Source organism: Salmo salar, chromosome 24 (genome assembly GCF_965601325.2).
Source record: "Salmo salar chromosome 24, fSalSal1, whole genome shotgun sequence".
In the NCBI taxonomy this organism is placed as follows: domain Eukaryota; kingdom Metazoa; phylum Chordata; class Actinopteri; order Salmoniformes; family Salmonidae; genus Salmo; species Salmo salar.
Genome location: NC_138314.1, coordinates 19,491,797 through 19,608,429, shown reverse-complemented (window position 1 = coordinate 19,608,429; position 116,633 = coordinate 19,491,797). Strand labels below are relative to the sequence as shown.

The 116,633-nt window shown below is 43.1% G+C and overlaps 3 protein-coding genes across 11 annotated transcripts; all 3 read right to left on the bottom strand.

Moving 5' to 3' along the window:
* Nucleotides 1–9,866: 9,866 nt before the first annotated feature.
* LOC106585282 (CAP-Gly domain-containing linker protein 1) lies at nucleotides 9,867–59,666 on the bottom strand. Of its 9 annotated transcripts, XM_082968553.1 has the most exons (27): nucleotides 59,524–59,658; nucleotides 50,251–50,367; nucleotides 43,336–43,615; nucleotides 42,230–42,750; nucleotides 41,257–41,381; nucleotides 40,857–41,073; nucleotides 40,497–40,694; nucleotides 39,886–39,977; nucleotides 39,512–39,572; nucleotides 37,132–37,236; nucleotides 33,737–34,645; nucleotides 33,354–33,470; nucleotides 32,990–33,047; nucleotides 32,620–32,703; nucleotides 29,648–29,804; nucleotides 28,460–28,604; nucleotides 27,959–28,240; nucleotides 22,363–25,047; nucleotides 21,400–21,537; nucleotides 20,395–20,492; nucleotides 19,543–19,663; nucleotides 19,356–19,408; nucleotides 16,328–16,445; nucleotides 15,537–15,687; nucleotides 15,402–15,454; nucleotides 11,108–11,235; nucleotides 9,867–10,865 (listed from the first exon to the last, which is right to left on the bottom strand). In XM_082968553.1, the coding sequence occupies exons 3-27, from the start codon at nucleotides 43,424–43,426 to the stop codon at nucleotides 10,634–10,636; spliced, it is 6,939 nt and encodes a 2,312-aa protein (XP_082824679.1). In that variant the 5' UTR covers nucleotides 43,427–43,615; nucleotides 50,251–50,367; nucleotides 59,524–59,658; the 3' UTR covers nucleotides 9,867–10,633. The 9 variants fall into 9 exon arrangements, with proteins under 9 accessions (XP_082824679.1, XP_014026817.1, XP_082824680.1 ...); XM_014171342.3 differs by lacking the exon at nucleotides 50,251–50,367 and having other exon boundaries at nucleotides 59,524–59,666; XM_082968554.1 differs by lacking the exon at nucleotides 50,251–50,367 and having other exon boundaries at nucleotides 59,305–59,654.
* Nucleotides 59,667–60,309: 643 nt separating this feature from the next.
* LOC106585281 (zinc finger CCHC domain-containing protein 8) lies at nucleotides 60,310–65,709 on the bottom strand. Its single transcript, XM_082968376.1, has 14 exons — nucleotides 65,514–65,709; nucleotides 64,780–64,884; nucleotides 64,631–64,705; nucleotides 64,420–64,525; nucleotides 64,247–64,321; nucleotides 64,029–64,132; nucleotides 63,681–63,746; nucleotides 63,546–63,606; nucleotides 63,279–63,412; nucleotides 62,989–63,131; nucleotides 62,738–62,853; nucleotides 62,543–62,629; nucleotides 62,349–62,454; nucleotides 60,310–62,150 (listed from the first exon to the last, which is right to left on the bottom strand). The coding sequence occupies exons 1-14, from the start codon at nucleotides 65,687–65,689 to the stop codon at nucleotides 61,255–61,257; spliced, it is 2,250 nt and encodes a 749-aa protein (XP_082824502.1). The 5' UTR covers nucleotides 65,690–65,709; the 3' UTR covers nucleotides 60,310–61,254.
* Nucleotides 65,710–72,486: 6,777 nt separating this feature from the next.
* Nucleotides 72,487–89,007, bottom strand: LOC106585280 (arginine/serine-rich coiled-coil protein 2). The gene is made up of 10 exons (XM_014171334.3): nucleotides 88,682–89,007; nucleotides 86,855–87,011; nucleotides 84,427–84,467; nucleotides 78,636–78,805; nucleotides 78,422–78,538; nucleotides 77,143–77,265; nucleotides 73,910–73,989; nucleotides 73,535–73,803; nucleotides 73,292–73,381; nucleotides 72,487–73,198 (listed from the first exon to the last, which is right to left on the bottom strand). The coding sequence occupies exons 1-10, from the start codon at nucleotides 88,685–88,687 to the stop codon at nucleotides 73,013–73,015; spliced, it is 1,239 nt and encodes a 412-aa protein (XP_014026809.1). The 5' UTR covers nucleotides 88,688–89,007; the 3' UTR covers nucleotides 72,487–73,012.
* Between the last annotated feature and the right edge of the window lie 27,626 nt (nucleotides 89,008–116,633).

Genomic DNA, 116,633 nt, shown 5'->3' with positions numbered 1-116,633 from the left:
ATTGCCGCCTAAACTCCATCCATGCGCCTTCTACTCACGGAAGCTGTCTCCAGCAGAGCGGAATTACGACGTGGGGGATCATGAGTTGTTGGCTGTCAAGAAGATGCTGAAAGTATGGCGGCACTGGCTGGAGGGTGCTAAACACCCATTCCTTGTCTGGACGGATCACAGGAACTTGGAGGACATTCGAGCAGCGAAGAGGTTGAACCCGCGTCAAGCCAGGTGGGCCCTATTCTTTGTCAGGTTTGACTTTACCCTCTCCTACTGGCTGGGATCAAATAACGTTAAGGCCGATGCGTTGTGCCGGGTGCATGGCACATAGGATCGGAGGGAGAAAGTGATACCTATTATTCCCCTGTCCCGCATTGTGGCTCCTGTCGTGTGGAATGTGGACGCGGACATCCATCGAGCCCTGCAACAGAAGCCCTCACCTGCCCACTGTCCCGAGGGGCATATCTACGTGCCCTCTGATGTGCGGGACCGTCTTCTCACCTGGGCACACACAGCACCTGTGTCGGGGCATCCGGGTATAGCCCGTACTATCGACTGTCTGTCCGCCAAGTACTGGTGGCCCACCTTGGCCCGGGACGTCCTGGTTTACGTCTCTTCCTGCTCCACCTTTGCACAGAGCAAGACACCTAGACACCTCCCCTATGGCAAACTCCACCCGCTGCCGGTCCCACAATAACCCTGGTCCCATCTCTCTGTGGACTTTGTCACAGACCTTCCCCCCTCGGAGGGGCACACCACCATCCTGGTCGTTGTGGACCGGTTTTCAAAAGCCTGTTGTTTGATTCCTCTGCCTGGTCTCCCGTTGGCCCTGCAGACCACGGAGGCTCTCTTCTCTCATGTTTTCCGGCACTACGGGATCCTGGAGGACATCGTGTCTGACCGTGGTCCTCAATTCACCTCCCGTGTCTGGAAGGCCTTCATGGAACAACAGGAGTTCACGGTCAGCCTCACCTCCAGGTACTGTCCCCAATCAAATGGGCAGGTGGAAAGGGTAAATCAGGAACTGGGTTAGTACCTTCGTGGTTTCTGTCAGGACCGGCTGGGGGAGTGGGCTGCATTTTTGCCTTGGGCAGAATACGCACAAAACTCACTCCGTCACTCCTCCACTAACCTCACACCCTTTCAATGTGTCCTAGGCTATCAGCCGGTCCTGGCACCGGAGTCAGACTGCGGTGAACAATTGGTTCCGGCGCACCGAGGAGGTATGGAACACTGTGCACACCCGTCTCCAGCGCGTCGTCCTCCGGCAGAAGGCGCAGGCCAATCATCACCTCAGTGTGGCCCTGGTCTTTCACCCCGGTGACCGGGTCTGGCTTTCTATGAAGGACATGCCCCTCCGCCTGCGCAGTCGGAAGCTGAGTCTGCGGTTTGTCCTGAGAAGTCCTGAGGAGAGTCAATGAGGTGACGTCTCTCCTCAGGCCGGTGGCAGCTGGTCCCTTGGCTAGTGCTGGACCCAACAACGCACCCCCCCGTCCCTTGGATGTCGAGGGGGACTCGGCGTACTCCGTCCGCAGCCTGTTGGACTCACGCCATCGTGGGGGGGCTTCTCCAGTACCTGGTAGACTGGGAGGGGTACGGTCCTGAAGAGCGGTGCTGGGTTCCGGCGCAGGACGTCCTGGATCGTTCTCTCATTCGGGACTTCCACAGGCATCGTCCCGACCGACCCGCACCATGTTGCGTCTCCGGGGTCATCCCCAAGGTCGGCGGCGCCCCGCGGAGCAGCGCCTCCTCGGGGTACTGTTACACCAGCCTTTGCTTAGGCTCCCCCTCCTGTCCAGCTCAGGCATTCGGCGTCGCCGACCTTCTAGCTGCTGCCGAACCTACTGCTGGCAAATGACCTTCACTCATCAGCCCAGGACTTGTCTCGTCATCATTACACACACCTGGTTTCAATCCCCACAATCACTGTATATACAGTTGAAGTCGGAAGTTTACATCCACTTAGGTTGGAATCATTAAAACTCGTTTTTCAACCACTCCACACATTTCTTGTTAACAAACTATAGTTTTGGCAAGTCGGTTAGGACATCTACTTTGTGCATAACACAAGTAATTTTTCCAACAATTGTTTACAGACAGATTATTTCACTCTATCACAATTCCAGTGGGTCAGAAGTTTGCCTTTAAACAGCTTGGAAAATTCCAGAAAATGATGTCATGGCTTTAAAAGCTTCTGATAGGCTAATTGACATAATTTGAGTCAATTTGAGATGCACCTGTGGATGTATTTCAAGGCCTACCTTCAAACAGTGCCTCTTTACTTGACATCATGGGAAAATCAAATGAAATCAGCCAAGACCTCAGAAAATAAATTGTAGACCTCCACAAGTCTGGTTCATCCTTGGAAGCAATTTCCAAACGCCTGAAGGTACCACGTTCATCTGTACAAACAATAGTACGCAAGTATAAACACCATGGGACTACACAGCCGTCATACCACTCAGGTAAGAGATGCGTTCTGTCTCCTAGAGATGAATGTACTTTGGTGCGAAAAGTGCAAATCAATCCCAGAACAACAGCAAAGGACCTTGTGAAGATGCTGGAGGAAACGGGTACAAAAGTATCTATATCCACAGTAAAACGAGTCCTATATCGACATAACCTGAAAGGCCGCTCAGCAAGGAAGAAGCCACTGCTCCAAAACTGCCATAAAAAAGCCAGACTACGGTTTGCAACTGCACATGGGGACTTTTTGGAGAAATGTCCTCTGGTCTGATGAAACAAAAATAGAACTGTTTGGTCATAATGACCATCGTTATGTTAGGAGGAAAAAGGGGGAGGCTTGCAAGCCGAAGAACACCATCCCAACCGTGAAGCACCGGGGTGGCAGCATCATGTTGTGGGGGTGCTTTGCTGCAGGAGGGACTGGCGCACTTCACAAGCTAGATGGCATTGTGAGGGAGAAAACTATGTGGATATATTGAAGCAACATCTCAAGACATCATTCAGGAAGTTAAAGCTTGGTTGCAAATGGGTCTTCCAAATGGACAATGACCCCAAGCATACTTCCAAAGTTGTGGAAAAATGGCTTAAGGACAACAAAGTCAAGGTATTGGAGTGGCCATCACAAAGCCCTGACCTCAATCCCATAGAACATTTGTGGGCAGAACTGAAAAAGCATGTGCGAGCAAGGAGGCCTACAAACCTGACTCAGTTACACCAGCTCTGTCAGGAGGAATGGGCCAAAATTCACCCAACTTATTGTGGGAAGCTTGTTAAAGGCTACCCGAAACGTTTGACCCAAGTTAAACAATTTAAAGGCAATGCTACCAAATACTAATTGAGTGTATGTAAACTTCTGACCCATTGGGAATGTGATAAAAGAAATAAAAGCTGAAATAAATCATTCTCTCTACTATTATTCTGACATTTCACATTCTTAAAATAAAGTGGTGATCCTAACTGACCTAAGACAGGGAACTTTTACTAGGATTAAATGTCAGGAATTGTGAAAAACTGAGTTTAAATGTATTTGGCTAAAGTGTATGTAAACTTCCGACTTCAACTGTATACTCCCTCTGCCATTGGTCTTTGTCGGTCATTGCAAATGTTACTTGTTTTCCTGAGAGGAATCTCCTACTATTTCCTGAGTACTTTATATTTTGTACTTTGGGTTCGCCCTGTGACTTTTTGTTTATGAAGATATATTTTGAGCACAGCAGCGTTTGGGTTTCGTCCCGCTTTGATCTATGGTGCTTAAATAAACTCAGTAGTTCTAAACCTGCGACTGCCTCCTGCCTACTCCTCTCTACACCAGTGACTGCCTCCTGCCTACTCCTCTCTACACCAGTGACTGCCTCCTGCCTACTCCTCTCTACACCAGTGACTGCCTCCTGCCTACTCCTCTCTTCACCAGTGACTGCCTCCTGCCTACTCCTCTCTTCACCAGTGACTGCCTCCTGCCTACTCCTCTCTACACCAGTGACTGCCTCCTGCCTACTCCTCTCTACACCAGTGACTGCCTCCTGCCTACTCCTCTCTACACCTGTGACTGCCTCCTGCCTACTCCTCTCTACACCTGTGACACGAATGATGCCATTGGAAACACTTATCTTTATCTTTGATTGCACCAGCCAATAATACATCACAAGAAATACTCAATAAAATACCAAGACACACCGACACTAAAGCCGGACATCATCATGAATGTAAACTAGGTGTTCATGTAAAGCCTCATTGCATCTGGGTAAGAAACGACGAATCATCCTGGGTAAAATAAATCGTACTGCGATGCTCCAGCAGATGCTGTGGAAGGGGTTGCTTGTTTTTGCCACTATGTCACCACGACCTCACCATACTCTTGGCAGTAACAATGCCATCATGCCATAACGACTATGTGCAGAAGATACAGGACATAACAGCCAATGCATGAATTAGCATTAGCATTGCATCGGCAAGGTGATGAATACAGAGCCTTAACATGCACATGCTCCCATGAAAGCAATATCGGTAGCCATGCCATAATGCAAAACTGTGCGCAGATAATGAAGCAAAGATGTCAGCTAACACCTGAATGTGTGAGCATTCACCATAGCACAAAAATTGCAGCATGAAACACATGAAGAACTAGTATGTTTAAACCTGAAGATAAAATGCAAGCAGAATAATTAATATGAGCTAAAACATGACTAGGATGAAGATTTCACTACAATAGCATTCCATACATTAGCATATGATAGAATAGATAGTCACTAGGCTGTCACTACAATAATACTACTAGATTGCAAGATAGGCAGTCCCTCCCTGTCGGTCTATGTCAAATGCATGGCGCATGATAGAAGCATCGCTATAAATCAGCTTAACCTACTGTTGATAATGATGAAGTAAATATAACTACATTACTGAAATTATACCATAAAATGTATGTAAATAGGTGACTCATTGCAACAGCACTAATGAGCTTGCAAAAACGTTGGTTGCTCAGAGCAGAAAGCAGCAAGGTGTAGTTGTACAGGCACACTAATCCAGACCAGTCTGCACTTAAAGTGAATGCATTTGACCATAAATCATTTGTACAAAATGTAAAAAGTAACTGCCCGGCGCAAGTCACACTAATGTGACATATGACACCATAAAATGTATTGCTAATAGTGTACCTTGCAGCAGTCTAATGAGCTGTGTGACATGTAGTTATAGCTACACTATATATACAAAGTATGTGGACACCCCTTCAAATGAGTGATTTCGTATATTTCAGCCACACCCGTTGCTGACAGGTGTATAAAATTGAGCATGCAGCCATGCAATCTCCATAAACACACTTTGGCAGTTGAATGGCCTTACTGAAGAGCTCAGTGAAGAACTCTAGCGACTCCTTGTGGAGCTTGCAAGCTGACTTTGGTCGTCAGTTCGACAGTGTTTCCTCCGACACATTGGTGCGGCTGGCTTCCAGATCTCAACCTTCGCCGAGTCCAGCGATGAGACAAGATCGTAACTACTAATTGGATATCACGAAAAAGGGGGTAACGCCATGGGCCATAAAAGTTTGAATACATTGGCCATGCTGGCAATCCAGCATGACTTCTGCCACGTTCAAAACAACTGGAAACTCTGAACTGGGAAATCTCAAACTTCAGTGAGCTCAAGACAACTGGGAAATCGGATAAAATTAGCTCCGACATAAATTTTTTGGATTGAAATGTAGTTTATGTCATGGAAAGAGCAAGTGTATAAGTAAGTGACTATTTACCAGTGGTGCACTACATTTTTGTTTGTTTTGGGGATGTCTGTAGAGACGTGGGACGGTTTTAAAATTGTATTTTGTCCGGCATCTCGCAAACACACTGTAAGCAGTGTCTGACTCTCTAGTTGCCGACTGCGAGCTGGGGTAGTTCGTTTAACTTCTCAGGCCCTCTGTCTGTACCGCGAGATGGCTGGGTTAGCCGTTTGAGAGACTGGTGAAAGTACGCTAAAAAAGGCAAATCTGGGGACGCAGGCGAATATAACGAACAAACCACTGTTCACGATTCCACTCTTTCACAAAGAGGCAGGTACAATATTTAGACCAGGGCTGTTCCTGGAGAGCTGCTGTCCTGTTGGTTTTCACTCCAACCCTAATCAAGCCCACCTGATTCTAATAATTAGCTAGTTGATTAGCTGAATCAGGTTAGTTACAACTGGGGTTGGAGTGAAACCCTACAGGAAGGAAGCTCTCCAGGAACATGGTTGGAGAGCCCAATTTTAGATGTTGACCCATAACTGATTTTCTTTGAGTACAAAATATATATACTGCTCAAAAAAATAAAGGGAACACTTAAACAACACAATGTAACTCCAAGTCAATCACACTTCTGTGAAATCAAACTGTCCACTTAGGAAGCAACACTGATTGACAATAAATTTCACATGCTGTTGTGCAAATGGAATAGACAACAGGTGGTAATTATAGGCAATTAGCAAGACACCCCCAATAAAGGAGTGGTTCTGCAGGTGGTGACCACAGACCACTTTTCAATTCCTATGCTTCCTGGCTGATGTTTTGGTCACTTTTGAATGCTGGCGGTGCTTTCACTCTAGTGGTAGCATGAGACGGAGTCTACAACCCACACATGTGGCTCAGGTAGTGCAGCTCATCCAGGATGGCACATCAATGCGAGCTGTGGCAAGAAGGTTTGCTGTGTCTGTCAGCGTAGTGTCCAGAGCATGGAGGCGCTACCAGGAGACAGGCCAGTACATCAGGAGACGTGGAGGAGGCCGTAGGAGGGCAACAACCCAGCAGCAGGACCGCTACCTCCGCCTTTGTGCAAGGAAGAGCAGGAGGAGCACTGCCAGAGCCCTGCAAAATGACCTCCAGCAGGCCACAAATGTGCATGTGTCTGCTCAAACGGTCAGAAACAGACTCCATGAGGGTGGTATGAGGGCCCGACGTCCACAGGTGGGGGTTGTGCTTACAGCCCAACACCGTGCTGGACGTTTGGCATTTGCCAGAGAACACCAAGATTGGCAAATTCGCCACTGGCGCCCTGTGCTCTTCACAGATGAAAGCAGGTTCACACTGAGCACATGTGACAGACGTGACAGAGTCTGGAGACGCCGTGGAGAACGTTCTGCTGCCTGCAACATCCTCCAGCATGACCGGTTTTGCGGTGGGTCAGTTATGGTGTGGGGTGGCATTTCTTTGGGGGGTCGCACAGCCCTCCATGTGCTCGCCAGAGGTAGCCTGACTGCCATTAGGTACCGAGATGAGATCCTCAGACCCCTTGTGAGACCATATGCTGGTGCGGTTGGCCCTGGGTTCCTCCTAATGCAAGACAATGCTAGACCTCATGTGGCTGGAGTGTGTCAGCAGTTCCTGCAAGAGGAAGGCATTGATGCTATGGACTGGCCCGCCCGTTCCCCAGACCTGAATCCAATTGAGCACATCTGGGACATCATGTCTCGCTCCATCCACCAACGCCACGTTGCACCACAGACTGTCCAGGAGTTGGCGGATGCTTTACTCCAGGTCTGGGAGGAGATCCCTCAGGAGACCATCCGCCACCTCATCAGGAGCATGCCCAGGCGTTGTAGGGAGGTCATACAGGCACGTGGAGACCACACAAACTACTGAGCCTCATTTTGACTTGTTTTAAGGACATTACATCAAAGTTGGATCAGCCTGTAGTGTGGTTTTCCACTTTAATTTTGAGTGTGACTCCAAATCCAGACCTCCATGGGTTGATAAATTGGATTTCCATTGATTTATTTTTGTGTGATTATGTTTTCAGCACATTCAACTATGTAAAGAAAAAAGTATTTAATTAGATTATTTCATTCATTCAGATCTAGGATGTGTTATTTTAGTGTTCCCTTTATTTTTTTGAGCAGTGTATTTTTAAAATCAGATGAGAAACAATTACTAAGGTTCAGACCTCAGTGTCCTTGTATGTAGTTACGGCCAGGTTAGACACCTACTTGTTAAGAATAGGGAAGGGGTTTACAAACCTCTCCTCAAGACCCCCAGCCGTTCCATGCATTTGAACTATTCCACAGCTAGCACACCTGATTCAACTGTTCAATTAATCATCAAGCCCTTGAGTATGTGAATCAGGTGAGCTAGTTCAGGGCTACAACAAAACTGTGAAATGTCTGGGGATTCCTGAGGGGGGGAGGGTTTGAAAGCCACTGGCCTAGGGCCTACATTGTCCCAAAAAGGTGTATTATTCTGTAATGGCGAGCCCCAGAGGTAGCCTGGGGACCACCAGTCTGTTTGGTATAACAAGGAGTGACATGGATGGCACAAACATGTTTGGTATGGCAAGACGTTGACATGATAGCATGAATAGATCTGGGACCAGGCTACCCCAGAGGAACAATTGTGTGACCTGCATACTTTTGGTAGTGAGACAAAATAAATTGTGCCGCTTGTAGCCTATTGTAGGCCTACTTCATATACCAGTGACAATTCTGTCGCCTTGTTGCTAAAAATTGGTGTGCTAATGATTTTTCAGAACCACCAGGATCCTCTTCAGAAACCAAAGCTGCAATAGATGGTCCATTGTCATTGTGACTGCGTTGTTGATGGGCTTCCTCTTTATGATGATGGACCTCAATGTCCCACCTCCAGATAGTGCTGACTGTGGCGTATGAATCACACAGACTGGCACTGGAACACCTCTGCCACACCACCAGTCACAGCCCACTGTGGATGTTTTCAAGTGCTCCCTGAATGACAGCATGCAGAACATTCTGTCCTCTATCCCACCTCCGCACCGTAACTTCCTCATGTACAAACACTGCAGGACATTCCCCCGCCTGCTGTCTCCGAAACCCTGTGAGAATAACCTCTTTCTCCTGCTGGCCAATAAGTCCACAGCCATCCAGGTGGATGGCAGGATTGCACTATGGAGCACTTGTGGGAAGAGGGTGTACTTTCAGGGTAAAAGTGGGAAACTGTTGTTCTTAGTAGGCAAGTCATCAGACAGAATACAGGGATTCCCGCTGCAGCAGCTACTGGCGTATTAGAACAGGCAGTTTGGGGACATCCTGCAGTGGGATTTTGAGGACAGGTTTTTTCAACCTGACCCTGAAGGAGGTTTATTTCCTGAACTGGTTCAGCCTGGAGTGCCTGCGGGCCCATGTGTTCTAAGGGGACGATGATGTTTTTGTTCACACCAGCAATCTGCTGGAACGTTAAGTACCACAAGCCCTCTGATCAATTGTTCGCTGGTGATATTATTCCAAGAGCCTATCCAATCTGGCACATCCAATGGATGTACTTCATACCAGTGGAGATGTACCCTAACAAGCCAGATCCTCCCTACGCTGGCGGTGGGGGCTACCTGATGTCACGTCAGACTCCTGAGCCTGGGAGTGGCAACGTCCAGCGCTGATTTGTTCCTCATTGATGTCTTTGTGGGCATGTGCGTCACACTGACGCACGCATCAGATCAGCACAGATGGTTAAAGAACCATTTAAGAGTACAGAGGTATTGATGGTACATTTTAAAAACAGGTAAATTGATTTAGAGGTAATGATGTGAAACAAACAGGTCTATTGTGTTCTAAGGGGGGGATGTCGAGAGCTGTGGTGTAAAATTAGACACGGCAGAGGCAAAAAACCTATTACTTAATAGTTTTTAAAGGGAACAGTGATTAAAACGGCACCATAGCTGTAATCTGTGTAATGTATATTTAAACGTGATGTCATAACTCTAGCTGAAACCATGAAGTGCTTACAGTACAAGTGGTCATTTCCAAGGCTTACAATCACTTTCTTTTCAAAGAAACTGTATTGCTTAGCATAGAGTACTCAGGAAGTAATTGTGTACAGAAAATATTTGGTGAGAGAACTTTTAAAAAATACTGTAATATGACATTTGTTTGAAGGGTAAATTCACATGAGCTCCTGCAACTGTTATGAAACAAACTTAAAATGTATCCATAAATGTCATTTATTTTTGTACAGATATTCAACAATCAAAAAGTTAGGTACAGAAATTCATGAGCATCATACCATCTGTATACAATATTTTATCCTTAAATTATAATTTAATTATGCATTGTTCTTGTAAAGGCCATTTAAAAAGGAACCAAGGATTTTAAACAGAGGAGAGGAATAAAGTGTGTGCAGTGCTTTAGGTTTGTTTAGCGGCTTCAACCTTGACCACCATCCCACACGGCCGAGGTAGTTTTTTTTTTTTTTAAACAAAAAATCAAAATGGTGTTGTTTCACTTCTCCAACCCTGCCAGGCAACAGGCGCCAGCCACGCCCCTCTCCATGCCTGTCCACCACACAATTATCACAGACAGATTGACAAGGCAACTTTTTTTTTTAAGTACAAAGTATGTCCAAGTGTAAAAAAATAAAGTATAGCCTCATCTTTTGCACACACTGAAGAGGGTCGCAACAAAAACAGCGGATTTTTTTAAACAAAAGTCCTCTACAATTCCCAATGAAAACCTTATATCACAATACGTCGGCATTTCTGCCCCTTTCGCTAGTCAATGACGTGTGGGTGCGGATAATTAAGTTGATTGTTTTGAGACAACATCCTCCCATTAGAGCGCTTAGGGGCTTGTGCAAGAAAGACTTTCTGCACAAACAAACACATGCACACACCCATACAGTAGAAAACTCCATGTGCACTTGCGCACCGCAAAAGTTGAGATTGTGCCAAAGATGGTTCTAGAAGGCTTTAGATTAGAAGGTCTGGTCGTCGTTACAGGAGTCAGTCCAGTGTCCAAAGGCCTCACAGATGTCACAATAAGCTCTCTCCTCATCCTTACTGCCGTGGTAGGTGGTGTGGGGTGGGGAGTCCGGCATCTGCATCTGAGTGGGACAGTCTTCTGTATCATGGAGGTCGAAGCAGTCACAGATGTCACAGAAGAGCCTTGGTGGAACCTTCTTTTTGGAGGGACCTTCATTAAAACCGCTGAAGAGAGGGTGGGAGACATACAGGGTCAGGGCGTGAGTATGTACAGAAGACTAGACAAATGGGCAAGTACTGTATGGGGGGGCAAACTAGGACTATGATGAATTGTTAAAATATAAATACTGCTTTATGCTCTGAACTAACTTCATAAAATTAACAGAAAGTGAAAAAGTATGAGGTTAGTGTGGGCTTGAACTTGTCTGACTCAGGGTTAGTGTTTAAAAGCATGGGAGAAGGCTGACCCGTCATAGTTATCAAGCTCTCTTGCATTATTCCCATTAAGGGAAGCCTCTGCCATCTTCTCCAGCTTGCCCTTAAGGTCTTCATTCTTCTTCTGCAGGTCCACGATAACCGAGTTCAGGAACTCGATCTGCCGCAGACAAGAAGGGAAATCACGGACAGTAACACAGTTCTTTATGCTCATACGGCACAAACTTCAGTTAAACATAAATGTAGTCAATTTAGAACTTTGGAAAATGGAACAAACAGGTCATCTAACAGCATCCACATCCCATTGAGTGCTAATATCACACAAGCTGTTAATAAATTCACCCCTTACCCCCACCCCGCTACAAGAATAACAGTGAACCATCACCTTCACTAATGTGCTTGTCCAGTTTCTAAGTTATGAAAACAAACCCCACATCCTTGATTGAGCAATAGTAAAGAGGGCAACACTGAACAGAAAAACTCTGGATCGTCCACCAATGAGAAATTGTGGCATCCAGGCATGCCAATTTGCTGGAAATCATAACTCTGGTACATTTCCTTTATGAATAGGATATGGTGTAATTTTTTTTTTTAAAGCTAATTGTAAATATATCCGTATGGTAAATTATGTCAGAGATAAGGCCTAATTCCTCCTTGGGAGACGACCAGAAATGTAAACCAACAGGAACTTTTAGGAATTATTTTCCAGCACACACAACAGCACAGATGGAACGAGAACCATGGGGAAATCTAAAGACAAATAGACATGCATGAGTGGAGCTGATGAAAAAGAGTAACAAACCGCTGCCTGATTTTCGGGTAGCATTGCCAACATCAGTGACAGAGGAGGAGGTAAATGAGAAAGAGGAGAGGGAGGAGACAAAACAGATCAAAATTAGGACCCACCTAAAGCCAGACAACAGACTCAAGTCATCACTGACAGAGAAAATAGTAGGCAAGCAGTACAGCTAGACTACATCATAGTAAGTAAAGGGATGATGATCTATGTATAAAAGCCTGTTAGATTATAAAAAATGTTTATTGATCTGCCAGTATATTCATTTAGAGACTCCAGTCAACGTTTTGATGTTAACTTTCATGTGTCCTATCAATTATCATTTGATTATTCACCATGGCAACCAATTGTTAGTATAACTTATTTCTCAGTCCAGTTGGCTTTTGTGGAGATCAAACCCTTTTTTATTTGCAGGGATATTTGTGCATTTTTGACCAAATACCACACTCTGTTTCATCTTTAAACTCCTAGACTGGCTTCTGTGTCTGTGATCACTCTTTGACCAGAGTGCAGTCAGGTATTTGTTTACTCCCAGTGGCCTATCCACACAGAGAGTACCAGACTCTGTTTCATGGTCCTTCGAGATGGATGATGTACATCGAGACTGAGGACAACCAGATCTCCCAAGGGACCCAGCCCCGAGGAGATGAACGTCCACGACGGCAGATACAGCAGCCTAAACGACTGGATGACTACATAGTCAACCACCCACGCACTCGAACAACCACTCCAAGTGGGCATGCCCACCGAGGTGAGGGTATTCTAACTGGTGAGCCCTCCCCCACAGGTCAGCTTCAGGCAAGCCACACCCTCAAAGAAGAAGACCTTAAGGAGGATTCTGATGAAGACGATCATCACCAACCTCAACAAAGCGAACTGTTGAGCCCAGTGCAGCCACAACAAGGTACGGCATTACAATCCCCTCCAAGGAAGGGGGTCGCCAGCCCCCAGTCAACAAAGCAGTAATGGCGACAACAGTGATCACTCATATATTCAAGTTCATCTTAAGAAGATAGCACTTGAAGAACTGGGACACCAGTTAGCTTAAGAGAGAGAGGCAGCGCGATTTAATTCCGAAAAAGAGATGGAGAGACTCAAACTCACCATGGAGAGAAGATACCAGGAGATGCAGCTGAAGAGTAGAGAAAGACAATGGAGGGAGCAGCAACGCCTTCGCCAGGCCCAGAACAAGCTGAAGAAGGCGGCGCGGCTTCTTCAGCTCCTAAAAAAATCATGTGAAGGGCACTCCGGATGGCCCCAGACCAGCCACCCGCTCATACCAGAGCAACCTCCAGCATAATCCCATGTCATGACACCAACCAAGGACGTACCTCAGGTCCAGGTGTCCACAACCATGGTCAAGTCAACCAGAGCGATGCCTCATCCTTGCTGCTAGGCCCACACCGTTGGATTGATCCACCTCCATTGTCTAATTAGCCAGCTCTCGGCATCAACTGCTGGGCATGCCAGCACCACGTCTGTTCTTATCCTCCAAACGGTCTTGGGACGGCACCACCACACAGGCTCAATCCATGCCAGCAGCCAACACCTGCGGTGCCTCTAGCACCTGTGACTCCAGGCCCAAACCTAATGGACCTAGTTGTAGCCTCCTCCTTTCGCACTGAGGATGACCAACGACAAGTACAGGTCTCATTCCTCGTGGCAAGATCTCGAGTGGCACCCAAGCGCCAAGTCTCAATGCCCCGCCTGGAGCTCAGTGCTGCCGACTGGAGCCCAACACTAGCCCGTCTTCTGCAAAACTGAGGTTACTTTTTAGGTCCGCAGGACCACCCTGTGGTCAGATTCAACAACCCTCTTGAACTGGCTTCAAATCGGAATCGTGTCATTACAAAGTGTTTGTCGGCACCAGAATCGCTGAGATACAAGATCTCACTGATAGCGGTGTCAACATATCTCCACTCCCTAACAACCCAGCAGACGACATTACGAGGGGGAAAACTCTGGCTGAGCTAACCCGTCTCACCACTCAATGCACCGACCTCAATGTTCTGACCAGAATGGACACAGATACCTTCCCGATGGCTCTCCGCCGCTTCATTTCCCGACGAGAATAACCCTTTGAGATCCTGTCGGACAATGGGACCAATTTCTGAGGGGCGGACAGAGAGCTGCAAGAGTCCTTCATGGCCCTCGGGCCTGCACTCCAGGAACAGTTGGCTGAACAGAAGGTCACCTTTCGGTTCAACCCCCCGAATGTACCGCATTTCAGAGGCGCCTGGGAGAGGGAAATAAGGCATGTGAAGTATGCTCTTCGTGTAGCAGTTGAAGACAAGTCACAACATGAAGACGTCCTCCTGACGATCCTTACGGAGGTGGAATGCATTCTGATCTCCAAGACCCTTGGCTGTTTCAGCAGACGTAGCAGACTTGATCCAGTTAAACCTAATCTGCACGATGGAACGGCATGATGCTTCGCTCCCACATGCCGTATATGCAGACAGAGACCTTCTTGGATGACGGCGTTGGAAGCATAGTTAGGTCCTGGTGGGCCACTTCTGGACCCAATTAATGCGGAACTATTTGCCAAGTCTTCAGCAGAGGCAGAAGTGACGGATTGACACTCCAGACTTGAAGGTTGGACAAGTGGCCATGATAGTGGGTCCTCAGCTACCACGAGCTTTGTGGCCCATCGGACGGATAGTGAAGACGATACCAGATGCAAGGATCTGGTCAAGGATCGAATCTACCTGCGTCCTGTAGCCCGATTGGTGGAGCTTCCCACCATGTTAGACAACGCAGACCTGCCTTCATAGAAAGGAAGATGGGACGGCTGTATAAAAGCCCATTAGATTTGAATTTAGAATCCTCAAAATGTTATTAGATCTACAAAGACATTTATTGATCTGCCAGTATTTCAATTTAGAGACTCCGGTAAACTGAGGTTTCCTTTCATGTGTCCTATCAATTATTATTGGATTATTCACCATGGCAACCAATTGTTAGTATAAAACCAGAACTTATTTCGCAGTTCGGTTGGCTTTTGTGGTGATCAGACCGTTTTCATTTGCAGGGATATTTAATGCGTTTGAGTAAATACCACATGTATACTCTGCTTCATCATTAAACTCCTAGACTGGGCTCCTTTAGTTTAGTGCACATGATCGTTTTGTGTTAAACTGTTCAGAGGTTTGTGAGGCCCAAAAATAAGGTTTCATTTCACATAACAAATCAATCGTCAGAGGTTCTACAGCAAATTTAAATTAAGCCTATATTGCCAGCCATGGACATCAGTTTCAGCAGAGTTTTAGCAGAGACCTCATTGCCATTTCATGAGCAAAACGTAATTGCTTTAGATGTAATTACCATAACACTGCCAATATGAAAGTTGACATGATCATAGTACGCAAAACATCCAGTGCATGTCATATGGCAATAGTATGGAAACATTAAGTGAATGCACAAATCGTCCAAAAATATACATATTGGTACAAAACCAACTGAATGGCATACCCAAGTTGTGTTTTATATACCAATTTTTGCTAAATTGGGCCATAATAAGTCATGCATACCTGGCTCTCTGAAGCCTCCTTGTCGTCCTTTAATTGGTGCAGAGCTGCATCACCTGAAGGGAAAACATGTATATTAAGCATTCAGTGACAGTGGAGCTCAATCTGTAGAGTTAAGTTTTGACTGCCCAGTCATACCGGAGGCGCTGGTAAGAGTATCCTGTTCTCCTGCAAGGCTCTTCTCCAGGCTCTGAACGCGCTCCTGCAGCCGCGACTTGTCTTTCTCCAGAGACTGGACAGTAGACTTCAGTGTCTTTGCTGTGGCGCTCTCCCCTCGCAGCACTGAAAACTGCTCAGAGGGAAAAATACAATACTATGTCATATACTGGCCATTTTGAGCCTGTAACCGAACCCACAAATGTTGATGCTCCAGATTCACAACTGGTCTAAAGATGGCCAGTTTATTGCTGCTTTGATCAGGACAACAGTTTTCAGCTGTGCTAGCATAATTGCAAAAGGGTTTTCTAATGATCAATTAGCCTTTTAAAATGATACACTTGGATTAGCTAACACAACGTGCCATTGGAACACAGTAGTGATGGTTGCTGATAATGGGCCTCTACGCCTATATAGATATTCCATTAAAAAAAAATCTGCTGTTTCCAGCTACAATAGTCATTTACAACATTAACAATGTCTACACTGTATTTCTGATCAATTTGATGTTATTTTAAAATGGACAAAAAATGTGCTTTTCTTTCAAAAACAAGGACACTTCTAAGTGACCCCAAACTTTTGAACGGTAGTATACAATGAATATAGTATACACATGCTGAAAAAAAAACATTCTCCTGAAAAGAGAACTCATTACAACTCCAGACCTAATAAGACTACCCCAATGCTTTTTGGCCTAGAAATAGTGCCAGGAAGCCTGCCATGAGGTTAGGGAATTAAAATGTCTAGAAATAGGGAAGAGCTCCAATTCTTACCTCACTCTTTAGGGTCTCCAGCTCCTGATCCTTCTCGGAGATCAAGGCACTGCTTTTATGGATGGACTTCTGGAGGGAGGCTTTCTCCTCATCTAACTGTTTCTTCAAGGCGGTCTCTCTGTCAAGGACAACACACAATTATTATGAATAGAGTTTAACCACTCCAACAAGGACTAGTGGAGCATTGACCATGCATAATCTGTGTTAAATCTAATGTATATTGGAATACCACCAGCAGCCAATATAATGTGACTTTTACCTGCAATGAACTGTGGCCGGTAGTTTAAGTTTGGTAAAGATCGATCTATATACAGTATATACAGTGTGGTCTGAAATTGTTGACACCCTTGATAAACCTTTCACTATTAACAATAACAGGGGAGGTTAGCATGTCTTGGGGGTATGATCTTTGACACACAAACTCGCACTTATCATTATTCACTATTCATTCAGGATTATCCCTAATCATGGTAGCATCCACATTAAATGTAGACTTGTTTAGAAACAATCTATTTTTATTTACAATAAATGTGACTCCAAAATGACACCATACATTATTTACCATTCATTTTTATAATAATCTGAAATACAACCAAAACTAACTGCAAATGCATTCAGCAAGTTTGTAGAGTCACAAGCTTGATGTAGTCATTGCATACTAGGAATATGGGACCAAATACTCAACTTTTGACTACTTTATTTACAGTTGAAGTCGGAAGTTTACATACACCTAAGCCAAATACATTTAAACTCAGTTTTTCACAATTCCTGACATTTAATCCTAGTAAAAATTCCCTGTCTTGGGTCAGTTATCATCACCACATATTTTAAGAATGTCAAATGTCAGAATAATAGTAGAGAGAATTATTAATTTCAGCTTTTATTTCTTTCATCACATTCCCAGTGGGTCAGAAGTTTACATACACTCAATTACTATTTGGTAGCATTGCCTTTAAATAATGTAACTTGGGTCAAATGTTTTGGGTAGCCTTCCACAAGCTTCCCACAATAAGTTGGGTGAATTTTGGCCCATTCCTCCTGACAGAGCTGGTGTAACTGAGTCAGGTTTGTAGGCCTCCTTGCTCTCACACACTTTTCAGTTCTGCCCACAAATTTTCTATGGGATTGAGGTCAGGGCTTTGTGATGGCCACTCCAATACCTTGACTTTGTTGTCCTTAAGCCATTTTGCCACAACTTTGGAAGTATGCTTGGGGTCATTGTCCATTAGTAAGACCCATTTCCAACCAAGCTTTAACTTCCTAACTGATGTCTTGAGATGTTTCTTCAATATATCCACATAATTTTCCATCCTCATGCCATCTATTTTAAGACGTGCACCAGTCCCTCCTGCAGCAAAGCACCCCCACAACATGATGCTGCCACCCCCATGCTTCAAGGTTGGGATGGTGTTTTTCGGCTTGCAAGCCTCTCCCTTTTTCCCCCTAACATAACGATGGTCATTATGGCCAAACAGTTCTATTTTTGTCTCATCAGACCAGAGACATTTCTCCAAAAGGTACAATCTTTGTCCCCATGTGCAGTTGCAAACCATAGTCTGGCTTTTTTATGGTGGTTTTGGAGCAGTGGCTTCTTCCTTGCTGAGCGGCCTTTCAGGTTATGTAGATATAGGACTCGTTTTACTGTGGATATAGATACTTTTGTACCCGTTTCCTCCAGCATCTTCACAAGGTCCTTTGCTGTTGTTCTGGGATGGATTTGCACTTCTCGCACCAAAGTATGTTCATCACTAGGAGACAGAACACGTCTCCTTCCTGAGCGGGATGATGGCTGCGTGGTCCCATGGTGTTTATACTTGCGTACTACTGTTTGTACAGGTGAACATGGTACCTTCAGGCGTTTGGAAATTGCTTGTGTGGAGGTCTATAATTTATTTTCTGAGGTCTTGGTTGATTTCATTTGATTTTCCCATGATGTCAAGCAAAGAGGCACTGAGTTTGAAGGTAGGCCTTGAAATACATCCACAGGTACACCTCCAGTTGACTCAAATTATGTCAATTAGCCTATCAGAAGCTTCTAAAGCCATGACATAATTTTCTGGAATTTCCCAAGCTGTTTTAAGGCACAGTCAACTTCTGACCCACTGGAATTGTGATACAGTGAATTATCAGTGAAATAATCTGTCTGTAAACAATTGTTGGAAAAATTACTTGTGTCATGCACAAAGTAGATGTCCTAACTGACTTGTCAAAACTATAGTTTATTAACAAGAAATTTGTGGAGTGGTAGAAAAACGAATTTAAATTACTCCAACCTAAGTATGTACATTTCCGACTTCAATTGTACATAGAAGTGTGCTTGTAAATCTAATTCAGAAGCATGGAATGAAAATATGAAGTTAGCTGAAAGGGAAACAAAGGCATAACCTCAAGACAGAGAACAAAGAAAGGAGACGGTGGGCCTATAATAATCAGATAAATGTGAAAGTGCTCCGTTTGCTCTGTTCCGGCCATTATTATGAGCCGTTCTCCCCTCAGCAGCCTCCTGTGGATAAAGCAGGCATGGTATTGGACAGACGTGACGGATCTCTGTTTAAAAACAAAGTCTACAGTTTGATTACAAACAAGGACAAAGAAATATTTGCATTTCCATTTTACAATCTACGGCACGTGAACTTCCGAGTCTACAGTTTGATTACAAACGAGGACAAATAAATATGAGATGACAAAAAGCAAGTGAATTAAGAGGGATTACTCATTGAAAAGCATTGAGCTCCTCTTACCTTCCTAGGGTAACAGTATGACATGTTAGGTAACAATTAAAAAAGGCATGGAAGTACCTGAAGGTGTTATTGGGCAAGCTTTGAAAGGCAAAAGAAGAGGATGTAATCAAACAGAGCAAGTGGGACAGAGCACAAGAAAGATATGCCACGTTGGCGAAGGGTAAATTGATGCAAGCATCCATGCTTAATTGCAGAACCGTTGGGAGTCTCCAATGCCATCTGACTAGAAATGTCAAATGATTCTTTTTTGCAGACTTGATTTGGATAGAAATGAAACAGTTTCTCACCTCTGCTTCATATCTTGCAACTGTTTATTGAGCTTGGACTGCTGAGTTTCCAGCTTAAAGAAAATAAACATTATGGGATTAAATTGCTTGGTTGGACAGGTGTAGTGATTCAATGTAGGCTATGGGTTACATTCTTAAAATAGTAGTGGCAGTTTGAGGGAACAGATCAGTAGTCCAGTGGTGGTACCTTCTGCTGGCCACTGGTCTCCTTCTTGCTGCTGCCAACCTCCTTAGTCAGCTTGTTGTTCTCCTCCTGTAAGGCCACCAGGGACTGGGACTTCACAGAGGCAACTTGCTTCAGCTCCTCACTAAACACACACAGACAATATTATAAAACACATAGCTACATGAGTACAAGAATATACAGACAACTGGTAAGGGGCTGAGAGAGGGAAATAGGTACAAGGAAAGGTATGAGGAAATCACTTTATACATCTGCTAGCTGCAAGGATTTGCATGCCAGATATCATTCACCTCACTGTCTACCTATCACCTGGCAGGACACAGGCACTTTCGCTTGTTCAACATCTTAAACAGCAAAACAATTGTAACTTTAATGTCGCATCATTATTCATGGCCAAGGGTTTAAGTAGAGAATTAATTCAAGGTATGAATGTTGATGTCAACTGCACCATAAGATATGTACACAGTAGTGAATAGTGATTAAGTGACACATTTTTATGAACATGGCACTGTGCCATAGTTCAGTAGAAACAATTCTCTCAGATATTTGGGCCTTCAGGTTGAGTATGAAGACAGAATGTCTGACTCTTAAAAGTCTGAAGACTTCAAAGCAAGGAGGACTACAAGCATGGAGCAAAGAAAGCAAGTTTGCATTACTTCTAAGTAAATCTATAAAAAAAATGAAATAAATGAAGACTCAGGTTTAAGAATGATCTTATTTTGAAAGAGTTGAATAAAAAAAATAATATATAAAATTCAAGGGCCCTTGGGATTGCCTGCATTGAGGTGGTCCCTGCGTCCAGGGTCAGTTACTGCGATAGGACTATACCTACCCCCCCCCCCCCAATATACTCACATCTCCTGGCACAGGCTGCTGATTTTCTGGTTCTCTGAGCAGAGCTGGAGGTTGAGCTCCTCTTGGTATTTAGAATTCTGTTGCTTCAATGCATCCAGCTGGGAAATAACACACACAAAACATAAATCACTTCTAATGAATAGAATACATTGAAGCTTGTTATTGTTGGTCAATCAAAGAAGCACTACAGTCAAAGGCTCCTGTGTAGCAATTGAAGTGGGAGATTTCTAATTAATGCAAACTGGAATTATAATTACAGAATTAAGTTGGTTAAATGAGAAGGAATAGGCTACAATGATCAACCAACAGGTAGGCTGTTGTTTAATATGAATATTGTTGTAGACAAGGATGGGGAGCGCAGCAAAGTAGCCTCAATTAGCCTTGCAAGCTAATTGAGTCCTTAGTGAGGACATTTAACATTTAGCAGACGCTCTTATCCAGAGGATCATTTATGACAGTAACAGCTGACTAGACTGATGCAGTCAAGACTGACAATACCAGATGAGATGATAGATATCGCAGCAACAAGTTTGTCTAACTTGCGGAAGTCGGTTTGGCTACTTTCTCTCCCTCCGTGTCAGACACACACAGGAATGGTCATGTGATCTTGGTAAGTGTGAACATGTCAGCATCTGTGGCTGAATTTCTGTTTATGTGTAACACTGTATTATGTTGTGAAGACTAACTTGTGAAAGTGGTTTGCAACCATGACACCCCACACACCAAACTTCTGGTAAGTTAACACACAACACCCAGAAATGTCAAATTGGTTCAGTTGTTCAAAGAGGATTATTCAGTTCATTTTGTTTATTTGATTCCATGTTAACCCTAAGGAGCACCTTCCAGAGTCCTTAGTGAGGACCATTTATGACAGTGACAAATCATTCCATACCCACAAAATTTCAACCTTCTCAACATTCTCCATACCTTACTGAAAATACATGCTGTTCAACCACTACATTACACCCCATCTGAGGCATTGCATACTCCTTATCCCTGACTCACCTGACTGGTCATCTCCTGCTTGGCACTCCTGAACTCCTCCAGCAGAGACTGGGCCTCACTCTTCTCCTGCTCCAGACGGCCCTTCTCTTGTGTCAGCCGCTCCACGGCCTCAGCAGTCTTCCCTGAGGACTCTGCTGCCTAGGTAGTGAGGGAGAGGGGGGCATGTCAACCAGACGTATATGATGAAAAACCTGCAACTTACTTGGATTGGTGTTGGTTGACGTAAACAGCAAACCCCTATGTCCTGAGATTTATCATCATTTCATGGAGACTTATTTTACAAAGCCCAAATCAACTCAGAGGTATCACTATTTACATTTTCTCATATCGTGCAGAATTCATTTGCATGCATTGCATGTCAGTCATCCAAATCACTCCAAACTTGATTTTGAAGCTTTAGTGGGTTACGATGATTGTGTTTCCGAAATTACTATGCAATTGATGTAATCCTCAGGAATCATTGCAATACCCACATCTACTACTACAGTCAGGTAACAGGCAACTAGCTTTGACTACAGTGTTGGTGAAAGACCTAAAGGCTAAAATGAAAAATTAGGAGTAGAGAAAAAGAAAGTAATTACATCCTGTGACCTGAGAACAGATACTTGCAGTAATGTACTTTGGCCCTAACATATTGCTTGACATCTCAATTGGAGAACAGAGACCATGGTTGTGGACATGACTCTTAAAACCAAATTCTAAGGGAGATGAGATGTAACCATCTGCCTCAACCAAGGAACAGACCCTAACTTCTCAAACAACGTTCTAAGCCCACAGGAATATATTTCATATATAAACATTTTGCAGGAGACTAGAATAAAGATAGAGCAGTTAGTAAAGGAGATTAAACAAAAAGTGAGATAAATAGAAAAGGTGACCAGACTAGCATGCAGTGAGGGTGAAACATGACCACAGCCATTTCAACATGAGGGTTCGATACAGGATTTGTTAGTAGTGGAGTACCTCAAGCTGCTTGGAAAGAATGTTTTTGAGTTGAGCTTCAAGCTGGGTGACTTGCTGGGTGGCTTCGTCCCTCTCCTTGAGCAAGGCATCCTTCTCGACCTTCAGGACTTCCAGCTTGGTGCCAATTTCTTCCCGGGCCTTGGCAGACACAGATGCCTCCTCCACAGAGACTTTGTGCTGTCCCTCTAACCCTGCCTTCTCAGCACGTAGGGTCTGGGCATCTGCCTCAAGCTGTGTCTGGGCAGCTCGCAGCTTCTCCACTTCCTCCAGGAGCCTTGAGCGCTCCTCATCACCACTCTTTTGGCTGCTGTGGAGTGAGGAAAGGTTTTCCTCCAGCCTGGACTGTATAGCTAGGAGGTCTACCTTCTCCTTAGCCAGGGAGGAGCCCTCTTTGCCAAGCTCCTCCAGCTTGTTAAACAGGCACTCTTGGTCTTCAGCCAAGCCATCCTTTTCCTGGTCTCTCTGCTTCAGCTGTGCCTTCAAGTTCTCAACCTCCCTAGCCAAGGCTTTTCTCTCCTCTCCAATATCCTTAAGGCTGGCAGACAATTCATCAATGGCCTTGTCTCTAGTGACAGATTTCTGAGTGAGGTCCTGCACTTTGGCTTGCATCTGGGCATTCTCCTCAAGCAGACCATGTTGCTCACCTAACAATCCAGTGTGAGTCATCTTAAGTTGCTTTAAATCACAACACAAACTATTTTTCTCAGAGGCCATTGTGTCTCTTTCAACACAAACAGAGGCAATCTCTGCTTTCAGGATAGATTCAGTCTGCAGGAGGGAAGTATTTTTCTGTGTCAGAGTGGACATCTGACTCTGTAAGTCTTCTCTCTCTCTGGAGAGGTCATCCTTTGCAGAGGACAGTTTACTTCGTTCAGTGGCTTCAGTCTGCTGCTGCGATTCAAGAAGCCTTTTTTCCTTTGAAAGTGATTCTGTCTGACCCTTGAACTCCTGGACCTGCAGAAGCAGATCATCTTTGTCTTTCTGCAGGATCTGTAGGTTCTTATTAAGCTCTGCTTGCTGAGAGTGCAGGAGATCCCGCTCTTTTCTTAGGGTATCCCTCTGCTGGATGAGTTCCAAATGCACCTGCTCAGAGTTGCCTTTTAGTTTATGATGCTCTTCTGCAAGTTCAGTTTTGCTTTTTTCAAGGGCCTCCCTTTCAGAGCAACGCTTCTGCAGCTGTGCCTGTAGATCAGCCTTTTCTTTTTTCAAGGAAGCTCCCTCAACCTCCACCTTTTGGATCTTCTGTTTGGATTCCTCTAGCAAGGACGTAAGGTTGTAATTGGCTTGCTTCAGGTCATCAATGGCCTTGGAGGAGCTGTCCAGCTGGTCTTTCATACTGCGGATCTCACCTGCCATCTTGTCGCGCTCTTTTGTTAGAGTAGCCTTTTCAGAGATCTCCTTTGTGTGCTTTTCTTCAAGCTCTTCCTTTTCATGTACCAAACGGTCACTCTCCATCTTCTGCTGTTCCAGTGTTGATTCCATGGCCAGCTTCTCTTTCCGTACGGAGTGTAGCGCCTTCTCTGTTTCTTCATTCTGGAGACAAAGAGCTTCCTTCTCCTTGGCAAAAGAGGACAACACCTCTTTGACTTTCTCCTTAGAGGTAGCCGCTTCCTGTGTAGAAAGTCTGAGCTTCTCCTTAAACTCTTCTATCTCCTTGAGAAGTTCATCCTTCTCAGAACACACCTTTCGCTGGGTAGCAAGCAGGTCCTCTTTCTCCTGCATGAGGTGAAGCCTCTCGGAGTCTGTAACCTCACTGCTGGTCTTGGACTCGTCCAGCATCTTGGCCAGGCTCATTTTGGAAGCCTGGAGCTCGCTGTTGTCACGGACAGACTTCTCAAGATCCTTCTTGGTGATATTCAGCTGATTCTGAAGCTCCGTATTCATGGCTTGGAGAGCCTCTTTGTCAGATATAGCAGCATTAATTTGAGCAGACATCTCCTCTTTATCTCTGGCCAAGGTCTCCTTCTGGGCTTGCAATTGAGTGTTTTTCACACAGAGATCTACTTTTTCCAAGCTCAACGACTGACACCTTGTCTGCAACTCTGTATTCTTTGACTCAAGGGATTTCTTAGCATTTCTTGCTGCATCCCTCTCCAACACAAGGCTATCCATCTCAGAGATCAGCTTCTCCCTGCTTTGCTTGAGCTCCTCCTGGAGCCCATTCCTTTCCTCACAGGTCTTCTCATAGATTTCTGCTAGCTGATTCCTCTTAGTTTCCTGCTGCTGGATCTCCTGTTTGTACTTTAAGAGGACCTCCTGCTTCTCTGCATTTGTCTTTTGTAGCTCCTCAATTTGGGACTGATGCTCCATTTCAAATTGACTGAGGGATTCGTTTTTGGCCTGTGCCTCCTCAACAGCAACTCTGAGCTTCTCAATCTCTCTGGATAGTGAGGCCTTCTCTCCATCCAGCTGCTGATTTGTGGTCAAAAGTTCCTCCTGCTCTTTTGTAAGCGTGTCCCTCAGAGTCAGCAGTTCTTCAGTCTTAACCGAGAGCTCATTGTGACTAGCCTCCAAGGCAGAGAGCTTGGCCTGGAGTTCGAAGAGTTGCTTCTCAAGACATTCCTTATGAGCTCTGAGAACTGAACTTTCCTTAGACATGTGTTCCAGTGCTGAGATTTGCTTCTCCAGGTCTGTGGACAATCGCTCAACATGCTGCATGGAGGAGTCGAGCTCAGCAGAAAGAAACTGAGGGAATGAAGTTGAAAGAAAAAAGGGGCATATAAAGGGAAAAGTTACAAAATAAGTCAAGAAGTAATAAAATGCAACTGGAAAGGTTAAGCTGGTGCAAGCATAAAAAACAGTTGGGAGAAAATAAACAGTAGCTGACGCCACAATGAAAACAGAATACATTGAAAACAGGGGCACGCCAATGGAGTGCTTATGCATGCCTATGTATGTGTGTGTGTGTGTCTTGTAAGTGTGTCTAATGATAGCTTCAGGTTTTCAATCGGTGTGCAGTGTATTAGGCGAGGATGAGACTGTCTGCGTAATTGTGTACTTTCCATTTAGAAGAAGACTTTGACAAGTATATAACCCTTTTTTAAAAGGTGTTATAATTGGTGAGCGCAGACAGAAGCCGTACACTTTAACTCATCAAGACTGTCAGTATCAGTTTTTTTTTTTATCTCTAAGATGTGCCCCTGCTTTTTAAGTAGGCCCTAAAACCACACCACAACATAGCCACTCTGTCAATGGTCAAATGAAGATGGTGCATATAAGACGATCACCCTTGGCTGTTAATTCTACATAGTGCAATGGACTTGAATAAACACAGTGAACAAAAACAATAATATGAGCAGATAAAATGCTAACATGAATCTCATAGCCGTAGGAATAGGCTTAGTGAGTTGAAAAAAATATATATTTATGTTAGTGAAATCAAAGAATGAGGTCACTGTGATAAAATAATTATGGCATAACAGTCTGTGAACCCTTCCCCAAACGGACTTCAGGTACTTCTTACAGTACGTTAACTACCCACACAATAGAAGTATGGCTGGGCGATATATTTCATTAATTAGATTCATTTGAATGTATGTTTTTGCGCGATATTCCAAATGCCAGTATCGCAGAATCACATTTATTTGTGTATTTTTGTTTTTTATGAGCGTTTATGTCTGTTTGTTCTCATATTGTCTTTTTGGTCTTGTCTCATTCGCTCCTTCTGTGCTGTGCACCTTCCCATTTATACCAGAGATCTGCATATAATGACGAGATGCTCAAGTCTTTTCGCCCTAACAATGGGAGCCGTTGTCCCAAAGGCAGGAATGCAGGGCAAGCTTAGGTTCAAAATAAGTGCATTGAAACGCATTGGACTTATTTTGTATATATTTTTGCGAGAGTGAAACCTCTTGCTTCGCCGCTTTCTTCCAAGCCCCTCCTCCTACCACTCACAACAACAAATATGAGAGATCAGATCACTTCTTCCTCTCTGACAAACGGTTTCAACTCACTATTTGCATTTGAGGTTTGGTCCAACAGAACCGGTCACCAACACCAAAACACATTGAGACATTATTTTACTGTAATAGAGACGTTAACCTTTCGAACCATACACTGTTTGTCTCAACTCTTCAAATTCCGAGCAGAGCAGACACTACTAAAACGGATGTACCAATGAACATTCATTCTGGAAAATGAATGCTCAGGTTTGTCGCGCGCGCATTACGTTACCACGTATCGCTAGCAGCATTTAGTCAAATCAAGATTGTTATACTAGCTGTTTAGTCTGTGTTTTATAATGTGCAATAAGCATAAAACAATTATACAAGGAATTGGCAACTCCTTCTCATTCTGAGAAATAAGGTAGGCCACTTGATTTCAACATCTGAACAAAGTGGACAGGCTAGCATGCTGTTCAAACAGTTGGAGACAGACAGAAGGTTGTGTTCATAACAATTCAACTGTTTTGCCTTGTTAGCTGAATTCTGAGCTTGTGAAATTATACCTAGATCCAAGTTGGCTAAACTTCAAATATAAATACTAGCTGGCTACTCACTAGCACATGGGCTTGTGCTTGAGAGAATGTTTATGAGACCTGTGTTAATTAAGCAGTAAGGCCCGAGGAGGTGTGGTATATGGCCAATATACGTTGGTAACCAGTTTATAATAGCAATAAGGCACATCGGGGGGTGTGTGATATATGGCCAATATACCACAGCTAAGGGCTGTTCTTTGGCACAACGCAACGCGGAGTGCTAGGAAACAGCCTTTAGCCGTGGTATATTGGCCATATATCACACCCCCCCCGATGTGCCTTATTGCTATTATAAACTGGTTACCAACATAATTAGAGCAATGTTTTGTCACACCCATGGTATACGATCTGATATACCAAGACTTTCGGCCAATCAACATTCAGGGTTTGAACCACCCAGTTTAGAATTTGCTATAATGCCTGCTACATTATTAGTGAATATGCATTATGCATGGTTATGGTTAAATTTGTTACAAAATGGGCATTTTTATAGACAGACCTGAAATCCAGATCAGTGATTATTGCAACAACAAAAAAAGCAGGTACAACTATTTTGATCAAATCAATACATTATTAGTGGGTCTTATGGTTATGGAAGGCATATATTCAGCTTAGGTATAATTTCAAAAGCTCTGAATTCGTTAGATTATTGCTGACTGTCTTAAATGCAGTGTTTTTTACCTTTAATTGAACAACAAAGCTTATATGTCGTGAATCGCCGATAAATTTGAAAACAATTGAGATATGCGTTTTAGGTCATATCGCCCAGCCCTAATTAGAAGTGAGGTGGTCTAATTATTATCAAGTGCACATCCATCCTGACCATAGACCACTTAAGGTAGCACTTTTATTTACTTGGAAACTACATGGTAAAATGGTCAATTACACAATAATAACCATGTCATTTCTGTACCGTAAAATAAAGCGCTACCAACCTCTCATAGAAAGTGGATGGGAACATACTTGAAAAAAGTTCTCACAAAAAACGTCAGTCAACCTAAAGCAACATAACTACAAAGCAGTCAAAATTGTCATTAGGGTAGATTTTTGTACCAAAAGAGAGCTCCTCCTGAGAACTTAAAACATGGTGGTCCTGATAATGATATGGTGGGTGCTCACCTGGGCTTTCTCCTTGTAAGGCTGCAGCTCGGCCACCAGCCTCTCCAGCTCCTGGGCCTTCTCCCTGGAGACACTCAGCTCCTGCTTGGTCTGGTCAACCTGACCCTGCAGCTCCTTGAGCTGCTTGGCATGGTGCTCTGAGGCCTGAGACAGGGCTTTCTGCTGGGAGGTCTGCAGCTCCTTGAGCTGCTTGGCATGGTGCTCTGAGGCCTGAGACAGGGCTTTCTGCTGGGAGGTCTGCAGCTCCTTGGCCTGGGCCTCACCCTGGAGCAAACTCTTCTCCTACACACAACATAAAGAGGGCAAGAGTAGCTAACAACATCAATCATTTGCTGTTTAAAAGGGGGAAAGTGGTAGAGTGAGGTATTCAGTGTTTATGGTAGAGACAGTAAAAAGTATATTCCTGAGAAGAAAAATGTATGCTGTTTTACAACAAACATCTAGTCATCTACTTTATCCCGACCATCGACATCTCAAAGCCTTCACTGGGTTGTCACTCACCAGTTGTGTGATCTTCTCCTGCAGGTTGCTTAGCTGACCCTGATGCTCCTGCTCCTTCCGGGCCACTTCCTGTTGTTGTTGCTCCTCAGAATGTGCTCTCTGCTCCTTGTCCTCTGCAAGTTGAGTCTGTAAGTCTTCCAGCTTCCTAGGTAAGGGGGAGGAGGGGGAGAGGGGGTGACTCTCTGACCAAGTGAGACAGATGGCATTCAAACAAACCGGGGATTCATTGTAGGGGGCAGATTCAAATGTTTTTGGACAGAAAATGATGAACTGAAAACCAGGGTGATGGAAAGGTCAAACCTGCTTTAAGGATAATAATAACAACCCATGAAAACTACAGGATCATGGCAAGTTTAGTCAATAAATAAGTGATTATACACCGAGTATACCAAACATTAAGAACACCTTACTAATATTGAGTTGCACTACCCCACCCCCACACTGGAAACTGAAAAGCGTGAAAAACCCAGGAGCGTTGCAGTTCTTGACACAAACCATTGTGCATGACACCTACTACCATACCCTGTTCAAAGACACTTCAATATTTAATCTTGCCCATTCACCCTCTGAACAGAACACATATCAATCAATCAAATGTATTTATAAAGCCCTTCTTACATCAGCCGATGTCACAAAGTGCTGTACAGAATCCCAGCCTAAAACCCCAAACAGCAAGCAATGCAGATGTAGACACACAGTGGCTAGGAAAAACTCCCTAGAAAGGCAGGAACCTAGGAAGAAACCTAGAGAGGAACCAGGCTCTGAGGGGTGGCCAGTCCTCTTCTGGCTGTGCCAGGTGGAGATTATAACAGAACATGGTTAAGATGTTCAAACGTTCATAGATGACCAGCAGGGTCATACAATCAATTGTCTCAAGGCTTAAAAATCCTTCTTTAACCTGTCTCCTCCCCTTCATCTACACTGGTTGAAGTGGATTTAACAAGTGATATCAATAAGGGATCATAGCTTTCACCTGGATTCACCTGGTCAGTCTATGTCATGGAAAGAGCAGGTGTTCTTAATGTTTTGTATACTCAGTGCATGTTCGACGGTTTTGTGCATCGTTGTCACACGCTCATTAAATATTGTCACTAGCGGTTAACCTGATTGTCGACGGTGAAAGTAAGCCAATCTATTTGCATACGTTTGAGAACACCTTTGTTCGTGACATTTCATTTCATTGTGTACCTTTCTTTCTGAGTGAGGTCTTCATTCATTTTGGTAAGCTGTGCTGAACTGTCGCCTGATGACTTCATCATGTCTGAAATGTCACTTTGAAGCTTGGCCTTGTCGTTTACGACCTGATCAAGTTTCTCCTCTCCAGCCTTTAGCTTCCTCTCCAGCCCTGGGTCAGAGGAAAACATCATTCAGTCAGGGGTTACAAGCCTCAGTCCACATACACAATCACTAGTGATGGGGGGGTTACAGTTGCATATCGCAATATTATTTTGGACGATATTATATTGATACTTTGACTCCCAAGTATTGATCTGTAAAAAAAATGCATATGATGTGCTAGGTAGCGTTAGCTAGCATTAGTCAGCTGTACTAGCTTTTTCTCCATCTTCTTTTTAAATAGTGAGCCAATGTTTTCAGCACTTATTTCCATGACTGATCAAAACTCATTTTCTCATGCTCTCTCGTCTCTCTGCAGCAGAAATATAGTGAGCAATGTGTTTGGATCATCAAATTGCAATACAATCGCAGTATTGAATCGCAAGAATCGTGAGAATCTGCACTGTTGGTTAAGGGCTTGTAAGTAGCATTTCACAGTAAGGTCTACACTTGTTGTATTCGGCCCATGTGACAAATAAAGTTATTTAATTTGATTCGCAATACATATCGTATCGGCACCAAAGTATCGCAATAATATCGTATCGTGAGGTCCATTGCAATTCCCAGCCCTAACAAGCTAACATACTGTATCAGTGCATTTATATTTTCCAACGGGCCTATACATTTGGGTGAGGTTTTATTCTCGCCTCAGTAGCCTCGTATCACTGCCCCCCCCAAAAAAATTTAAAATCTAGTGTTCAGCGAAATAACAATGTCAAATACAGGTAGCCTAGTTGAATAATTAACATCCAATCACATTAACCATTACTCTCTTGACCAAACATTTAGAAACGTGACAATTTGAAAAATAAGCCACGGGAGTTTTTTGAGCGACAATAAAGACGACTTACAAGCATAAAAGCAACAGATACCATTAATAAGAAGGGACTAGAAGCGTCTTATATGGTGAGCTACCGAGTGGCTAGGGCAGGCAAGCCCCAAACTATTGTGGAGGACTTAATTCTTCCTGCTGCCGTGGATATGGCTGGGTCAATGCTGGGGGAAAAGGCCCAAATAACTATACAGACAATGTCTTCATCAAACAACACTTTCACGCATTATTGACATGGCAGGAGATGTTTTGAAACAATTACTGCTTCGCATACAAGCCAGTGAATTCTATGCGTTACAGCTGGATGAGTCAACAGACGTGGCGGGCCTGGCACAGCTCCTGGTATATGTCCGTTACGTTTATGGGGTCAATTAAGGAAAACATCCTCTTCTGCAAACCACTGGAAACCAGGACAGCATGAGAGGATATTTTTAAAGTATTGGACAGCTTTTGTGACATCAAATGGAGTTTGGTGGTCAAGACGTGTTGGTATCTGTACTGATGGCGCAAAAGCCATGACTGGGAGACATAGTGAAGTGGTAATGCACGTGCAAGCAGTTGCTCCCGACGCCACTTGGGTAGACTGCAGCATCCACCGAGAGGCTCTTGCTGCCAAGGGAATGCCTGACAGCTTGAAAGACATTTTGGACACTACAGTGAAACATGGTTAACTCTGTTAAAGCAAGGCCCCTGAACTCTAGTGTATTTTCTGCACTATGTAATGATATGGGCAGCGACCATGTAACACTTTTACAACATACAGAAGTGTGCTGGTTATCAAGGGCCAAAGTATTGACACTTTTTTTTAAATTGAGAGACGAGCTTAAAGTCTTCTTTACTGACCATCATTTTCACTTGTCTGACTGATTGCATGATGACGACTTTCTCAAATAACTGGCCTATCTGGGTGATGTTTTTTCTCGCCTGAATGATCTGAATCTAGGATTACTGGGACTCTCCGCAACTATATTCAATGTGCGGGACAAAATTGAGGCTAAGATTAAGAAGTCGGAGCTCTTCTCTGTCTGCATTAACAAGGACAACAACACAGGTCTTTCCATCATTGTATGATTTTTTTTTGTGTTCAAATGAACTCAAGCTTACGGACAATGTCAAATGTGATATAGCGAAGCACCTGAGTGAGTTGGGTGCACAATTACTCAGGTACTTTCCTGAAACGGATGACACAAACAACTGGATTCATTATCCCTTTCATGACCTGCCTCCAGTCCACTTACTGATATCTGAACAATAGAGCCTCATTGAAATTGCAACAAGGGGTTCTGTGAGAATTACATTTTATCAGAAGCCACTGCCAGATTTCTGGATTGGGCTGCGCTCAGAGTATCCTGCCTTGGCAAATCGCGCTGTTAAAACACTGATGCCCTTTGCAACCACGTACCTATGTGATAGTGGATTCTCAGCCCTCACTAGCATGAAAACTAAAATGATTTAAGACAGACTCTCTCCAATACAACCCAACATTGCAAAGTTATGTGCATCCTTTCAAGCACACCCTTCTCATTAACCTGTGGTGAGTTATTCACAATTTTCGATGAACAAATAAAGTTTTATATGTAAGATGGTTAAATAAAGAGAAAAATTGTTGATGATTATTATTATATTATTATTTGTGCCCTGGTCCTATAAGAGCTCTTTGTCACTTCCCATGAGCCGGGTTGTGACAAAAACTCACACTCATTCTTATGTTTAATAAATGTATCGTATAGTGTGTGTGTGGCAGGCTTACAATAATGGCAGAAAACCTTTGAGAGTGCGCTGACCCTGGTGCTAGAGGGGGTACGCAGCTGGAGGTTGAACGTTTGAAGGGGTACGGGACTATAAAAAGTTTGGGAACCACTATCTACCAGAAACACTACAACAACAAAAGGGCAGGTTTGGAGACCCCTGGTGTAGGTCACACAACAATGTATGTAGGGAGAAGCTGTGTGTACTGTAAGTTAAGAAACACAGCGCTGGCCAATGTTCTAACCTGCAAGTTGGCTTCTAAGAGCCTCTGATTCGGTGGAGAGCGATGTGCACTGCTCTTCTTTTTCGCCAAGCTTCTGAAGCAACTCTGAAAGAGAGAATTAAGAGACTGACACTATTAGCTTGCATCATTCAAGCGCTTAGCACCATGCAGCACAAATACATGTACTAATCTACTGTGTACTGCCTGGCCCTGTGGACCAATATAATACATAATTTTTTATAAAAACCACATCATTCAATTAGCTTGAAGTCAACATTTTGTCTCTAGGAATATGATACGCCTTGCTGATAAAAACACGTAACCCAAGTCATAAGAAAACAAAGACTAACGTTACAGGAACAACATGGACCAGGACCAACAATATATTTACCTTGCATAGTTTGTGTTGACTTAGTCTGATCGTCTGTGCTTTCTGACAGTTTTTGTTTCTGAGGAAATAAAACTTTGATGAATACATCCGTGCATGCGTTAGTCAGAAAAGTATTCCATGACAATCCTCAAAATGGTTGCCAATTACTAATGTTATACACAAGTTTCATCATAAGTGTATAACTGAAAGTCTACCTATAGGCAGACACTTTGTATCATTCCCATGAAAACAAAAAGCTAGCATTTCAATACTATGCTCTTCCTTACCTGAGCTTACCTTAAGCCCTACAGTCCCATCAGTCATGCAAGGCCACCCACTCCTATTCCCTGGCTCCTCACCACCCCACATAAGCGCTAATACTCACCAGGTTGCCCAGCTCTTGCTCCAGAGAGCCCGTGTTCTGCTGCACAGAGGTCAGGCTCTGCTGCAAGGAGAGTATCTCCTGCTGCCTGCCCTCCAGCTCAGAGCTCAACTCACTGACCTACAGCCACAGGCCAGGGCGTGACACCATGGACATGGAGGACATTTTGGGGGGGGAATGAATGAGTGACATTATGAATATAAAGGACAAACTAAAAATGAATCTAATTAAAACAAAGTAATGACTTTGAAGGTAAGGGTAAATCATAACATGACATACCAGTTGTATTTATTTCATGCCTATATTTCTGGAAAACTCACATGGACGTAAAATAGAAACTGGATACGGTCATGGACAATGGGAGGATGGTATGGGTATGGACCTACCTTGTTGCCCTGTGAGCAAGCTTGTCTCTGGGCCTCCTCCAGCTGGGTCCTCAGACTCTGGAGCTCTTGGTTACCTTGGCCTGCCTGGGAGCGCAGAGCCTCCATAGCTGCCACCTGCTCCTGGACCTCCTTGGCCCTGTCCTGGGTCTGCTGGACTAGCTTGGCCTCCTGCTCCTCCAGTTCCTTTACCTTCAGCTCAGCAGTGTGCAGTTTGACTAGCACATCCTCCATCTCCACCAGGTGCTGCTCCTCAGCACTCTCCACACTGGACCGCAGGCTCTCCTCCAGGCGCTCCTTCTCCTCTGACATGACCAGCAGCTGTTTGTTGAGCTCCCCCGTCTCCCGTGCCCGGGCTGCAGCCTCTGCCTCACACCTGGCCCCAGCCTCTTCCAGTGCCTGCTTGTGCTCCACCTTCAGCCTCTCCAGGGCACTCTTGGTCTCCACCAGCTCTGTCACCTGGGAGCCAGCCCCTTTGCTGAAGGAAACCTTCATCTCCTCCATGGCCTGCTGGTGTGAGGTGATGGCAGATTCCAGCTTAGAGCTCCACAGCTCTATGACGTCTGCATTCTCCTTCTCGTTCTGGCTGACGCGCAGCTTCAACTGCTCGTTGTCAGTGGAAATCTTGGTGGATGACACTTGGAGCTGGGCCATTGCCTCACTGTGTGCCTTCTCCTCCGCTGCCAGCTTCTCCCTCATCCTGGCAAGCTCAACCCGTTGCTGGTCTTCCTGAGAAGCCAGCTGAGCCCTCAGAGAGCTCACCTCCTCCAGGAGAGGGGAGGTAGTGGAGTCAGAGCCCTCTGACTCTTGCTGGGCCTCCAGACGCAGCCGCAGGTCATCCACCTCCCTGGTCCTCAGCACCAGGTCCCTCTCCAGCTCCATTATGCGGGACTTCTCTGAAACCGTGGCCACCTATGGGACGGCACAACTCTGGCTCAAACAAAACTGTGTTCTTCAACTTTTGGAAACATTGTGATTGTACATGTACTGACAGGAAAAAACGTGTAGCTGTTGAATGCCCCTGCCATCAGACAGGTCTACGGGGAGGAATCTTTTTCAAAGAGGGTCCTATACAAACAGATGTCCACCATAGTTGCAGTAGTAGCGCAAAGCAAGTAAACAGTTACATAGGATGCCTACAGTTCAAATATTACACTGCTCTCTAGTGGATATAAAATGAAATCATATCATTCCTCACACGTGTATTGAACTACGCTCCCCAAGTGCTGCAGCATGCAGCATCTACTGGTTTTCATCCTTACCTTTTAATCAGGGGTCGATTTAGACCAGAATAAAACCAGATAGACTTTCTCGCCAACTAATGATATCAACCTATTAATTAAGTACCGGGGGAAAAGAAAACCAGTAGACTACGGCTGTTGAGAATGGCAGTTGAATACCCTTGCATTGGCTGACACCCCTGAGGGAAGCACAGAAGAATTGCTAAGGGATGGGAGTAGGAGAGAGACTTACAAGAGGCGGGGGATACTAGATGGGCAGGGCAATTGGGGCTTGTAGGATTGGGGGGGTGGGACAAAGGACCACTGGGAATAAGGGATGGTTGTATATAGGGGTGCTGTCTGGCTACCATGTGCTAACAGCAAAGTCGTTGAGACTGCTAACTGTGAGCAGCGGAACACATGGAGAAAGAGGCAAAAGAATCAGACGGCTTTGCCGTTCTCTGGCTAAAACCTAATCTAAAAAGAACAGAATTGTTGTATAGTTAAACTAAAAGTATAGTAAAAAAAATAACCCTGATGTTTTCAAGTGTTTTCAGTGACAGCAGTAAAGTGGTTAAGACTGCTGTACTGGTGACACACAGGAATGTGAATGGTTCATGTTTGACAAAATGGGAAGAAAATGAAAGCCTGCATAAGATGCTGCATATTATAAAGCAACTTTGACATTGGTTCTTGGAACAACAGATAAGGCCAATAGATAATATTAGTTGCTAGCAAGTAAAAAGATTATACAACTACACCATTCAATGTTTGCTCAGTGACATTCAAATGCAGCTACAGTGCCTTCAGAAAGTATTCATACCCCGACTTATTCCACTTTGTTGTTACAACCCAAATTGTTCTTTCACCCATCTACACACAATACCCCATAATGACAGTAAAAACATGTTTTTAGAAATTTTTTCAAATGTATTGAAAATGAAATACAGAAATCACATTTACATAAGTATTCACACCCCTGAGTCAGCGATTAAAGCTGTTAGTCTTTCTGGGTAAGTCTAAGAGCTTTGCACACCTGGATTGTACAATATTTGCACATTATTCTTTAAAAAAATATTCTAGCTCTGTCAAGTTGATCATTGCTAGACAGCCATTTATAAGTCTAACCATAGATGTTTAAGCCGATTTCAGTCAAAACAGTAACTAGGCCGCTCAGAAACATTCAATGTCATCTTGGCAAGCAACTCCAGTGTATATTTGGCCTTGAGTTTAAGGTTATTGTCCTGCTGAAAGGTGAATTTGTCTCCCAGTGTCTGTTGGAAAGCAGACTGAACCAAGCTTTCCTCTAGGATTTTGCTTAGCTCTATTCTATTTATTTTTATCCCCCCAAAAAACTCCCTAGTCCTTGCCGATGACAAGCATACCCATAACATGATGCAGCCACCACCAAGCTTGAAAATATGAAGAGTAGTATTTGCCACATTTTTTAAAGTTTTATTTTAGTGCCTTATTGCAAACAGGATGCATATTTTTGAATTGTTTTATTCTGTACAGGCTTCCGTTTCACTTTATTATTTAGGTTAGTATTGTGGAATAACTCCAATGTTGTTGATTCATCCTCACTTCTCCCCCATCACAGCCATTAAAACTCTGCAACTTACAGATAATTGTATTTGTGGAGTTCAAATATGAGGTAGTCATTCAAAAATCACATTAAACACTATAATGGCACACAGAGTGAGTCCATGCAACTTTTGACTTATTATGAAAATGTGTTTACTCCTGAACTTATTTAGGCTAGCCATAACAAAGGGGATGAATACTTATTGACTCAAGAAATTTCAGCTTTTCATTTTTAATTCATTTGTAAAAACTTCTCAAAACATAATTCCACTTTGACATTATACAGTTATTGTGTGTAGGCCAGTGACCAAAAAAAATCTAAATTTAATCGATTTTAAATTCAGGCTGTAACAGAACAAGGTGTGAAAAAAGTCAAGGGGTGTGAATACTTTCTGAAGGCACTGTAAATATTGACTCCTACCGTTCCCAACCCTCTAAGGCAGAAAAGGTCAGAAAAACAGCATATGGAAGCCAGTGCTACAGGTATCTGGAGATCCTCTGTACCCCATCCCAAGATTTTCAACATTACCCTGGCCCCATCCCCACTCCACCCCTCTTTCTAAACGCAGAACTATGTAGAGCAAGATCCATTACCCTAGTGTCTTCTAACTCTCTCTGGAGTTTCTCAGCTTTGGTCTTTTCAAAGAGCAGGCTCTGTTCAAGCTCCTTAATGTGGGCATGCTCCAGTTTGGTCTGCGTCTGTTAGTAAAGAAGGGAGAGGAAGAGAACACAACCAGTGCCACTATCACATGCCAGCCCAACACAGAGAGGAAGAGGGAGGTGGGAAGATCTGCGGGTGGGTGGAGGAGGGTGTGGAGGGAGGTGGAGTGGGGATATGGAGGGGAAGGGTACCCCATGCCTAGCACAGGTGAGCATTGGGGATGTTGCTGAAGGAAGGTGATATGAGGATATGGGAGAAGGAGCAAGGGAAATGGGGAGATGTGTTATGCTTATGGGTATGCAGAGGAATACATGCAGAATGACCTGGTGAACCACGACAGGGACAGACTATGAAGGAATGCATAGAGTCATGTGTGAACTGAGTGAGTGAGCTGGCAAATGAGTGAAAATCTAAATGGACGAGACCCCCCCGCTTTACTCCATGACATGGAAGGCCTTCATGCACAGAAAAGGGACAGCAACTCTGCTCTCTTTTGTGATTTCTCCCATTTGTAAAGATCACTGATCAGTAGATCAATAAAGAAATACCAAAAAACCATGTACATTTATAAACAACTTAGAACAGACAAAATCAGTAAACACTGTAGAATATGGGGCAAAACATATAAAATGGACTAGTACTCTTATAATGTAGGCCCCACCCTCTGATAAACACCTCCCCCCTCCCAAAACGGATACATTAAGTTTAATATTAAGGTTAAAATGCCCCTAATAATTCAATGCTACCAAGTGCAGAACATTTACTTTGGATTTCAACAGATTGCAATGGGAAGGTCAGAGGTCAAGCCTGTGACTAGGCTGTGAGATGGTGGAGGGGAGCATCTCCAGTGGTTCCATGCTTAGCACTGGGCCAACATGACGGACAGGGGGAGGAGAGGAAACAGAAGCAGTAACATCACTGATTGAAGTAGGTAGAGGACAACATTAGTACACCATCAACTGTTGCCGAGTTGGTTTGGTTTAAGGGTTTTTTGTAAGTTTGTTTTTAAAAGCTGCATGCATGTGCTTAATACATTTGTTGCAGTAATTAGTACACAGACCGTTAGTACGCAAACAAAATAAGATAAAAAAAGGGGTTTTACTTCTAACCCTGTGGCACTCATTTTTAAAGATAACGTTTGTAGTGGAATGCCTTCAGGGTAATTGGGATGGTCCCGATTGTAGTGGCACTGTGGGATAGATAATGACAAATCATGTTCATGTTAACAGCCACCCTGAGCCCACTTGCTTCCGAGTCTCTGCTCCGTAACCAAAGATATGGGTTGCCAAGGGAGAGGCAGAAATAGTTTGTTGTTTTCCCCCAAAATTGCCCACCTTTCCTCATTCCCATCAAATAGAACTAGAGATATGTGTTGGGGAACAACACTGTGCTAACCTTAGTCTGATGTACCACTGGTATTTTCTAATTTCTTACATAGTCATGAAATGAGAAAGACCTCCAGATTTGTGCAGATCGGCCTGAGAAAGGCACTGCGCAAATTTGGAATAGTAGTTTGGGGGCGTTATTTGTAGATCAGCGAGTCTGCGCAGTGCCATGCTCAGGCTGACCCTCTACAATGCGCAGTAGCATGACTTCATGGATACTAGAAGAGCATGAGAGCCAGGCTCAGTCAGATCTGATTCTGACACAACCCTGCTCCATGTGGGAATGGATGACCTTGCTGTCACTTGTGAGTGCCATCAGCACCATAGAGAGAATGAGATTTCAGTCAGAGTCTCATTTTACAGGGCATATGAGATGGCTGTGGGCAGTGGGCAGGACGGATCTCTGGTCTACGTAGACAGACAGGAGAGAATATGTAATGCTCAGTCCTTGGCATACTAGACTAAGGAGATGTCACTGATCACTACCCTGCCAACTTAGAATCCCAAGCCGGAGGCCAAACTGTTGACCTAATGCATACAGAGTATCTAAATAGTGACCTTCGGTAAGATATATTAATTCCTTACGTTAGAAACTATAAGGCACATTCTGCACCACTCTAACCTCAGGGATCGGGAGCAGGGATGTTGCAGAGTGACTTAATTCCAGAGAGGAAATCCAGTCTGCATTGTCATCAAAACGCTTTACCTCGAAATGTCCCAATTTGACAAGACAGGAAGTTTCAACGGCAGTCCTGATGAGCGTTGGTGTACTTCTGATACACCTCAGCATCAAAGTGATTCATTCCAGTCGCTTAGGGGCAGATTTCGACTCGAGATAGGGGCATGTGAATCAAAGATTCTACTCTGTGCATACAAAGGAAAGCCGTATACATATTTCTGGAGTGTGTGTAGAACAGTGTGTGTTTACCTCCAGATCGCCTTTGGTAATGCAAGCTTCCTCCACGCGAAACTGAAGGTCCTCCACCTTTCTATCACACAGAGGACACTTCATATTATAGTTCAGAAACATTGAACACAAGAGGTCTGAAAAGGAATCATGGGTCAAGAGGTCTGAAAAAGGGTTTCAAATCTGAACATGGAATCAAATTCTAGGTTCTAAATTCAACACTCCACTGTGGAGATTGGATACGCATACTTCATCTGCCCCCCCCATTTTCCTTTTGTGATACTGTGCTGATAATCTTCGAAACACATATTTCCACCATCAGAACATAGTTATACCCATAGTAAGACCCCATGCCCCCAGGTCTCTTGTCACCCCACACCCCTCTGAAGCCTCACCTCTTCTCCTCCTCCAGCTGATTGAGCAGCTCAACCTTCTCCTTGTCAGCAGCCTCCACCAGGGTGCGTAACTGGTCCATCTTGGCCTCCATCTTCACATGATACACATGAATATGCATTCATTAAACAGGTCATGAATATAGGTCCTGAGACACCCAAGAAAAAACTATATTATTATTATCAAGGCAGCTATCATAAGGTGAATCCACCAATTTGTAAGTCGCTCTGGATAAGAGCGTCTGCTAAATGACTTAAATGTAAAACACAATCCTGTTTTTTATTTTACAGTGTTGAGCATTGACAGCAGATGGCAGTGCAGAGGTTTATGTGATATGAGTGTTTGATTGAGGTACAGCACTAAGGTGTTTTCATGGCGCCAGGTTTGTCATTGTCATGCATGACATAATACACTTTCGCTAATGAGAGTTCCAACACTGGAACGTCCTGGATCTCATCTGTGGGGAATGTGTGTGTAAATAATCCTGAGGGCGAACCTTGTATGCTGTGTGTGTGTGTGTGTGTGTGGTGTGTGTGTGTGTGTGTGTGTACATCATGACAGGGGACGTATGTGTGTGTGTATGCATAAGCCATAAGGGGGAGTGTGTATTGACCTGTTCCTGGTCATCTCTCAGCAGGGTCAGTTCCTGCTCCACCTCGCCCACATGGGTGGTTGCCTTGGCCACCTCTGCCCTCTCCATGTCCCGCTCCGCCATCAGCTGCTCGATGTGCTGCTGCTTCTCCTTCAGCACCTCCTGAACTGCTGTGGTGCCAGAGATCTTCCTTGAGTACCGTGATGACGTTTCTGTCAGCTGTGGTAGGGGCCCGGAGAAGAGTGTTTAAGACTGGTGAATTGGGGGATGGAGTTCTTCCAGACAAGACCCAATTAAAGAACAGACATCTTGTTTACACTGCAGGTGTGTACGTGTGTGCACTTATGTGTGTGCGTCTTTGAGTGTGCACGTGTTTCTCACCAGGCCTGTGCGACTGGGCTTGGCGCTGACAGAGGAGGTCACAGAGCTCATGGAGCTGATGGAGGAGGTGCTGGGGCTGCGCTTCAGGCCTGAGGGCGTGGCCACCACCTTCCGCACCGTGGTCTTTGCCTTGGCCGGCGTGGTGGAGGGGAAGCCGATGCGCGTGACCTTGTGGACCGGGGCAAACAGGCCATACTTGGGTTGGCACTGAAAGTATCTGGGGAAACACAAATGAAGGGCATAAGACAAATAAAACATGTCAGTGCCAACTTTTTTTCTCTACAATATATGAATAACACCCATGAGACTTGGCTGTTCTTAACTCTCTTTTATACAAATTGGTTACCAGGGAGTGGCATCTTTCTCAAGCCTGTGTGATAATCCTCTCTGGTCTGATTACCTGGTTCCTGCCACTGCCCCATCGTTCTTTCCCAGGGGCTCATCCAGTTCCACACCACACCACTCTCCCTTGGCAAAGTCCGTTTCACCAAGAAAGCGAACCACACCAGCTTTTGTGCCACCAACCTGCAGAGACAGTACAAAGAAAGAGTTTAGAAAAGCCTAATAAAAATAATACCAATAATAATTTAACTTATAGAGCACTTTTCATTACAGAAAGAATATCCACGCGCCTAGAGGGTAACTAGCTTGGCTTGCAATAAAACCACTAAGGTTTATAATCAGCATTTACTTTTCCAATTCTCTAAAGGGAGAAGTGAGAAAAGCACCCTCCCTTCAAGTGAATATTGCGAATATTTGATCTTGTATCTCCACAGACAGTTTGTTTTAGTTTGCTACTATATATGGTATTTTTGTGGACAGTCCCTGTCACATTTCCTCTGAGCATCAGTGACACACTTCCTCTCAACACAACGTGTTACACAGCCTGAAGCTGACTATGAGAGAAAGAGAGAGGGGCCTTGGCCAACACTCAGGAAGGAAGGTGCTCATAAGACAGAGCTTGGCTGTGAACCGAGTGACTATACACAGACACTGAGCTCACCGAGGCCTGTTAGAACGTACGTTCTCATTGGTCAGTGAGAAGTTGGGAGTGAGGTGGGTGGAGACTTTGTTCTGCAGACACATTCCTGAGTGATTACCATGGTGAAAGGGGTCAGTCATGTGACTCTGAGACCAGCCTGTATTTACGGCAAAGTCGCCACACAAGGGGCAAGAGCAGGGGGTGGAGCCAGGGCTTGCCCAGGGGAGAGGGGGAACATTTGAGACCAACTTGCAAAGATGAACTAGCGAGCAGTTGCAGAAAAATAAACATTCACACCTATTAACCGAACGGAATGAACCAGGCTTCAGGATAAAAGCTGCCTGATCCAAAATAACCGCTGCTTTCAAAGTGTTAATGAACTAAGCCATACCAAAACACGGTCTCCATTCTTCAGCTCCCTCTCTCCCTTCTTGACCGAGCCGGTGTCTGAGAGGTTGGAGATAGACTCGCTGTTTGTGCGTGCCAGGTTGGAGGCTGGAGTGGCGGGCATTGCAGTTGAGGCCTTCTTGACAGAGGGGGTGTGAGAGGCCAGGCTGGCGGTGGAGGGGGTGGGTGACCCAGCCCGGGATGGAGGTGCTGTCTGAGTCCCGTTGGCCTCGCCCTCTGTGTAGGACAGCTTGGAGGGGCGAGTGAATATCCCCTTCAAGGGCTCACACTGGAAGTACCGCACCCCTGCCACCGAGCCATCGTTCTTCCCAATGGGCTCATCCAACACAATGCCAGCCCACTGTCCTGGTGCAAACTGAGCATCCCCCAGGAACTGCACCACGCCAGGTTTGTTCCCATTCACCCACACCCGCTCCCCGACCTGGAAGTTCTCCCCGCCATCTTGCGTTCCCACTGCACCGCCACCTGGAGTGGACTTGTCGGCTGCGACTACTTTGGATCCGGCTGCAGGGAAACGGGTGGAAAACATCCAATTACTGCCAGTGAGCCAACTTCACTGAGCTAACAGATCTAACATGAAGGAGTTAGCTCACAGAACATGACACATTTACCTTGTTATTCAATACTTCCAAACTCTTACCCCATAGTGCCATATGTTACGTACCATCAACAATTACTGTTGCCTGATATTCTATATACAAATAAACTTGGTCAAATGTTAACAGCTGACCAATGTACAAATAATTGTTTATTGGATGACATCATGAGGTCAAACTTCACAGTCACATTTTCACATGACCTCTGCTGCAACACTTTGAAACAAAATAGCAGCACATTTCACACAGCAAGATAAAGAGCGCTGTGTCTAAAGCTTCTAGTGGACACAATTCACCCAATTTCTCCTACTAAAAAATATAGGTAATCCACCATTCAGCAGATCCAGACTGATGAAGCCGTAAAGCCCCTTTTATTGCAACCGTAAGCCGATTGATGACATCCAAGCCAGGGGTTAAGTGCTGTAGCTCCCACAGCCTGGAATGAGAAGCAGCCAGGCCATGTGAACTGCTGGTGCTGAGGAGGAGCTCTTACCAGTGGAAGGGGAGGTCTTGGTGGCTGGCGCCCCCGTCGGCCTGCCTATCTTGCTGGGTGCTTTGAGCCCGCTGGGCTTGGCTTGGCTCATGTTTCCTCTCTGTGTGCTGTGAAATCCACAGGGCCTTTCTGTCTGTCAGTGGGCGCCGGCTGACCCCAAACCATCGACGTAGTTGTGCTCAGCCTCTAAGATGACAATGCCCTCTGAGTAGCAGCACCAAAATAAATGAACCAGAAATAAAAGACAGGAAAAAGGGGTGAGGGAGGGAAAAAAAGGACCCTGTTAAGAGAAAGGAGATATATTAGTGCAACAAACAACTTTGTACAGTATGCACTTTTTAAATATTAGCCTATTTACTTTGCATAATAGACTACTAATGATAATAAACCAGCATAATAAACCACATTAAAGGAAATGGGATTTTCAACAACCATAGGCTACTTCAATTAAATGGAAAGCCAGGAGGGAGTGTTGTTCCACTGGTCCATTTTTTACTTTGTGGAAATGACTTTTCAAAACACTGGCTTCTTACATTGATTTGTTCATTTGGTTCAACTTCAGCATCATGGGTGGCACTGCCAAGGCTTATTGTTTACTATGGATTAATGGTGAGAATAGATGGGCTGAATGGTCTGTCCTCGACATTCAAATGATCTTATGTCAATGTAGGCAGTCTGTTATCGCAACAAGCAGAATCTCTCCCCCCGTCACAGTGAGCTCTAAACTAAAAATACTCAGTCACAAGCCAGGCCACATTCAAGTGTCTCTGTGTCTGTATTTGTCACCACCATACGCAAACAAGTTCTCTCGCTTTCCCTTTCACTCTCTCACACATGCAAAGTCGATCAGTCTTCTGTATCAACGACCCCAGTACCATTCATTTGCACTCATATTCGATGTTTTGTTGTTGTTGTGAAAGACAAACAGTGTGAGGCACCTGACCAGAGCATAAATCTTTCAACACCAGACATAAAGACCCCAAGGCCCCTACTTGTCAGCCAGAGTACACTTCTTTTTTGCTCAATAACATGTTGTTCTATCCTCACGCAGTTCTTAAAAATGGGCCCATTACATTAATTTAAAGCACAATGACATCTTTCTAAATTCCTCACATTCCCACCACTAGTGCTCTGCTGTGTTAATGTGTGTTTGCCAGGGTTTACCAACCAATCAGGCCTAGCCTACAGCTCTGTCCTCATCAAGCACAACTCGTGAGTCTTGGGCCCTCCCTCTTCACCATAAACTGTAGAGTTCGTGTGAAGAGGGAGGGATTAGTGCATAAACAGAAAGGAGTAGGGTGTTTAGCAGCCCTTCTACAGGACAGACTACTTTAGCTAATAGCTAAAGATGCTACAAGGGTCTAGCCTACCCGTTACTACCAGACTGACAATGAAAGAGTGACCTTGCCAAAATCTGGAAATGTTTGTGTTGTCTTTTAAAGATCTCTCAGTAAGGATAGATAACACTACAATTAGGATACCTATTAATATGTGACAAATAGCATTAATAATGTAGTAACTGATTATTTTTTTATTTCACCTTTATTTAACCAGGTAGGCTAGTTGAGAACAAGTTCTCATTTGCAACAAAGAAAACAAAAAGTCTATATACAGAGTGCAAATAAGGTAAGATAAGGGAGTTAAGGCAATAAGTAGGCCATGGTGGCGAAGTAATTACAATAAAACACTGGAATGGTAGATCTGCAGAAGATGAATGTGCAAGTAGGGATACTGGGGTGCAAAGGAGCAAGATAAATACATAAATACAGTATGGGGATGAGGTAGGTAGATAGATGGGCATGCTGTAAGCAGCCCATGGGCTATGTACAGGTGCAGTGATCTGTGAGCTGCTCTGACAGCTGGTGCTTAAAGCTAGTGAGGGAGATATGAGTCTCCAGCTTCAGAGATTTTTGCAGTTCGTTCCAGTGATTGGCAGCAGAGAACTGGAAGGAAAGATGACCAAAGGAGGAATTGGCTTTGGGGATGACCAGCGAAATATACCTGCTGGTGCGCGTGCTACGAGTGGGTGCTGCTATGGTGACCAGTGAGCTGAGATAGGGCGGGGCTTTACCTAGCAGAGACTTGTAGATAACCTGTAGCCAGTGGGTTTGGCGACGAGTATGAAGCGAGGGCCAACCAAGGAGAGCGTACAGGTCGCAATGATGGGTAGTGTATGGGGCTTTGGTGACAAAACAGATGGCACTGTGATAGACTGCATCCAGTTTGTTGAGTAGAGTGTTGGAGGCTATTTTATAGATGACATCACCAAAGTCGAGGATCAGTAGGATGGTCAGTTTTACGAGGGTATGTTTGGCAGCATGAGTGAAGGATGCTTTGTTGCGATATAGGAAGCCGATTCTAGATTTCATTTTGGATTGGAGATGCTTAATGTGAGTCTGGAAGGAGAGACAGTCTAACCAGACACCTAGGTATTTGTAGTTGTCCACGTATTCTAAGTCTGATCCGTCCAGAGTAGTGATGCTGGACGGGCGAGCAGGTGCGGGCAGTGATCGATTGAATAGCATGCATTTAGTTTTACTTGCGTTTAAGAGCAGTTGGAGGCCACGGAAGGAGAGTTGTATGGCATTGAAGCTCGTCTGGAGGTTAGTTAACACAGTGTCCAAAGAGGGGCCAGAAGTATACAGAATGGTGTCATCTGCGTAGAGGTGGATCAGAGAATCACCAGCAGCAAGAGCAACATCATTGATGTATACAGAGAAGAGAGTCGGCCCGAGAATTGAACCCTGTGGCACACCCATAGAGACTGCCAGAGGTCCGGAACACAGGCCCTCCGATTTGACACACTGAACTCTATCAGAGAAGTAGTTGGTAAACTAGGCGAGGCAATCATTTGAGAAACCAAGGCTGTCGAGTCTGCCAATAAGAATGTGGTGATTGACAGAGTAGAAAGCCTTGGCCAGGTCGATGAATACGGCTGCACAGTAATGTCTCTTATCGATGGAGGTTATGATGTCATTTAGGACCTTGAGCGTGGCTGAGGTGCACCCATGACCAGCTCGGAAACCAGATTGCATAGCGGAGAAGGTACGGTGGGATTCGAAATGGTCAGTAATCTGTTTGTTACCTTGGCTTTCGAAGACCTTAGAAAGACAGGGTAGGATAGATATAGGTCTGTAGCAGTTTGGGTCTAGAGTGTCACCCCCTTTGAAGAGGGGGATGACCGCGGCAGCTTTCCAATCTTTGGGAATCTCGGACGATACAAAAGAGAGGTTGAACAGGCTAGTAATAGGGGTTGCAACAATATCGGCAGATAATTTTAGAAAGAGAGGGTCCAGATTGTCTAGCCCGGCTGATTTGTAGGGGTCCAGATTTTGCAGCTCTTTCAGAACATCAGCTATCTGGATTTGGGTGAAGGAGAAATGGTGGGGGCTTTGGCGGGTTGCTGTGGAGGGTGCCGGGCAGTTGACCCGGGGGAAGGGGTAGCCAGGTGGAAAGCATGGCCAGCCGTAGAGAAATGCTTATTGAAATTCTCAATTATAGTGGATTTATCGGTGGTAACAGTGTTTCCTAGCCTCAGAGCAGTGGGCAGCTGGGAGGAGGTGCTCTTATTCTCCATGGACTTTACAGTGTCCCAGAACTTTTTTGAGTTAGTACTACAGGATGCAAATTTCTGTTTGAAAAAGCTAGCCTTAGCTTTCCTAACTGCCTGTGTATATTTGTTCCTAACTTCCCTGAAAAGTTGCATATCACAGGGGCTATTCGATGCTAATGCAGAACACCACAGGATGTTTTTGTGCTGGTCAAGGGCAGACAGGTCTGGAGTGAACCAAGGACTATATCTATTCCTAGTTCTACATTTTTTGAATGGGGCATGCTTATTTAAGATGGTGAGGAAGGCACTTTTAAAGAATAGCCAGGCATCATCTACTGACGGGATGAGGTCAATGTCATTCCAGGATACCCCGGCCAGGTCGATTAGAAAGGCCTGCTTGCTGAAGTGTTTTAGGGAGCGTTTGACAGTGATGAGGAGTGTTCGTTTGGTCGCAGACCCATTACGGATGCAGGCAATGAGGCAGTGATCGCTTAGATCTTCATTGAAAACAGCAGAGGTGTATTTGGAGGGCGAGTTAGTTAGGATGACATCTATGAGGGTGCCCGTGTTTACGGATTTGGGGTTGTACCTGGTAGGTTCATTGATCATTTGTGTGAGATTGAGGGCATCAAGCTTAGATTGTAGGATGGGCGGGGTGTTAAGCATGTCCCAGTTTAGGTCACCTAGTAGCACGAGCTCAGAAGATAGATGGGGGGGGGGGGCAATCAATTCACATATGGTATCAAGGGCACAGCTGGGGGCAGAGGGAGGTCTATAGCAAGCGGCAACAGTGAGACACTTGTTTCTGGAAAGGTGAATTTTTAGAAGTAGAAGCTCGAATTGTTTGGGTACAGACTTGGATAGTAATACAGAACTCTGCAGGCTATCTTTGCAGTAGATTGCAACAACGCCCCCTTTGGCTGTTCTACCTTGGCGGGAAATGTTATAGTTAGCAATGGAGATTTCAGGGTTTTTGGTGGTTTTCCTAAGCCAGGATTCAGACACGGCTAAGACATCTGGGTTGGCAGTGTGTGCTAAAGCAGTGAGTAAAACTAATTTATGGAGCAGGCTTCTAATGTTAACATGCATGAAACCAAGGCTTTTACGGTTACAGAAGTCAACAAATGAGAGCACCTGGGGAGTGGAGCTAGGCACTGCAGGACCTGGAATAACCTCTACATCACCAGAGGAACAGAGGAGAAGTAGGATAAGGGTACGGCTAAAGGCTATACGAACTGGCCGTCTAGCACGTTCGGAACAGATAGTAAAAAGAGCAGGTTTCTGGGCACGATAGCATAGATTCAAGGCATTTTGTACAGACAAAGGTAAGGTAGGATGTGAGTACATTGGAGGTAAACCTAGGCATTGAGTAATGATGTGAGAGATATAGTCTCTAGAGACGTTTAAACCAGGTGATGTCATCGCATATGTAGGAGGTGGAACAACATGGTTGGTTAAGGCATATTGAGCCAGGCTAGAGGCTCTACAGTGAAATAAGACAGTAATCACTAACCAGGACAGTAATGGACGAGGCATATTGATATTAGAGAGAGGCATGCGTAGCCAAGTGAACATATGGGTCCAGTGAGTGGTTGGGCTGACTGGGGACACGGCGATTCAGACAGTTAGCAGGCCGTTGCTAACAAGCTAACAGTTAGTAGGCCAGGGCTAAACAAGCTAGCAGTTAGCAGACCGGGGCTGGCAAGCTAGCAGTTAGCAGACCGGGTTAGCAAGCAAGCACTTAGCAGACCGGGGCTAGCAGTTAGCGGACCGGGGCAGGCAAGCTAGCAGTTAGCAGACCGGGTTAGCAAGCAAGCAGTTAGCAGACCGGGGCTAGCAGTTAGCGGACCGGGTCAGGCAAGCTAGCAGTTAGCAGACCGGGGCAAGCAAGCTAGCAGTTAGCCTTTGGTGAAGCCGTTGGCCCGGGAGTGGAAACATGTGTGGTACTGAAGGTAGGTCAGACTGAATTTTATTGACAGTCTGCTAAGACTTGCACCAAGTTAGGAACTCCAAAGCCTTGAAATAACGCCTGTGGTTAAGAGACAGAGCAGCAGGTGGACAGCAAGGTTAGGGCAGTGAGCCTCCAGCCTGCACATATCAAGTTACCACCTTACCACTGGAGGTCAACCACACACTACTGCAGTACTGCTGCTATTGCAACACAAACTATGTACTATTGTAGTAGTAGGGGGTATGTGGTCCTACAGAATGTCATCCAATAGGACCCCATTGCCTACACAACCATTCTACATCTGGCGTACTGTTTAGGCTATAAGGTGAGGCAACATCCGTAATGGAATAGTTCCAACTTCCTACATCCATTTCCCTGACTATTATGCTGCCAGCCCTCTGAGTGAGAGCATCTAACATTATCAAGTCGCCTTGCATAACGGAAAACTGCTAACTAAAATAATTCAAAATAGATCTTGCAGCTAAGTCACCGACACAAAAGCCTAGATCTATCGAGCGCTCTCTCACACACAAACACACATCTGCCTGAATGCCAAAATAGATCTCTCAGCAGCACAGAATAAAGGGTGAGTCAGCAGCATTGACCCAGTTTCCATGCAGCACTCCAGTTTTCCCTCGCTGTGTCTTTGAATGACACTGATTAGTGCCCCGAGGTCAGGAGGACGAGCACAGGCCCTCAAGGAAAAATCACAGAAATTATTGATATCTTTGTGGCAGCGAATAATGAGAGGATACATAGAAAGAGTAGAGGGGTCTATCTATTGTTGTGCCTGTTCTATTTAAGATAAGTTCACTATGTACTCACTATCTGTCTACTCTATAACAAATAAAAAAAGAGCCACTTTACCCCAAATGTCTAGGCCTACATTTTCAAAGCTGTAACAGTATTAAACAAAAAACAACCTCCCCAAAAACATGACTACGTCTTGTACATTGCGTTGCAAACTTCTTATGTCTTGAATCCATAGCAATGTTTGGAAAATGCTAAAGTCAACTTGCTTTCCCAAATAGACCAGCAATTTCTAGATTTGAAACCTGAGCCTTACATTTAGAAACTGTGGACGTCTTGTGCCTATGAAAGTGAGAGAATGTTCTCAGCTTTCAGTTTATCCCTGGTGTAGTCAGCTGGTAATGGTAGGCCTAATCCTTTGCTCCTGACTCCCACTCTAATCTCTCGTTAGGAAGGCAGCCAAACACCAATGTTCTGTCAATGCAGGTTTTGGGCAATTCACATATCCTAGTGATGAATGTGCAAAATGACATGGTACTATGGAAAAGTTACCATACCAACTTCTTAAACTAGGTTACTAGTCAGGGTATTTTCATTAAAATAATTCCCATACAGGTTAATTTAAATGAATTAACTTTGATTTGTTTAAATTTAAACTTACTTTCAAACCAGGATCATTTGCTGAACCGCTTGTTTGACCCCCTTCCTGTAGTGTGCAGACATTTTGTATTTTAGTGTCTCATTACATGTTTCCTATGGCACTGGGTTCACATGCCACCTGCGGAAAGTAAAGCACTTATTATGAATTTACACAACGAACTCCACCAGTGCATGCTGTAAATTTAGGAGATATCCAAAATCAGATAGCTTGCTGGTCCAACATTCAATTGTACTTCCAAATAGTTTTTCAATGAAGACGGCACTGTAAAAATAAACATAACCTTGGTGCTCTGTTGGGATACATGAAATGGGTGGGGACTGGAAGAGGACGTGTTCTGTAAATTAAATTTACTTCTGAAACTGATTTGAGGGCCCAAAACAGAGATAATCGACTTCCATGTATGATTACTTGTTGCAGGAGCTTATCTACAGCATATCTGGCTTAGCTAAACCATGCACAGTAGGGAAGCATCGCTCTGACAGTTAGTTAGTTCTCTGAATGCAAGAAAAAGGCAAAGGACCTTGCATTTTTCACTGTACAATATACTTTTTCTGACATCAGTGGTGAAAAAGTCTCACTAAATGACACCTCTAATTTGCTTATTATGAATAATTGCAATGCACTGTACCCTCCACTTCCCCATTCCCTTCATGAAGGGCAAAAAGAGTAATTCACTTTCTCAGAGAAATGGATGCACTTGTAAACAGTTACTTGTCTCAGGGCATAAATCTTGAAAAGAGTATTTAACCACTTGGTACTACAGACTAGGGTTGAATGGCAGGAACCCGGTTACTGAGATTTACAGCACAAAACCACTCTCTTTTCACGGGATAAATAACTGTAGAAACCGGTAAATTATAATAAAATATTTATAGGAACAGCATGGCGTGTAATGGAAGCGTTAAATTATATCCAATGTCTAAATCTGGCTTCTCTACGGCCTCTGCATGATGGAACAACAAAACTCAGGGTAGGTACAGACCATCTCAGATTGGAGCGCAGTTCACAATCCATGTAGATCTATCATCTTACCATGGTCTCTCTTTGCTACAGGTCGGCCTACATTTGCTGCAGCATAGTTCATAATATAAAGTCTGAATGCACGTTTAATTGACCCATCTCCATCCGGCTTTCAGGGATCACTTAATTTTCATTGTAAAGATAGGCTGTTTTAAAACACTGCAGCTGCAATAAAAATAAAAAAACTATCACTCGAATACCGTTGGTTTAAGTCAGTGCACCGCGTGAGCACCCTCTCGCAGTCTTTCTTTCCATCAATTCCATTCAAACAGATAATCCTGTTCTAGATTGATTGATATATATATATATATATATATATATATATATATATATACTGCTCAAAAAAATAAAGGGAACACTTAAACAACACAATATAACTCCAAGTCAATCACACTTCTGTGAAATGAAACTGTCCACTTAGGAAGCAACACTGATTGACAATAAATTTCACATGCTGTTGTGCAAATGGAATAGAGAACAGGTGGAAATTATAGGCAATTAGCAAGACACCCCCAATAAAGGAGTGGTTCTGCAGGTGGGGACCACAGACCACTTCTCAATTCCTATGCTTCCTGGCTGATGTTTTGGTCACTTTTGAATGCTGGCGGTGCTTTCACTCTACTGGTAGCATGAGACGGAGTCTACAACCCACACAAGTGGCTCAGGTAGTGCAGCTCATCCAGGATGGCACATCAATGCGAGCTGTGGCAAGAAGGTTTGCTGTGTCTGCCAGCGTAGTGTCCAGAGCATGTAGGCGCTACCAGGAGACAGGCCAGTACATCAGGAGACGTGGAGGAGGCCGTAGGAGGGCAACAACCCAGCAGCAGGACCGCTACCTCCGCCTTTGTGCAAGGAGGAGCAGGAGGAGCACTGCCAGAGCCCTGCAAAATGACCTCCAGCAGGCCACAAATGTGCATGTGTCTGCTCAAACGGTCAGAAACAGACTCCATGAGGGTGGTATGAGGCCCCGACGTCCACAGGTGGGGGTTGTGCTTACAGCCCAACACCGTGCAGGACGTTTCGCATTTGCCAGAGAACACCAAGATTGGCAAATTCGCCACTGGCGCCCTGTGCTCTTCACAGATGAAAGCAGGTTCACACTGAGCACGTGACAGACGTGACAGAGTCTGGAGACGCCGTGGAGAACGTTCTGCTGCCTGCAACATCCTCCAGCATGACCGGTTTGGCGGTGGGTCAGTCATGGTGTGGGGTGGCATTTCTTTGGGGGGCCGCACAGCCCTCCATATGCTCGCCAGAGGTAGCCTGACTGCCATTAGGTACCGAGATGAGATCCTCAGACCCCTTGTGAGATCATATGCTGGTGCGGTTGGCCCTGGGTTCCTCCTAATGCAAGACAATGCTAGACCTCATGTGGCTGGAGTGTGTCAGCAGTTCCTGCAAGAGGAAGGCATTGATGCTATGGACTGGCCCGCCCGTTCCCCAGACCTGAATCCAATTGAGCACATCTGGGACATCATGTCTCGCTCCATCCACCAACGCCACGTTGCACCACAGACTGTCCAGGAGTTGGCGGATGCTTTAGTCCAGGTCTGGGAGGAGATCCCTCAGGAGACCATCCGCCACTCATCAGGAGCATGCCCAGGCGTTGTAGGGAGGTCATACAGGCACGTGGAGGCCACACACACTACTGAGCCTCATTTTGACTTGTTTTAAGGACATTACATCAAAGTTGGATCAGCCTGTAGTGTGGTTTTCCACTTTAATTTTGAGTGTGACTCCAAATTCAGACCTCCATGGGTTGATAAATTGGATTTCCATTGATTATTTTTGTGTGATTTTGTTGTCAGCACATTCAACTATGTAAAGAAAATAGTATTTAATAAGATTATTTATTTCATTCAGATCTAGGATGTGTTGTTTAAGTGTTCCCTTTATTTTTTTGAGCAGTATATATATATCAATGTCCTAGCCTACCTCTTTCAGGTAATACGTTCAATGCAGTATTAGCCTTATATTTAGGTAATTAATGATGGGTTATACATAATAAGCTTCTAACTTATAGCCTCCGTCTCTTGCACAATACGCACCTGAGCCATCGCTGGTGTCGCTCCTTAGCTCTTGGAGTCCCATGTAGGAAAAGATAGACTAGAATAGCTTGCTGGACATAAATGTTTTTTGCATTTCTTATACCAATATACTATTTGAAGAGGTACGCAAGCTCTTGTTTCTGAATGTTAAATACAGTAGCAGCCAATAGAAATCACAGGTACTGTCATTGGCTGCCACCTTTCCAGCAAGTCAGTTCCTCAAATCTCTGCCCTGCTAGAGCTGCACTGGTCAATTGTAAGTGCTGTTATTGTGAAGTAAAAATGTCTAGGAGCAACAACGGCTCAGCCGCGAAGTGATAGGCCACACAAGCTCACTGAATGGAACCGCCGAGTGCTAAAGGATGTAGAAGTTGTCTGTCCTCGGTTGCAACACTCACTACCGGGTTCCAAACTGCCTCTGGAAGCAACGTCAGCACAAGAACTGTTCGTCGGGAAATTCATGAAATGGGTTTCCGTGACCAGACTAAGATCACCATGCGCAATTCCAAGCATCGGCTGGAGTGGTGTAAAGAGAGCGAGCGGTGGAAACGCGTTGTCTGGAGTGATGAATCACCCTTCACCATCTGGCAGTCCAACTGAAGATTGTGGGTTTGGCAGATGCATAGTGCCAACTGTAGTGTTTGGCGGAGGCCCTTTCTTGTTTCAGCATGACAATGCCCCCATGCGCAAACCGAGGTCCATACAGAAATTTTGTTGAGATCTATGTGGAAGAACTTGACTGGCCTGCACAGAGCCCTGACTTCAACCGCATCGAACACCTTCGGGATTTAATGGAAAGTCAACTGCGAGCCAGGCCTAATCACCCAACATCAGTACCCAACCTCACTAATGCTCTTGTGGTTGAATGGAAGCAAGTCCCCACAGCAATGTTCCAACATCTAGTGGAAAGCCTTCCCAGAAGAGTGTAGGCTGTTATTTCAGCAAAGGGGGGACCAACTCCACATTAATGCCGATGATTTTGGAATGAGATGTTCGACGAGCAAGTGTCCACATATTTTTGGTCATGTTGTGTATGAGTCAGCCTATTAATTATACAAATAGGCCCTATTATATTTCAAAATGAAAATCTAATTTGCTAGCCTATACTTGTAACTTTGTAGGCTACATGTGCTGCACTATAATCCCATGTTCTCTGCTTTAACATGGTTTGAACGATGTACGTAATTCCAGTCCATATAATACAGCACAGCAATACAATTTACATTAAAAAAGATTAGCCTACAGGAGCTAGTTTCATTTATTTACCCAAGAGAGCATATAGCTAGTTGTGTAATGTGCAACAGCCTATATCATATGTGTTGGATCACGGCATGATAATTTGGGCTAGGGCTCCTTAAAATGTCTTTAACGTCTTGCTCATCAGCATCAGGTAGAGTAAGTCTTACATTTTCGATCAAAGCTCTTATCAAATCCAGACACAGGCCTATTTATATGCTTTATAATGCTTTGAATGACACTTCCGGTTTCAGCGGGAAATACCGGGTTACCATGGAGAAAATACATTTATTCTCGGGATGGAACATTTTTTAAATACAAGGAAAATATTCAATCCTACAACAGACTGTGGTTGTAGAATGTACAAGAATCAGACAAGACTACTTGCCTAACCAACCTGGTCCAATATAATGTAGGCTAAGTGAAAATAATAATAAAAGTTCTAGCAGGAATTTTAAATCTAACACAGTCCAACTTTTCTCTGCATTAGATGCACCACAATAGCAATGAAATGGGCTGTCCCGTCAACCTTTTACTAAGCAAGCCGTTCTTCCCATCATTGTCTCAATGGAAATGCCAGTGTTGCTAGTGTATTGATGCAGATTCCTGCCCGATTTCCCTCCAAAGAAAAGACCAAGAATATAATTAGGCCTATAACGGAATGAAAGAATATCAGGGCAAATAACCTCATATTTTCTTTGTAACTATAACTTGTTACAATACTATAACCATGTTAGTACTACTTTATTCTGTGGGGTGCTGTAACAAACATGAAGCTGTGGGAAATCAATGTGCAGAAAAAACAATGTGCCCTATATGCTTTGTGTGGTTAACAATTGCATGCTGAAAAAGAGATTCAGGGACATGCAGGGACACTCAGCATGGGACTCATGGCTCTTGGTCTAAAAGACAGCTATTGAATAGCACTTGACTAGTCTTGACTTGTGCACCAGCCAGTGGGCAGGCTTAGCCTAAAGAAGAGCCTTGGCACCTGCCACATCTCTTGAAGAGCCTGCCCGAGCGAGTGGCTATAATCACAAACAATGGAAGGAGCTGAGCTGTGTGCCATCTGCACTCTCATAGGTTTTCTTGGTAATTTGCCCAATCATAAGGCCTACTATGTCCCTGTCCTCCCTCAAATCGCTTCCCAATATTGTACACTGTTCGACTGTAGAAAGTGTGAACAACACATCACACATTCGAATTACACACACCCCTGCTGCCCCCCACCACATATTGAACGCACTAAAGACATGCTCCAGCTCTTCTCTTTGAGGAACATCTACTGGGGGTCATTATATAGCCCCCTTAGTGATGGCAGCAGAAGGTGTGCGGAGCACAGACACTTCATTAGCTGTTAACAAAAAGGCAGGATCCTGCCACCCCCAATACCTATACCTCCCCACTTACAACCTCTGATAGGCCAACACGAACACAACCAGCCTGGTTCAGCACTTGTCTTCTAGAGCTAGAGTTGAGTTAGGCCTAATGCCCCCCCCCCAAAAAAAAAAAATCTAAGTTTGTTTTCATGGTTTGGTTGTGAAATAGGCTCATCAATACAGACACATTTTTCCTCCAGCGTTGACTGTACTTTAAAAAAGACAACTTTAGGACATTCAAAAAGCATTGTTGGGTTTACTTGTAATACCAAATAACTGTTATTTTTTAAGGGCCAGTTTCATCATAGCAGGCATAGAAATCGTACATATTAAATCGTAAACAATAGCCTCATCAGACAGCTCAGTTTGGGATCGACTAAATTCTGAAATATCAGTAGTACAGTGAGCAAAGCAGGAGTTTAAGACAACCAGCACTTTCTTGGATCAAAAAATTAAACAAATATGAGATCAAACAAGCCTGGCTGGTTTGTTTTAACATTTAGCAGATTCATGTGAAAACAATTAAACTGTAAACTAATTTCTTGTAGTGGTATGTTATGTTATTGTTTGTTGATGGTTTTGCTGTAAATCAGAGATGGTAGTCAAACACCAGACTCAATGCCATAGATATTATTCAATAATAAATGGTGAGCTCACTGGCACACTTTCTGTTACTCATCTTTCTCTAGTCTAGCAATTCAAATGAGCTTTCAGAGCAGGGCCAATACCAAAGAGTCCTCACTTGTTGGGCACCTGAGATGCCCAAGAAGTGAGGAAACCAGGTTAACTGTTGGCAACCTAAAACCTGCCTGAGCTCTTTTCCCCTGAGTATATAAGGGCCTGGCTGCCTCTGCAGAGTACAGCCCTGAGGCTGAGAGCAGGGTCAGATCCACCACCGAGCCTGGCACAGAACACAGAGGAACGTAAGGTCAAATAAACCTTGGGCGGTGCACCTGCTTCTGTTACCAGTAGAGGTCAAACTTCTTGAGCCTTGTTTGTGGACTTTGATCCAAGCATAAAAAGAAACCTAAGCCTGAAGTTCTCCATTCTGCTGAACTCTATCAATTATGAGGCCAAAAACTAGGCAGATGTTTTTCATGATCAAATGTCACCCAAACAGGTTTATCATTTAATCATTACTGAAGAATTTCAACTGAGAGCATGATCAGTGTCAAACAAGCACTGAAACCAAGTCAAGGTCACAGATATTTTTACACACGTCTTCCGTTTCATTTTTCTGTATTTATTTGTTTTTGTTATTTTAACTACTCTATGGTTATTATTTAAGCAATAACACGAGGGGGTGTGGTATATGGCCAATATACCACGGCTAAGGGCTGTTCTTATGCACGCCGCAACACGGAGTACCTGGACACAGCCCTTAGCTGTGGTATATTGGCCATGTGGTGGCTGGTAGCCTAGTGGTTAGAGCGTTGGGCCAGTAACCGGAAGGTTGCTGAATCGAATCCCTGAGCTGACAAGGTAAAAATCTGTCGTTCTGCCCGAGCAAGGCAGTTAACCCACTGTTAACCGGGCGCCAAAGACGTGGATGTCGATTAAGGCAGCCCCCCACACCTCTCTGATTCAGAGGGTTGGGTTAAATGTAGACGACTCCTTTCAGTTGAATACATTCAGTTGGACAACTGACTCAGTATCCCCTCCATTCCCCATATATAGCAAACCCCTGAGGTGTCTTATTGCTAACCAACGTAATTAGAACACTAAATAGAAATGTTTTGTGATACCTGTGGTATACGGTCTCATACACTACGGCTGTCAGCCAATCAGCAATCAAAGCTTGAAACACACAGTTACTAATATTGCTTAGATAACCATAATCTACTGATTTATTTTCATTCTTTATGCAGTGTGCACTGACCAAAACACAGGAATAATTATCACTGTGAATCAATTTAATGTTTGTGTGTCAATTAATCCCATAAGTAAGGGATGGGATGCCAACTGGCGATTTAACACGAACATTAAAATGTAATTCATTCATTCATAGAATAGATTACCTTGACCTGAGGTTAGGTACAAAGTATCAAGTGATTTTAATCACTACCATGTCAGAATATTTTACTCCACTACATTCTAAAAAGAATGTACTTTTTACTCTATACATTCTCACTGACATCCAAAAAGTCGTTACATTTTGATTGCTTAGCAGGCCCGGAGTGGTCCAATTCGTATCAAGAGAACGTCCCTGGTCATCCCCACTGACTCGCATTTGGCAGGCTCCCTAAACAAATGCTTCGTTCGTAAATTATGTCCGAGTGTTGGGTGTGACCCTGGCTATCCATACATTAAACCAAGAAAATCATCCCGTCTGGTTTGCTTAATGTAAGGAATTGAAATAATGTATACTTTCACTTTTTGTTTTGATACTTAAGTATATTTGAGCAGTTACATTTACTTTTGATACTTATATATTCAAAACCAAATAATTTGACTTACTCAAGTAGTAATTTACTGGGTGACTTTCACTTGAGTAATTTTCTATTAAGGTATCTTTACTTTTACTCATGTATGACATTGGGTACTTTTTCCACCACCGAATAGCATTTCCTTGAAGTTAGCTAGCAAGGTATAAATAAGCAAGCTGACAGAGACATATGGTTCGTTGAGTTTGCGTTGTTCTTCATGATCGTCCATTCGAACGGTTCCCTGGGACATCTCCCACGTGTCATAGTCTCACTGACGCATTACCATTCCAGTGTGTTGTTTTCAGTGTGGTCGATGAGGTGGCACATCTGGACATCGTTTGACAGTACCTTCGAAAAGTGCTATGATGCGAACTTGAAGAAAACTCGATTGTTAACCAAATCTAAATGTATTGAAACACTTGCTAGTAGATCGTCTCGCAAAAAAACTACACAAGCGAGTTAGCTAACATTAGTAGCTATACTCTGCCAGGCCTGTGCCTGCCAACTCAGCTCGCTAGCTACGATACTAAGTTATCATTACATTTGAGAAAACAGTGATTAAACTAATGACACATTTTCCCGTCTCTGCTCGCAGCAAGGCTATCATGAAGTTTCGAGAAAACTGACAAATACATGGCGTTCCGAAAGTTAGCTACCCAGTTGCTACGTTTTCATACTATTTTAGCTTTCCTAAGCCACGCAAACATGGCACACTGACAATGGGTTGCCATTAACGTTACTAAGGAAACGAACGTTAACTAGTTCTACTGATAGACGGAATCACAGGTCCGAACGCCGAATCGTACAGCAATGTCACCGCTGACAGACAACCGGTCTTGAACTAGCGATTATGATCTCTGGTTAAAAAATATATATATATAAAATCACGTCTTCTGTTAACATATAATCTCCAAATCAAAACATGCTGAAAATGTGGTTAGTTACCGGTTGTTAGCTAGCTAACCTTGAAGGCCCAGGTAGTAGTGGCTGGCTTGGCTTCTACCTCCAGTAGGCTAAACGATGTAGCCGTGAGCTAAAATGGGCTTAGCAACTCCCTTTTCCTCCGTGGGTTGTTGTGGGCTCATTGACCTGGCGGAGGGCCCGCCCGGCTAACCATAAAGCTAACGTGAGATAGCGGATGCAAGTCTTTTCACCAATCCTTACCTGTGGCACTCTCGTATGAACCGTTTCTTTGACAAAAAGCTAGATAGAAACAATCCCACACACTGCTGAGTTGTCTCCCCAACCGAAGCCTTCTGTTTCGAGTCCGACCGAGGTGCTGATTGAGTGATGCAATGACGTAAAATGGTCTCGCCCCTTTAGACAGTACATTTTTTTTAAATCTAATACTAGACCACAAATTGAACAATAAGTTACCAGAATTGTTATACGAACACGCAATAGGTTATAAGATCCATTTGCTAAATATATATATTTTTTAAACAAGCTACTAAACTTGCATTATTATTGCTCGTCTGTCAAAACGAAAAATCATTTACACACTTCAATTAGGACCATTTGCTCGGATTAACATTTTTTGAGCATGCCATTTCTGTAAAATATATATTTTTTTTAAATCCATATAGGCAATTCCCTGTAGTGATTTTGAAACCCTGTGTGGAACTTGCTTCCTTTTACCGTTCAAATTCTGGTAAGATTTGGGTTCTTTTCTAATAACGTACTTATTAGATGGTTTGACTGGAGAGAACAGTTGTACAATTTCAACCATCCAAAACACATACTGTACAGACCAATCATTTATTCTATGAAAGGCTATATTAGAGCAGGGCTGGTAGTAAAGAAAAGGAACAACGCTTTAGACCAGTCCATTTCTAGATCTAATTTTGGCCTGTCTCCATCAAGCACCATCAGGGCACGGCCCTTAAAATCAGCCCTCCAAATGGTTTATAACCTTGAACACTATTTAATAACAGAAACATGAGAAATTCATACTGCAAGCAGCCTCCCACATACTGTGTACGTTTAATTCAGCCATTCAATGGCAAAACTACAATTACAGTCCAATTTAGAATAACGAAAACAAACCATTGACCCCAAGTAAGTAGGCCGATCTCCTTTGACACTTCTGTAGACAAGTTGCTCTTAGTCAAATTTAATATGGTTACCTGAAAATGTCAAATTAGGTTTTGCTGCTCTCTAGTGCCATTATGTAGTAGCAATAACCAGATGCTTAACCAAGTTTATGATGCTGACAAAAAGACATACAATGGTTGTTACTTTTTTTTAAAAACGTGCAATATTAAGCAGAGCCATATTGCTGTAGTGAAATTCTGAATTAAGACACCGACTTCCCGTGTCAAAATAGAATTAAAATAATCCAGTTAAAAATCACCTCAACAATCCAACCAAGTTTCAAATGAACTTAAAATCAAGATGAATATGTCCTAATTTGATAGGAGTAGCCAATGGGAGGCTACTTTAACCATGAGAAGAGGCGCCAAGACTGCAAAGAGTCATAGAAAAATTATCAATCGATGTTAAAAACAGAAGAGGAAAAACATTTTATAAAATCTTATCTTTACACCTAAAAGAGCAATATAGGAGGTGTCAATGCTACAAAAATGATTTTATGTGAATGGCAAAACAGACACGCCAAAACTGGCTTATGGGGTTTCCTTAAAGAAAAAGTATTCTAAAAAACCTTGCGTCTTTATAGACCACAGCTAACTCATACGCATAAAATACATTCATTTTGGTACCAAAAAAATAAACCATTAAAAATAAGTTTGAATGACTAGTCACCAAACTGTTCAGCTCCAACTTGTGGCACACTTAAAGAAAAGTGTATGAATACCACAGATTTGTTAAAAAATAAAAAAAAATAAAAAGTGTTTATGCAAAAGAATCCCTGGATTTTAATTCAAGCCAGTCTTTTCACTTTTTCTTCGCCATATTTCGAGGGGAACCTTTCAGCAAGTCTCGGATTCGAAGGTATGTCCCGGTGGCCTCAGCAACCTCAGTGAATTCTGGCGTTTCCTCAAAGGGAATAATGCCATGTGCGAACCTACTCCGGTGAGGCACGGCTGTTACCTTCCCCACAGAGTCAGACAGATCTCCCTCGACAGCATCCTGATCTGAGGGGTCTGGCTGACGGCTCTCTTGTTGGACTGGTGTTTGCAGCAAGCTGGGCCTCTGTGCAAGCACATTGCCTCTATCTGCAGCAGCTTCAGGACTCATAGGGCTCTCCTCTTGGACTGGTGTTTTCAGCAAGCTGCTCTCATCTTCATCCACCTTGCCTTTAACTTCAACATCATCCTGACATTTGCTAGAAGATGGATCAACACTGATCTGCTCATCACTGTTGTGGCTGGAAACCTCCACAGATCCCTCCTTTTCCTCATCTTCAGCCTCACCTTCCTCCATCTCAGTTTCAGTGTCGACTTGGGCAGGTGTGGAGACGCTGGGTGAGCTGGGGAGGGGTGTTCCAACAGCTGGTGTCTCAGAGTCACTGTTGGTGGTGGTGTCAGCATTTTCCAATGCAGCCCAGATCAGCCTCTGCTGCTCCTCCAGCTCCTCCAGTGTCAGCTCTTCCTCCTCCCCACCTACAGACTCCTCACCCACTCCCACAGTGCGTCCCCGTAGAGCCGGTGAACCATTAGTGGGTGTGGGGGGAGGTGTTCCCTTAGGAAGAGGGGGTGGAGTGGGAGTGGCTGGTGGTGTACCATGAGGTAAGGGAGGAGGTGAACCAAAGGATGGTGAGTCGGGGGGCAGCGGGGGCTGGAACTGGAAGCTGTCTGAGCTCCGGTGGCGGCGGGGTGTAGTATCCTGGTCTGGAAACAGACACTGACAAGCGTTATGCACTGCCAGAGCAGGGAGGCCATTGCACACATACAACATAAGTGACTTTTGTTTTCTGCAAACAGACAGACCGCCCAGTCATGACAGTGAAAAGCAGAATTATCTGCTGGTTGCAATAGAGTAATTGTTTATACATTGTATTCAGACACCTGGAATAATAACACCGCTACCTGAATCAACATCCATATCTGAACTCCTGGCATCAGATCTCCTTTTCTTCGTCTGCTGCGGAGTTGATTCGGATTCATGCAGTCTCTTATTGCAGTTGGCACCAGGCTATTGGCAAAATATATTAGTTTATAGTGTGCACACATACAGTGGACAAACAATTTATTAAAATGTGGAATAGGAGAATTGTAGTTACCATTGGAAAATTGTTGGACAGATAGTCAGCAAAATTCTGCCTCATATGGTTATGCTGTATTGGAATAGAACCATATAGCCTGTAGTCCTAAAAGTCAGGGGGAAAATGTTGGTTGTAAAGGTCTACAAGTGGTGGCAAAAATCGGTATGCTTGTACCCTAATGATGGCCAGCAAACTGATTTCAAGAAGACTTACATCCTTCACACTAGGTGGTGCAGATATGTTGAAGCCTGGGAAATCTACTAGCTTGGAAACATCATAGGAAATACTTTGTCCATGGTCGACCTCTGTTAGTTCTCCATCTTTTGACACTAGAAAGGGTGAACACAATTTAAATACACAGCAGCCCAATATTAATTAAGAATCAGGAAAGATCAGTGATTCAACAAAAACTGCAAAGCAAGTGTTTAGTAAAGTGGTTATGGTCTCTCCGGGTGAACTCTTACCCTTCCCATCATATAGCGTGAGACCTGAATTCTCCATCTCTGCCTCCTTAAGCCAGCCAGGTGGGTAGCCTAACCGCCTCATGCGGTATATGTGAGGGGGTAGAGCGTTCATTTCAACTCCCAGTGCAGACATCAGCTCCTCACTGATCCATGCCAGAAACAAAAAGCAAAGGGTAACAGATTTGTGATACCAAAAACCCTAGTTCTACAACTTCCCTTAGACCTTGCAATAACTGAAAACAAATTAGTTTATTGTGTCAGTGCCTTCAGACATTTCAAATGCGCCTTACCTCATGATTCCAGGTTTGTATCTGGCAAATCGCTCCTCCACTTCCTCAGCATGGTAACGCTGATTGCTCAGGTTGCCCTGGTTACCCTGAGAAAACTCCTTCCGCTTCTCATTGATTCTGGCCATGTCCTTTGGCTAAGAGAGGAAATGAACAGAGCTGTTGATCAGGTATCAAACCTGGTTTTAAGCTCTTCTGTCTGCCCATGGTAAGTAAACAACTTTCATGTTATAAGATACATATTAAAGTCAAATGATATTCAAGACTTACCTGAGGACAGTCTCGCAGTTGATGACCATCCAACCCACAGTTGAAACAACAAGGCTTAGGTCTGTAGTGTAGGCACAAAAGCAACAATAAAATGTACAGATATTTCCTGCATAAAAAACAAAACCGCTGCTATACCTTTTTTCTTTCATCTGTACTTCCTGTCCATCTAAGGCGATGACCTGGCTGAAGACCTGCTGATATCTTTGCAACAATTAAGAAACTCAATTAAATGATGCAACTGTAGTTTCAACGTGCGTAACAAAACAGCACACTTTTTTACTCATATACCGACTACCATGTACATTAATACACCCAATGAAAGATAGAAAAGATAATGGTTCAAAAAGTGAGATTTCTTTTCAGTTGACGTTCTCCAACAAATAAAGCTGGATTCTACACTGAAATGTGTCATTACAGAAAAAAGAAGTGACTGAAGGACACAGGGCTGTCCACAGAGAGCAGAGCAAGCAGTGTTGAGGATACTTTGGAACCTCCCATCCTTCTGTCTGCTGGGGGTTATCATTAAGCAGGGGCTGTCCAAGTTTGTCCACACAGAAACTGGTGAAATACAGGACACTTCCAACCATCTGTGAAAAAGAGAGAAATGTATCCAGACAAACAAATACAAATGGTGCATTTCACAAGACATGCAGGGGACAGACACCTAGATTTTTAATTTTTTTTAAATGACAAACACCCACACTGAAGGCCTCCTTAATCTTTTTGATGCCACAGGTCTTGGTCTTCTGATCTTCTTCCATAATGAAACTTGAAGACTGCATGTGGAAGGAAACAGATGTGAAATATTTTCCCTGTAAAACATATTTTCTTCTTTGAAGCTTGAGCAAGACCATCTCCAAATCCGAAAATGTACCTGAGGGTTGACATTGCCGGAGGGATTTCCTTTTTCAACTTCTCCCTGCTGCTGATGTTTCTGAACAATACTACAGATGGAGTCTTCAATTTCTTGACGGCATTGCCTGGGAAAAGAAGATTAACAGTTCACATGTTAACACCCATAGACATAGAAATAAAGTTACAAAATCATTGGAGAAATTTACTAAGAAACCAAAAATAAATCCTACTTTGAGATGCTATTATTTGCGAAAAGGATCTGGAGAAGAGGCCCATCAATCTTGATGTTTTCAACATTAATGCCACTGGAAGAAAAACATTTGAATGAGGACATTACACACAGGTTATGCCTGTAGTGAGTAGCGCATCAATAACTTACCTTGGCCTTGCGAAAACTTTCAATTTTCTCTTCAACTCTTGATGTGGACAATAGGTTAAGAAAAATAATACTGTGGCATTTTTGATCAAAACAGATATCAAGCAAGTTCAACCAATCTGCTAGTTTGTTTGGAAAAGGTTATTCAGTTTTAACCACAAACTATTTATAATTGAATGAATGGAAAGTGGATCTGCCTCTAACATTGTACATAAACCCTGCAGTGTTTAATCAAGAGTGACTAAATATAACAGTTTTAGTCTGACGTTATCATTCCCCCACCAAATTTGGGAGTTACTAGCAGATTAAACTCAACTCCACGATTAACGAATTTGAGCGGCGACGAGTGTCAGATGTCACATACAATTAAGGTTTTATGTGCAATTGCAGGATATTCTTTCGGTGCTGAAATCAGTCGTTTTTGATAACTTAATTTTATGTGATCTCGGCGCTCCAGTCCACCCACACTAGTTGCCGCTCTAATCCATCGTAAATCGTTGAGTTTATTCGGCTAGGGAGTTAGCGTCCTAGTCTTCTGTCGATGTTTTTTGCTTGGGTTCTAGCTAGTATGTTTTTTAGCTGCAATGACTAAATAGTTTGCAGGTTAGTGATCTGAAATGCTGTCAAGAGGCACGTCCAACCAGTGACTGGTTGAGCGGTGAAATAAAGATGCCTCGTTTGCTAGCTAAAGTTAGGCCACAGACATAGTGGCTAGCTAGCACCCGCTAGCTTCTCACACAAGGATATTCTCTTCTATTAGACTCCGGATTGTCTCCTCACACTCCTCCAATCTTTCATTGAGCTCAGAGCCTTCCTCTCCACCCTCCTCCGTAAACCGAATGTGAGTAGCAACAGGCATACTCTCTTCCAATTGTTCAAAGAGCTCACAGTCACCAAAATCAACCTCCGCCATCTTCACTCTGTTGTTGCTGACCAGAGTTCAGAGGTCAAAACTTAATCACGCAAGAGCGTTGATTGGTTGTTTTATGCCACATGTTCAAGGGACGCCATAAAAACAGATATTTGGATATAGTGACCACGTTTATATGCGCACAGTTTTAGGGATAGTAGCTCATATCCCGCTTAAGGTCGTATTCGGGATAAACTGTTTACATGCACCTTTGTTATCCTGCTTACAAGTATCCCTGTAACCATGAATAAACAGAATATTCCTAATTTAAATTCATATGGGTTAAATGGAATAGTAACTGAAATATGGACACTGACTGTAGGCCTATACAATTTCACATGTAGCGTAAAATAATATTAACTGCAGTAAAATGATACAAAAAATGTTAATTTTGTCTCGGGAACAGGAGTGGAGAAATATGAAATCTTTCTTTCAGCATCACTTGAGAAAATGTGAATGCGTGTCTGTCTTATCTTTGACACTTGTTATGCAAGCAGACAGTATTTCAACCACATAAAACATGCACCCAAGTTTTCTCAGCTTTTCATTTCCTTAAAACTGGTCAAACTGATGACATTTTGGTCCCGTGTGGCTCAGTTGGTAGAGCATGGTGTTTGCAACGCCAGGGTTGTGGGTTCGATTCCCATGGGGGACCAGTACAGAGAAAAAATGTATGAAATGTATGCATTCACTACTGTAAGTCGCTCTGGATAAGAGCATCTGCTAAATGACTAAAATGTAAAACATTTTTGCACAATACCAATATTTCCACTGTTTTTGTGTTTTCTCCCTTGTCCCTAAAGGAAACAGACAGCTTTACAGGTGTTAACTAAACTGAACTAAAATATAAACGAATGTAAAGTGTTGGTCCCATGTTTCATGAGCTGAAATATAAGATCCCAGATGTTTTCCATACGCACAAAATTCTTATTTTTCTCAAATTGTGCACAAATTTGTTACATCCCTGTTAGTGAGCATTTCTCCTTTGCCAAGATAATCCATCCACCTGAAAGGTGTGGCATATTCAGAAGCTGATTAAACAGCATGATCATTACACAGGTGCACCTTATGCTGAGGACAATAAAAGGCCACTCTAAAATGTGCAGTTTTGTCACACAACACAATGCCACAGATGTCTCAAGTTTTGAGGGAGCGTGCAGTTGACATGCTGACTGCAGGAATGTCCACCAGAGCTGTTGCCAGAGAATTGAATGTTCATTTCTCTACCATAAGCCACCTCCAAAGTTGTTTAGAGAATCTGTCAGTACATCCAACCGGCCACACAATCACAGACCATGTGTAACCACGCCAGTCCAGGACCTCCACATTAGGCTTCTTCACCTGTGGGATAATGTGAGACCAGCCACCCTGACAGTTGATGAAACTGTGGGTTTGCACAACTGAAGAATTTCTGAACAAACTGTCAGAAACCATCTCACGGAAGCTCATCTGCGTGCTCGTCGTCCTCACCAGGGTCTTGACCTGACTGCAGTTTGGCATCGTAACCGACTTCATTGGGCAGGTACTCACCTTCAATGGCCACTGGCACGCTGAAGAAGAGTGTGCTCTTCACAGATGAATCCCGAGTTCAACTGTTCCAGGCAGATGTCATGGGCAATCATAAGCTACGGACAGCGAACACAATTGCATTGTATAGATGGCAATTTGAATGAACAGAAATACAGAGACGAGATCCTGAGGCCCATTGTCGTCATTCATCCGCCGCCATCACCTCATGTTTCAGCATGATAAAGCATGGCCCCATGTCGCAAGAATCTTTATACAATTCATGGAAGCTGAAAATGTCCCACTTCTTCCATGGCCTGCATACTCACCAGACATGTCACCCATTGAGCATGTTTGGGATGCTCTGGATGGACATGTAAGACAGCGTGTTCCAGTTCCCGCCAATATCCAGCAACTTTACACAGCCATTGAAGAGGAGTGGGACAACATTCCACAGGCCAGAATCAACAGCCTGTTGAACTCTATGCGAAGGAGATGTGTCGCGCTGCATGAGACAAATGGTGGTCACACCAGATACTGACTGCTTTTCTTATTCACGCCCCTACCTTTTTTTAAGTTATCTGTGACCAACAGATGCCTATCTGTATTCCCAGTCATGTGAAATCCATAGATTAGGGCCTAATGAATTTATTTAAATTGAAAAAGCTTTGAAATTGTTGCATGTTGCGTTTATATTTTTGTTCAGTGTAGATTACTTATGCATTCATTCTATCATGTAAAACATTATTCTTGTGAGCACTACTTTATAGTCTTCTGGGGCAACAAGTTATGACAGAAGATAAGCTGCGTGTATCTAACTATAGTTGACAAACAAATGGCCTACCAAATGTCAGAAATTATAATATGGCCTACCAAATGTTGGAAATGATAAGGGACAGATCGCAATTTACTGGGGGATGGGTGTTTTTTTATTGGGCACAGGGGAGGGTAGTATGTTGTTTTTCCACTGGTTTACATTCACTATTTGCAGGTTTTACTATATAATTTCTTCCTTCCTAGACAAATTTCCTCATCTACTTGCATGTGGTTCCCCTATATCAAGGTGTTTTGGTACTTTCCTTATGCACTATGCTTTTCCATGTGCTAACTTTTACTATACCACAGGTCACTATACTTTACCAGTCTAACGGTCTATCCGGCACTCCATCCACCATTCATAGTGACAATTGTGGTAGGTGGATAGTTTGTCCAGATCTGCAATAGGCTAACTAGCAATCATGCCACATATAAAAGCATTTAAAGCTGCATCAATTGTAATATGAATCCACAAGAACAAATAGGCAGTGGAGAGGCCAGGTGCATCATTGTGCATGAAAGAACAGTGAAGGCATGAGACACACAGCTCAAAAAGCTCCCCTATTGATCTTGTTAGGGACACTACAATTATCCTACCTAAACTAGCATAGAACAACACCACAATGCAATGAATACTTGCATTTTATTGTTTTCAAGCGAGTACAAAATTCTACTCTAGGCTGCATTGAAAATGTAATTTGAATAACGACAAAAATGTGGCTACATATGCTCCCGGCAGACCCAGTTATTCAGGAAAGCAGGCCTAGTTATTCAGGAATACTTAACACACACTCTGCCACCTTTCCAAATCGAGCAGCTATTCTTTGCGCATTTGGAACCCAACACTTCAATTTGGGCTAAATATTTATCATTTAACTTTTAAAATGTATTACCTTTTATATGTGTCATAAACACAACCAGTCACCATGTTTTAATCTGATTAGGGTACTTAAAAATTCTCCTGTAGGCCTGAACACGTTCATCCAAAATATAAATTTCACCATTCTCAAAATGGCTTGGCATTAACCAGGTTTCCATCCAACCTTTTTATGAGAGTAAAGTAGCCCACACGTCAGATAAAAAAAAATAATGACATCAAGTCAATTTAATGGAAACACAATTCTGATGCGCCAGGGTTCCCCTTAGCCGGTAGGTCAAATTGCCAGCTAATAGCCAGCTGTTAAAATTGTAGCTGGCCATAATGTCCAGGATTGGCTGTCTATTATTGTCTACACCCTGAATTCGCACTTCAGCACCATTCTCTCACGCCTTGAGTGCACGTGTGCCTGCTGCTGAGGAGAGAGAGAGAGTGAGAGAGGAGCCTTGGCCTATACTGTTGAGAGGAAAAATAGTATGCCTATAGTGATAGATAGATAGATTATAGAACTGGTTTTGATGAATAAATAGGCTGACAATGATATACAATAATGATAAAAACATAGAAATAAATGTACGTTTAAAAATGACATCCTATCTGAATAGGAAGTGGCACTGTAGCTTACATGTGGCTGCATCAAAGTTCTTCTCATCTAAGTCCTCTACAATATTAAAACTTCAATTAACCTTGTAGTCTACCTACAAGGTTACTCCCACGAAGTATCGTTACCCATCGCGCCACGAAAGCCGCGGCCCTTGTGGAGCAAGGGGAACAACTACTTCAGGTCTCAGAGCGAGTGACGTCACCCACTTGAAACGCTATTAGTGCGCACCACCGCTAACAAACTAGCCATTTCACATCGGTTACATCCGGAGCCTGATGGTTTTCTTTTCTACCTGAAAGTTGCCCACACCTGGTGTCACAGGGGCTTTACGCCATACATTGGTTCTTTTGTCACATAAACTGAAGTAAGGTGAACTATTTGATAAAGGAATTTATATGTTTAAAGTAATGACTAAAGAATTCCACCTTGAAACGTATAAGACTATGTGAAATGTAATAGAATTATAAGACTATGTGATGACTATGTTATGACTCTGAAAACTGATAACAGGAAAAAGGGCCCTTCCAAGGCCTCTCTAATCTGGAGAGGAGAGGAACTGCAAGAAACTGCCAAGGCTGGTAGAAAAGTGGTGTGTGTGTGTGTGTGTGTGTGTGTGTGTGTGTGTGTGTGTGTGTGTGTGTGTGTGTGTGTGTGTGTGTGTGTGTGTGTGCGTGTGCGTAGGTGGGGGTGAGAGTTATAAAATGACTGTGCATTTTTGACCTCAGAACGTTCTCTGAATAAACTACTACAAACCTTTTGCAGAATCTGAGACTTTGCCTAATTATTATTAAACCCAGGGTCTTACAAACCTCGGGGAATTAGTCAAAGCTTAAATGATTGTTTAGTTATCATCATTGGGATTGAAAATTCTCTTGACACTTTTCAAATTTTAGAAAATAGGAAATGGCAGAGTGATTTCTGCATATTGCAACTTTAATATAGTTGATTCACAGTTTGTTTTGCTATTTTAAGCTGCGGGTGATGATCGTATCTGGTGTGGATGGACAAAATCAACATGCGTGGCCGGTGTGGTCAGCATGTTACGGTACACAGTGAGAGGACAAAGGATTGAAATCCCATCAGACCTTTCATAACAAATCCAAATTGGACAACTTTAAACACAGGATACAATGATCGAAATGAGCCTGTGCTGGTCTATGTTACACGGGCCTAGATTCCATCACTTCAACATTAACCCGTGATAACTGACAACTGCACTGCATATAATGTATTTTGTTTATAAAAAAATTAAAATACATTGTGTATAGATGTCTTTTTTGTTGTACCATACAAGCATAACACACTTCTCTAAGTGTCCCATACACCAATACAGAAACATTACCAAGCTGCTATTTTTTTATTTGATGTTATTAAATTGTCACCATATTGTAACTATGTACCTAAAGAAGACTGTTTCATTCCAAACAAATAACAAGTGCCCCGCATCACCCCTGGAAGTTTTGGCTGATGGCATCTCATTTAATAATTACCCGGCTAACATTAAACATTAAGATTTGTTTTGCATATTGGTGCTATAAAATATATTTTTTTTTAAGTTGAAACTGGACAATTTCAAAGTAAATATAATCTGCTCCATCAAATAACCAGTGCTCTACGTATTGGACTACATTCTCTGTATAGCATAAAATCTTACCCCTTCCTTGTTTCCCTGCCAGAGCTTCTTCCTTTTCTTCTCCTGCTCTGCAAACTTCATGGGTTGACAGTAGAAGGATTGTCATGTAGCCACAGTACAGTTGAAACCCAAGGACAATTTGACATAGCTTGAAATCCAGTCTGTTTAGCCTGAACTCCAGTTGTGCTAACATTCCACCCCTTGACAGTTCTTGTCATGCCAAACAGGACCAGCAAGGAGTGTAACGTTAGCACAGACAGACTGGATTTCAGGCTACATTTGACATGGTCCATAATGACCATCTATCTAGAGCAGACTGCCTCCTCTAATCTCAGACTATATAGTTATATACAACATTTACGTTACATTTACATTTACGTCATTTAGCAGACGCTCTTATCCAGAGCGACTTACAAATTGGTGCATTCACCTTATGATATCCACAGTACAATACACTGAAATACATTTAAATTCACCAGCCGTGGCAATTTTTCAAAACCATGCATAACTGTACATGGTGACATACATTTTTTAACAATGAAAGCTGAGTCGGGTGTGACAGTTTTAAGTCATTCCATATTCAATAATTCCAAGTTAACCTCAGTATACACAGATCATGTAGGTTATGAAAAGACCAGTTCATATTTAATCTGTTCCAATTCCATCTCAATAGTCTGTAGTGTACTCCTGTAGTGTTCCCTGTTGTTTCTGGATCACTAAAGCCGATTTGACTAGACCCCCTCACAGGAACCAAAAGGGTGTGATTTCACTGGATACCACAAGTGGTCATTTTTAAATATACAGTATAAAGACAGGCAGTTGGAGTCATGCAGGGGTGGAAAGAGTACTGAAATATCCTACTCAAGTAGAAATATTGTTACCTTAATGACATTTTACTAATATGCAAGTAGGATTTAGCCTAGTACAAAAAGTGGGCTCGAGACATGAATCCTAACTGCACCAGAAATTACATTAGAGAACATTTGGGACTGCTTGATGAATTTTACCACAGTGTTTGAGATCACAAAATGTAATTTACAATTGATATTTCACCAGGCTATTGTTCAGAGGCATTTTCTTAAATTATTTGTCAATAATTGAGCCTGATCCATGTCCTCAAAAGCAGTCATGTAATTTGTTGTTAATGGACTTCAAATCTTTGAGCATTAGCCATTTCCAGATTAAGCCTTAGTGTGTATTTTACCATTCATGTTCCAGTGTTAATTAATCAGTGTTGTATGCATCCTCTCTCAGCAAAGACCCTTTGGAAATTAATGTTTGTTACACCAACATCATTTTTGTTACTGTGTAAAAAGCATTTACAGCCAAAACAAACTCCTGGGACCACTTCAACACAAATTGACTTTCATTTCAAGAACATATGTAAGTTTATTGTTCATTCTTTCCATGAAACCATCAGATGCCTGGTCGACATCTTAGTAATATGATCCACTCTTTTCCATTTCCATTCAGTAGAAAGGAAACAAAGAAGATAACACAACATATTGAGATTAGGATTCAGATCAATTTGTAAAGAATCTTGGTAAATGAACATAAACAGAATAATTTTACTTGATCTACATAATGTTCCATTTCAAACCATCCAAAATATATACATTTTTTGTAAAAAAACAAATATGCAATCACATTTCTCAAACAGAAATCTAAATCCAGCCAGTATCAGTCATTAAACTATTGCATAATTCTGAAAAGATGTACACTGAGGAAAACTCAGCATCTATTTACATGAGAATGTTTAAAAGACGTGAGATTGTTTCTAAATAAAATGACAGATCCAATGCAACAACATCCATGCAATCTTGAGTGCTAGCTGTGAGTGGAGAGACCAATGAGAAAGAAAGCAAGGGCAAGCCAGTGCATGGTTTGGCATTAGATGGTGTCCATGCCCCGTGAGAATGAAGAGCCGAAGCCTAGTCCCATGCCTCTTTGAGTGTGGGTCTGGGACCTAGCCATCTCATACTGAACGTCCAGGTTATGGAACATCTCCTCCTGCTGCTGCAGGGTCTTCAGGCCTTCGTCATTGAGTGGCTTTGAGGCCTCGCCTTCCTCTTCCCCCTGACAGGACAGAAACCACAGTGTTAGAAATGCAAGGCTCTGCACCATTCAACACACACAAATCGGAAAATAAAAGGACTCCGTTATACATACTTTGATGCCCATCAGTTTACGAAATTTAACATTTTGGTCCTTATTTCCGAAGTTCAGCTTCTCCCACAACTCAGCTGTCTGTGACTTGTCCTTCAAAACAAACAATTTTCATTTATTAGTAAGTTGCAACAATCATACCACCATTCTACTAGTTCTACATTCCGGATGTTACAAAGAAAAGATAATCTGCTCCATCAAATAACCAGTGCTCTACGTATTTCACTACATAGCATAAAATCTTACCCCTTCCTTCTTTCCCTGCCAGAGCTTCTTCCTTTTCTTCTCCTGCTCGGCAAACTTCATGGGGTTGACAGCAGAGGGATTGTAATAACTGGGCACAGCAATGCCAGTCTCTGCTAAGGTTTTAGCTTGTAGGGCTGCCATCTGCGCTGCCATGGCGATCTGAGGCGTGACCTGGGTCCCTGAGGCCAGGAGAGCTGCCACATTGAGGACAGGGTTGGTAGCAGCTGCAGCAGCAACTACTACTGTGTCAGACAGCAGGGGAGCTGGAACTAGAAATGCAAAAAAGTGGGTCTATGTTAGTGACCCGTTTCTATGGTTTTACTCACAGATAACATTTTTTGTAGGTGTAATTGATGGCCGAGGAGAGCGTCTCACCTGCAGGTACCTCCTGATGCTGCTGTTTCTCCAAAATCTCCTTTTCTTTCTGCTCTTGCAGTTTCTTTGCCCTTTCCAACCTGGAGATAGAGGCAAGTAAAGAGTGTTCATATGTCAGCCAGGCTTTAGAGCAGATTGTCCGCTACTTTAACAAGTACAAGAAGTCCTGATACGACCTCCACGCAGTCAAACAAGCAATATAGGAATAAGGCGGAATCATACTACACAGGTTCCAATGCATGTGCCAGGGGAAGACCCAACTGTGATATGCCCAACGATGCCTCTCTTCCAGCTGAACTCAATGCATTTTATGGATGCGTAGACAATAACACGCTACCATGCGCAAGCACCCACACCGACCCAGAGGACTGGGAGAGCTCGCTCTGAGGCCGACATGAGTAAGGTCAATCGGGTCAACACTCACAAGGCCGCAGGGCTGGACGGCATTCCAGGGCGCGTTCTCTGAGCATGTGCAGATCAGCTGGCAGGCATATTCATGTTCAATCTCTCCTTGTCCCCTGTCTGAAATCCCACTACCATAATGTCTGTTCCCAAGAACTAAGGCTTCATGCCACAATGACCACCACCGCCCTGTAGCACTCACAACTGTAATCATGAAGTGCTTTGAGGCTGGTTATCCACACAACTCCATCATCCTAGACCAGTGGTCACCAACCAGTCGATCGCAATCGACTGGTCGATCTCCAAAGCATTCCTAGTCGATCACCAAACATTTCTGTAGAAAACCCAACGATAAAGCCTTGAGGTATTTATTTTTTAATTAAACGCACCTATAGGCCTACAGCTGGCCATAGACTGTAAAAAGAAGACTCAAACGCACACCAAAGTTAATACTGTGAGGTGACTATGAGACTCAATGAATAGAGCAAAGAGCTGCTGTTTTATTGACTAAGTTGTTATTCAACACTATATACACACTTTTATAAACCATAAAAATGAGCATTTACCTTAATTCCAGTCAAGCGATAACCAGCACTGCAGCAGCAGTGAATGAGTAAAGCAAAATGTTCCGTTAAGCTCGCGCTGTTATTATTAGCGGGTTGTGTGTTCTTTTTCCCCATATGAAGGAATATTTCACTTTCTCTTGTCATAGGAGTGACATGAATTGCTGCACGAGGCAGAAATAATGTACAGACTCTTGAGTTACACCATCAGCTGGAAGTCTGTCCCCTTTTCTCAGTGGAGGGAGGGAGAGCGGAGGGACGGTGAGTCGGATGAGATGCAGCCTCAACGCTGCTCCCTCACTCCCCTCAGACTGAACAGATGCAGGCCTTCAGTAAGGTACATTATTTAAATAATATTAAGCTCACTCAGCTTTGCCTCACAAGTAATACAACAAATTAGTCCTATGTACAGTGCATTCGGAAAGTATTCAGACCCCTGGACTTTTCCACATTTTGTTACGTTTACAGCCTTCTTCTAAAATTGATTCAATTATTTCCCCCCCCTCATCTACACACAATATACCATCATGAAAAAGCAAAAATAATTAAATAAAAACGCAAATATCACATTTACACAAGTATTCAGACCATTTACTCAATACTTTGTTGAAGCCCCTTTGGCAGCGATTACAGCCTTGAGTCGTCTTAGGTATGACGCTACAAGCTTGGCACACCTGTATTTGGGGAGTTTCTCCCATTCTTCTCTGCAGATCCTTTCAAGCTGTTAGGTTGAATGGGGAGTGTCGCCGCACAGCTATTTTCAGGTCTCTCCAGAGATGTTCGATCAGGTTCAAGTCCGGGCTCTGGCTGGGCCCCTCAGAGACTTGTCTTGAAGCCACTCCTGCGTTGTCTTGGCTGTGTGTTTAGGGTTGTCTTGTTGGAAGGTGAACCTTTGCTCAGGATCTCAGACTGGGGCAATCTAAAGCATGTTTTCCATCAAGGATCTCTCTGTACTTTGCTCCGTTCAGCTTTCCCTCAATCCTAACTAGTCTCCCAGTCCCTATTGCTGAAAAACATACCCACAGCACCATGCTTCACCGTAGGGATGGTGCCAGGTTTCTTCCAGATGTGATGCTAGGAATTCAGGCCAAACAGTTCAATCTTGTTTCTCATGGTTAGAGTCCTTTAGGTGCCTTTTGGCAAACTCCAAGCGGGCTGTCATGTGACTTATGAGGAGTGGCTTCTGTCTGGCCATTCTACCATAAAGGTCTGATTTGTGGAGTGTTATAGACAGGTGTGCCTTTCCAAATCATGTCCAATTATTTGAATTTACCACAGGTGGACTCCAATCAAGTTGTAGAAACATCAAGGATGTTGAGCAGGTTGTCCTTCTGGAAGGTTCTCCCATCTCCACAGAAGAACTCTGGAGCTCTGTCGGAGTGACCATCACGTTCTTGGTCACCTTCCCGACCAAGGCACTTCTCCCCCGATTGCTCAGTTTGAACAGGCGACCAGCTCTAGGAAGAGTCTTGGTGGTTCCAAACTTCTTCCATTTAAGAATGGATGCTCCTGTGTTCTTGGGGACCTTCAATGCTGCAGAATGTTTTTGGTACCCTTCTAGGAGCTCTACAGAGAATTCCTTCGACCTCATGGCTTGGTTTTTGCTCTGAAATGCACTGTCAACTGTGGGACCTTATATAGACAGGTGTGTGCCTTTCTAAATTATGTCCAATCAATTGAATTTACCACAGGTGGATTCCAATCAAGTTGTAGAAACATCTCAAGGATGATCAATGGAAACAGGATGCACCTGAGCTCAATTCCGATTCTCATAGCAAAGGGTCGAAATACTTATGTAAATATGGTATGTGTTTTATTTTTTTTAAATAAATTAGCAAAAATGTCTAAACACCTGTTTTCGCTTTGTCATTACGGTGCATTGTGTGTGTAGATTGAGGATTTTTATTTAATACATTTTAGAATAAGGCTGTAACGTAATAAAATATTGAAAAGGGTAAGGGGTCTGTATACTTTCCGAATGCACTGTACATATCTAGCTCGATCACTCCAGTATCCCTGCGCATTTTAAATATGGTATTGGAACTGACCCTGTATATAGCTACTTACCTTCTTGTGTTCTTATTTCCATTTCTGGTGTGTTTTTGTTCTGATGTTATTTTTAGTGCACCATTGCTTTTGATTACTGCATTGTTGGGTTTGGAGTTTTTAAGAAAGGAATTTCACTGTACTGGTGCACGTGACATTAAACCTCACAGACACTCAACAAACAAATCTTCAGGTCACAGTTCCTCTAAGCCACTGCAGTACCTTCTGGCCAGCGCCTCCTGTGCGTCCATGGCAGTGTTTCTGCCCCGGAAAGCCGGGGGGCTCACAGACCTGCTACGACTCTTCTCTTTTCTGCGCACCTTATCAGTCTTCTTCTTCCGCTCCCTAAAGAGACATCATAGCATTTCAAGATCAACAGAAAGATATACATTCTCACACACACGGTTACAAACTGACAGAGGTGCAAACATTAGGCACACAGGAGTGGTTACCAATAGGGGTGTGAATGTGTAAACATATAGAAAAAAATCCCTACCCGAAACTATTTTCTTTTTAAACAAAATGACAACCACAGTGTAGTCATCACAAAACTACCACCAACAGGTCCTGACCATCATCGGAAAAAGTAACAATTACCTAATGCAACAATGCTGTAACGTTAGGAGATATTAAGCTTTTAAATTATTTGCCATGGATATAAAGTGCTCCGCACATCATCGTCGTTAACATTTGGAAAAATGGCAGAGTGAGACAGGGAAGTGACAGCAGCAAAGTCCTGCATGGCAATACTTTGAGAAGATAAATGAGAAGGTGATGAAATGCAAACTTTGTGGTAGAATTGAGCTACAGTGGCAGAACAGGTGCAATGCTGAAAGGGAGTCACCATGAGACTCAACCCGTTGCTGGTAGCAGTGTGATTAGGGAATGAGAAAGAAAATCACAGCGCTGATGACAGAAATTATTACTGTTGATATGCAGCCATTGTCAATGGTAGAGGATGTCAGATTCAAAACCCCCTAATGACATATCTAGAACCAGACTACAAGACGCCATGTCGAAAAACCGTGACAGCCCTGATAGAGAAACTGTATGGCGATTGCTACGCAAGTACAAAGCGCGAGCTCTCAAACGCAATACGTGGCATTAACAGATTGTTGGATGTCTAAGAGCATGCGGTTGGTTATACATCATTGCAACGAGCCATCAAACTGATGAGAAGTGGAACATGAAGCACGTACTGACAACATGGAGGCGCGGCACACAACAGAGAACCTAAAACGGCATTAATACCATCATTGCTGAGTGGGTGGGGGACAGCAGTAAGGTGAGTGCTGTCTGGTAGGGTTTCCACTAGTTACCACAGACACAAAGTCAAAATGGGCTATATTGTAAAAATGTATGAATGCCCCCTAGCATTTCTCCCCAAATAAAGGCCAGTTTAAAAATGTTAAGATTTTTTTTTTTTTTTTACATTTGTCACATCCCTAGTTACCAAAGACAAACACAGAGAATAGTAGGGAGAGTAGCAAGAGAAACCCACCTGCTTTTGCTCCTGTGGCGGTGTTTGGTCTTTGAACCCGACCGGGAGCTGGCCCTCTTCTTCTTCTCCCGCGGGGACCGCGATCTCCGTTTGTCCCGACTTCTGCTGCGATGACGTCTAAAACAGTGTGAAAACAAAATGCTCCCCAGTTCACGGTTACTAGTCTCAATACATATCAAGACAGCATGTACCATCTCCATGAACCTAGACCCACCTGTCCCGTGAGTGTGACCTGGAGTGGCTCCGTCCCTTCTTGTCTTTGCGCCGGTGTCGCTCCTCCCCATTCTCTGCAGAAAGTCTCTCCCTGCCCCTCTCAGTCTGCTCCGGCTGCTCATCCGACTTGCTGTGAGATTTTGATGGCTTCTCAGAGTCCCTCCTTCGTGCCTGTTTTAAGAAGAAGTTGTCTCTTTCAGGAAAATAGTGCAACAAAGAGCGTTAGTACAACGGTTTGATACAGAAAATACCAAAGCATGTTGAGAACTCTTGCTCATTTCAGACAGATTTTGACTTATCACCAGAAACCGACCGACCATACAGTGCCTTTCAGAAAGTATTCCGACCACTTGACTTTTTCCATATTTTGTTATGTTACATCCTTATTCTAAAATTGATTAAATAAAACAAATTATCATCAATCTACACACAATACCCCATAATGACAAAGCAAAAACAGGTGTGGAAATTTTAGCAAATTTAAAACTGAAATACCTAATTTACAAAAGTATTCAGACCATTTGCTATGAGACTCGAAATTGAGCTCAGGTGCATCCTGTTTCCATTGATCATCCTTTGGATGTTTCTTCAACTTGAAGAAACATGGAGTCCACCTGTGGTGAATTCAATTGATTGGACATGATTTAGAAAAGGCACACACCTGTCTATATAAAAGGTCCCATAGTCGACCGTGCATGTCAGAGCAAAAACCAAGCCATGTGTTCGTAGGAATTGTCCGTAGAGCTCAGAGACACGATTGTGTCGAGGCACAGATCTGGGAAAGGGTACCAAAAACATGTCTGCAGCATTGAAGGTCCCCAAGAACACAGTGACCTCCATCATTCTTAAATGTAGGAAGTACGGAACCACCATGACTCTTCCTAGAGCTGGCTGCCCGGCCAAACTAAGCAATCGGGGGAGAAGGGCCTTGGTCAGGGAGGTGACCAAGAACCCGATGGTCACTCTGACCGTGCTCTAGAGTTCCTCTGTGGCGATGGTGTAGGAGACTTCCCAGTCATCTGATGATTCTCAGTACCAATACTGTTCTCTTTGAAGTAGATAGAATAATCAATAAAAGTTTAAATATTAGACATTTGTAAGCAGAATGAAGGCTGAAGCCCATGTGACTGTATAAAGCTGGATCAACATCGAATTGACCATTGGACATGTAAAAAAACAGAACATAAGCAGAATCTGTGTAGATGAGGCAAGGTAGACTAACAAGACGCGTCTGGTCTGGGACATGTCTGATCTTGTGAAGGCTACTGGACACGCACATGGGTTAATCATACAGACAATATAGGTCTGAACTTGAAGACCTTTGGACAGGAACATTAGCTAAGGGGTATGCATGTCAAGCCACTAATAGAATCTATGCCCCAATATCTGAGATAATAAGAGAACGGAAACTAAGTAAGACAACGTGATTCGTAAAGTGGAGTGACGATGTTATGTAAGGGTAAAACTGTATAAAAGCCAAGCACTAAGAATGAGGCAGTTTTTCCATGGAATTGCTCGGCTTCTGTTACTTTCGTAATAAAGTCAAATTGAATTTACAAGCTCCTGTATCTGAGAAGTATTTGATTTAATATTTTCTACAACAATGGTTGTCCTTCTGGAAGGTTTTCCCATCGTTGCAGCACTCAGGCCTTCACAATAGAGTGGCCAGATGAAAGCCACTCCACAGTAAAAGGCACATGACAGCCCGCTTGGAGTTTGCCTAAAGATTCTCTGGCCTGAATGCCAAGCGTCAGATCTGGATGAAATCTGGCACCATCCCTATGGTGAAGAATGGTGGTGGCAGCATCATGCTGTGGGGATGTTTTTCAAAGGCAGGGACTGGGAGACTAGTCAGGATCGAGGCAAAGATGAACGTAGCAAAGTACAGGAGAGATCCTTGATGAAAAACTGCTCCAGAGCGCCCAGGACCTCAGACTGGGGCAAAGGATCACCTTCCAACAGGACAACAGCCCTAAGCACACAGCCAAGACAATGCAGGAGTGGATTTGGGACAAGCCTCTGAATGTCCTTGAGTGGCCCAGCCAGGGCCTGGATTTGAACCCGATCAAACATCTCTGGAGAGACCTGAAAATAGCTGTTCAGCAACGCTTCCAATCCAACCTGACAGCGCTTGAGAGGATCTGCAGAGAAGAATGGGAGAAACTCCCCAAATACAGGTGTGCCAAGCTTGTAGAGTCATAGCGATTACAGACTCGAGTCTTCTTGGGTATCAAAAGGTGATTCAACAAAGTATTGAGTAAAGGGTCTGAATACTTATGTAAAACGTTTTTTTTTTTTATACATTCTCAAAAAATGTCTAAAACCTGGTTTTGCGTTTGCGTTGTGTGTAGTTTGGTGATTTTTCTATATAAACTCAGCAAAAAAAAGAAATGTCCTCACTGTCAACTGCGTTTATTTTCAGCAAACTTAACATATGTAAATATGTTATGACAAACTGAACAAGTTCCACAGACATTTGACTAAATGAAATGGAATAATGTGTCCCTGAACTAAGGGGGGGGTCAAAATCAAAAGTCAGTCAGTATCTGGTGTGGCCACCAGCTGCATTAAGTATGGCAGTGCATCTCCTCCTCATGGACTGCACCAGATTTGAGATCCGGGTTCTTCGCTGGCCATGGCAGAACACTGACATTCCTGTCTCGCAGGAAATCACGCACAGAACAAGCAGCATGGCTGGTGGCATGGTCATGCTGGAGGGTCAAGTCAGGATGAGCACCACATGAGGGAGGAGGATGTCTTCCCTGTAACGCACAGCGTTGAGATTGCCTGCAATGACAACAAGCTCAGTCCGATGATGCTGTGACACACCGCCCCAGACCATGATGGACCCTCCACCTCCAAATCGATCCCGCTCCAGAGTACAGGCCTCGGTGTAACGCTCATTCCTTTGACGATAAACGCGAATCCGACCATCACCCCTGGTGAGACAAAACCGTGACTCGTCGGTGAAGAGCACTTTTTGCCAGTCCTGTCTGGTCCAGCGACAGTGGGTTTGTGCTCATAGGCGACGTTGTTGCCGGTGATGTCTGGTGAGGACCTGCCTTACAACAGGCCTACAAGCCCTCAGTCCAGCCTGTCTCAGCCTATTTCGGACAGTCTGAGCACTGAAGGAGGGATTGTGCATTCCTGGTGTAACTCGGGCAGTTGTTGTTGCCGCCATCCTGTACCTGTCCCGCAGGTGTGATGTTTGGATGTACCAATCCTGTGCAGGTGTTGTTACACGTGGTCTGCCACTGCGAGGATTATCAGCTGTCCGTCCTGTAGCGCTGTCTTAGGCGTCTCACAGTACAGACATTGCAATTTATTGCCCTTGCCACATCTGCAGTCCTCATGCCTCCTTGCAGCATGCCTAAGGCACATTCATGCAGATGAGCAGGGACCCTGGGCATCTTTCTTTTGGTGTTTTTCCAGAGTCAGTAGAAAGGCCTCTTTAGTGTCCTATGTATTCATAACTGTGACCAAATGTGCTCCTACCGTCTGTAAGCTGTTAGTATCTTAACGACCATTCCACAGATGCATGTTCATTAATTGTTTATGGTTCATTGAACAAGCATGGGAAACAGTGTTTAAACCCGTTACAATGAAGATCTGTGAAGTTATTAGGATTTTTACGAATTATCTTTGAAAGACAGGGATCTGAAAAAGGGACGTAGCTTTTTTTTTGCTGAGTTTATATACACATACCACACACTTTAAGGCTCATACGTAACAAAATGTGAAAAAGTCAAGGGGTCTGAATCACTTCTGAATGCACTGAATGTCAGAAGTATAAAACGGCTCGAAGGAGCTTGATAGGCTAACTGGAGAGAAAGGTTTCAATGAATTGCCCTCCAACTCCAATGTATACTGAACAAAAATATAAAAACGCAGTAATTGAAATTAAGAGTTACAGTTCATAACGAAATCAGTCAATTTAATTCATTAGGCCCTAATCTATGGATTTTACATGACTGGGAATACAGATATGCATTTATTGGTCACAAAGACCTAAAAAAAAAAATGTATGGGCGTGAATAAGGAAAGCAGTCAGTATCTGGTGTGACCACCATTTGTCTCATGCAGCGCGACACATCTCCGCAAAGAGTTGATCGGACTGTTGATTGTGGCCTGTGTAACGTTGTCCCACTCCTCTTCAATGGTTGTGCGAAGTTGCTGAATATTGGCAGGAACTGGAATACGCTGTAGTACACGTTGATCCAGAGCATCCCAAATGTGCTCAATGGGTGATGTCTGGTCAGTATGCAGGCCATGGAAAAGATCCTTGCGACATGGGGCCATGCATTGTCATGCTGAAACATGAGGTGATGGCGGAGGATGAATGACACGAAAATGGACCTCAGGGTCTCGCCAGTGTCTGTGCATTCAAATTGCCATCGATAAAATGCAAGTGTGTTCATTGTCCGTAGCTTATGCCTTCCCATACCATAACCCCACCATGGGGCACGCTGTTCAGTGTTGACATCAGCAAACCGCTCGCCCACACGGCGCCATACACATGGTCTGCGGTTGCAAGGCTGGATGGATGTACTGCCAAGTTTTCTGAAATGACGCTGGAGGCGGCTTATTGTAGAGAAATTAACATTGAATTATCTGGCAACAGCGCTGGTGGACATTCCTGCAGTCAGCATGCCAATTGTATGCTCCCTCAAAACATCTGTGGCATTGTGTTGTGTGACAAAACTGCACATTTTAGAGCAGCCTTTAAATTGTCCCTAGCATAAGATATACCTGTGCAATGATCTTGACATGCCACACCTGTCAGGAGGATGGCTTATCTTGGCCAAGGAGAAATCCTCACTAACAGGGATGCAAACAAATTTGTGCACAAAATTTGAGAGAAATAAACTTTTTGCGCATATGGAACATTTCTGGGATCTTTTATATCAGCTCATGGAACATGGGACCAACACTTTACATGTTGAATTTATATTTTTGTTCAGTGTATTTAGACTAGTAGATCCAACTTATAGTGCATACGTTTTGTCATGTCCACCACCTACTCAAGTGCACCAAGTAAGTACAGCCACTTCTACTTAGTTTTGTTTCAAATATATAACGTAGGTACATGTATTAAAAACCTTAAACTCAATGTAGGTTACCGTAGATCTGAGAGACAGCTTTAATACCTTCGTTTTAGTTCATGTAACACTACATTCCCTTCCCCATCTACAAGTGCAGCTTTCAAAAGGCAGGCTAAGAATGAATTGGATTAATAAGGTTACTGCCAGCAGACTGTTTGTCTTTGAGTAATTGTAATAACAATGCAGCTTGAATTGAACCCAGTAAAAGGCTGTAATTTCCTTTATTTTCTTAATTCTAGGAGGCAAGTATGAATTTGAATGGCTGATAGTTACCTGTCCGAGTAGTAGACATATAATTTTGCTATGTCAGCAGCGTCTTCAGTTCAGTGTCTCTTCGTGCTTTAGCACGCTGAGTATGATTTATTGTAGAAATGTTATCATGTGGTCTACACACAGGATTTATTCAAAAGAAAAATATCCTACATATTCAATCTTCACCATCTAGTATGGACGGCTACACTTAGTGACAGATGTCCAAGAAGAATAAGTTCATGTAAATAAAAAAATATTTCTCTCTTCTTCAATTGAATTAATTCCATGCCCATCTTAATCTCTTAAACTTTGATTCAGGTGAAATAGCCTACACTGTTGTTTGGTACTTACCATGATCTAAGACAAAAAAACTAACGACATTCAAGATGGTGACAATGCTGTACTTTTAGTTCACTAAAATGAACTAATATTAGTTACCTCTTTGCTCCTGCTCCGACTTCGTCTGTGCTTTTTATCACCTGTAAAAGTAAAACGGATTGGTGAGAACAGTGACCAATTCTATTGCACCTTCAAATTAGGGTTGCCTTAGCCCTGGAGCGCACGCCGTCATATACACAGTTAAAGCCGCAATGTCACTTTTTGGGGTGACCTGACCAAATTCACATAGAAATGCAAGTTCATAGAAATACTTTGAAGAATCTCAAATATATTTTGATTTGTTTTACACTTTTTTGGTTATTACATAATTCCATGTGTTATTTCATAGTTTTGATGTCGTCATTATTTTACAATGTATATTTTTACTATTTTAAAGAAAAACCCTTGAATGGGTAGGTGTGTCAACTTTTGTCTGGTACTGTACAGTTGTGGCCAAAAGTTTTGAGAATGACAAATATTAATTTCCACAAATTTGCTGCTTCAGTGTCTTTAGATATTTTTGGGCAGATTTTACTATGGAATACTGAAGTCTAATTACAAGCATTTCATAAGTGTCAAAAGCTTTTATTAACAATTACATGAAGTTGATGCAGAGTCAATATTTGCAGTGTTGACCCTTCTTTTTCAAGACCTCTGCAATCTGCCCTGGCATGCTGTCAATTAACTTCTGGGCCACATCCTGACTGAAGGCAGCCCATTCTTGCATAATCAATGCTTGGAGTTTGTCAGCATTTGTGGGTTTTTGTTTGTCCACCCGCCTCTTGAGGATTGACCACAAGTTCTCAATGGAATTAAGGTCTGGGGCGTTTCCTGGCCATGGACCCAAAATATCAATGTTTTGTTCCCCGAGCCACTTTGCCACAAGGCAAGAGTGATAGCTAAGTGCTCCATCATGCTGGAAAAGGCATTGTTTGTCACCAAACTGTTCATGGAGGGTTGGGAGAAGTTGCTCTCGGCGGATGTGTTGGTACCATTCTTTATTCATGGCTGTGTTCTTAGGCAAAATTGTGAGTGAACCCATTCCCTTGGCTGAGAAGCAACCCCACACATGAACGGTCTCAGGATGCTTTACTGTTGGCATGACACAGGACTGATGGTAGCGCTCACCTTGTCTTCTCCGGACAAGCTTTTTTTCCGGATGCCCCAAACAATCGGAAAGGGGATTCATCAGAGAAAATGACTTTATCCCAGTCCTCAGCAGTCCAATTCCTGTACCTTTTGCAGAATATCAGTCTGTCCCTGATGCTTTTCCCAGAGAGAAGTGGCTTCTTTGCTGCCCTTCTTGACACCAGGCCATCCTCCAAAAGTCTTTGCCTCACTGTGCGTGCAGATGCACTCACACCTGCCTGCTGCCATTCCTGAGCAAGCTCTGTACTGGTGGTGCCCCGATCCCGCAGCTGAATCAACTTTAGGAGACGGTCCTGGCGCTTGCTGGACTTTCTTGGGCGCCCTGAAGCCTTCTTCACAACAATTGAACCGCTCCCCTTGAAGTTCTTGATGATCCGATAAATGGTTGATTTAGGTGCAATCTTACTGGCAGCAATATCCTTGCCTGTGAAGCCCTTTTTGTGCAAAGCAATGATGACGGCACGTGTTTCCTTGCAGGTAACCATGATTGACAGAGGAAGAACAGTGATTCCAAGCACCACCCTCCTTTTGAAGCTTCCAGTCTGTTATTCGAACTCAATCAGCATGACAGAGTGATCTCCAGCCTTGTCGTCGTTCACACTCACACCTGTGTTAACGAGAGAATCACTGACATGATGTCAGCTGGTCCTTTTGTGGTAGGGCTGAAATGCAGTGGAAATGTTTTTTGGGGATTCAGTTCATTTCCATGGCAAAGAGGGACTTTGCAATTCATCTGATCGCTCTTCATAACATTCTGGAGTATATGCAAATTGCCATCATACAAACTGAGGCAGCAGACTGTGAAAATTAATATTTGTGTCATTCTCAATTTTTGGCTACGACTGTATATCATAGTCAGAAGACAGTTTTATTAAACTGGCATCCCTTACACTACCTAGCAGTGCAAAAGAAAATATGAAATCCAGCTACTAGATTGTATCCCCCCTCCCCAAATCAAACACGGATGTCAACCAAACAACTGGATTTAATTATTTATTGGGCATTGTTCGGTGATGCAAACGGCGCATTCCCAATCCGAACACGGTCACAGGTCGGGAAATAACACACAAGGTGGGTATATGTTATACAACTAGACCCGAGTTCCACTCAGTCTAGAACCTGGGCTAGGGTTGCCTCTGATGAGTCACCTGTTGCACTTGACTATTTCTGTCTTTTCTGTCAACAAGTTACAGCTCTGTCCCTAAACTTATCTCAAAACAAATGCCATGACCAGTTGGCCTGGGATCTGAAGATGGATGTGTGACCTACCAAGTGACCTGAATGTGTTAACTCAAGCTACAAACATTATGCATTACCAAATTCAGTGCATTTAACTTACTTGATTTGCGCTTTCGGTCCCTGGAGCGTGACCTCGATCGTGAATGGTGGTGTTTTGAGCTTCTGGGCGATTTGGATGATTCCATAATGTGTTTTCTTTTGTCCGTGTAAAGAGAGCCCATCAAGGGTAGCAAATCAGTCGAATCGGCGTCACGTGCCTAAATCGAAGAAAACACACACACTATTCAACCTTATAGTTATTGGTCCTTTAAAGCAGCAATCTGCAATGACTGTTTCAGCACAAAACAGTGTCCCCTCCACTAGGTTTAATAAGGGAAAATGAATGACGACTCAAGCCTGTGTTAACACATTGAGCTAAGGCCTAGACATTAGCCTCTACAATTCCCGAGAGTGGAAGACTCCACTCTCACCTCTAACATGTAGGCTCACTTTTTGTGAACAATCCCATCACAAGTCAGACTGTTGAATAAACTTCTTTTGAAAGTACTTTGTTGTCTGCTGATTTTGTCCTCAAGTAGGAGGTAATCTAGGACAAAATATCAAGAGTGTTATTAATCCAACTTTCAGTACGCTGGTCTGAAAATCAGTTTGTATTTTCAACAATTCACACAATATTGCTGCGTTTACGTTCAAGTCGGAACTAGGAAACTAATTTCCTACTAGCTAACTGTTTTTTGTTATACAGGTGCCATGTTCAACGAATGCACTTCCACTGATTGCGAGGGAACATGCTTAGGTTAAAAACATTTGATACTTTGTCTCAGATTACCTTCTACATAAAGGACAACGTTGTTACATTCGGCTATTGTTTACATATTGTGCATCACGTGATGGCAAATACAAACAGAACCTAACGGCGCCGCCAAAAGTCAGGTAAACAACACTTTACTGTCGTTACCCCATCTACACTTCCTACCACCAAAAGGACCAACAACACAGACAACCGGTGAAGTGCATTTAAAATGTCATCATTGTATTCAATATTCTAGCTTGTAGAGACAGACTTTTTTTTTTTACAGCGACTTCTGTCAGACTGGTATCCACAGAGTAACCATGGTAACAGTGATGTTTAGGCAACCTAGACATTAGTTCTGAGGCCCAACAAGTTTCTTTGGCAAGGTTACTCGTCAGTCACACCGACGCAACTGGACACACTGTACCTCCCTTACACTAACATTGATTCACTAAAGATTGTGTATTTGTTTCCCAAAAAGCAATCTCAGAAGTGAAAAGCCCTTCTCCTGGACAGGTAATGGCAATGCAGGTATATGCTCCAACCCTACCAATACACCCAATGAAGATCCTGATGGCCATGGGCTGCTGGTTTGTTAAAGTTGCACACCTATAAAGGGGGAGGTCGTAGCCCATACCGGAGCTACAAAACCAGTTAATGAATGAAGGGGGTCGTTCTAAACAGAGATTAATTAGCTAGATTGCAAGTGGCAAAACAACATCACTCATTCATGCATTGCTAAATTACATAGATAGCTGTCTAGCTTACGTTAGCTGACTAGGTTTAAGTAACGGCTGTGCAAGCAAACTTTGATCAATAACTATATGAAGGAGAATTTCCATTTATTTACAAAATCAACACGACATGCCTTCCTGGTAAAAGCAACATAGTTAGCTAATGACGGTTATCAGGCCAAAGTATCTTTAGATGGCTAGTTAATTTATCTAACTAACCTAAACTCGCTGACTTGTCGACATGGCTGCCACTAGACAGTATTGTAATTCCTAATGCTATGCCTGCCACGGGCAGAGAGACGCCATCTTGATGAAACAACATCTTTAAAATAGCAATAGTTAACAAATGATTATATGAAGTCGATGGTAATGTATGCTGTGTTATTTTGTAAACACTTACCGTCATGGTACACTTGAGGAACTCCCTAAAATTAGATTGGAGTTGTTCTTTCCGTGCTATTCCAGTTCTTCCAGTTTCTTCTACTCGCTAGCGGCTAACTATAACCTGGACGACTATCACCATTTGCGCGTGCGCACACATACCAAATATTGGGGAAAATGGCTATTTGAATTACCTTCCTCTTGTTCTGATAGCGACTTCCGTAAATCTATAGAGCGCAAATAAATAAACAAACACCATTATATTAGTTCATCAACGTCAAAGTCCCAAAAAATGAGTAAAACTAATTAGAGTATTATCAGAGAGGTTTTAAATAATCGTATCTCTTTTTGGTCCCACTGCACAGCTTCCGGAAGCAAGTAGAGTTTTGCATCTCTCTTGAGGTCAAAATTTACCGCCAAATTCTAAACCACAGTGGGGCGGTATACTTTGCTTTAAAAAAAAGTATATTTTCAACCTTTTATAAGCAGAGACACAAAGCTGTATATCAAATATTTAGAGATGCCATTCATTGTCAGACGTGTACAATTATAAATGTTGACAATAGTTAGTCTTTAGCATGATTTTGAATTGTTGTGTATTAATGTCATAATCACATTTGTCCCACATCTGTATTGTAGAGGTGAGAAAAATACTGGTGGTGCGACAGTCTCATGTATGTTCATAGAACAGAGGTGAGTCCAGCTGTATCAATCTTCATAACTCAGTTTATAATTTTATACTTTAGCCGTTTTGTCTATTAGAGGTTTTGAAGTTAAGGGCCATCCACACCAAGGACGATAACTATAACTATAAACTATACATACATTACCTTAAGAAAGTATTCACACCCCTCTGGGTTTGGTGGATGCCAGGAGAACGCTACCTGCCCCAATGCATAATGCCAACTGTAAAGTTTGTTGGAGGAGGAATAATAGTCTGGGGCTGTTTTCCATGGTTCGGGCTAGGCCCCTTAGTTCCAGTGAAGGGAAAGTTTAACGCTGCAGCATACAATAATATTCTAGACGATTCTGTGCTTCCAAATTTGTAGCAACAGTTTGGGGAATGCCCTTTACTGTTTCACCATGACAATGCCCCCATGCACAAAGCGAGGTCCATACAGAAATGGTTTGTCATGATCAGTGTGGAAGAACTTGATTGGCCTGCACAGAGCCCTGACCACAACCCCATCGAACACCTTTGGGATGAATTGGAACGCCGACTGCAAGCCAGGCCTAATTGCCCAACATCAGTGCCCGACCTCACTAATGCTCTTGTCGCTGAATGGAAGCAAGTCCCCGCAACAATGTTCCAACATCTAGTGGAAAACCTTCCCAGAAGAGTGGAGTCTGTAGTTTTACAAATTTTTGAAAGGATTGTTTTTTATTTATTTTTAACCTTTATTTAACCAGGCAAGTCATTTAAAAATAAATTCTTATTTACAATGACGGCCTACACCGGCCAAACCCGGACGACGCTGGGCCAATTGTGCACCGCCCTATTGGACTCCCAATCACGGCCTGTTGTGATACAGCCTGGATGCCTCTAGCACTGAGATGCAGTGCCTTAGAGCGCTGCGCCACTCGGGAGCCCATTATAGAAGCAAAGGATGGACCAACTCCATATTAATGCCCATGATTATGGAATGAGATGTTTGATGAGCAGGTGCCCACATATTTTTGGCCATGTAGTGTATTTCACAAACCAAAATAATACAATGAAAATATGAATGTGCATTTTGTTATAGAGCGGGTGATCGGCGTCTTGAATGGTCGGTTCCATATTCTTGATGGGCCTCTTCCTCTTCAGTTTGTGAAGACTCTGGGGAACGAAATGGAAAACAGGGAGGTGGCCACATTTTATAAAATTGTACATGCGTGTGCAGCTTTGATAAATACCTGTATGTCAGCAAGACAACTGGGAACTCGAAAAAAAGACAAGGTTGAATCATGACGCTAGAAAGAGGCCCGAGTTCACAACTTGGAATTCCTAGATGGATGACATATTTTCCCAGTTGGAGCTCATTTTTTTCCAAGTTCCCAGTTGTCTTGAAAGCGGCAGAAGTCATGCTGGATTAACAGCATGGCCAATGTTGAATGCTTATCCTTTTAAGCTTGGAGAAGAGACCCTTAAACCCAGACTGGGACCACACATCCACTCCACTGAATAGCAGGCTAGTGATTGCTTTGCAATGCTTGAAGTTAGCCACTAATTCCTTCCAAACCACTCATTGTTGAATTTGCAAGTTGTTGTGTAATATTTATGGCCGATGAGCACCGATACATTTTATCTATAATTTCTCTTTATAATTTCTCTTCATATGACTTGGATTGAAAATGATTTGCCAGTAGATTGTTGACTTGATTCATGATGATGACTGCTAGCTTGCGAGCTAAGATTTTGAAAGTATGATGTTGATCAGTCCAATCAAAGCTACTGTAGATATGATGTGATTTGAGGTAATTTTATTTGTGCCCAATGAACTTGAGCCTTCTTGGCTGGGCACTTCTAATGTAACTCTATGGCAGCACCCTAGGGGCTTGAATTTTCGAGCTATCCCCGTAGATTTTGCGGTGACGTAGTGTCCCCATGAGTGACAGAACACTGAGCCAATCACAGCGCAACTAGAGAACATTACCAACCCCTACGCTCCGTATTTTCCGCTGGCTGGCCCACCACCACAGAAAGCACTGAGCTAAACGGAAACATCTGCATTTTGGAGCTACCGTACTCAAGAAAGCAAAAAAGAGAGCAAGTTTGTATGCGATTTTATTAACTCAAAGATGTATTTTTTTTACACTATTTGAAACTGATATGTGACACGTATTAATCCCAAAATAACATACAAAACAGGCAACGACAAAAAAGTGGGGCTCAACCTCTGCCCCACCTGGCCTAAATGACAGTTTGCCACTGGGGCTAAAGTATATTTGTACTTCCACCTCATGGTCCTTGCCCCATAGAATGCATGGCCTTTGGAGTTGGTTGTCTTGATTGATTGACTTTTGTAGATGTCTTTAATAAGTGCTTGGGATGGTTCTTCCAGTGATGTGTGAGTAACCCTGTGTGCAGAGGAGCTTGTGATCCATCCTGCTCTATGATGGTGCCAAGCCTTACAAGCAGCCTGATCTTTTGTTTCTTTCTCCACCTGAGAAACTTGCTCATCTGTAACAACTTGGAGATTATTGAACCAGGGTTTGGGGGTGAAAAGGTCAGTATGGTCCTTGAATGTACTGAGGCCAATGGGACATTTCTTTGTTGCTGAGAGCATCTGAAGCAGCTGCTTTTCCTGTGAAGTTGAAGCTTTGGGGATGGGTCTCCTTTCCCTACCTCTTCCTCATTTAAAAAAAAATGTCACTGTAGAATTCAATGTCTTTAATCATCGCTGGTTCTACTGTTTTGGTAGATACCTTGTTCTATACACAGGCGATACTGGTACATGCTACGCTTGTGTAACCCAGGCAGACAGAGGCTTTGAACTTGAAGAGGACGGCAACAATTATGTGAACAGCTTTTGTCTAGTCTAAAGAATAAATGAAGGCAGTCAGTTATGGGGCCAATTTAATTTAATTTACACCAATCCAGATTTCAATGATAAAAAAAGTACTGCTCTTTCAGGAAGTACATTTTTGGAATTGAAATGTAATTGACCCCCCAACATGAAGTCAGCTTTTAATATTTTATGAATTTAAGTGCACTTTAAAAGGTATGTAGTTACTGTTTGTGCTTGACCTGCATGCACGACAATATAGACAATGGGCCTGATCGGGCAGCTCAGAGCTTCTGTTCTTTTCTGTCCATAAAAACAAATGGATGAGTGGAAAAGGCAAGGCAGGCCAGGAGCAAGGAAGGAGGGTACGGTCAATCGAGGCATCCATCGAGTCTAAGTAGATTTAAAATACTTATTATAACAGAAGTAAAATATTCAACTATTTTCCTTGCCCGACATTATTTGATTTAATTTAAAACCAAACGTATTAAAGTAAAAGCTCACAACTATGAGGGGAAAGGGAAGGGGGTGGGGTAAAAGAATGAATCCACATACGTACATACATGCGTGTGCGCACAATTTTTTTGTTTATTTTTGTATATATTTTTTTTATACTTTTATTTTGTATTACTTTTGTAAAAAAGAACCATGATGCGGGATTAAAGTCAGTCTTGCATGATTATGTTGTGAATAGGGGGATATGTTTAGGTCAGTTTCAACATTATGGACATGGGTGTGTCTGTGGTCCATTTGGCCTGTCCTACAGCTTCCTTCAATGATAGACTATGGATGGCTCTGTTGATTAACTTTTGACCAATGATTAACTGTCTATTGTTGATTGATGTGAGTCCAGATATGCTGTGGGTGTAATTATTACTGATGTATCTTCGTAGTCTGTAGGCCATTTTTATTTCTATATTTTGGATTATCTGTAGCTGATTCATCTGCTGTGGTGAAGCTGTTATCCAGGCTGGTAGGGCGTATTCAAAGAGAGATCGGATGTAACTGACTTTGTAAAACTTTTCAGCACTGTCTTAGGTGAAGCTCCGTATTTTCTTCCACACAGCGTTTTTAAGTGGTTGAATCTTTTCGTCCCTCTCTCTTGATGTTCGCTATGTGTGTTGTCCAATGCATGTTCTTCTGAAAGGTGACTCCAAGGAATTTTGCTTATTTTCCCTCTTTTATTATTTCGCCGTAAAGCTTGAGATCAGTTTTTTTGTTGCTGGTGCTTCTTGTAAAGAGGACACATTGAGTATTTTGTGGATTCAGCTTTACGCGCCACGTTAGACCACGTCTCGATCTCTTCAACAGACTGCTGGAGTTTCTTTGCAGAAAGTTAAGGACATTTGGAGCTGGACCAGTAGCAAAGGTCATCGGCAAACTGTGAGACCTGACCAATGGTGGGTGGGGGGGTAATAAATGTCTGATATGTACAGTAGAAAAAGTAGTGGGCTTAGGACTGCCCCCTGTGGGACACCTGCTTCAGGGGTAAATGGTGGTGATTTTGCTGTAGAGACCTTCACTTTAATTGTGCGGTTATGGAGGAAGCTTGTGATTATGTTTCTGATGGAGAGTGGTAGTTTAAGATTTGAATCTGCAAGCCGATAGCACAACCCATTGTGCAACATCTTATCAAATGCTTTTTCTATATCAAAGAAAATGGCCAGGGTAAGTTATTTTTCTTGAAGTCCTCTGAAAGTCTTAGAATGTTATCGGTAGTGGATGTTGTTTTTTCATCCAGTCACAGTGAGCAGCTATTATCTTCACATCATTTTTAACTGAGGCTCCTCAGTAACCCTCCAGGATGGTTTGACCTGGGTCGTGAAGAAAGTGCAGTCAGAAGCTTCACTTGTAAATCATTTGTGTGCTTCCAGAGATCTGTAGGTCTTCATTTTATTTGCTGTGTAAATTCCTATTTTATCAAAATAAAAATGAAACTATCATTAACTATTCCAAGTGAAAATGTACGGCTGCACTAACGAATTTAGAGTTTGAATGCATGTACCATTAAACTGTAAAAACAACTCAAATGTATTCCATTTGGATAACAAGGCCTGTGGACTCAGATGTCAAGGTCTTTTCAAGCAAAATGGTTCGTGCAGACCACTGTCAAATCAAGCAGCCACCCACACTCAAGCTAGCAGCATCAATAAACGTAGGACTGCTAACCAAACCTGAAAAATCAATTATCCCACTGACATATATACATATATACATATATATATATATATATATATACCATAACAAAAACATAATTCCTTTGCCTGCGTGTGTCATTGTAGCAAAACTGTATCCTGTGAACTGTATCCCTCTCGATGGATTGGACATTATGCTGGATTTCAAGCAGAAGATGACTCAAGAGGAGCCGAACGGCAGTTTGATCATGACAACTCCTCCCACTGCTGTACAAGTGTTCCCTGAACTTACTGTATGTTTCTTTGGAATGGCAATTTCATCATGACCACCTCTCCATCACCTGCTAATCACTAGTTCTCTTCGCTACAGATTATTACACCAGATAATGTGATTTATCCAAAGATTTTTGGTATCCATTACTCGGAGTTACAGGATAAGTACTGTTTGGTGTAGCACCGTTTTGAATTTAGAAAATGCTCCATTAATAAAATAAATACTTTTTTGCTCCATGAAGTAATCCAACAGTGTACCCCGCCATCTTATCTATTTCAAGTCTTCTCTCATTGATCGAGTGTCCACCCCAAAGTGCTGCATGTCATGATGACAGACACCTGTCTCAATCAATGAGAGGAGACTTGAAATAGACAAGATGGCGGAGTAAACATTGTTGAATTACTTCATGTAGCAAATTTCTAAATAAAAAATGACCCCCTGCAGCTGGACACAGACATTTTATGAGACTCCTGTTTCTACGAATCGAGGACGCAGACAGCATCGCCAAGCTAAGGTTGGTCGAAAGTTCTCTGTGCTACACCAACAGTACCTATCCTGTAACTCCCAGTAATGGATACCAAAAATCACATGGTTGTGGTGTTACCATTTTACACTTTTTTTTGATAAAGGTGTCAACCGATTGGGATCTAAGTGTTTAGAGACAGACTAGTGTATTTATTTAGGGACAATGTGGAACATTGGGAGCTGCTTTTGAAAAGAAAGATCAGTCAACATCTGGGGGGGGCTGCAAAAGGTGTGAAGTCTTAGGAGGGCAGTTCCTACACAGTATGTATTGCTGTGTATGGGAGATTGAGGAGAAATGGTACCTTTCAATCGTTTTCATTCACAACAATATATCTACTGTCTCTAAACACAACCCCCTTTCCTCATCTCAAAGACCTATCTGTAAACCTCCCCCAGCCCATTGACTTTGACAGATAATTCTCGTCAATAGTAGCAGGGGAATTTTGTAGACGTGTCTTTATATTGTGTTTTGAGAATCTGCAGAGAGAAGAATGAGGTGGTTGTGTCATTACTGTTGTCTTGATTTTATACCTTTCACTGTCCCTTGCTGGTTTTTGTCCAACAATCTTGTTGTGCTCTATAACCACAAGGTGTGTCCCCTCATACTGGGGTATTTTTCAGCAAGGCCTGTGGAAGGATTCCAGATAACCTGAGTTTTATGAAGAGAAAAGGGGTAGACCAAAATTGATTACATGGTCTGGAAGGTTCTCTGTGGTCCAAATCATGTTTATGCCATGCTTACTGTAAATAGAGCTATTTTAGCCGTCAGCTCGTAAATATTTTAGCAAATTTACCTTCACCTTGTGCAGACCTTGGGGTTGGGAACACATGCTGGTGGAATCGGATTATGTACCACTTACAACAACAATACACAGTTTATTCACCCCATGAATTGTATTGATTTCTATTAGACTGGCTAGCTTTGCACACCTAACATGGACATTTCAATATTGTCAGCTTGCTGGTAGAGTCACCAAATTGGCAGCAATATTGTTAGCCAGCTGAGAACCAACTAACCAACCATAGACAATTTATACACATTCCTCATTATGGCCAACACACCGAGAGTGAGTTAGCTATATCAAAAAAATATATTTTTAGTAACAGTGTTTTCCAGACAAGGGTGGAATAGATGGCTACCAGATTGAGTTACTCTTATTTGCTAACGTTAGATAGCTTACTTTAGCTAGAGAGTAGAGTATTAAATATGAATCCCAATTTGGGAAATTGTTTTATCACAGCATGCATCATCAATGACTTTGTGAAGGAAAATATCATATTTGTGCTTTTCTAATAACCAATTTGACTGGGTTCATGCAAGTGACTGATTGATCGTGCCTGGGAGGAATCCTCACTATCAGTATAATGCAATTTGGCAGTACGCCCAGAACATTGTTTTAAGATCCGAAAGGGGTGTCTCAGTTTTAAGGTCTCAGCTAGTAAAGAAGAAGCCTTGTGAGGTATTGGTTGGTCACATGCATGAACCAAATGTTAACGATGAATTAATTATGAATAATGAATTAGCTAAATCATGCAAATATAACTTGTCTGTGTAAGCAGTATATAAGAGAACTAACGGGACTGCCAGGACAGTTGTAAATTACTTGGTGCATTGAGTTTGTTGGAACCTCTCCAGCTTGCTGATAATAAAGAATGATTCATTTAATATAGACTTCAAGTGTCCCTGGTGGTAATTTTTGTGACAACTTACAATTACAGGACACGCAACAATGACCAACACATGATAAAAAACATCATATTAAGACACAAGGGCATATGCACCATAGTATCCCTAAAATAATAGTCTGATTCCAGTTCTGTTTTCTATCCTACTCTGGGGGGAAAACAGGCAACTACATTTTCCAATAGGACTTATAAAACAGTTAATCAATTACACTAATTAAAAAGCCCCATAGCTGTGGGTAAACCTCTCTGTGGAACAAAAGGGGCAGGATGAACCTGCTACTGAAAATGCTCCTGTGTTGCATTATTAAAGTGCTGTGGAGTATGTGTGTGTCATTATCCATGATCATATGTGTTTTTACTTGCAGCCTTTTTATGATCATGTCCTGCATTGATTCCAGTCTACATCCAATTGTAGCACTGGCTTTCTTAATGATTTTGTTGAGCTTGTTTATGTCCTCCTTAGCTAAATTCTCTTTCCAGCACACAATGGCATAGGCCACTACACTCGCCACGACACTGCTATAGAACATACAAAGCATTTTGTCACATACATTAAAAGATCTAAGCTTCTTTTAAAAGTACAGTCTGGATTGTTTTTTTTTGTTGACACTGAGAATTCTCATTCCAGTTCAGTTTGTTGTCCACTATTACACCCAAGTACTTAGAGCCAACACTGCCAATCTCTTCACCATTAATAGAAATGGGATTAAAACATCTTTGTTTTTCCTAGAATCTACCACTAGCTCCTTGGTCTTCAGTACATTCAGGTCTAAGTAATTGGCCTCACACCATTTCACAAAGGACTTGTATCCCTGTAATGAGCATCATCAGATCATTTATGTAAGTGGCTCAGTTCATTGTTGTGTGTGTGAAGTCATTTATGTAAAGGGTAAACAGAAAAGGTGACAGTTCCATCCTCTGCAGCACCCCCGTGGTTGTACATATCCAATCTGATACTACCTACTTCAGTCTTAAAAACTGTGGTATATTGGTCAGATAGTTCACAATCCATTTGATTGTGTGTGGGTCTACATGAATGACCTTTAGCTTTTGGGCCATCAGGTGGGGTTGTATGGTATTGAAAGCACTGGAGAAGTCTAAAAAGATTTGTTCTCACCACACAGCCGGGATTCTCCAGGTGCTCATATACTCTATGGAGAAGATAGAGCAGAGCATCTTCAACACCAGTTTTTTGGGCGGTAGGCAAATCACAAAGGATCCAGATAGGCTGCCACCTCGACTCTTAATAAGGGTATTCTAAGGTTTTCATGACTTGTGATGTCTTAGCCACTGGTCTAAAGTCTTTCAGTGCAGTCCCTCAGCTGCTTCACCACTTGTTCCTCCCAGATGCTCGTGGACTCAGTGCTTCCCAGATAAGAGTCCAGCGCCTCCCCAAATGTTGTTGCTCTGCTGAGAAATCATACTTATCAAATCTGGTTTAAAAATGTGTTAAACTCTGTGGCTCTGTCCCTTCCCCCTGGTGCTGTAGAATGTTATCTTCTTCTTATCCCGTACCACTTTTGTGTTGTTTGCTTGTATTCATGTTTGCCTTTCCTGATCAGCCCTTTGGTCTCCTTCTGTACTACTCTTAACTATTCTTAACTAATCCCTATTTCTAGTTTCAAAAGCCTTCTTTTTCCTATTCAGTGCCTCCTTGATTTATTTTGTGACCCATGGCTTATTATTTGCATTGTATTTCACTGCTTTGCTTGGCACAACATTGTCAGTAGAGAAGTTAACATATTCTGTTATGCATTGAGGCCATCATAAATCTCTGGTAGGTTGAAAAAAAGAAAAAAGGAAATTGCACTTGTTTGTAATTAGCACAGCCAGATGGAATGATGACAAACGTTAGTGGGAAAACAAACGTAAAAAAATAAATGTGCCTAGAGAAGTCCTGCGATTACTTTGTGTTGGTCGTTTGACGTAAACAACTCCATGAACCAAATTTTCGGGCACGCCCCATCTACCTAGCGGGCGGTATCTACATTCGCTATGAATGCTGGACTTTGTGGTTCACTATGAGCAGACTAATACACAAGAAGTTGAAACTGGTCCTATCTGGCCCGGCCGGCCGGCCGACAGGTCATATCTGGAAAGCAGGCTGACCAGTCCCATCTACCCGGCAGGACCTATTTGGCCGGCCAACCGGTCCCATCTGGCCAACTGCTCCTGTCTGGCCGGCGACTCGTACTATCTGGCCGGCCGACCAGTCATACCTACCTGGCAGGCCAGACCTACCTACCTTGCCGGCCCACCGGACCTACAGTGCCTTGCAAAAGTATTCACCCCCTTGGCGTTTTTCCTGTTTTGTTTCAATACAATCATTTAAATGGATTTTTATTTGGATTTCATGTAATGGACATACACAAAATAGTCCAAATTGGTGAAGTGAAATGAAAAAAATTACTTGTTTCAAAAAATTCTAATAAATAAAAAACGGAAAAGTGGTGCGTGCATATGTATTCACCCCCTTTGCTATGAAGCCCCTAAATAAGATCTGGTGCAACCAATTACCTTCAGAAGTCACATAAGTAGTTAAATAAAGTCCACCTGTATGTAATCTAAGTGTAACATGATCTGTCACATGATCTCAGTATATATGCACCTGTTCTGAAAGGCCCCAGAGTCTGCAACATCACAAAGCAAGGGGCACCACCAAGCAAGCGGCACTATGAAGACCAAGGAGCTCTCCAAACAGGTCAGGGACAAAGTTGTGGAGAAGTACAGATCAGGGTTGGGTTATAAAACATATCTGAAACTTTGAACATCTCAAGGAGCACCATTAAATCCATTATTTAAAAAATGGAAAGAATATGGCACCACAACAAACCTGCCAAGATAGGGCCGCCCACCAAAACTCACGGACAATGCAAGGAGGGCATTAATCAAAGAGGCAACAAAGAGACCAAAGATAACCCTGAAGAAGCTGCAAAGCTCCACAGTGGAGATTGGAGTATCTGTCCATAGGACCACTTTAAGCCATACACTCCACAGAGCTGGGCTTTACGGAAGAGTGGCCAGAAAAAAAGCCATTGCTTAAAGAAAAAAATAAGCAAACACGTTTGGTGTTTGCCAAAAGGCATGTGGAAACATATGGAAGAAGGTACTCTGGTCAGATGAGACTAAAATGTAGCCTTTTGGCCATCAAGGAAAAGGCTATGTCTGGTGCAATCCCAACACCTCTCATCACCCCGAGAACAACATGGTGATGGCAGCATCATGCTGTGGGGATGTTTTTCATCGGCAGGGACTGGGAAACTGGTCAGAATTGAAGGAATGGTGGATGGTGCTAAATACAGGGAATTTCTTGAGGGAAATCTGTTTCAGTCTTCCAGAGATTTGAGACTGGGACGGAGGTTCTCCTTCCAGCAGGACAATGATCCTAAGCATACTGCTAAAGCAACACTTGAGTGGTTTAAGCGGAAACATTTAAATGTCTTGGAATGGCCTAGTCAAAGCCCAGACCTTAATCCAATTGAGAATCTGTGGTATGACTTAAAAATTGCTGTACACCAGCGGAACCCATCCAACTTAAAGGAGCTGGAGCAGTTTTGCCTTGAAGAATGGGCAAAAATTCCAGTGGCTAGATGTGTCAAGCTTATAGAGACATACCCCAAGAGACTTGCAGCTGTAATTTCTTTGTAAAGGTGGCTCTACAAAGTATTGACATTGGGGGGTGAATAGTTATGCATGCTCAAGTTTTCTGTTTTATTTCTTGTTCGTTTCACAAGAAAAAATATTTTGCATCTTCAAAGTGGTAGGCATGTTGTGTAAATCAAATGATATAACAACCCCCCCCCCCCCCCCCCCCGCAACGTTATACTATGCAATTATCAGTGGTGGAATACTGAGTAAAAGTAAAGATACCTTCATAGAAAATTACTCAAGTAACAGTGAAAGTCACCCAGTAAAATACTACTTGAGTAAAAGTCAAAAATTATTTGGTTTTCAATATACTTACGTATCAAAAGTACCTGTAATTGCTAAAATATTCTTATGTATCAAAAGTAAAAGTATAAATCATTTCACATTCCTTATATTAAGCAAACTAAACAGCACCATTTAAAAAAAATAATAATTTACGGATAGCGAGGGGCACACTCCAACACGAAGACAACCATTTACAAACTAAGTGTTTGTGTTTAGTGAGTCCACCAGATCAGAGGCAGTAGGGATGACTATGGATGTTTCTCTTGATAAGTGCGTGAATTTGACTATTTTCCTCTCCTGCTAAGCATTCGAAATGTATCAAGTACTTTTGGGTGTCAGGGAAAATGTATGGAGTAAAAAGTACATCATTTTCTTTAGGAATGCAGTTGAGTAAAAGTTGTCAAAAATATAAATAGTAAAGTACAGATACCCAAGTACTTAAGTAGTACTAAACTTCAGTACTTTACACCACTGACTATTATATTTGGTTCTGTTATGTAGAATACATTTGAATCATTATGTGATGTGATCTTCCAAGACGTTGATTCAGGTTTGATCTAACTTTAAAATGAGTACTATTGTGAGAAGTGCTGGAGCGACGTGCTGGTGTGCTCCGGCAGCACTACACCCCTGCTCCAGTGGCACCTAGCCTACACCTCACGCGTGATGCAGAAATGAGAGACAAAGTCTTACTGTTTTATAAAAATCTGAGAATCTGTTAAACAAATATATTTTAGATTTGAGATTCTTCAATGTAGCCACCCTTTGCCTTGAAGACAGCTTTGCACACTCTTGGCATTCTCTAGACCAGCTTCATAAGGTCATCACCTGGAATAAATGTCAATTAACAGGTGTGCCTTTTTCAAAGTTAATTTGTGGAATTTCTTTCCTTCTTAATGCATTTGAGCCAATCAGTTGTGTTGTGACAAGGTAGGGTGGGTATACAGAAGATAGTCCTATTGGGTAAAAGACCAAGTCCATATTATGGCAAGAACAGCTCAAATAAGCAAAGAGAAACGACAGTCCATCATTACTTTAAGACATGAAGGTCAGTCAATCCGGAAAATGTCAAGAACTTTGAAAGTTTCTTCCAATGCAGTTGCAAAAACCGTCAAGCGCTATGATGAAACTGGCTCTCATGGGGACCGCCACAGGAAAGGAAGACCCAGAGATACCTCTGGTGCAAAGGAGAACTTCATTAGAATAACTGCACCTCAGATTGCAGCCCAAGTAAATGCTTCACAGAGTTCAACAGACACATCTCAACATTAACTGTTCAGATTAGACTGCGTGAATCAGGCCTTCATGGTCGAATTGCTGCAAAGAAACCACTACTAAAGGACACCAATAATAAGAAGAGACTTGCTTGGGCCAAGAAACATGAGCAATGGATATTAGACTGGTGGAAATCTGTCCTTTGGTCTGATGAGTCCAAATTTGAGATTTTTGGTTCCAGCCGCTGTGTCTTTGTGAGACGCAGAGTAGGTGAACTGATGATCTCTGCATATGTGGTTCCCACAGTGAAGCATGGAGGAGGAGGAGGTGTGATGGTGTGGGGGTGCTTTGCTGGTGACGCTGTTGGTGATTTATTTAGAATTCAAGGCACACTTAATCAGCATGGCTACCACAGCATTCTGCAGTGATACGCCATCCCATCTGGTTTGGGCTTAGTGGGACTATCATTTGTTTTTCAACAGGACCATGACCCAAAACACACCTCCAGGCTGTGTAAGGGCTATTTAACCAAGAAGGAGAGTGATGGAGTGCTGCATCAGATGACCTAGCCTCCACAATCACCCAACCTCAACCCAATTGAGACGGTTTGGAATGAGTTGGACCGCAGAGTGAAGGAAAAGCAGCCAACAAGTGCTCAGCATATGTGTGAACTCCTTCAAGACTGTTGGAAAAGTATTCCAAGTGAAGCTGGTTGAGAGAATGCCAAGAGTGTCCAAAGCTGCCATCAAGGCAAAGGGTGGCTACTTTGAAGAATTCAAAATATAAAATATATTTTGATATGTTTAACACTTATTTGGTTACTACATGATTACATATGTGTTATTTAATAGTTTTGATGTCTTCACTATTATTCTACAATATAGAAAATAGTACAAAATAAAGAAAAACCCTTGAATGAGTAGGTGTGTCCAAACTTTGGACTGGTACTTAATATTTAACACTTTCTGTCTATGCAGTCATTGCAATGCGAAAACCAATCCATATCTGTTTGTAGCATCGGAAAAGAAGGTTAGGGAGACAACCTACACCCATGAAGGTGGTGAGATGTCAGCTCATAAATCATCATCATAAGAGCCCAAGAAATCCCTCTTCTATGTGGTTATTCTTGTGTCCAGTAGTTTGTCTCTGAAAGGAAAGTAAACCTTTAAGGTTGATAGACTATCAGGACAAGACAGGGCTACGTGATTTGTGCTACTGTGTCATGCTAAATTTCCCTCTGTGTACAGAGCAAATTAATGGGATCTGCTGTAGAGTGTGTCATCACAAATTTGTGTCTGTAAAGAGATAGATGGATCACAGGGGTATGACTTCAATGTTGCCAAACTAGCAACTTCATATCTGCAAATGCTTTCGGTTGTGTCACGTCCTGACCAGTAAAAGGGGTTGTTTGTTATTGTTGTTTGGTGGCAGGGGGTGTTTGTTTAGTGTGTTTCAGGGTTTGTTGGGCAATGTTCTATGTTAGTCCATTTCTATGTCTGTGTCTAGTTAGTCTATTTCTATGCTTAGTTTATTGGTTTGACCTTCAATTGGAGGCAGCTGTTTCTCGTTGCCTCTAATTGAAGGTCCTATTTAATAGGGGTGTTTTGTCCATGGGATTTGTGGGTAGTTGTTTCTCCGTGTAGTCATTTGTACCTTACGGGACTGGTTTCGTCTTCGTTTATTATTTTGTGTTCATGGTTTCTTCTCAATAAATAAGAAGATGAGTTCACACATTCCCGCTGCATTTTGGTCCCATCCTTACGATGAACGTGACAGGTTGTCTTGTGTGTGTCTTGTATAAAACCTTTCTACCCCCATCACCTAGTTTGTATATGTAAACTACAGTTGCTAAGTAAAACAGTCTGTTTGTGAGGACAACTCATAAAAAACACTATCTGTGTTGTGGCATTGTTCCTGGTATGATTTGATATTATGTTTCTTATATCCAGGTTGGCTCCCAAAAGTTGATGTAATATTTAAAAGGGAATTCTACATAACAATTTGTTTTTGAAGAATTACCCCAAAATACATACAAAGTTTGAGAAAAACAGACAAAAAAACATTATATTGTGTGGTCATAGAATGCTAGGGAGATAATTTCTCATGTTTTGTTCACCTAAACTGCTTTCTAGTGAGCAAACTGAAAGTGCAGTTTGTCACTGCAACACTGAAGATGGTCACCATTTTTTAAAGAAATGTTATTTCTTTCAGAAAGCTGACAATGACAACTAGGAATTAGAGTGTAGGTTTATGAGAATTGCTCCTTATTTCATAGACAGACCTGCTTTCTGTGGTAATGATGAGAGGCAAATGAGCCAAGTCAGTGGTGATGGCATGCTGCATCCTGCCCAGCAGGGGACGTTGTGTTCCATTGGCTCTCAGTATCCAATCAAACTTTTTTAAATGTACTTTTGTTCAATAGTGTATTCTAGTAGTCATATCATTTGGAGAAACAAATACATACAGTACCAGTCAAAAGTTTGGACACAACTACTTATTCAAAGGTTTTTCTTTATTTGTAGTAAAAACATCAAAACTATGAATTAACAAAAATTGAATCATGTTGTAACCAAAAAAAAGTGTTAAACAAATCAAAATATATTTTAGATTTTAGATTCTTTAAAGTAGTCACTCTTTGCCTTGATGACAGCTTTTTTTTATTGAATCCAAAACATACAATATACTTGCAGTGAAGTCGCTCAACAACTACACCACACCAGCCATCCAGCAGACTTCCATTCAGAGCGACACACAGAAGTATCCATGGTCAATGCCCTACTCAAGGGCATGTCGACAGATCTCCCATAAGGCCCAAAACCCTCCAAGATCCCCCCACAGTTTCCCAATAGCTGCCCCTCAACCATCCGAGACCCCGCCCACAGTCCCCCCAAATAAATAAAAAAATTAAAAAAACAATTCATTCCATTCCCCACCCCCAAGAACCCCCCAATGCACCAACAACCAATAAAATTAACTTGAAAACTGTTGTTCTGATTACAGAAGCAATAAAACTGGCCTTCTTTAGACTAGTTGAGTATCTGGAGCATCAGCATTTATGGGTTCGATTACAGGCTCAAAATGGCCAGAAACAAATAACTTTCTTCTGAAATTCATCAGTCTATTCTTGTTCTGAGAAATTAAGGCGCTTCCATTTGAGAAGTTGCCAAGAAACTGAAGATCTCGTACAATGCTGTGTACTACTCCCTTCACAGAACAGAGCAAACTGGCTCAGACCAGAATAGAAAGAGGAGTGGGAGGCCCCGGTGCACAACTGAGCAAGAGGATAAGTACATTAGAGTATCTAGTTTGAGAAACAGACGCAAGTCACAAGTCCTCAACTGGCAGCTTCATTAAATAGTACTCGCAAAACACCAGTCTCAACGTCAACAGTGAAGAGGCGACTCCACGATGCTGGCCTTCTAGGCAGAGTTCCTCTGTCCAGTGTCTGTGTTCTTTTGCCCATCTTAATCTTTTATTTTTATTGGCCAGTCTGAGATATGGCTTTTTCTTTGCAACTCTGCCTAAAAGGCCATCATCCCGGAGTCGCCTCTTCGATGTTGACGTTGAGACTGGTGTTTTGCGAATACTATTTAATGAAGCTGCCAGTTGAGGACTTGTGAGGCGTCTGTTTCTCGAGTATTAGTATATTAGTAATTGACTGCCCCGGTCTCTCCAGATCTCCTAACAGTACTATTTCTAGGGTCAATTTTCGATCAGTGTTATGCATTTTCAGCCATTCCTCAACCTGAACCAGAAACAAGCTACCTGAGGGCAATTCCAAAAGAAATGGTCAATTGATTCTGTATCCCCACAACAAAATCTTCGATGATTTGCACACTCTTGGCATTTTCTCAACCAGCTTCATGAGGAATGCTTTTCCAACAGTCTTGAAGGAGTTCACATATATGCTGTGCACTTGTTGGCTACTTTTCCTTCACTCCGCGGTCCAACTCATCCCAAGCCATCTCAATTGGGTTGAGGTCGGGTGATTGTGGAGCCCAGGTCATCTGATGCAGCACTCCATCACTCTCCTTCCTACTCTGCGTCTCACAAAGACACGGCGGTTGGAACCAAAAATCTCAAATTTGGACTTAGCAGACCAAAGGACAAATTTCGACCGGCCTAATGTCCATTGCTCACGTTTCTTCGCCGAAGCAAGTCTCTTCTTATTAATGGTGTCCTTTAGTAGTGGTTTATTTACAGCAATGCGACCGTGAAGGCCTGATTCATGCACTCTCCTCTGAACAGTGAAATCTGAGGCGCAGTTAACTCTAATGAAGTTATCCGCTGCAGCCTGCACAAAGAAACGTTCAATGTTTATGACATTTTCCGTATTGACTGACCTTCATGACTTAAGGTAATGATGGATAGAGTAAGATGAATGATAGAGTAAGATGGCGCTGGAGAGGATGGCAGACGTTTTACATGCCCCCAGTCGATTGTGTTTTTTGTTCTTATTTGCGTTGTTTGTAACTTATTTTTTTACTTATTTTGTACATAATGTTGCCGCTACTGTCTCTTATGACCAAAAATAACTTCTACACATCAGGACTGAGATTACTCACCACGGACAAGCAGAATCCTTTTTTTCCTTTCACGGCTCTGACGAGCCTGACGCGAAGGATACACTGCTTCCTCAGGAACAAGCCCCGATCTCCGTGATCTGCGTGAAGAGGAGTTGGAGAAAGAGAGGCCGAAGGTCGGGCTGCCTTCTGAGAATTCATAGGCTATCGAATAAACCCCCACTTCCCTCCATTCTACTAGCAAACGTGCAATCTTTGCACAATACAATCGATAAGTTACGCAGAAGATTAAACTACCAACGGGACATTAAAAACTGTAACATCTTATGATTCACGGAGTCGTGGCTGAACGACTACAACATCAACATACAGCTGGCTGGTTATACGATGTACCGGCAGGATAGAACAGCGGCGTCTGTTAAGACAAGGGGCGGCGGTCTATGTATTTTTGTTTCGAGTTTCGAGCTATTGCTCGCCAGAAGTAGTGTCACGCCCTGACCCTTTTATTCTCTATTTGGTTAGGTCAGGGTGTGACTAGGGGGGGGGCAATCTATGTTTTCTATTTATTTGTTGGCCGGGTATGGTTCCCAATCAGAGTCAGCTGTCTATCGTTGTCTCTGACTGGGGATCATATTTAGGCAGCCTTTTTTCCACCTTTAGTTTGTGGGATCTTGTTTTTGGTACTGTGCTGTGTATCCCTACTGAACGCTACGTTTCGTTTGTATTTGTTTTGTTTCGGTGTTCATTGAATAAAGAAAGATGTACTCCTACCACGCTGCACCTTGGTCCAGTCCTTCCATCGACGAACGTAACAGGTAGAGTATCTCATGATAAGCTGTAGACCACACTACCTACCGAGAGAGTTTTCATCTGTATTCTTTGTAACTGTTTACATACCACCGCAGTCAGAGGCTGGCAGTAAGACAACATTGAATGAGAGGTATTCCGCCATAAGCAAACAAGAAAACACTCACCCAGAGGCGACGCTCCTAGTAGCTGGACACTTTAATGCAGGGAAACCTAAATCCGTTTAACCAAATTTCTATCAGCATGTTAAATGTGCAATCTGAGGAAAAAGAACACTGGACCACCTATACTCCACACACAATGACATGTACAAAGCTCTCCCTCACCCGCCATTTGGCAAATCTGACCATAATTCTATCCTCCTGATTCCTGCTTACAAGCAACAATTTAAGCAGGAAGCACCAGTGACTAGATCAATAAAAAGTTTGTCAGAGGAAGCAGATGCTAAGCTACAGGACTGTTTTGTTAGCACAGACTGGAATATGTTCCGGGATTCCTCCGATGGCATTGAGGAGTACACAACATCAGTCATTGGCTTCATCAATAAGTGCATTGATGACGTCGTCCCCACAGAAGCCATGGATTACAGGCAGCATCCGCACTGTGCTAAAGGTTAGAGCTGCCGCTTTCAAGGAGCGGGACTATGCCCTCCCGCTATGCCCTCCGACGAACCATCAAACAGGCAAAGCGTCAATACAGGACTAAGATTGAATCATACTACACCGGCTCTGATGCTCGTCGGATGTGGCAGGGCTTGCAAACCATTACAGACTACAAAGGGAAGCACAGCCGAGAGCTGCCCAGTGACACAAGCCTACTAGACGAGTTAAACTACTTCTATGCTCGCTTCGAGGCAAATAACACTGAAACATGCATGAGAGCACCAGCTGTTCCGGAGGACTGTGTGATCACGCTCTCCACAGCCAATGTGAGTAAGACCTTTAAACAGGTCAACATTCACAAGGCCGCAGGGCCAGACGGATTACCAGGACGTGTACTGCGAGCATGCGCTGACCAACTGGCAAGTGTCTTCACTGACATTTTCAACCTCTCCCTGTTGAAGTCTGTAATTGTTTTAAGCAGGCCACCATAGTCCCTGTGCCCAAGAACACTAAGGTAACCTGCCTAAACGACTACCGACCCGTAGCACTCACGTCTGTAGCCATGAAGTGCTTTGAAAGGCTGGTCATGGCTCACATCAACACCATCATCCCAGAAACTCTAGACCCACTCCAATTTGCATACCGCCCCAACAGATCCAGAGATGATGCAATCTCTATTGCACTCCACACTGCCCTTTCCCACCTGGACAAAAGGAACATCTACGTGAGAATGCTATTCATTGACTACAGCTCGGCGTTCAACACCATAATGCCCTCAAAGCTCATCAATAAGCTAAGGACCCTAGGACTAAACACCTCCCTCTGCAACTGGATCCTGGACTTCCTGACGGGCCGCCCCCAGGTGGTAAGGGTAGGAAACAACACATCCGCCATGCTGATCCTCAACACCAGGGCCCCTCAGGCGTGTGTGCTCAGTCCCCTCCTGTACTCCCTGTTCACTCATGACTGCACAGTCAGGCACGACTCCAACACCATCATTACATTTGCCGATGACACAACAGTGGTAGGCCTGATCACTGACAACGATGAGACAACCTACAGGGAGGAAGTCAGAGACCTGGCTGTGTAGTGCCAGGACAACAACCTCTCCCTCAACGTGATCAAGATGAAGGAGATGATTGTGGACTACAGGAAAAAGAGGACCGAGCACGCCCCCATTCTCATCATCGGTGCTGCAGTGGAGCAGGTTGAGAGCTTCAAGTTCCTTGGTTTCCACATCACCAACAAACTAACATGGTCCAAGCACACCAAGACAGTTGTGAAGAGGGCAGGACAAAACCTATTCCCCCTCAGGAGACTGAAAATATTTGGCATGGGTCCTCAGATCCTCAAAAGGTTCTACAGCTGCACCATTGAGAGCATCCCGACTCGTTGCATCACTGCCTGGTACGGCAACTGCTCGGCCTCTGACCACAAGGCACTACAGAGGGTAATGCGAATGGACCAGTACATCACTGGGGCCAAGCTTCCTGCCATCCAGGACCTCTATACCCGGCAGTGTCAGAGGAAGGTCCTAAAAAATGTCAAAGACTCCAGCCACCCTAGTCATAGACTGTTCTCTCTGCTACCGCACGGCATGCTATACCGGAGTGCCAAGTCTAGGTCCAAGAGGCTTCTAAACAGCTTCTACCCCCAAGACATAAGACTCCTGAACATCTCGTCAAATGGCTACCCAGACTATTTTCAGTGCCCACCCCAGCCCCCTCTTTACACCACTGCTACTCTCTGTTGTCATCTATGCACAGTCACTTTAATAACTCTACCTACATGTACATACTACCTCAACTAACCGGTGCCCCCACACATTGACTCTGCATCGATACCCCCCTGAATATAGTCTCGCTATTGCTATTTTACTGCTGCTCTTTATTTACTTGTTACTTTTATGGCTTGTTCTTATCCATATTTCTTTGAAACTGTAAGGTCTGTTGTATTCGGCGCGTGTGACTAATAGAATTTGATTTGATTTGACCGTCGTTTCTCCTTGCTTATTTGAGCTGTTCTTGCCATAATAAACTCGGCAAAAAAAGAAACGTCCTCTCACTGTCACCTGCGTTTATTTTCAGCAATCTTAACGTGTAAATATTTGCATGAACATAACAAGATTCAACAACAGACATAAAATGAACAAGTTCCACAGACATGTGACTACCAGAAATGGAATAATGTTTCCCTGAACAAAGGAGGGGTCAAAATCAAAAGTAACAGTCAGTATCTGGTGTGGCCACCAGCTGTATTAAGTACTGCAGTGCATCTCCTCCTCATTGACTGCACCAGATGTGCCAGTTCTTGCTGTGAGATGTTACCCCGCTCTTCCACCAAGGCACCTGCAAGTTTCCGGACATTTCTGGGGGGAATGGCCCTAGCCCTCACCCTTTGATCCAACAGGTCACAGACGTGCTCAATGAGATTGAGATCCAGGCTCTTCACTGGCCATGGCAGAACATTGACATTTCTGTCTTGCAGGAAATCACGCACAGAATGAGCAGTATGGCTGGTGGCATTGTCATGCTGGAGGGTCACGTCAGGATGAGCCTGCATGAAGGGTACCACATGAGGGAGGAGGATGTCTTCCCTGTTACGCACAGCTTTGAGATTGCCTGCAATGACAACAAGCTCAGTCCGATGCTGTGACACACCACCCCAGACCATGACGGACCCTCCACCTCCAAATCGATCCCGCTCCAGAGTACAGGCCTCGGTGTAACACTCATTCCTTCGACGATAAACGCGAATCCGACCATCACCCCTGGTGAGACAAAACTGACTCGTCAGTGAAGAGCACTTTTTGCCAGTCCTGTCTGGTCCAGCGATGGTGGGTTTGTGCCCATAGGTCACGTTGTTGCTGGTGATGTCTGGTGAGGACCTGCCTTACAACAGGCCTACAAGCCCTTAGTCCAGCTTCTCTCAGGCCAGCCTCTCCCTCTCTTTTTTTACCTTTATTTAACTAGGTAGGTCAGTTAAGAACAAATTCGTATTTACAATATTGACTTTAACCAAGTAGGGCTATCTCTGTATACCACCCCTGCCTTCTCACAACACAACTGATTGGCTCAAACGCATTAAGAAGGAAAGAAATTCCCCAAATTAACTTTTAACATGGAACACCTGTTAATTGAAACACTTTCCAGGTGACTACCTCATGAAGCTGGTTGACAGAATGCCAAGAGTGTGCAAAGCTGTCATCAAGGCAAAGGGTGGCTACTTTGAAGAATCTCAAATATAAAATATATTTGTTTAACAGATTCTCAGATTTTTATAAAACAGCAAGACTTTGTCTCTCGTTTCTACATCACGGGTGAGGTGTCGGCTAGGTGCCACTGGAGCAAGGGTGTAGTGCTGCCGGAGCACTACATCCCTCAAATATAAAATATAACACTCTTTTGGTTACTACATGATTCCATATGTGTTATTTCATAGTATTTATGTCTTCACTATTATTCTACAATGTAGAATATATATTTTTTAAACCCTTGAATGAGTAGGTGTGTCCAAACTTTTGACTGGTACAGTATATTTACTCATGTGAACTGCAATGAGACTGATAGACTGGAGTCTTGAATTAAGGAAAATAATAAAATGGTTCTTATATCATCTAAGGATGCATCATCTACTGGTGGGAAATACATACGGATTTGTAGACACGTTTGTTCACAGGAGGGTGTTTGGAGAAATAAGAAGAGGAAGTGAGAAGGACCATCTGCTCTTCTTTTCAGAAATCCTGACAACCGCAGGGTTCTCCAGAGGGTGGTGTGGTCAGCCCAACGCTTCACTGGGGGCACACTGTCTGACCTCCAGGACATCTGCAGCACCCAGTGTCACAGAAAGGCCAAGAAGATCATCAAGGACCTCAGCCACCCGAGCCATGGCCTGTTCACCCCGCTACCATCTAGAAGGCAGAGACAGTGCAGGTGCATCAAAGCTGTGGACCGAGAGACTGAAAAACAGCTTCTACCTCCAGGCCATCAGACTGTTAAATAGTCACCACTAGCCGGTCTTGGCCCAGTACCCTGCCCTGAACCTTAGTCACTGTAACTAGCCGGCTACCACCCGGTATTCTACCCTGCAGACTACTGCACTATGTACATAGTCATTGAACACTGGTCACTTTAATAATGTTTGCATACTGTTTTCCCCACTTCATATTTATATACTGTATTTTATTCAAGGCTCATCCTATATAACTACAGCTGTACACACCTTTTCTATTCAAATACCGTCCATACTGCCTATTTCACACCCTTATATATATTTATATTCAATGCATTTCGTAATTGTTATTATAATTTTTTATTTGTGCATTGTTAGGTATTACTGCACTGTTTGAGCTAGAAACATAAGCATTTCGTTGCACCTGCGATAACATCAGCAAAATATGTGTACACAACCAATAAAATGTGTTTTGATTTGATTTTGATCATCTTTGCTCTTCACATAAGCACTTCTGTTGGCTATGTGTATCACTATGTCTATACAATTCATCCCCATGAGCAAATTGAGCTGTAATTTCTGTGGTAAAAATTACCCTGTTACTGTATTTGGAATTACAAGTCATTGTCGATGTAATCTACTAGCAATATTTAAAACATGTGTGATTTGTGACTCATTTCCAAAGATTAAGCTTACAGTATTTAATTGGAAGTTGAGGTCAGACAAGTTTTTTGAGGGTTGGCAGAGCCTCAGGCTTTCATGCTTGCATTTTTGTGCTCTGGCCTTTCTGGGCCTTTTCCTTTCACACAGCCATAGCAGTGGAACTGACAATGCCAGTGATGAGGTTGGGCGGTTTTAAGCCATAGCTAACCAGGGCAGGAGAGGAATGTGAGAGAGCCAGTTTGTCCTGTGGTGCAAGCAAACATTTGCTCTCTTCTCTGTTCTCCCGAAGTCCCAAAATCTTTCCTGTTTCACACACCTGCATACCTGACTCCGGAGCGTTATAGTGGCTGCTCCACCCGGTGCCATGAACAGGAAATTCAGGTCCTGCAACCATGATGATGTTTAAATAGCAGACAGGCTCTAAATTTGTAATGGAAAACAACAAAAAGGAATGATTACATTCTCTGTCACCTTCACCCTGAAGCATCTCAATCTCCTCATTAAGGTCCTAATCCACTGGTAAAATAAAATAAAACATATGATTGCAGTGCTCGGTCCAGGGATGATGTGTGATTGCTTAGTGACAGATATGAATAATATGTCTCAAACAATTTTAAAACGCTGCTCAGTGTGAGGTGAAGGGAAAAAGTCCCCCCTCAGGTCCCCAATTTGGTATTTCAAAATGCTTAAAGTCATCATTTGCATTCTTCCACCACGTCAAGTAGGGTCAGTGAGATCTCCAGGTGCACCTGTCTGTATTACAACATCTCAAAGAATTTTGTCAAATAGTGAGGCAAGACATTACCTAGTGCAGGGATGGGCAACTGGCGGATCAATTTCCAAAAACATACTGTTGACAGGGGCAATTTCTTAATGTAGTTGTGCATCAGCAGTTTTGCTCTTGCTATGTCAGTCACCGACAGTCACTCAATTAGCCCATGTCAGCTAACCTTTTTTAGATTGATAATTTATTCTAGCGGCCAGCTATGTAAACTTGTAGTAATCATAGTTGAATTATCGACCGGGGGACCCCCTTTGATCATCAGATAATCATATTAAAAAAACAAAACATTTCTCTCCATTCTATGGCAAAATGTGTAGAATTCCAGGAAGTTAGCAGTAAAACTGCACATTTTTCTCCCCACTGCACGGCAAAATGAGAAGAATTGCATGAAATTAGTTATGAAATTGCAAAATATTTTCTCTGCCCATGGCAAAACGTGTAGAATTTCAGCCAACTTGCTTTATAACTGCAACATTTTCTCTACGCCCCACGGCAAAATGTGTAGAATTGCAGGAAATTTACTTTAAAACGTACATTTTATCTCTCTGCTGTCAAGAGGAGGCCACTAAAATGTTTTGCTCGCAAGGTGGGGGGCCCAACAAAATGTTGCTTAGGGCCCTCAAAAGGCTAGGGCTGGTTCTGACTGCAAGTGTGGGTATGGATGTTGGTACACAGACCCTTGAGCCACTGCGGCCCTTCAAGATGAGTTCAGATTTTTGTTGTGCCCCCCACCCCCATTAAAGTTGCCCACCCCTGACCTTGTGGCATCTCACCATTAGCTTTCAAAAACACTGATGATACGGTCATGATACTCCAAACTATCTTGTTAAACCTGTAGCTCCCATAGGCAGCTCCTCCATACAGTGAGTGCACCCTACCAGCTGCCACTGTCTGAGCATGTGTCCAGTGGCAGCTGGATCACTGCACTTCTGCAGCACACACCAAGGATTAACAGAGAGTCCATTAAACACTGATAAACTGTCACTATAAATCTACTAACTGAACAAAACAAGCTCTTAAATGCTTTCAGAGGAGCAAGCCTTCAGTCCTTTTAATTCCTCCAAAAAAGGTGTCAACTATAACTGGCAATTATCCTACTGTCCAAATCATACTTTACAGGATGACACTATACATTTCTAGAATGGTTAATACTCAGCATTGCATAACCTTCTCCTATGGTGTCCATCAAATAATTTCCATTCCCTTCTGTTTCCCCTATTGTTTATTACAATATCTCCCCCACTACAAACAAAGTGACAGTACATTTTCTGGTGTTTGGCTTTCTTGATCAAACTGAACTTCGTAATCTTTGTAAGCCTCTTTTTATAAAGCTGTTTTTTAATCTAAGTTTGGTGGATGTTGTTTTCTATTACATAATTGTGTACTTTTTATTAAGTATTAAGGCCTACTGTTATCCATATTCATTTTCTCAAGCATGTCACTGAGTGCATTGTGCTAATGTAGGCCTAATCCTTTACATCTGCTTCTCTCTGGGTTTAATGTAGGCCTAATCCTTTACATCTGCTTCTCTCTGGGTTTAATGTAGGCCTAATCCTTTACATCTGCTTCTCTCTGGGTTTAATGTAGGCCTAATCCTTTACATCTGCTTCTCTCTGGGTTTAATGTAGGCCTAATCCTTTACATCTGCTTCTCTCTGGGTTAAATCTAAGCTTATGTTTCTGATACATCCATTCCCTGTTTTAATCCTGTTGACCTAAAAGCAGGCAATGATTTCCACAAGTGCCTCCCTTTTATTTTCACAGAGAAAATAGTATTCTTAGCTTAAGGGTCAAGTAGTACTCGAGTTTGAGAAAATCAGCAAAATAACACTTGTAGAATAATAAATAACACTACATTATGTAATAATACTACATAAATAACACTACATAAATAAATAACACTACATTGTAGAATAATAAAGAAGACATCAAAACTATGAAATAACACATATGGAATCATGTAGTAACCAAAAAAGTTTGGAACAAATCAAAATATATTTTATATTTGAGATTCTTCAAAGTAGCCACCCTCTGCCTTGATGACAGCTTTGCACACTCTTGGCATTCTCTCAACCAGCTTCACTTGGAATGCTTTTCCAACAGTCTTGAAGGAGTTCCCACATATGCTGAGCACTTGTTGGCTGCTTTTCCTTCACTCTGCGGTCCAACTAATCTCAAACCATCTCAATTTGGTTGAGGTCAGGTGATTGTGGAGGCCAGGTCATCTGATGCACCACTCCATCACTCTCCTTCTTGGTCAAATAGCCCTTACACAGCCTGGAGGTGTGTTTGGTCATTGTCCTGTTGAAAAACAAATGATAGTCCCACTAAGCACAAACCAGATGGGATGGCGTATCGCTGCAGAATGCTGTGGTAGCCTTGCTGATTAAGTGTGCCTTGAATTCTAAATAAATCACAGACAGTGTAACCAGCAAAGCACCCCCACACCATCACACCTCCTTTCAATGCTTCACGATGGGAACCACACATGCGGAGATCATCCATTCACCGACTCTCACAAAGACACGCCGGATGGAACCAAAAACCTCAAATTTGGACTCATCAGACCAAAGGACAGATTTCCACTGGTCTAATGTCCATTGCTCGTATTTATTGGCCCAAACAAGTCTCTTCTTATTATTGGTGTCCTTTAGTAGTGGGTTCTTTGCAGCAATTCGACCATGAAGGCCTGATTTACGCAGTTTCTCTGAACAGTTGATGTTGAGATGTGTCTGTTACTTGAGCTCTATGAAGCATTTATTTGGGCAGCAATTTCTAAGGCTGTTAACTCTAATGAACTTATCCTATGCAGCAGAGGTATCTCTGAGTTTTCCTTTCCTGTGGCGGTCCTCATGAGAGCCAGTTTCATCATAGCGCTTGATGGTTTTTGCGACTGCACTTGAAGAAACTTTCAAAGTTCTTGAAATTGTCCGGATTGACTGACCTTCATGTCGTAAAGAAATTATGGACTGTCGTTTCTCTTTACTTATTTGAGTTGATCTTGCCATAATATGGACTTGGTCTTTTACCAAATAGGGCTATCTTCTGTAAAGCACCCCTACCTTGTCATAACACAACTGATTGGCTCAAACACATTAAGAAGGAAAGAAATTCCACAAGTTAACTTTGAACAAGGCACACCTGTTAATTGTAATGCATTCCAGGTGACTACCCCATGAAGCTGGTTGAGAGAATGCCAAGAGTGTGCAAAGCTGTCATCAAGGCAAAGGGTGGCTACTTTGAAGAATCTCAAATATAAAATATATTTTGATTTGTTTAACGCTTTTTTGGTTACTACATGATTCCATGTGTTATTTCATAGTTTTGATGTCTTCACTATTAATCAACAATGTAGAAAATAGTAAAGTAAAAAAAAAAGAAGAAAA

Excerpts from the sequence above, each read along its gene's own strand:
- LOC106585282 (XM_014171342.3), bottom strand. The coding sequence starts at position 43,426 with ATGAGCCAAGCCAAGCCCAGCGGGCTCAAAGCACCCAGCAAGATAGGC. Across the intron at positions 29,805-32,619 it reads TCTTAGAAGCCAACTTGCAG|GGCTGGAGAGGAAGCTAAAG; the intron begins GTTAGAACATTG and ends CCTCTGACCCAG. Across the intron at positions 19,409-19,542 it reads AGACCAGTGGCCAGCAGAAG|CTGGAAACTCAGCAGTCCAA; the intron begins GTACCACCACTG and ends ATTTTCTTTAAG.
- LOC106585281 (XM_082968376.1), bottom strand. The coding sequence starts at position 65,689 with ATGGCGGAGGTTGATTTTGGTGACTGTGAGCTCTTTGAACAATTGGAA. Across the intron at positions 64,133-64,246 it reads AGATTAAGGAGGCCTTCAGT|ATGGTTGGAAGTGTCCTGTA; the intron begins GTGGGTGTTTGT and ends TCTTTTTCACAG. Across the intron at positions 63,747-64,028 it reads GAAGGATGGGAGGTTCCAAA|ATATCAGCAGGTCTTCAGCC; the intron begins GTATCCTCAACA and ends ATTGTTGCAAAG.
- LOC106585280 (XM_014171334.3), bottom strand. Across the intron at positions 77,266-78,421 it reads CGCCACAGGAGCAAAAGCAG|GGAGCGGAAGAAGAAGACTG; the intron begins GTGGGTTTCTCT and ends ATGTCTCTTTAG. Across the intron at positions 73,990-77,142 it reads CAGGAGGCGCTGGCCAGAAG|GTTGGAAAGGGCAAAGAAAC; the intron begins GTACTGCAGTGG and ends CTCTATCTCCAG.